This window comes from Oryctolagus cuniculus, chromosome 13, assembly GCF_051225735.1.
Source record: "Oryctolagus cuniculus isolate XC-2025 breed Fujian yellow rabbit chromosome 13, ASM5122573v1, whole genome shotgun sequence".
NCBI lineage: Eukaryota > Metazoa > Chordata > Mammalia > Lagomorpha > Leporidae > Oryctolagus > Oryctolagus cuniculus.
In genome coordinates this window covers 61,654,794-61,798,972 of record NC_142879.1, presented here as the reverse complement: position 1 = coordinate 61,798,972, position 144,179 = coordinate 61,654,794, and the positions used below count along the sequence as shown (strand labels likewise).

At 45.4% G+C, this 144,179-nt stretch overlaps 1 protein-coding gene, 1 non-coding gene and 1 pseudogene across 5 annotated transcripts; 1 reads left to right on the top strand and 2 right to left on the bottom strand.

Annotated features, from left to right (window-relative positions):
* Nucleotides 1–45,654: 45,654 nt before the first annotated feature.
* LOC138845061 (V-type proton ATPase subunit S1 pseudogene) lies at nucleotides 45,655–81,740 on the bottom strand (annotated as a pseudogene).
* Nucleotides 81,741–82,581: 841 nt separating this feature from the next.
* LOC127483635 (U1 spliceosomal RNA) lies at nucleotides 82,582–82,745 on the bottom strand. The gene has a single exon (XR_007910073.3). It is a non-coding gene; the product is annotated as a U1 spliceosomal RNA (small nuclear RNA).
* A 5,279-nt stretch (nucleotides 82,746–88,024) lies between these two features.
* Nucleotides 88,025–138,762, top strand: GPR137B (G protein-coupled receptor 137B). Of its 4 annotated transcripts, none has more exons than XR_016219040.1 (7): nucleotides 88,025–88,526; nucleotides 112,933–112,982; nucleotides 119,564–119,786; nucleotides 122,124–122,273; nucleotides 126,274–126,402; nucleotides 126,927–127,090; nucleotides 133,032–133,156. XR_016219040.1 is itself a non-coding variant. In XM_008268198.5 (7 exons), the coding sequence occupies exons 1-7, from the start codon at nucleotides 88,158–88,160 to the stop codon at nucleotides 136,366–136,368; spliced, it is 1,158 nt and encodes a 385-aa protein (XP_008266420.5). In that variant the 5' UTR covers nucleotides 88,025–88,157; the 3' UTR covers nucleotides 136,369–138,762. The 4 variants fall into 4 exon arrangements, 3 of the variants coding, with proteins under 3 accessions (XP_008266420.5, XP_089167778.1, XP_089167777.1); XM_008268198.5 differs by lacking the exon at nucleotides 126,927–127,090 and adding an exon at nucleotides 136,257–138,762; XM_089311652.1 differs by lacking the exons at nucleotides 122,124–122,273; nucleotides 126,927–127,090 and adding an exon at nucleotides 136,257–138,762.
* The last annotated feature ends 5,417 nt before the right edge of the window (nucleotides 138,763–144,179 follow it).

The following is a 144,179-nucleotide window of genomic DNA, read 5'->3' as shown; positions in this document are numbered from 1 at the left end:
TACAAAAACAATCAAATACCTTGGAATAAATTTAACCAAGGACATTAAATATTTCTACAATGAGAATTACAAAATCTTACAGAAAGAAATAGAAGAGGATACCAACAAATGGAAAAATCTTCCATGCTCATGGATTGGAAGAATCAATATTATCAAAATGTCCATTCTCCCAAGAGCAATTTATAGATTCAATGCGATACCAATCAAAATACCGAAGACCTTCTTCTCAGATCTGGAAATAATGATGCTGAAATTCATTTGGAGACACAGGAGACCTCGAATAGCTAAAGCAATCTTGTACAACAAAAACAAAGCAGGAGGCATCACAATACCAGATTTCAGGACATACTACAGGGTAGTTGTTATCAAAACAGCATGGTACTGGTACATAAACAGATGCATAGACCAATGGAACAGAATTGAAACACCAGAAATCAATCCAAACATCTACAGCCAACTCATATTTGATCAAGGATCTAAAACCAATCCCTGGAGTAAGGATAGTCTATTCAATAAATGGTGCTGGGAAAACTGGATTTCCACATGCAGAATCATGAAGCAAGACCCCTATCTTTCACCTTACACAAAAATACACTCAACATGGATTAAAGACTTAAATCTATGACCCGACACCATCAAATTACTAGAGAGCACTGGAAAAACCCTGCAAGATATAGGTACCGGCAAAGACTTCTTGGAAAATACCCCACAAGCACAGGCAGTCAAAACCAAAATTAACATTTGGGACTGCATCAAATTGAGAAGTTTCTGTACTGCAAAAGAAACAGTCAGGAAAGTGAAGAGGCAACCAACAGAATGGGGAAAAATATTTGCAAACTATGCAACAGGTAAAGGGTTGATAACCAGAATCTACAAAGAAATCAAGAAACTCCACAACATCAAAACAAACAACCCACTTAAGAGATGGGCCAAGGACCTCAATAGACATTTTTCAAAAGAGGAAATCCAAAGGGCCAACAGACACATGAAAAAATGTTCAAGATCACTAGCAATCAGGGAAATGTAAATCAAAACCACAATGAGTTTTCACTTCACCCCGGTTAGAATGGCTCACATTCAGAAATCTACCAACAATAGATGCTGGTGAGGATGTGGGGAAAAAGAGACACTAACCCACTATTGGTGGGAATGCAAATTGGTTATGCCACTATGGAAGTCAGTCTGGAGATTCCTCAGAAACCTGAATAGAACCCTACCATTCAACCCAGCCATACCACTCCTTGGAATATACCCAAAGGAAATTAAATTGGCAAACAAAAAGCTGTCTGCACCTTAATGTTTATTGCAGCTCAATTCACAATAGCTAAGACCTGGAACCAACCCAAATGCCCATCAACAGTAGACTGGATAAAGAAATTATGGGACATGTACTCTATAGAATACTATACAACTGTCAAAAACAATGAAATCCGGTCATTTGCAACAAGATGGAGGAATCTGGAAAACATTATGCTGAGTGAATTAAGCCAGTCCCAAAGGGACAAATATTGTATGTTCTCCCTGATCGGCGACAACTAACTGAGCACCAAAGGGGAAACCTGTTGAAGTGAAATGGACACTATGAGAAACAGTGACTTGATCAGCTCTTGTCCTGACTGTTGATGTACAATGTAATACTTTATCCATTTTAGTATTTTCTCTTTGCTTTGTTCTAGTACTATTGGTTGAACTCTGTAATTAACACACAATTATTCTTAGGTGTTTAAATTTTAACTGAAAAATGATCCCTGTTAAATATAAGAGTGGGAATAAGAGAGGGAGTAGATGTACAATTTGGGACATGCTCAATCGAACTTGCCCCAAATGGTGGAGTTAGAAATGTGCCAGGGGATTCCAATACAATCCCATCAAGGTGACATATACCAATGCCATCTCACTAGTCCAAGTGATCAATTTCAGTTCACAATTAATCACACTGATAGGTCTGAGAGTCAAAGGGATCACACAAACAAGACTAGTGTCTGCTAATACTAACTGATAGAATCAAAAAGGGAGAGAATGATCCATCACGGGAAGCGGGATACACAGCAGACTCATAGAATGGCAGATGTCCTAAACAGCACTCTGGCCTCAGAATCAGCCCTTAAGGCATTCGGATATGGCTGAAGAGCCCATGAGAGTATTTTAGGCATGGAAAGCCAAGACACCCTGAAAAAAAAAATAAAGAAGAAGACCTAAATGAAAGATCTCTGTGAGTGAGATCCCAGTGGAAAGAACGGGCCATCAAAGAAGGAGGTACCTTTCTCTGAAGGGAGGAGAGAACTTCCACTTTGACTATGACCCTGTCAGAATAAGTTCGAAGTCAGCAAACTCAAAAGGCTTCCATAGCCTTGGCAACTCATGACTAGAGCCTAGGGAGATTACTGATGCCATAAACAAGAGTGTCAAATTGTTAAGTCAACAACAGGAGTCACTGTGTACTTACTTCTCATGTGGGATCTGTCCTTAATGTGTTGTCCAATGTGAAGTAATGCTATAACTAGTACTGAAACAGTATTTTACACTTTGTGTTTCTGTGTGGGTGCAAACTGATGAAATCTTTACTTAATATATACTAAATCGATCTTCTGTGTATAAAGATAATTGAAAATGAATCTTGATGTGAATGGAATGGGAGAGGGAGCAGGAAATGGGAGGGGTGTGAGTGGGAGGGAGATAATGGGGGGGGAAGCCATTGCAACCCATAAACTGTACTTTGGAAATTTATATTTACTAAATTAAATAAATAAATAAAAAGAAGTCTACAAGATATATTTTTGGTCTTTTTCAATGATTAGCAAGTACAAGTTTTCTTAAGGACTCAATATGTTGAATTTGAAGAAGTGTGTGTGCTGGGATTTGAAAGTTTTGATTTAAAGATTTTCAAGTTAAATTTTAGAGGTAGAGTGGAAGGGGGCAGGAAGTGAGAGCAAGAGCCAGAGCGAGCTTCCCTCCCTGGTTCATTTCCCAAATGCCCATGAAAGCTGGGGCTGAACCAGGTTGAGGCTAGCAATTAGGAACTCAATCCAGGTCTTCCATGTGGGTGTCAGAGAAACTAATCAATTTTGTCATCATCACTGCCTTATAGGTTCTGCAGTGGCAGGAAGCTGGGGTCAGGTACAGAGCCACGTATCAAACCCAGGTACTCCAATATGGGACATGGGTGTCTTAATTGGTGTCTTAACCAAATACTTGCCCCATAGTCTTGGTTTTAAATCTGACCCCTGCCACTATTTAGTTCTGTGGTTGTTGCTTTTACTTATCCATGAAATGGTAAAAAGTAAAAAAGTTTCATTCATAGGGGTGTTTGATAAAAAGAGATAGCCTAGGCAAAGTGTCCTGGATAGAACCTAGCATAGAACCTTGGTAGAACCCAGGTCTTCGATAAACATTATAATTAATGTTATTATCTTATTTATTACTAATCTGTTGACAAAAATTTTAAATACCTTGTATTTGCCAGGTGGAGTAAAATAGATTTTTATATTTTTGATAAATATTAAAAATTGATCATTTTTCAATGCCTCCAGTCATATCTTATTAGTGTAAGGAGGTAGATTCTACAAGATATTCGGTAACACCATTTTCATGACCCTTAAGGTCCTGTCTTATATTGTTTATTCCTATATAGCCAGCTTACTAGTTAATAAAAACTTTGCAGTCTTGCTTTATGTATCTTTGAAGTCTGCACACCTTTGTGGTTGTTATGGAAATTAATTAGTGCCTTAGAATGCAGGACTTTCAAACGTGAAAGAGAGCCCAGAATTTATCTGCTTTTTCATTTTTCAGATTATGAAATTTAAGATCAGAGAAGTAACACAGTTTGTCTAAGTTCACACAGCTTTAATTCAGGTCTTTATTTGCTTGTCTTTCTGTGGCTTCTCTCTGAATAAATAGGTCAGGGAGTCAGGGATGGACATTTGGCATAGTGACACTGGGACTCCTGCATCCTATAGAGGGGTGCGTAGGTTAGAGTCTCAGTCCTGCTCTTTATTTCAGCTTCCTTCTATTGCAGTCTGGAGGTAGCAGTAATGGATCAAGTAGTTGGGTTCCCACTATGCAAGTGGGAAACCCAGATAGACTTCCTGGCTCCTGGCTCCTGGCTCCTGGCTCCTGGTTTTGGCCTGGCCCAGCCTTGGCTGTTGCAGGCATTAAGGGTTGAACTAGCAGGTGAGAAATTTCTTTCTTTCTCCCTCTGTCTGTCTCACTGTGTCTTAAATAAATAAGTGAATTTAGAAGAGAAATATGAGTAATTTATTTTTTAAAATGTTTTCATTTATTTTTATTAATTTGAAGTACCCAGAGACACCCAGAGGGATAAACAGAGTTAGAGAAAGACAAAGACAGAAAGAGAGCTCTCATCTGTTGATTCATTCCCCAAATGCCTATGGCAGCTGGGAATAGGCCAACCCAAAGTCAGGAGGCTAGAACTCATTCTAGTCTCACACACAGGTAGCATTAGCAGGAAGCTAGAATCAGCAATGGAGCAGGGAGTTGAATCCAAGTACTATGATATGGGATGTGTGTGATCCAAGCAGTGTTTTAACTGCTACACTAAATGCCCACCCCTGAGTAGCTTCTCATTACTGGTTGTGCAAAAGGCTATGTACAAAGGAGTGAATGGAGAGAAGAGTAGGAATTCAATTTCATTCATTACAGGTAGGTCCAAACTTGGCTGTGTCTCAAGAGGCTACAGAGATGATGGGCACTGAGGATGGCTCATATCCATAAAAAGGTTAGAATTAAAGTTTCTAAAAGTAACTGCAGAGGCCAGTGCCATGGCTCAGTTGGCTAATCCTCTGCCTGCGGCACCAGCACACCGTGTTCTAGTCCTGGTTGGGGCACCAGATTCTGTCCCGGTTGTTCCTCTTCCAATCCACCTCTCTGCAGTGGCCTGGAAGGCAGTGGAGGTTGGCCCAAGTCCTTGGGCCCTGCACCCGCATGGGAGACCAGGAGAAGCACCTGGCTTCTGGCTTCAGATCTGCGCAGTGCAGGCCGTAGCGGCCATTTGTGGGGTGAACCAATGGAAAAGGTAGACCTTTCTCTCTCTCTCTCTCTCTCTCTCTCTAACTCTGCCTGTCGAAAAAAAAAAAAAAGTAACTGCAGAAGAGATTTACAGTCTCTCTCTCTCTCTCTCTCTCTTTTTTTTTTTTTTTTGACAGGCAGAGTGGACAGTGAGAGAGAGAGACAGAGAGAAAGGTCTTGCTTTTCTGTTGGTTCACCCCACAAATGGCCGCTGCAGCCGGCGCACCGCGCTGATCCGAAGCCAGGAGCCAGGTGCTTCCTCCTGGTCTCCCATGAGGGTGCAGGGCCCAAGGACTTGGGCCATCTTCCCTGCAATCCTGGGACACAGCAGAGAGCTGGACTGGAAGAGGAGCAACCAGGATAGAATCCGATGCCCCGACTGGGACTAGAACCTAGGATGCCGGTGCCGCAGGTGGAGGATTAGCCTATTGAGCCGCAGCGCCGGCCTACAGTCTCTCTTTCTCCAGCTCCAAATAGGGCTCAAGTGTATCTTTTCAGGATGATTGTAAAGTTGTCTAGATTCAAGACATATTAAACTGTAATTGTATCTAATTACAAAGTTTAGGATTGATTAATCCAGGTTTCAATTTAATTTCTTTATTTTAAAGACTCATTATCCACTTGACAAATAAAAAGGAGGAGGCAGGGAGAGAAAGGCATATAAATGAAAATTAACTTCACTTGTTACTTCAAACCTTTGGGAATTAACTGAAAGCAAAAACCCAAGTGGTGACTGGAGCATCTTGTACAGAAAATCTAAATGATGCCCTTCATGCACTTTACAATTAAGAGTTAACGTCATGATTATTCCAGAAACCACAATATGAGAAGATGGCTGCTGTCTGTATTTGTTAGCTGCCATAGTGACTCCCCAGCATGCTGATGGATGACAGCTTTTCTAACTTTTTACAAAAAAACAAAATTATTGGTCCAGTGCTGTGGTGTAGTGGGTAAAGCCATCACCTGCAACACTGGCATCTCATAGGGGTGCTGGTTCAAGTCCCAGCTGCTTTACTTTCCATTCAGCCTCTTGCTAATGTACTTGGGAAAGCAGTGGAGGATGGCCCAAGTACTTGGGCCTCTGCACCCATGTGGGAGACCCGGATGAAACTCCTGGATCCTGGCTTCAGACTGGCCCATCTCCGGCCTTTGAGGCCATTTGGGGAATGAACTGGCAGATGAAAGACTCTCTCTCTCACACTCTTTCTCTCTCTCTCTCTCCCCCTCCCTCAATCCCTCTCTCTCTCTCTCTCTCCCTCTCCCTCTCCTTCTTTCCCTCCCTCTCTCTAGTTCTGCCTCCCTCTCCTTCTTTCCCTCTCTCTCTCTAGTTCTGCCTTTCCTGTCTTTCAAATAAATAAATCTTTTAAAAGTTTTTTAGAATTTTTATTTTACTTGAAAGGTGGAGAGAAAAAGATATAGAGATCTTCCTTCCACTGGTTCACCCCAAAATGCACACAACAGCCAGATCTGAACCAGGCTGAAACCAGATGCCCTGAATTCAATTTGTTTTCCCATGTGGGTGGCAGGGACCCAAGTATTTGAACCAACACCTGCTTCCTCTCAGGGTGCACTGGAAACTAGAATTAAAAGATGGGGCCGACGCCGTGACTCAATAGGTTAATCCTCCGCCTGCGGCGCCAGCACCCCAGGTTCTAGTCCTGGTCGGGGTGATGGATTCTGTCCCAGTTGCTCCTCTTCCAATCCAGCTCTCTGCAGTGCCCTGGAAGGCAGTGGAGGATGGCCCAAGTGCTTGGGCCCTACACCCTCATGGGAGACCAGGAGAAGCACCTGGCTCCTGGCTTTGGATCAGCGCAGTGCGCAGGCACGCAGAGGCCATTGTGGGGTGAACCAACGGAAAAGGAAGACCTTTCTCTCTGTCTCTCTCTCTCTCACTGTCCACTCTGCCTGTCAAAAAAAAAAAAAGAAAAGAAAAGAAAAGAAAAGAATTAAAAGATGGAACTTGAACCTGAGCACTACAATATGGAATGTGGGTGTCCCAAACTGTGCCTTAACCACTGTGCTGAATGCCCACCACAAATTCTGGCCTTTCTGAAAGGAGAGCCACAGAGTGGCTGTCCATCATGGTTGTCACAGGGACTCACTAGAGATGGTATTGGAAGACTCAGTTGAGATTTGATTATGTTCTTTTTTGCTTCAGGTACCGATTCTCAGGTGTGACAACCTAAGGATTAGGTTAGATTTGAACCACTGCAAGTATTGAGGAATCCAACTATCAACACGCTCATGTATGTGAACATAAATCAGAAGAAGCCAAATTGATTTTTTACCAAAAAAAATTTTGTATGTACATCAAACTGAAATTTGCTTCCATTTATAGAAACGATCAAATCATCTTATGTTGTCCATCAGTAAAGTATATTGATTGGGCTCCAAATCAAAATATTTTGTTTTCCATTAATATCTAAAACACACATATACACATATACATTGTCACATTCACACGTATACACAGATGGATGAAACCTTGATTTTCTTGAGCATAAGCTTGAATAAAGACAGCATACATACACATATGTGTCTCTACATATTTTAGAGGAATGTATATGTATTTTATGTCTATTTGTATATGGTTATCTACTCCTATGGAACTAACTACCACAAACTTCCTAGTAACTTGAAACAACACCCATTTATTAGTTCACATTTTTAAGGGTCAGGAATCTTGGGTCAGTTTAACTGAGTCCTTTGCCCAGATCTTAGAAGACTGAAATCTGAAAACTTAGCCAGGCTAAGTTCTTATCTGAAGGCTCACATAGGGAGGGATCCACTTCCAAATTCCCTCAGAGTATTGGTATCATTCATTTGCTTGCAGAACTAATGGGGACATGCTTCTTCCAAACCAGCATCAGAGAGGGGAAATCTACTGCTTAGAGTCTCTGACATCTAAATGCTTGCAAAGGATCTGCTTGGATCAGGTCTATGCAGCATGTCTTTTCGATGAACTCAAAAGGGACTTTAACTATATCCATAAAATCCCTTAACCCTTGCTATAGACATGTCACAATCACAGGATTGACATCCCTTCATGTTTGCCATATTTTCTTGTTTAGAAACAGGTCATAGTCCCAACTTATATTTGAGATGAAGGTATTACTCAAAGATACAAATGCTAGGATGAAAATCATATGTATATTTCCTGTTTCTCAGAGAAGTCTCAGTCCTTCAACTAGTTTGATGGAAATAAATGTCATTTGTATAATGTGTGAGCCAAGGGTAATATTTTTTTCCTTTTCTTCAATATCCTCATAGAATTAATCAAAAAATATGATTTTTACATGTAAACAGAGATAATTGTTCCCTTTACTCCATCTCCATTCCCAGAATCTTTGTGTAGGCTGCACATGGATTGTACACCCACCTCTTTTTCCCATTGTCATTCACTGAGTTAGACATACAACACCTAGAGGATTCTTTTGTACTCTATGCTTGAAACCCTTTATGGATTGCTGGTGCACATAAACTAATATCTAAACTCTGAATAATGATCGAGTTTCTATTACCTGCAATGACAAGGTCATTTACAGATAGTACAAATGAACTAAATAGATAAATTTTATTTCATTCACAAAATTCTGGAAGACAAGCAGTGGAAGGTTCTGTTGTATATGTTTTTTGTTGCTCAGGCTCTATCTTCCATACGGCATTCACCATAGGATGATGCTCTTTTTCCAAGCCAATTTTTGGGTAATAGACAACAGAATAAAGGAAGGGGCAATACAGAAGGAGGGTAAAAGAATAAACAGTCTCTATGAAAGGCTCCTGGATGATGTCCTACAACTTATTCAATTTTATCACATGGGTGAAGATGGTCCCACCTGACCTCAAGGAAGATTGGAAAACATGAAATTGTTCCTGGGTACCATAGACACAATAAAAAGTTGATGATTTTAGTACATTGAAAGATGATAAGAACCAACACAGGGGAAAATCTAATAATCTTTTGTTTAAATGTGCCCCTGGCCACATGAATATATGTGTATATTCACCCCACACACATACCTCACTCTCTCCCCCAAAAGGAATCAAGTCCAAAGTCCCAGTGTGTTCTTGCAATCCTAGAAGTTTGCATCATTTATATCCTCTCCTCAGGTCTTTTTTTTTTTTACTGATAACTTAAAGACAACTTATCTGTCCCCATCTCACTTCATTCAATAGAATGGTGGCACAGGAAACTGCAATAAAAGCTTTCATTCAGAGAGGCGTACAGTGGGACACACAGGCTAGGAAGTATTCCTTAGCAATTATGAAATGCTATTGATCACAAATAGCAAAGATTCCCTTCCCTGGAAGTAGAATATTTTTCTTGTGTAGCTGATTCCATGGACCCTGGTTCTGCCCTCTGGAAGGGCTTCTACTACCACTGTCTTTGTGCCCTGTGCTTCAGCCCTTGGAGATTGTTCATAATTCATCATCCTTGACCACAGCCAAGGGAGGGCATTGCAGAGTGTGTTTCTCAGTTAAGTTTTGGGGTCCAGGGTTCTTTTGGAGTCTAGATATTGAAAGGCTTATACACGTTGAGTGTGCTTTATTTGGCTATACAATACTTCAAAAACTTAGAAGACTTTGGATTTATTTATTCATGTGAGTTCTGTGTACAAGCAAATATAGCCAAAGGCACTTTCCAGGAAGTTTTTTGTAAGACTATTTATTTGAAAGGCAGAGTTAGAGAGGAGACAGAGTCTTTCTTTCTTATATATTTCTTATATATATATACACAGAGAGAAATAGAGAGAGCTTCCATGTGCTGGTTCACTCAACAAATGGCTACCATGGCTGGGGCTGCACCAGGCTGAAGCCAGAAATCAGGAGCTTCATCTGAGTCTCCCACTTGAGTACATGGCTCGGGTACTTGGGCCATCTACCACTGCTTTTCCAGGCCATTAGTAGGTAGCTGGATTGGAAATGCAGCAGCCAGAACACAAACGTGGGCCCATATGAGATGCCGGCATCGCAGGTAGCAGCTTAACACACTACACCACAATGCTGGCCCCTATTATCTATGAAGTTTTTACATACAATCTGTGCATTCATTCGAGAATCTGTCAACCTTAGTGTGACTTCCTTGAGATCTTCTGAAATATATTCATGGCTTCATCATTTCCCTGTCTGTCTCAGGGTTCTTATAAATATTAGGGCACATTTGCATCTCCTACTGCACCTCAGAGCTACTCTGGGGGAACTGACTCAGTCTCATTTATTCCATTTTCTTTCCATTCATTGGTTTATAACTACCTGGTCTTCTTTGATTTCCTCAGATACACTGAGATCTTCTGTTCAGGGTCATTGCCATTCAGTGGTTCTTCCAAAATGTTTCAGCCACTCATGTTCTCCCTCCTTTCCTTCAGTGATTGACTCCATCTCATCCTTCAATCCTCTACTTTAATGACTTTAAAATTTTATTTTTATTATTTTAAAAAATTTGAGAGGCACACACACACACATACAGATAGAGATCAGAGAGAACTCTCATTTACTGTTTCATTCCCTAAATGCCAGCAACGGCCAGGGCTGCTCCAGGACTAGATCCCGTATGGGAACTCCATCCAGACCTGTCAAGTGGTTGGTAGGGACTTAACTACTTGAGCCATCCCCTGCTGCCTCCCATGATGCACATGAACAGGAAGCTGGAACGGTGAGCAGAGATGGGACTCAAGCTCAGGCACTCCCATATGGGATATGGTTGTCTGAAGCAGCATCTTAGCCACTAGGCCCAATGCACACCCCCTATTTTTGTTGTTTTAAGTAATTTTTAATGTTTATGGTAATATGTTATGGCAGTCCCAATTATGCAATATAACTAATGTATTTCATTATTCATTTGATTATTCCCCTGAATTCCCTCTAGAAGGTTGTTTCTCAGAGATGAACTTGAACAGAATCATCTGGAAGGCTTGTGAAAACACACATTTCTGGGTCCCACATCCAGAGTTTTAGATTTAGTAAATCTGAGGTAGCACCTAATATTTTGTGACTCACTCCTCCCATCCCTTCCCCTTCCCCCCTCTCCCCTCCCCTCTCCTCCATTTGAAAGTCAGAGCTACAGAGGGAGAGGGAAAGACAGAGAGGTCTTCCATCCTCTGCTTTACTCCCCAGTTGGCCACAAGGGTCAGGGCTGTGCCAGGCTGAGGTCAAGAGCCAGGAGCTTCTTTTAAGTTTCCCATGTGGGTGTCAGGAGCCCAAACACTTGAGCCATCTTCTGCTGCTTTTCCTAGGCCATTAGCAGGGAGTTGGATGGGGAATGGAGTAGCTGGGACTTGAACCAGCACTATAGGAGATGTTAGCATTGCAGGTGGTAGCCTTATCTGCTGTGCAACAATGGTGACACCAGAATTCATATTTCTAACAATGTCTCAGAATTCTGAGAAAGCTGAAGCTCATGAACTGGGAGCCCAGCTTTGAGAATGGTTGGTTGCTTTTGGTTCTTGGGTTTGAGCCTTTGTGGGTGCGGACCAGGTTCATCTTTTCAACATTGGGTATTTACCTCTGGCGTGGAGTTTGACACCCAGTATGTAATTATTAAATCTTTGTGGAATGAATTATTAAATTGGTAGTTTAAGAAATTCACAGCTGCATACATTCATCAGCTCATGTAATCTACTCTTGGAATGAGTGTTGGTTAAAAATATAAGCTGCTGTGCCCCAAAATTGAGTCATTTATGAATTTAGTGTATACTCCTAGTGTGGTGTTAACAGCTAGGTCTCCTAGCTCCTTACCAAAAAATAAATTTACTGAATGATGAGACTTTACATAGAGAAGGCATGAACCTCTTACAGAGAGTCAACTGATAATTAAAGTGGAATGGAATGAAAATTTGATCAATAAGATAGCATAGTTCAATTCTATGTTTATGTTTACAGCCATTTTCTGGTGATGTTCAGATTATACAAGAGATCTTCGGCCAGCGCCGCGGCTCAATAAGCTAATCCTCCGCCTGCAGCACCTGCACTCCAGGTTCTAGTCCTGGTTGGGGCGCCGGATTCTGTCCCGGTTGCCCCTCTTCCAGTCCAGCTCTCTGCTGTGGCCCGGGAATACAGTGGAGGATGGCCCAAGTGCTTGGGCCCTGTACCCGCATGGGTGACCAGGAGAAGCACCTGGCTCCTGGCTTCGGATCAGCACGGTGCACTGGCCACAGCGCATCAGCTGCAGCGGCCATTAGGGGGTGAACCAACGGAAAAGGAAGACCTTTCTCTCTGTCTCTCTCTCTCACTGTCCACTCTGCCAGTCAAAAAAAAAAAAAAAAAGAGAGAGAGAGAGACCTTAAAAAATTTCACGGAAAATGTGTATTATTAAAAAGTGCATACATTTCAAAATATTTTTAGATGTAAATATACTTAACTGTTAATTTCATTTTCCCACAAATTTCTTGAGGGTCCCTCATTTAAGATTGTACTGACAACTCTCAGAATAATACCTTATATCAATACTTGTGAGAAAAAAAGTTGCCTCAATGTTAGAATGTGTTGACCATAAGTACAAATTATCACATGCCAGTTGCTAACTAGTGGCCCACGAGTGGAATCTGGCTGGAGGATATGTTTTTGGCTTGCACATATTTTCTAACTGTGGAAAACTTCACATTACTATTAGGATGTCTGGCTTCCCTAGAAAACGTGGAAGATGAAGTAAAGCTATCAGCCCTTGGCAGCACTCTTCCAGATCTGTCCTGTTTGGATGGGTCAGGGCCTCTTCAAGGGGTCAGTCCAGTCACCCCACTTCCCACTTTCTTACCCTGCCTTTCATCCATTTATGCTACTCCTGAAGACAACTGAATTTTTAGCCTGCTATTGCATTGTAAAGTAAATCTCAGTGAACATGTGAGGAGTAACAAGAACTGAAATTCAATAGGAAGAGATGCTTAAGACAGTCTGAGCCCTCCACATGCACATGGTCTATTGGGAGAGACAGGCACTGAAGCAAATAATTGTAATGTTAAACATGATATAAGGGAGGTTTTCATTAAGTATCATAGTTACTGCTAATTATTGCAAAGAAACATGAAAAAAAAAGTGGGATGCCCAGTTTGCTTAAATGAGATGGCAATATGTGGAGGAAGATAAAAAAACAATGCAGAATTAAGTCAGAAAATAATGTGAATTTCATGGTGCTTTCCTTTTATTTTTTTCCCTTTATCTTTCTGTTTTGCTTATGTAAAACATTTAGTTTGTGCTCTTCTTATTTTTGCCACTGAGGATAGCAACATGATAACAAGGCTAGATAGTTGGTCTTTTTCTTTTTCTTTATGGTGTCAAGCACTTGATAAAAGATTTTGTTTCAGAATACTATTTTTTCAGAACCACAGAAACAAATAATATCAACAACAATAAAAAAAAAAGCACCAGGACCACCACTATCAATTTGTGTTATATTCAGTCAACATTGTTTTATCTTTATCTAACTCTGACCTACACTTTTTTACTTTTCAGAATCATCATTTCTGTGACACATGAAATTTGCCTGGGTAATTATGATGGAAGTTCCATTTCACACATGAATCAGTATAGGAGCATGTGGGAACACTGTCTGTGTGATTTATGATGGCGTTCATACTATTTTATGCTCTGGCCTCTGCCTGAAGGAACTTTCATTACCTTTCATAGTAATGTACCTGATTAGCTCTGTTAGTTGCCTGTAGAAAAAGAATGAAGCATTAGACATCGTGTAGAGAGCGTAGATATTCAGGCTTCCTAATGTCTTAGGATGTTGTGCAAATAGATTTTCCTACATGAGAATGTCTTAAACAATATAGTGAAGTGCAGTTAAACAGAGTTTTTACCAAAATCAAAGCAAGATATTAAATATAATTGAAAGAGTCCAAGTATTTCAATATGTTTTAAAGATTTATGTATTTATTTATTTGAAAGACAAAGTGAAAGAGGTGCACACACACACACACACACACACACAGAGAGAGAGAGAGAGAGAGGAAAAGAGAGAGAGAGAGGGGGAGAAAGAGAGAGAGTATGAATCTTCCATCTGCTGGGTTGTTCTCCAGATGGCCACAACATCCAGGTTTGGGCCAGGCCTAAGCTAGAAGCCAGGAACTCCCTCCAGATCTCCCACAGGGGTGGCAGTTGCCCAAATATTTGGGCCAGGTTCTGCTGCTTTCCCACGTGCCTTTGCAGGGAGTTGGATAGGAAACAGAACAGCCGGGACTCAAACCAGCACTCTGATTTGGGTGCTGGCATCACAAGTGGTGACTTAACCAGCTGTCAGGTGTATTTCCATGGCTATGGATGCTCACATTATCATTGCTTTATGTCCCATTTTTATCTATGAAGATAAATGTTTCTTTTCTGTAAGAAGACGGTGATAAGAAGTTATCCAGTAAGGCTCAGTAAAATATAAATCAATAAATATATACTGCTATCAGGCTGCTGCAGTCAAATCGAAAGTACTCTGAAGATTTCACAGAAGTGTGGCAAACAGTTCTGGAAAGCCACACTCCTGAAAAATAATGAAGAATATGAAGTATTAATTTGTGCTTAATAATGTGTTCAGAGTCCATCTGCTGTGAAATAAATCTTGAAAATTTGGTGATGTGCTGTGTGTCTGGCTGCACTGTGAACTGGGACCCTGCCAATCTGTTAAGGAGACCCCACTGAGTGCATTGTCAAGAGCCCTGCTGTGCTTTTCATTCTTTTCTCTTTCTATGGTCCTGGCCTCCTGGCCTCAGTACATGGAAAGAATTGTTATGACTATCTTTGACCTTTCTGTCCAAATTTCCAACAAAGCCAATGTTCTCTGATTTTCTGGCCTGCATAAGCCTTGTGTATACTGCAAATTCCCTATCAGTTACTACTTATAGCCCTGTCCTCACTTCATGCCACCCAGTCCTAAAGGGGCATGACATTGAGGCCATTGTCCACTGCAAGGACAGTGTGGGTTGCATCCCTGTCACTCCTTTAGAATTCTAGTTCCAAATAGTGTGTATTCATCATCTTCATCACAGAATACTTCATACTGTGCTCTAGACATTTTCTAAGCATGTTTAATAATTTGATCTTTTTCTCCAGTTGTTTCCTGCATTTTTTCCAGATACAAGCTCTTTGGGAAAAAGACATACTCTGTTTGTTTTTCTAAATTCAGTTTAGCCCAATGCTGCATGCTTTGAAATAAGGGTTTCCCACCTAATAACTCAACAATACTTTAATAATCCTTTGATATCTGCAGTAGCAACTGAACCTTATTTCCATATTTCTTTTTAAGTAAAATGCTGCTCTTTTGAGATTTGTATTCTTTGCTGTCATCCTGAAGAGGCAAGATTACAACACTCAAGCCACAGGCTATGTCTATAGGATTATCTGATTATTCAGACAAAAACTCAGGCAACTGAGTAGGAAAATAGCTCATTGGTTATGTCATTGAAGAATTCAGTGTCCTGTGAGGGTTAGCAGCTGACCACATGTGGTCCTGGAAGCTTCTTGTGTTTTCCAGATGCTATGTGGAGGTAAAGGTGTCAATATTTCAATTCCAGGAGAATTCACCTAACTCATGACTCAAACCTAAGCTCAGTTCTGACCTCAAATATAGGAGACATAAATTGAATAGCTATACCCTGACAAACAGTGATAATCAAGCAGGATTTGGTGCTCAATTTATTGCATTTTTCAAAGGAGATGTGAATGAAAGGTACTTTGCAAAAGCACAGTTAAGTTTGCCCGTGTGTTTGCTTTGGAAGATGCCCAGGTTTCAGGATAAAGTTTTTTGTTTTTTTTTTTTTTTGACAGGCCGAGTGGACAGTGAGAGAGACAGAGAGAAAGGCCTTCCTTTGCCGTTGGTTCACCCTCCAATGGCCGCCATGGCCGGCACGCTGTGACCGGTGCACTGCGCCTATCTGATGGCAGGAGCCAGGTGCTTCTCCTGGTCTCCCGTGGGGTGCAGGGCCCAAGCACCTGGGCCATCCTCCACTGCACTCCCGGGCCACAGCAGAGAGCTGGCCTGCAAGAGAAGCAACCGGGACAGAATACGGTGTGCCGGCGCCGCAAGGCGGAGGATTAGCCTAGTGAGCCACGGCGCCGGCCAGGATAAAGTTTAATCTTTCTGTTTCTACATCCTATTTTCCTCTGGACATTTTCCCAGTTCATTATCAGCGGACCTTCACCATAAACTTCCCCGAGTTCCACTTGCCTTTTTTGCTGTTTTATTTTTTAATCTTGATTCAGTAATTTTGAGACTTACATAAAAGTTTCAAGAATAATACAAAAAAGCTTCCATACACACTTCATCAAGTTTTTCCCAAATGTTAACAATATTACCATATTTGCTTAATTTCTCTTTCTCCACACATGCACACACACAAACATAGACATCCCTATATACATATGTTGTCTAGGCCATTTGAGGGTGAGTTGCAAACACAATATTCCTTCCCCTCTGAATACTTCAGTGTATGCATCTTAAAAACTGAAACAATATCTTACACAGCTACAATATAATAAGAAAAAATAATACTGATAGAATACAATGATCTAATTCACAGATCTTACCCAGAACTCACCAAATATCCTTCAACAGCAAAATAAATGTGCATTCAGTTTTCATGTGGTTTTAGCCTTCTTTGATTTAGAAGAGTTCCTCAGTCATTCTTTATCTTCCATGACAGCAGTGTGTTTTAAGAGGACAGATTTGTGGCAGTCCCCAGGCACCCCAGGCTCTCAGGGAAGCCGCTAGACCACATCCCACCCGCATGTTTGCCATAAATGTAGGAGTGGACGCAAAATTCAGGCCCTGGATTCCAACACCTGTAAAAAGGCTTCTGCTAACCAAAAGTCGAGGATATGCTTGTATCTTTCCAGAGAATGCAGGACAGCCCATTTGGGTACCAGCCAGAAACATCAAGCCTGCAACTGACAGTCAACCAGAACCAGCTGAACAAGAATGAGAGTCCGCCTTGTTAGCAGACACACTTGCCTTATCATCCTACCCTGAGAAACTGCCCATAGCCATATCCGTTACTGTTTTATACCCTACTAGCTCACTTGCACCATCACCACTGCTCCTAAGATCTTTATCCTGGTATGCAGGCATGGTTCAACATTTGCAATCAATGTGATACATCATATTAACAAACTGAAAAACAAAAACCATATGATTATCTCAATAGAGGAAGAGAAAGCATTTGATAAAATTCAACATCCTTTCATGATGAAAACCTTAAGTAAATTGGGTAGAGAAGGGAAATTCCTCAGGAAAATCAAGGCCATTTATGACAAACCCACAGTCATCATCTTATTGAATGGGGAAAAGTTGGAAGCACTCCCACTGAGATCCAGAACCAGACAAGGATGTCCACTTTCACCATTCTATTCAATATAGTCCTGTAAGACATTAGGCAAGAAAAAGAAATCAAAGGGATACAAATTGGAAAGGAGGAAGTCAAACTACCCCTATTTGCAGATGACTTGATTCCATATTTGGAGAACCAAAAGACTCCACTAAGAGACTACAGGAACTCATAAAAGAGTTTGGTAAAGTAGCAGGATATAAAATCAGCACACACAAATCAATGGCCTTTGTATAAACAGACAATGCCATGGCTGAGAAAAAATGTCTAAGATCAATCCATTCATAAAATCCATAAAAAAGTAAATACCTTGGAATAAATTTAACTAAGGAGGTAAAAGAATCCCATAATAAAAATTACAAAAGGTTAAAGAAAGAAATAGAAGAAGACATAAAGAAAATGGAAACATCTTCCATGTTCGTGGACTGGAAGAACTGATATTATCAAAATGTTCATACTACTGAAAGCAATTTACAGATTCAATGCAATCCCAATGAAAATACCAATGGCATTCTTCTCAGACCTAGAAAAAAATGATACTAAAACTCATATGGAAACACAAGGGGTCTTGAATAGCTAAAGCAACCTTATGCAACAAAACAAAGCTGAAGGCATGATAATACCAGATTTCTTTTTTTTTTTTTGATGATGAGATTATATTTTTATTTGTATTTTTGAATTTTTTGGTAACTATATAGGTGTGTAATACAAAGATAAAAGAAAAAGTCCATTTGTCTCTTAGTTACATATAAAAATTTCAGTATTTATAATTTTAGTTATTTACTTTTCTTTTTTTAACTTTTATTTAATGAATATAAATTTCCAAAGTACGGCTTATGGATTACAATGGCTTCCCCCCCATAATGTCCCTCCCACCCGCAACCCTCCCCTCTCCCACTCACTCTCCCCTTCCATTCACATCAAGATTCATTTTTGATTCTCTTTATATAAAGAAGATCAGTTTAGCATACATTAAGTAAAGATCTCAACAGTTTGCTCCCACACAGAAACATAAAGTGAAAAATAATAGATGATTTTTTAAATGATGATGAAATCAGATCAGACCTATTGTCATGTTTAATCCCAGTGAGAGTCAAGCTGGGAATTGATAATTTCTTCTTCTTTTTTTTTTTTTCACAGAAGATCAGTTTAGTATACATTAAGTAAAGCTTTCAACAGTTTGCACCCCCATAGAAACACAAAGTGAAATATACTGTTTGAGTACTCGTTATAGCATTAAGTCTCAATGTACAGCACATTAAGGACAGAGATCCTACATGAGGAGTAAGTGCACAGTGACTCCTGTTGTTCTTGTTTATGGCCTCAGTAATCTCCCCATGCTCCAGTCATGAGTTTCCAAGGCTATGGAAGCCTTTTGAGTTCACCAACTCTTATCTTGTTTAGACAAGGTCATAGTCAAAGTGGAGGTTCTCTCCTCCCTTCAGAGAAAGGTACCTCCTTCTTTGAAGACCTGTTCTTTCCACTGGGATCTCACTCACAGAGATCTTTCATTTAGGTGTTTTGTGTGTGTGTGTGTGTGTGTGTGTTTGTTTGTTTGTTTTTTGCCAGAGTGTCTTGGCTTTCCATCCCTGAAATACTCTCATGGGCTTTTCAGCCAGATCGGAATGCCTTTAGGGCTGATTCTCAGGCCAGAGTGCTGTTTAGGACATCCGCCATTCTATGAGTCTGCTGAGTATCTCGCTTCCCATGTTGGATCACTCTCCCCTTTATTTATTCTATTGGTTAGTATTAGCAGGTACTATACTTGTTTATGTGCTCCCTTTGACTCTTAGTCCTTTCATTATGATGAATTGTGAACTGAAATTGATCACTTGGAATAGTGAGATGGCATTGGTACATGCCACCTTGATGGGATTGAATTGGAATCCCCTGATATGTTTCTAACTCTACCATTTGGGGCAAGTCAGCCTGAGCATGTCCCAAATTGTACGTCTCCTCCCTCTCTTATTCCCACTCTTATGTTTAACAGGGATCACATTTCAGTTAAATTTCAACACTTAAGAATAACTGTGCATAATACCAGATTTCAAGACATAACACAATGTAGTTATAATCAAAACAGCCTGGTACTGGCGGGAAAAAAAAGATGCATAGACCAATGGCACAGAATAGAAACTCCAGAAATCAATCCACACATCTACAACCAACTTTTCTTTAACAAATGAGCTAAAATCAATCCCTGGAGAAAGGACAATCTCTTCAACAAATGGTGCTGAGAAAACTGGATCTCTCTGTGCAGAAATATGAAACTAGACCCCTATCTTACACCTTACATTACACAAAAATCAACTCAAAATGGATCAAAGACCTAAATCTACAATGTGAAACCATCAAATTATTAGAGAACATTGGGAAAACTCCGTAAGATACTGGCATAGGAAGAGTCCTTGGAAAAGACCTCTGAGGAAATCAAAGCCAAAACTAACAAAAGGAATTACATCAAGTGGAGAAGCTTCTGCACTGTAAAAGAAACCCTCAGCAAAGTGAAGAGGCAACTGACAGAATGGGAGAAAATATTTGCAAACTATGCAACTGATAAAGGATTAATATCCAGAATCTACAAAGAGCTCAAGAAGCTCCAAAACAACCAAACAAACAATCCAGTTAAGAAATGGGCAAAGGACTTAAACAAACATTTTTCAAGAGAGGAAATTCAAGTGGCCAACAGACACATGAAAAAAGTTTCACGATTACTAGCCACCAGGAAAATGCAAATCAGAACCACATTGATGTTTCATCTCACCCCAGTTAGAATGGTTCTAATACAGAAATCAAGAAACAATAAATTCTGACAAAGATGTGGGGGAAAAGGTACCCTAATCTGCTATTGGTGGGAATGTAAACTGGTACAGCCATTGTGAAAGACATTACTGAGATACCTCAGAAATCTGAAAATATATATACCATACACCCCAGGAATCCCACTCCTTGGAATTTATCCAGGAGAAATGAAATCAGCAGGTTAAAGAGTTATGTGCCCCCATGTTCATTGCAGCTCAATTCACAATAGCTAAGATATGAAATCAATCCAGATGTCCATCAACTGATGACTGGATAAAGAAACTATGGCATATATACACTATGGAATATTACTCGGCAGTAAAGAAAAAATGAAATCCTGTCCTTTGAAAAAAAAAAAAAAGGATGCAACTGGAAACCATTATACTCAGTAAATTAAGCCAGTCCCAAAAAGACAAATACCATTTGTTTTCACTGATCTGTGGCAACTAATAGAGTACCTGAAATGTAATATATTGGAGTGAAGTTTACACTGTTTATAGCCCTTGTCTTTAGTGTTGTAGAACAGTATTGTTGTTTTTCTTTCATGCTGTTTGTTGAACACTTTACTTCGTGTATGGTTAATCTTATAAGTATAAGTAAGCAAAATAGATTTTTGCAAAAATTAAGAGTGGGAATAGAAGAAAGAGAACATGGGAACATGGGCAGGAGGGGGAGGGTAAGGTGGGAAGTACCACTGTTTTCATAAATCTGTATATATGAAATACATAACATTTGTATGCTCTAAATAAAATTTTAAAAAGATGAGAGGGGTCAGCACTGTGGCATAGTGGGTAAAGCAGCTGCCTGCAGAGCCAGCATCACATATGGGTGCCAGTTCAAGTTCCCACTGCTCCACTTCCGATCCAGCTCTCTGCTATGGCCTGGGAAAGCAGTGGAGACTGGTTAAAGTACTTGGGCCCCTGCACCTGTGTGGGAGACCTGGAAGAAGCTCCTGGCTCCTGGCTTTGGGTTGTGGCCATTTGGGGAGTGAGCCAGCGGATAGAAGACCTCTCTCTCACTCTCTCTCTCTCTCTGCCTCTCTGTAACTCTTACTTTCAAATAAAATAAGGAAATAAGTCTTTGAAAAAAAAGTAAGGTGAGAGACAGGAGAAAGAGGAAGAGAAGAATATGGTGGCAGTACCACTGCACAGCTCAGTCTGATGCAGAGAAAGTGGTGCTGGCCAGTACGGTGCACAGAGACCCCATGTCCCCAGCTCAGTAAAGATGTGAGTGTGAATCCATTTCTGCAGCATGCCAGCTCCTCTCTCTGGTGACTCTGCTAAGCAGTTCCCAGAGAGCTGGTTCAAGCTTTCCTAGAGCCACATTTCAGTCTTCTTAGCTTCTGCTGCCTTCTCCCTCTCCTTCCAGAGGTGTTGGACTCCCAGTGGGGTCTGCAGATGCTCCCTGCTTCCTCCTGTTCCCGCCTCTCTATCCTGCACACTGCCTGAGGGAGGTGTTTGGACTGACCGTGGGCAAGGGGGACAACTACCTCTGTGCCATTTACACAGTGTGATCTCACCTAATCCTTACAGCAGCCGTGTCAGGCACACTTTACCAGAGAGGAAACCTGGGCTGAGAGTATTTAAACCATTGCCCAAGGTCCCATAGCTAATAAATGGCATGGCCAAGTCCAACATGCTATCTTCTGACCACACACATATGATACATATGATACCATATTCACTGATGTGATGATAGTCAACTGTTTGGAAATTGTTAAGGCAACATAAGACCAGAACCCAAACACAAATGTCTTCCTTTTTTGTTTCCAAATCTGTTCTAATAGGTAAATTCTGCATACAAGGTAACCTTACAGTTAATATGGGTATCATTTTCACCTGTTAATTCCCATTAGCATGGTAATGTCATGCTTTTTCATGATATTTTCTATACATTGCATTAATTAGAGCACAATGAATCTAATCCTTTCTCTGCTATTAGCATTATAGGTTATTTCTTATTTGAGGGCTCCTTTTAAAAACATTTGCAGAGACTATTACTCCTTCTTGCTGGGATTTATTTCCTCAAACCATCTCTCGCAGAGTGGGATTACTGGGTAAAAGGACAAGGAGCACTTCTGTGGCCTTTGATATGTGCTGCCACTACTGGGTGTGCAGACAAGGGGAGGACATGGAGAAAACCACTCTAGTGGGGCTGGTGCTGTGGCATAGCGGGTAAGGCTGCTGCCTGCAGTGCCAGCATCCCATATGGACACTGGTTCAAGTCCAGGCTACTCCAGTTCCAATCCAGCTCCATGCTACGGCCTGGGAAAGCAGTAGAAGATGGCCCAAGTCCTTGGGCCCCTGCACCCACTTGGGAGACCCAGAGGAAGCTCCTGGCTCCTGGCTTTGGATCAGAGCAGCTCCAGTTGTTGCAACCAACTGGGGAGTGAACCAGTGGATGGAAGACCTCTCTCTCTTCCTTGGCCTCTCCTTCTCTCTGTGTGTAACTCTGCCTTTCATATAAAATAAATAAATATTTTTTTAAAAAAGAAAAAACACACACTAACAACATCAGAAAAACAAGATAAGGGCCTTTCACCTGTACAGATCCAGGACAGATCTGCTTCTTGCAGAAGTCCTTCCCAGTGCCTCGCAGGGGAATTCACCTCTCCCTTGCCTCCACCCTGTGTTCTATCAATAAACACAACACCTCTTCTTGGCTGGGAACACTTCAGCTCACAGAGCCTATCTACAATCATATAACTGTAGCAGTACATTTATTCCCATTTTAGAGATGAGCACACGGAGACTCAGAGTAAACGCTTTGCCCAAGGGCACCCAGTGGCAAGAGGCAAGGCGAGGTCCTCAAATCCTGGGTTCTGTCAACTCGTGCAACAGTGAACTTTTTGTCCATAGAGGTGGCTGTCCAGAGAGTTGGACACATTTGCTCTGGAAATTGTGCCGACTTTCCCACATGGCCAGGCAGCCTCTTCAGCTTTCAGAAATGCCACCAGGGACAAGGGAGTACGTCCTGCTTTCTTCTAGAACACTGGTTCTCAGCAGCGTGGCCAGAACCATTGTGTGTGGGGGAATAAGAACCACCTTTCTCAGGTACTGATGAGCCTGGTGGGAGGTGGGGGTGGGGTGAGGAGGTACAGGATCTGGAGAGGGGTGAGGAGGCAAATGAGAGTTGGAACTAGAAAGAGTATCTGATAAGTACCTTAGACAGAGAATCATTTATCTACCCTGAAGATCTGCTGGATGTTGGAACTGGGCTTTCTTTCCTGGGTCTGAGTGGGAAATACTCATTACAATGGGATGTTTTATATACAGTTCATTTGATTCTGATGGCAAACAACACATTCCTTATACATAGATGAAGTTACAAGAACAAAGAAAAAATTAATTAATTAATTAATTTGAAAGACAGATGGATAGAGCATGAGGGAGGGAAAAAGGGAGGGAGGGAGGGACTCTTCCATCTACTGGTTCACTCTTCAAATGGTTGCAATAACCAGGGCTAGGCCAGGCCACAGCCAGGAGCCAGGAACTCCATCTAGGTCTCCTACATGGGTGGCAGGGGTCCAAGTATTCGGCTGATCTGTTTTCCCAGGCACATTAGCAGGGAGCTGGATTGGAAGTGGAGCAGCTGGTACTCCAATCAACACTCACAGGGAATGCTGGGATGCCAGTGTTGCAGATGGTGCCTTAAACCGCTACACCACAGCACCAGCACCAAAACAAACAAAGTTTAAGTGCAGACAATGGAAAAAGATAAAGGAGGGGCCTCCCCACTGTCTCTTCATTCCAGGGCTTGGAAAAAAAGAGACAGGGGCCTGAATCACATTTCACTCATGGATGAATGGCCAAGTAGGGAAAGTTGTTTACCAAGGAACTGGAAGCCATCTGACGTGCACATGGACTTATCACCTGCTATACAACTGCTTTCTCTACTGGCCCCAGTGCCTTCAGTCGTGCCTTTATGTGAGAGTCCAGGAGGTGTTCACCCTCCAAGTCGGTGCACTGAAACCAGAGTGGGATGGTTGAGAGGAGGGTGGGTTTGAATAGATTATGAGTAAAGGAAAACACTGGTATGTTGTGGGCTGAATTGTGTCCCATCACCGTCTAATTCATTTGTTGAAGTCCTAACCCTCAGTCCCCCAGAGTGTGACTATGTTTGGAGATAGGGCCTTTTAAAAGGTAATTACGTTAAAATAGGGTTATTGGCTTGGTCCCTAAATCCAAGACAATGGTGTCCTTGTAAGAAGAGGAGATTTGGATACAGACGCTCACCCTCACATGCACACACACACACACACACACACACCAGCAATGTACACATGCAGAGGAAATAACCACCTGAAGAGGGAGCAAGTGGGCAGCCACCTACAAAGCAAGGAGAGAGGCCTCAGAGGAAAGCCAGGCTTCCAAGACCTTGATCTCAGACTCCCAGCCTCCAGAACCTGGGGAAATAAATTCCTGCTGTTGAAGCCAGCAAGTCGTGGATCTGTACTCTGGCAACCCCCGCCGACCACTACACAGCATAACGCCTCCATGTTCCGAGCGTTCTAAGGCAAGCCCCTGTCCTTTTTCAGTGTTTATGACTATGTAAGGGCACATACATGGGGGGGGAAAACTGGAAGGCAACACAGCCAAATGCTAATAACAGATGTACCAGGATGGTTTGATTAGAAATGAGTTTTTATCTCCTCTATCCAAAAAGGAGGAGACATAGTTCCATGACTTTTCCCATTTTTATAAGAACTTTCCATTTTGCAATAGTTTAGGACTCACCAGAAGCAGGCAGATCATTTTTAAGAAGGCCTTTGGTGGAATGTGGGGATCTAGAAGCAGAGTCCTCCAATGTGCATGGCCTTGGAGGGTTTGGCTCTGTGCCACACAACCCCCAGTTGGAAGCCCTGCCAATTATGTGACTCCTGTTTGACCCACTTACTCACTCTACCCAATTCCCCAGCCATCTGATAATAATAACAACTTGGAATGCTTGTCCAGCCTTCTCTCAGCTCTTGTTGATGTCTTCCTCATTCCTTTAGGTCTAATTAAATCCATAGCCCAGTGGGCCATCCTGGATTCATCTGGGGACAAGGAATTCCCACCTGTGTCTGAGCCTCATTTCTGGATCAGGGACTACACCCTGCTTTGTAGTACATTACTTCGTGCTCACGTGTCCTCTTCACTACATAAATATTTATTTAGTAACTGCTAAGTATATATGGAAGATGCTATTCTGGGTTCTGGGCAGAGAGCACAGAGTAAAACAAAGTCCCTCTTTCACATGGCACCTATGAATGTGAGGAGAAAGATAATAAGCAAATAAGTCTCTCCTGTGTCTGGGAGTGAGGAGAGCTGTGAAGGACTGTGGAGTGGGCAGAGGGATGGAGAGTGGAGGAGCTGCCAACAAGAAAAGGAGCCTGATGTTTGGATGCAGGCATCGAGAAAGGCTCCTCTGGTGGAAGACTCCAGCCCTTGGTTCTAAAAATGTGGGGCATCTACAACACTTGGGAACTTTTTTTTTTTTTCAGTAGGGCCAGATTTACTGAACACACTGCAAGGAAGCAATGAGCAGGCAGGTCAGCTAGACACTCATTTGGGAACATTTAAAAATGTCCATTCTCAGGCCTCACTCTAAACTTCTTAACTCAGAAAGCCAGCACAGCCTAGCAATGGGCATTTTACCAGGCACTCTGGCAGAGTCTGAGTAAAGCTGGGGTGCCACTGCTGGAGTCCCCAAGAACGTCCAGCTGGGGTTTACGTGTTTAATTCTGAGCTGAGCCTTGCATGCCTCAGCTGGTAATCAACACCTTAGGAGGAATGGAACGGACAGGTTTCTGTGTTCAGTTGCTCACAATGTGCTGTTCTCACCCTGCCTCTGTTAGGAGCAATGGTGCGTGTAGCATAACACCCCTGATGTCTTGGTTTGATACTCTCTTCTCACCTTCCCTTCTCTTTACACATAATTCCCTTTTAATTTTTTTTATTTATTTTCATCTTACTTGAAAATCAGAGAAAGATTTCCCATTTGTTGGTTCACTCTAAATGCTCACAAAAGCTAGGGCTGGGCCAAGCTGAAGTCAGGAGCCCAGAACTCCATGCAGGTCTCCCATGTGGGTGTTAGAGAACCAAGTACTTGAGCCATCACCTTCTGCCTTCCAGGGTGTGCTCTGGCAGGAAGCTGGATCAGAAGCAGAATAGCTGGGACATGAACCAGGCACTCCGGTGTGAGATGAGGGTATCCCAGGTGTCCCACATACAGGCTTAAGCTGCTGCACCAAATGCCTGCCACCATGGTTCCCTTCTTAGTCTTCCTTTTTCTTTATCCTTTAGATACCATTTCTTTCCTCCTATATTCTCTAAGAAAGAGAAATCCCCACTGTCTCTCCCTTTGATCTACGGAACTCTGAATGAACACTATTTTGCATTCACTTGAAAGGAATTCAGAGGCTGTGTTTAGAAGGAATTTGACTTTCTTTCATTCAGCATCTACTAAGCGCTGGGTATTGTTTTAGGCAGTGGCAGGTCAACTTTCTCTGTGAAGGATTCAACAGCAAATAGTTTAGGCTTCAAGGGCCACAAGGCAATCTCTTCGGCACTTTAAGCAACTTCTCTCCCTAAAAGGCTAAAAGTGGTTTTTTTTTTTACTTTTAAAATGTAAAAACAATTCTTAGCTTGCAGGTTATATAAACAGTAATGGGCTGGATTTGGTCTGTGAGCTGTAGATTGCGGTAGTCAGCCTTTGAACAAAAGAGGTGAACACTCTCTGTCACAGATCTTACACTCTAGTCGAGGCAGACAGAACAGAAGCAAAGTAAGTTACGTGACAATGAAAGAGGGCTCAGTGCCATGTGAGGACTGAGGATTGGGAATGTGGTACAGGAGAGAAGATAAGATGCTCAGGGAAAGTCTCACTGCAAAAGTGGTGATTGAGCAAAGACTAAAAGGAAGTGAAAGAGTGAGCCATCAGGCTATTCAGGGGAGTCTTCCAGGCAGTCAGTGAGTCAGTGCGAAGGCCCTGAGGCAGAAGCATGCCGAGCACACGAAGCCACCAGAGTGACCAGAGCCAGAGTCAAAGAGGGCAGTGGAGAGTAAGGTTAGTGTGTCTGTGCATGTGTGATGTGTGTGTGTGAGAGAGAGAGTGTATTTGATGTGTGTGGAGTGTGCCTGTGTGCATTGTGTGTAGCACATGTGTGCTATGCTACATGCATGTAGTGTGTGTGTGCTGTGTGTATATGTGTGTGCATCTGTATTGTGTGCACATGGGTGCCCTGTGGCACAGAACATGTACATGTGTGCATGTGTGGCACCTACGGGTTGCATGTATATGCTGGTGTGTAGTTGTGATGTGTGCCTATGTGATGGTATGGTTTGGGCATACCAAAGGCTCATCTGCTGGAAGCTTGGGCTCCGATGCATTGGTATTGAGAGATGGTAGAACTTTTGAGAAGTGGGGCCTAGTGGGAGATAATGAGGTCACAGGGGCGGCACCCACAGAAGAGAGGAACACCTGCTTCTCAGGAGTGGATTAGGTCTTGTGGAACTGGATTGGTTGCCACAGAGCTGGCTGGTACAAAGTGAGGCCACCTATGCATCTGGCCTTTCTGCTTCTGAGGCTCTGGCCACTCTGGTGTGCAGCCTTGCCATGTGTGGTGCCCTCTGTCATGCTATGGTGAAGCACCAGCCCCTCGCCAGATGTGATTGGCTGAGCGTGGATTTTTTTAAGCCTCAAAAATGTGAGCCAAGACAAACCTCTTGGAGTTGGCATTGTAGTGCGGTGGGTTAAGCCTCAGCTTGGGACACTGGCACCCTATACTGGAGCGCCAGTTTTGAGTCCCAGTTCCTCTGCTTCCAATCCAGCCTCCTGCTAATGCATCTAGGAAGGCAGGCCCAAGTACCTGGGACGCTGCCGCCCATGTGAGAGAACAGGATGGATCCTGACTCCTGGCTTCAGCCTGGCCCTGGCCATTGTGGCCATTTGAGAAGTGAATCAGTAGATGAAAGATTTCTCTCTCTCTCTCTCTCTCTCCCTCTCCCTCTCTCTCTTCTCCCCATCACTCTGCTTTTCAAATAAATAAATAAATCTTTAAAAAACAAACCTATTTTCTTCATAGAGTATACAGTCTAAAGTATTTTGTTACAGCAACCCTGACTAAGACGTGGTGTCTGTAGTGTGTGCATGCATGTGGTGTGTTTAAGCAGCTGTATGTATGTGCGTGGGGGCGGGGGGCTTTTGAGTAAGGAAGAGTGGCTGCTGGAAAGGAAGATCCGGGGTCCCATTTGGCCCCATTCTCTCAGGTCTCTGCTCCCGGCTGGTGGGGAAACCAGAGGTGGGAAAACAGGCCGATTATCAGTTTTCAGGAGCGCTTAAAGGTCCATTAGAACATTCAGACAACTTCTCAGCTTGGAAATACGGGGGAAATTAAGGGTTTCCTATTACAGATGGAAGGTTCTGGCTTTGGAGAACCAAATGAGAAAGAATGGGTGTCTCAAAGGTAGCTGCTGTTCAGGGCCTTTACTGGATGGAAAAAAAAATCATGCTGGGGAAGGAAAGACACTGGCCCATTCCCATTCCAATCAAGGTTTACCAATAGGAGAAGGATGTGGGAAGCTCCTATGGTGTAGGGTACCCCAAGCACCACATCCAGGCCTGCTGTGGCTTAGGTCGCCTAAGTTCAGGTGTTAAGAGGACACTTTCTACACTGCAAGATAAACAGAAAGGAGCTTGGAATATGGGGTTCCCATTACCTCTTCCCACAATCCCCAGTTGTGTCCAGCCTGCCTGCCCCTAGCCCATCTTCCACACCACTGGCAGGGGGACTTTTCAGAAATGAAAATCTGATGGCGCCAACCCCTTCAAATATCTCTGATGACCTTATTTTAGTAATTTGCATAATTTTGGAATCTCCAGGCCTGTGCCACAAAAACTGGGGAGATGAATGGAGAATTGCAAACTTTTTATTTTCATTTGTTCACGATCATTTGATTAACAAAAGGATGTGTAAACACCAGAATAGAGAAATGACACGATGTCAGAGTATGAGAGTCATTTTAATTGAATACAGTTACCTCTACAAAAAATTCACTGTATACAAATTATGTATAGGTACATATAATTATATCCATAATGTGTGGCTTTGCATCTATAATGTGTGATTATATATAATTTTAATAACATTCCCGCAGACTAATGACAGCTTTGGCACAGACCACAGCTGGCCCCAGGACTGTGGTTTGGAAGCGCCTCTGGCTGTGGAGGAAAGCTCAGCCCCTTCATGCGGGGTGCAGGGCCCCACTCTGCTCCTCGCTCCCTAACACTTCACACTCTAGACGTCTTTGCTCCTGACTCTCCTGAGCCGTGTGCTGTCCTTGGCTTGTCCTTTCTGCTTGGGTGCCCCCTTTTTTTTTAGATCTACTATGCGTTTCTCAAAACCCTGCTCAGTTGTTACCTCCTGCTCAAGTTTTCTTTGTCTGCCCTCTGCCCCTAAGAGGACAGACCCAATCACTCACGCCTCCAAATGGTGTCTGAGTTTGTGCTGTTGTGACAGAACATCTGGGATTGGCTGATTTATTAAGGGCAGAGGAGGTGAAGCACCAGATCAAGGTGCTGGCATCGGGTGTATGCCTTCCTGTTGCATGGCAGATGGAAGAAGAGGCGAGAGAGAATGAAAGCTTTGTCCTCCTCCTCACTGAGCAAACCCATTCCCAGAAGCCTTTTGATGGCTGTGCCAATTCATTCAGGGGGGCTCGGCCCTCATGTTCTGAATGCCTCCTATGAGGTGTCCCCTCCCAACACTGTTGCATGAAGGTTAAGTTTCCAACCTATGCATTTAGGGGGATACATTCAGACCAGAGCCAAACATCTTGCATTCGAGCTTTTGTCCTTCCTCACTGAACTCTGAGTTCCTATTTATGTAGGTCCCACCAGAGAATGAAGTATGTAAGAGGTGCTTGTGAAATGCTTACCAAAATGATCTGATTCTGGGCAGAAATCTTCCAGTTCAAAGGAAAGTTGACTTAATGAGTCAGTTATACATGAGCCAACTACGTAACAAAACCACCTCCCTGCAGTGGCAACACAGTGTACTCCTCGGGGCACCAAGTCACTGGTCTCAGTGTTCAGAAGGATCTTGAGAGAGAAACAATACCTGTGCTTAAAACAAAGATCATTTGAAATTATTGCCCGCAGGGAATGGCGTTGTGGCACAGCGGGTTAAGGTACCACCTGCAACATCAGTATCCCACATGAGCACTGGTTTGAGTCCCAGCTGCTCCACTTCCAATCCAGCTTCCCTACCCAGGGCCTGAAAAAACAACAGAAGATGACCCAAGTGTCTGGGCTCCTGCCACCCATGTGGGAGACATGACATGTGGGAAAGCTGCAGTTCCTGGCTCCTGGCTTTGGCCTGGCCTAGCCCCCTGCTGTCAGAGCCACTTGGGGAGTGAACCAGAGGACAGAACATGTCTCTTTCTCTCCTCTCTTCTTTCTTTGTCACTGTACTTTTCCAATAAAACTTTAAAAAAAAAAAAAAAAAACTCTTGCCCACAAATAGATCTATATCTGTCCAGATAATATTATTCTACAGATAATTTGAGGGAGAAAATACAGCTGATCATTGTATTTTATTTATTTATTTGAGAAGCAGAGAGAGAGGTCTTTCTTCCTTTGGTTCACTCCCCAAATGGCTGCAACAACCGGAGCCGGGCTGATCTGAAGCCAAGGGCCAGAAGCTTCTTCTGGATCTCCCATGCAGGTTCAGGGGCCCAAGCACTTGGGCCATCTAAGACTGCTTTCCCAGGCCAAAGCAGAGAGCTGGTTCAGGAATGGATCCCATCCCATATGGGATACCAGCACCGCAGGTGGCGGCTTTACCCACTCTGCCAGTCCCTCATTGTATTTTTAAAAGAGCAAACGAATCACACAGAGCTTATGAAGCTATTACTAAAAAAATACAAAGCACATTGTATGGTAGGTATATTTAACCTGCAACTTGCTCAACTGCTATTTTCTGCCCAAAGTCTAACTAAAGGACAAAATGTCCTCTCCACTTAAAACTCGCTTTATCTGCAGTTCTGTGCAAGGCACAGACAGGCCTCGCAACCAGGCAGCTCTGCAGATTCAGAAACCGACAGGACTCCCTGAGGCCATGTGTTCCTGAGGCCCTGGTAACTCTGCTACGCATACCCTGAGTTCCCGTTAGAAGATCTAAACTAAAACAATTGGCAGAACCCACTGACTTCAGCCCAAATATGGTGCCACATTTGGGCTTGGGAACACCCCCCCCCCCCCCCCCGCCCCAGGGCTCTCACACACGTGGCAAGGTTTATGAGAGACAAGCACTTATCTTCTTCCAGGAACTCAAGTGCTAAATATTTACACAAGCGAGGAGGGGCTGTGTGCCAGAGACCCCTCTCAAGGGATGAGTGGCTGACGGACAGCATTCTTTCCCTCTTTGGGTTTCCACGGCAGAAATATCAGCGCAACACAAGGGCTGAGAAATGGGAAATGTGTTCAAGCAGTGTTTGGATGACCTGGCGCGGGCCGGCTGGCGTGGCCCATCTGCTGAGCTCTGCGGGGAGACCGCCCCCTGCCTGACTGGTCACAGCGTTGGGCTCTCCGGGACCAGCTGTCCTGTTCGCTGAGAGGCCAAGTAAGCAATTAGGCCTGAGAAGTGGACTTTTTTTCTCTTTTAGTTGCATTTTGAGCTAATGTTACCACTCTCCACTGTATTTATTTTGCATCTATAATATATCTAAGTTTAAAAAAAATCACTTTTTGTTATTAAAAATAATCAAACTTCTTAAAAAATTCAAACATTCAGAAATGTCTAATATAAAAAATATTTCTCCTTTGCCTTCCCTACATTCCATACTCCACAGATAATTTGGAATTATCCTTCCAAAATTGTTCTCTGTGAATCTAGTGTGGGGAACACAGACTGCCTGGGTGCTCGTCCCAGCCCAGCCACCTTGCTAGCGCTGTGGCCTTGGACTTGCTACTTGACCTCCTGTGCTTTGTTTTTCTCATCTATAAAATGGGTACAATTATGCTAGCCACCTCCTGGGTTTTTCTGAGGCTTAAACGAGTTACATATGTAAAGTGCCTGGAGCAGTACTTGGTGTATAATAAGCATTAGATGTATGTTAATATTGTTGTTATGGTAGTAACAATAATACCAAAAATACACACTGTGTCACTTGCCAAGTAAGATTTGCGGCTGGGACAGAAACCTCACGTTACAGTAGCTCAAACAAGGCCGAAGTTCATTCCTCTTTCTGGAAGCAGCTGGCAGAGTGGAACAGGGCAGGCAGTTGCCTGTTTCACAGTCCCATCCCCTAGCAGGAGACCCTGTTTGCATCAAAGCGTTATCTGTGGGGTGCAGCCACAGGAAGGGGAGACGGATCAGGAATGACAGCTGACTTCCTTTTGCAGGATGTGAGCCCTGAGTGGCATGTATATTTCTCATATCTCAGAGACTGGAATTTAGACGTTTTGCCAAACCTGGCTAAAAGGGAGGCTTTGGCTGCCCACTCAGCATGTGGGATTGGGCTACACTTTCTCAGGGATCTTCACACTCAAGCCAATGCAGGCTTCAGCCACCACTTAAAATGGGGCCAGACTTCTGGTACTAACAAAGAAAGGATGTGAGGAACAGTGAATGATCTCCGCCACACACTTTTTCTTTAATGGGATCATTCTGTACATAGAGCACTACACGCTGATTGTTTCATTAGCAACACATTTGGGTGCTGCTGCTCGTGTCGGCGTGCACAGCTCTGGTTTATGTAGTCCGTCAGCCCCACTGTGTTCTGGGAAATGGAGCTCCCTTAGTCCCAGCCAGGCCTTGCTGATGGCCACTGAGGTTCTCCGCCGTTTGCTGTTGCAAACAAAGCAGCAGTGGTCATCTGTCTATAGTTGTGTTTTTTCCCCCCAGTGTGGAGGTGGTAGTTCCATAACAAAGATTTACAGAACTGGGTTGCTAAGGAAAGGGTTTGTACCTTTACAATTTTGATACATTCTGTGAAGCGCACGGGAGTCCTCACCTGGGAAGGCAGAAGATGACAGGCCAAGTTCTTGAGTCCCAACTACCCATGTGGGAAACCTGGATGGAGTTCCTGACTCTTGGTTTCAGCCTGGCCCAGCCCTGGCTGTTGTAGCCATTTAAGGAGTGAACCAATGAATGGAAGCCCTCTCTCTGTCTCTCTATCACACACACACACGCACACACACCCCTCCCCTCAGAGAGACAGCAATTCCCATCTGAAGACCTTGGTACAGGACTGTAGGTAGCAACAACCCCCATCCCCACCCATAGTGACAGTCTTGATTCACAGTTGGCACTGGGAGGAAAGAAAGGAAATGAGACAGAAACCTGAGCTATACTGAGAGCTGAGCATTATTTTCCTTGCCTTGTAGGTGTGGAAATAGAGGCATGGAAATAGTTACATAATTTATACAGTTTCCCTAGCTGATAGTTTTCCGCATTATTTCCTTAAATCAGCTTTACTGAGGCATTTACACACTACAAAATTCACCGACTTTTATTATGCAAGTTGGCAAGGTTAACAAATGTCTACAGTTATGAAATCCTTGCCACAATCATGATATGGAACATTCTCATCATTCCAGAAAGATCTCTGGTGGTCTCTACACCGTCACATCACTTTCTTTCAATCCATTCCTGGAGATCTGGGATCTGAATCCTGCTACTGTAATTTTGTTTTTAATATTTCTTATCAATGGATTAATATAGGATGCAATCCTTTATGCCTGACTTCTTTTAATTAGCATATTTGAGATTCAGTCAAGTTGTTACACATAATTGTAGTTTATTCTTTTTTAAATTGCTGAGTAGTATTTTATTTTATGGATTACAAACATTTATTTATCCACAAGTTGATGGATGTTTGGTTTGTTTCCAAACATCCATCTGACTACCACAAAGAAAACTGCTTGAATGTTTGTGGAAAAGAATTATGTGAACATGTATCCATTTCTCCTGAGCAATCCAGGAGTAGGATTCTTGGGATTAAAGGTGGTATATATTGTACTTTATAAGAAACTGTCCAGGGACTGGTGTTCGGGTGTAGTGGAAAAAAGTCACATCCTGCGATGCTAGCATCCCATATGGGCTCCAGTTTGAGTCCTGGCTGCTCCACTTCCCAACCTGCTCCCCGCTAAAGTGGCCTGGGAAAGCAGTAGAGGATGGCCCAAGTCCTGGAGCCCCTGTACCCACATTGGAGACCTGGAAGCCAGAGCTGCACCAATCCGAAGCCAGGAGCCAGGAGCTTCTTCCTGGTCTCCCACATGGGTGCAGGGGCCCAAGCACTTGGGCCATCTTCCACTGTGTTTCCAGGCCATAGCAGAGAGCTGAATCAGAAGTGGAGCCGCTGGGACTTGAACTGGCGCCCGTATGGGATGCTGATGCTGAAGACCGGGGCTTTAACCCACTGCACAGTGCTGGCCCCTCTTAAGTTCATTAAAAGCACTTGAGATTTAAATGCCAAAGAAATACAAGTCCTCAGGCACCTGCTTATGTCTTATATCAGTAGAGTTAATAATAAAATACATTCTTTAAAAAGAAAAAATGCAGATTTAAAAATTTTTTGCATTAAAATAACCTTATATTTTAATTTCATTTTCCACAAACTTCTGGATGCACCCTTGGACATGAGAGTTCTAGTTGCTCCACATCCTTGCCAATTGGTCTTTTTTATTTTAGCCATTCTAGGAAGTTTGTGTTAGCCTTTCTTTCAATCTTGACTTGTGTTTCCATAATGATGAATGAAGGTCAGCATCCCTTCATCTGTTCAGTATCTATTTGTATATTTGCTCTTTTAAAGAAGATTCATTTATCTGTTGTGAAAATCACAGTTACAGAGACAGAGGGAGACGCGCGCACGCACACACACAGAGAGAGAGAGAGAGAGAGATCTTCCATCCACTGGTTTACTCCCCAGATGGCCGCACCACCAGCACTGTGCCAGGCCAAAGCCAGGAGCTTCATCTGGGTCTCCCACATGGGTGCAGGAGCTCAAACACCTGGGCCATCCTCCACTGCACTTCCCAGGCCATTAGTAAGGAATTGGATCAGAAATGGAGCAGCCAGGACATAAACCATTGCCTAAATGGCATGCTGACATCACAGGGGGTGGCTTTACCCACTATGCCATAATGCCAGCACCTCAATATTCTTTTTTAAAAAAATATTTATTTAAGAGACAAAGAAGAGATAAAGGGGAAGAGGAAGGAGTGAAGGAGGGAGGGAAGAGAAAGGGAGAGAGAGAAGGAGGAGAGGGAGAGAGAGAGCGATCCCATCTGCTGGTTCACTCCCCAGTTGCTGGCAATTGCTAGGATTGGGTTGGGACTGGGAACTGGGAACTAACTCAATCCAGGTCTCCCACATGAGTGGCAGGAACCCAATGCCTTGAGCCACCATTGCTGCCTTCCAGGGTATGCATTAGCAGGAAGCTGAAGTCAGGAGCCACAGCCATGTATCAAACTCAGGTGCTCCAAAGCAGAATGTGGGTACCTTAATGCACCATTTGTATATTTTCTTTGGTGAAATGTCTATGCACATATTTTGTCTCCAGCTCCAACTTTTAAAAATAATATTGTTTGAGTTCTTACTGTTGAATTATGTAAGTTCTTTATATACAATCCCTTTAAAAATATTTTGCAACTACATTCTCCCATTCCATTGTTGTCATTTTTGTTTTCCAGCAGTGTATTTTGAAGAGCAAAAGTCTTTAGGTTTGATGAAGTACATTTTATCAATTGTTTTAGGGATCATGCTTTTGGTGTCATATTTTGGTAACTGTGTTTTCTTATTTTCTGTACTTTTGATGCTCTAAGCTGGGGGGGGGGGGGCGGAGTGCCCCTCTCAGGGTTAGTTAATTCTTAGAGACTAAGGGGCTTGCCTAGGAGAGTGTCTTTCATATGCAAACCAACCATTCCAGAGCCTGCATCCCCAACCACCTCCCTTACAGGTTCTCACAATCTGAAATCACTGTCCCCCTGCCCTAGTCACCCCCAGGCCAGGTATCAGACAACTAGGGACAGCCCCTGTATGTCCCAGAGCCCATCAAAATTATTCACATTCTAGTTTCTAAGGCCACTTACCTTGCTTGCCCTGCTTACGTCTTCCTTCCTGTGAAAAGCGCAATAAAGGCTGCTCCACCCCCACCCTACCACCACCCTCAACTGCCTGCTCTGCCCATCTTGTCTCAGTGGCCCATTATGGCTGGTGTTAGGCTGGAACAAAGTGGAAGCTGGGAACTCAATTGAGGTCTCCTACATGGGTGAGAGAAACACAACTGACTCATCACCTGCTACCTCCCAGGGGCACATTAGCACAAAACTGTAATCAGGAGTGGAGCCAGTACTCAAACCCAGGCATTTCTATATGGGGTGTGTGCATCCCACTTGCCAAGGCTGGGCCAAGGGTTGGAGCCAGGAGGTGAGACCTCAATCCAGGTCTCCCCTGTGGGAGGCAGGAGCCCCATCATTTGAGCTACCACTGCTGCCTCCCAGCATTAGCAGGAAGCTGATGTCAGGGCCTGGAGCCAGGCATCGTACTCTGATACTCCAATATGGGACACAAGCATCTTAACCACTAGGCTCTGAGACTTTTCTTCTTTTCTAAAATAAGTATTTATCACTGTATTCTCTCTAAGTGCTGTTGTAACTGCAGCCCCCAAATTTTGATATGTTGTGTCTTCATTTTCAGTTAATTCAAAATATTTTCTAATTTCCTTTGTGATTTCTTTTGTGCACACAGGTTATTTAGAAGTATGCTGTTTAATTTCTTAATACACTCCAGGTATCTTTCTATTACTGATTTCTAGTTTAATTCCATTGAGGTCAGCACACATACTTTGTATGAATTCACATCTCTCTTGAGCTCCTTGAAACTCTATAACCTAGAAAAATGATCTATCTTGGTACTCAGTGAAACTTCATTTAGGACCTAGAATATGGTCTGCTTTGATGAGGGCTTTGTATGCCCTCAAAAAGATGTGTACTGTCCTCCAACTGGATGGCTCATTCTACAATGGGGTGGTTAGTATTGCTGTTCAAAGCTTTTATATCCTAACTATTTGCTTATTCTTCCAACTTCAACTATGATTTTTCAGTATCCAGCTATGACTACTTCTCTCTCTCTCCTTTCAGTTCTGTAAGTTTTGGATGCACAGATTTTGAAGCTCAGCTCTTATAGACATTAAAATTTCCATTTGCCCCATTATTTCTTTGTGTAAGGAGAGTCTGCATTTCCAATGAAACAGTAAGTAGGAGATGGATACCTATAGCTCTTGTTTTGTGAGTCACAGGCTCTTCAGGGTGATAGGGATTTAGAAAGTTGGAGAACTTGGTGCAGAGGAGGATACAGGGCAATAGATCTTAAAGAAAATCAATACCCCCAAGAAATAAAATGAGTCAGTAGACAGCTGGAAGTCAGTTTTGACCCAGACTGTCTCCCAGAGTTAGAAGACATTAACAACAGCCTTTCATTTCTACACTGTCAATGTCCTCCCAACCTAGAATATAGTTCAGTGGCTTCCCAACTGGTCCTGGGTCTCCCTGACTCCTCTCAGACCTGGAAGGTATGGCTTCTCTGCCACTCTTCTGGTGGATCTCCCTGGATACACCCACGTGGCACAGACATGGAAGGGGTGGTCTGAAGGAAGTAAGTGAGAAGTCATCTGCCAGAAGAGGGAGGTCTGGGAGAAGGAACCAGGTGGCTGTAAGGCCCTCAGGGACAGAAGCCATCAAGGCAGACAAGAAGGGAGAGCATGTGTGAATTGGCAAGAGGAGGAACTAGAAAGAGTAAATTGTTAGAAAAAAGTGAAAACAGAAAGAGGGACAGGATAAGAGATTTTTTACTTTTAAAAAACATTGCTAAACTAATCTGAGTCATGTAGGACTATGCGGAGATGCACCATAGGGTTGGAAGGGCTGGGCTCTGTGGCAGGCAAGCTGCCTGGGTTCCCGTCCTGCCTCCATCACTTACTCATGGCTCGATCTTTGGAGAGTGATTTAACCCTTCTGTCTCAGCTTCCTCACTTGCTATGGTTATGGTAAGGATCAAGTTAATGCATGCAAAGTGCTTCAAACAATTCCTGGCCCATTAAGCACTACAGACCTATTTGCTGTTCTTTCATCCTCCTCCTCCTCCTCCTAACCATTATGTACCTATAAATTAGCTAGGCTGATTTCATGGGCATTCCAATATTTCTTCGCATGGTACTAAAAACAGGTGTTCAGATTACACTCACTGTCTGCACCCCCTCATCAGAGGAGAGGTAAGAATCATTACAGGGAAATGGGAGGCCCTGGTTGCAGCACCTCAGGCTTTCAATTCTTGGGCAGAGTTGCCCGATACACATAGAGGAATACAGGGGTGCATCTTGTATAGATTTGCATAGGTGCAGAATTTGACAGGCAATGGGACAGATGAGGCATGCTCCACATTAATCTCCTGTGAGGATGAGCAAACATCCAGCCTTCCATTCATTAGTTCCCACTTAGGCTCTTCCTAATATGTGGTTAGAGTTAGTCATTTTGCTTGCATAAATATGGCTTCTTGCCTGCCCTAGACATGTATGGTTTTGTGGCAAAACTAGACATGCTTTCATGTTCATTTGAAATGCATGTATCTTTTGCAATCTCAAAGACTATAAAGAAGCAGCATTACATTTCTAGGGACCTCCAGCACTTCCTTCCTTCCTGGCCAGAGTATTTTATTGTCTTCTAAAAGCACTGTCTGGGGCAATGTGCCACGGTGGCCCTGGAGGAAGCTCCATGGATCTGGAAGGCAATTCAGGACATCTGGTCTGGCGGGCCACCCATGTAATGCATTCAGCAGACCTCAACACAGAGGGTCCCCACAGCCTCTCCCCAGTGAACAAAGGCAGAGGCAGGCAGAGAATTTGCAAGCAAAGACTATTTATTAATAAGGAGGGGAGAAGAAAAAAGAGACAACTGAACAGAACGACAGCCCACTGCAGTGAGGTTTCTGGAGCTCCAGGAATCATCTTGTAGCATCCTTGAGGGAAACGCTGGTGTCTTACCTCTGTGAGTTGTTCAGTAGAAAATGAGGCACTTAGTGGGTGCAGGCTGAGGCCTCCTCTCCCTTGGAATGGTCCCTTCTGTATGGCCTCCCTCCTCCATCTGTGACAACCCCCTGGCATCTTTGATGGGCTTCCTTCTTCCTGCCACCTCTGCATGCTGGTGCTCTTGACATTCACTAAGGTCTTCCTTCTCTAAGGTCTCTTTCCACCTGATTTCCTGTCTCTTGCTGGAAATCTCCAACTCTATCCCCAATCTCTCTTCTGAGTGTCCCTTCCATTGATGTCCTACAGATACCTTACATTTAAAAAAGAAATATTTGATTGGTTTTATTTATTTGAGAGAGAGCACTCCATACACTGATTTGGCCCCCAAATGCCAGTAACAAACTGGGCTCTGCAAGGAGCCATGAACTCAATCTGGCTCTCCCACATGAGTGGCAAAGACTCAACTACTTGAGCCATTCACCCACTGCCTCCCATGGTGCACATCAGCAGGAAGCTGGAATTGGGAGTGGAGCTAGAACTTGAACCCAGGCAGTCCAACACAACATGGGTGTCCCTAGTAGCATCTTCACTGCTGGATCAAATGGCCACCCCTCAAGATTTCCAAAACTGAAGTTCACGGTTTTCCCAAATGTAGTCTTGCACCTGGATTCCTCATTCAGCTACCATACACCATCTTCCCCTTCTCACACTTGTCTAGACACCTGAGTATTTTTGGCTTTTCCTCTACCTCTTTCCCTCATGCCAAGTTGGTGGTAAGACTCATAGCTCAGGGGTTTCCAAGATGGCTGAATAGCAACAGGATGGTCCAAATCATATGGGGCAAAATTAAACTAGACACCTGAGATAAAGCCATGGGGAATTCACAGCAAAAAAAAAAAAAAATGAGAGCAGCACAGACAGAGACAGAACAGGTCCGTGCTGAAAGAACGAATAAGAAAAAAGGGGAGCGGATAGCAGAGGCTTCAACCAGGAAAGGAGAACACAGGCCCCAGTGGACCAAGTGAGATGGGGAGAGGAGTTCGCAGATTCCAGAAGCTCCAGTGAGAGGGAGCACCTAGCAAACTGCTTCAGAAGTTACACTCGAGGAAAGAATAAATGAACAGATACGGAAGCGGTGCACCTCCTTCCCCCACTCCCAACCCTGTAGGGACCGGCAGCTGCTGGAAGAAGCCATTTTGCTTCTATGGTTTATTTGGTTTTTGTTTTTTTCCTCTAATTTTGGACCAAGCATGTGGCAGCTGCCCCTGCCTCCTGTGCATGCACCCAGCAATAGTGGGGTTGCTTCACTCTCCACCCAAACAGCAAGGAACACAATCATTCAAAAATTACCTTCCCCCACCATGCAAGTGGTGTGGCAAGGGAAAGCCATGCCTATCAAATCTCATGTCCGCCCACACCATTGAGAAGCAAGCCCAGTAGGCGGGGACTCAACACACACATCCACGACCCACACACCTATAGCAGCTCACAACAGAAGGAACCATGCTCACAGGAAAATCACCACAGAAAAAGGTACAGTTCATTAAGCAGTCCCAACTAGTGCTGAAAACACCAGGGACTAACACCAGGGCATCCCACAGCTGTGAGTAGCGCTGGCCGCACCAACAAAGGTGAACACCCTCCTCTACAAACCTCCAGAGGAGAGCTACAAAGCTCCACAGGGGCCTTACTTTGGACACTTGTTCCACCTTGGAATACTGAACAGAGCAACCAGCCCACACCAACCACATGCCTCCTGGTTCTCACTGGAAGTACAGACATCCCACTAAGCAACACAAATGCTGAAAAAAAGGAAAAACTTAAATAAGAATAAAGAAGACAATATGAGTCCCCCAAAGGAACCCTACAACACTTCAATAGTAGAAGGTGAAGATGAAAAGACCGAATATATGCCAGAAATGGAATTCAGAAAATTAATCATCAGACTACTTAGAAGCAACCAAAAGCAAATTAACGAACTAACTTAAAATATTTCTCACAAAACTGAGACGTTAAAGAGAAATCAGAATGAAATACTAGAAATGAAAAACTCTATAGATCAAACTAAAAAAATGCAGTGGAAAATCTTAGCAACAGAGTAAGTGATACAGAAGAAATAATATCAGAACTAGAAGACAAATTTCTGGCAATTTTATAGTCAGACAAAAAAAAGAGGAAGTTAGAAAATTAAAAAACACTATTGGAGAGCTATAAAATACTAGCCAATGACCCAACATATTGGTGTTAGCATTTCTTGAAGGTTTGTAAGAGAGAATGGATTTGAAGGCCTTCTGAATGAAATAATAACAGAAAACTTCCACAATTTGGAGAAACAAAGGGACATCCAAGTACAGGAAGCACATAGAACTCCCAATAGACATGACCAGCAAAGATCTTCACCATGACACATTGTAGTCAAACTCTCCACAGTAAAACATAAAGAAAAGATTATAAAATGTGCATGAGAGAAATGCCAGATCATCCACCCAAACCAAGTGAGATGTATCCCTGGTATGCAGGATGGTTCAACATTCGAAAATCAATCAATATGATACATCACATTAACAGATTGAAGAAAAAAACATACGATTATCTCAATAGATGCAGAGAAAGCATTTGACAAAATACAACACCCTTTCATGATGAAAACTCTAAGCAAACTGGGAGTAGAAGGAGCATTCCTCAATACAATCAAAGCAATCTATGAGAAACCCACAGCCAGCATCCTATTGAATGGGGAAAAGTTGGAAGCATTCCCACTGAGATCCAGAACCAGACAAGAATGTCCACTCTCTCCACTGCTTTTCAATAGAGTCCTGGAAGTTCTAGCCAGAGCCATTAGACAAGAAAAAGAAATATAAGAGATACGAATCAGGAAGGAGGAAGTCAAGCTATTCCTATTTGCAGATGACATGATCCTATACATAGAGGATCCAGAAGACTCCACTAAGAGACTACTGGAACTCATAGAAGAGTTTAAAAAGGTAGCAGGATACAAAACCAAGACAAAAATCAACAGTCTTTTTATATGCAGACAATGCCACAACTGAGAAAGAGCTTCTAAGATCAATCCCATATACAATAGCTACAAATAATATCAAATACTTTGGAATAAATTTAAACAAGGATGTCAAAGATCTCTATGATGAGAATTACAAAACATTAAAGAAAGAAATACAGGGAGATACAAAAAAATGGAAATATCTTCCATGCTCATGGATTGGAAGAATCAATATCATCAAAATTTCCAGAGTACCGAAAGCAATTTACAGATTCAATGTGATAACAATCAAAATACCAAAGACATTCTTCTCAGATATAGAAAAAACAATGTTGAACTTCATCTGAAAACACAGGAGACCCTCAATAGCTAAAGCAATCTTATACAGCAAAAACAAAGCCAGAGGCATCACAATACCAGATTTCAAGACATATTACAGGGGAGTTATAATCAAAACAACCTGGTACTGGCACAAAAACAGATGGATAAACCAATGGAACAGAATAGAAACACTGAAAATCAAATCAAGCATCTACAACCAACATATCTTTGACCAAGGATCTAAAACCAGTCCCTGGAGCTATGACAGTCTATTCAACAAATGGTGCTGGGAAAACTGGATTTCCACGTGCAGAAACATGAAGCAGGAACCCTACCTTACACCTTACACAAAAATCCACCCAAAATGGATTAAAGATCTAAATGTACAACCCAACAGCATCAAATTAATTGAGAACATTTGGGAAATCCTGCAAGATAATGGCACAGGCACAGAGTTCTTGGAAAACACCCCAGATGCACAGGCAGTCAAAGCCAAAATCGACAAATGGGATTACATCAAACTGAAAAGCTTCTGCACTGCAAATGAAACAATCAGCAAAGTGAAGAGACAACTGTTAGAGTGGGAGAAAATATTTGCAAACTATACAACTGATAAACGTTTAATAACCAGAATATATAAAGAGATCAAGAAATTCAGCAACAAAAAACAATCCAGTTAAGAAATGGACAAAGGACTTAAACAGACATTTTTCAAAAGAGGAAATCCAAATGGCCAACAGACACATGAAAGAATGTTCAGGATCACTAGCCATCAGAGAAGGTCAGATCAAAACCACAATGAGTTTTCACCTCACCCCAGTTAGAATGGCTTTCATACAGAAATCAACAAACAACAAATGCTGGTGAGCACGTGGGGGAAAAGGTGCCCTAATCTACTGTTGGTGGGAATGTAAACTGGTAAAGTCGTTATGGAAGACAGTGTGGAGATTCATCAGAGGTCTGAATATAGACTTTCCATATGACCCAGCCATCCCACTCCTGGAAATTAACCCAAGAGAAATGAAATCAGCATATGAAAAATCTATCTGTACTTCCATGTTTATTGCAACTCAACTCACAATAGCAAAGACATGGAATCAACCCAAATGCCTGTCAACTGAGACTGGATAAAGACATTATGGGATATGTACACCATGGAATACTACACAGCAGTAAAAAAAAATGAAGTCCGGTCATTCACAAGAAAATAGATGAAACTGGAAAATATCATACTTAGTGAAATAAGCCAGTCCCAAAGGGACAATTTCTATATGTTCTCCCTGATATGTAATAACTAATAGAGCACCTAAAAGATAATATGTAGAAATGAAATTGACTCTTTGAGAAGCAATGATTACAAACAGCCCTTCTCTTGACTGTTGAGGAACAGCTTTTTTTTTTTTTTTTTTTTTTTTTTTTTTGACAGGCAGAGTGGACAGTGAGAGAGAGAGACAGAGAGAAAGGTCTTCCTTTTCCGTTGGTTCACCCCCCCAATGGCCGCTGGCCGCTGCGGTCAGTGCACCACGCTGATCTGAAGCCAGAATCCAGGTGCTTCTCCTGGTCTCCCATGCGGGTGCAGGGCCCAAGCACTTGGGCCATCCTCCATTGCACTCCCAGGCCACAGCAGAGAGCTGGACAGGAAGAGGAGCGACTGGGACAGAATCTGGCGCCCCAACTGGGACTAGAACCCGGTGTGCCAGTGCTGGTGCCGCAGGTGGAGGATTAGCCTATTGAGCCGTGGCGCTGGCCGAGGAACAGCTTTTTATTCTATGTCTTTGTATATCTTTTCCTTTATAATATTTTCCTTATATTTTTCTCTTTCATATGATTCACTGAATGCTATACTTAATATAGAGTTAATCATATATATATAAAGTTATTTTATATATATATATATATAAAGTTAATTGAAAATAGGCCAGTGCCATGGCTCAATAGGCTAATCCTCTGCCTGCAGCGCCAGCACCCTGGGTTCTAGTCCCAGTTGGGGTACTGGATTCTGTCCCGGTTGCCCCTCTTCCAGTCCAGCTCTCTGCTGTGGCCAGGGAGTGCAGTGGAGGATGGCCCAAGTGCTTGGGCCCTGCACCCCATGGGAGACCAGGAGAAGCACCTGGCTCCTGCCTTCGGATCAGCATGGTGCGCCGGCCGCAGCGCGCTGGCCGCGGCGGCCATTGGAGAGTGAACCAACAGCAAAGGAAGACCTTTCTCTCTGTCTCTCTCTCTCACTGTCCACTCTGCCTGTCAAAAAAAAAAAGTTAATTGAAAATAGATCTTAATAAAGAATAAGAGAATAAGAAAGGGAAGAGGAAGGGGGTGGGAGTGGGAGGGTGGACACAGTGGGAGGAATCGCCAAGATCATAAAGTTACAATTGCGAAATGTATGAAGTATGCAACCACAAAGCAGTATAGTACTACATATATTCATACAGACATGTTTCTAAGGGCACAACCTAACAACTAGCCATAAGGCCCCAAATCCATTTAGTTGGCTGCTAAAAATAGCAGCTTAAGTGTTAAAAGATCAAATGGATATCTTTTTTTCTTTTGGTGACCCATCTTTATTTTATTAGAAAACAAAGCAACAAAGCACATTGCTCCCACCAAGCAAGCCTAGTAGGAACATTCCACAAACCCAGTGATCCTACTCAGCTCATCTGTCACACAGGTCCCTTCCTTCTCCCGCCACAGAAATAAACCCCAGCATATGCTTATTGCCAGCACAACATTACCAAGACACGATAACAACAACCAAGCAGGACAGTTAACTAGTTACTTCTATATTCTGCCCAACTCAGGGCCCCCGAAGCTCTTGGCTGCCCAGGGAGCCTCATAAACCCTGGGGAGGGAGGATCTGCTACACAAAAGTGCTTTAGACAGTGAGGGTTAATGGTAGATAAACATGAATAAATCAAGGAAGGACAAGGGACCCTAGGACTGATGACCCCTGCCGTTCACCATGGCTGAGCCTGGGAGATAGGTCTAGTCTAGGCAAAATATCTACAGCTTGTTGGTAGAGGTGATGGGGAGCCTCAGGGAAGCCCCTCAGCAGGTTGAAGAAGTAAGACAAGCTGAGAGGCCTGGAGGCTCATGCTTGGTAGCAAGAGGGTGGCCCTTGGGTCCAGCACGCCACAAGGTGGGATGGTGACAGCCTGGGACACCATCACAACCAGAACCCCTGATTGGCACAGCGTCACACAATCTGGGTCAAAGAGACGGTAGGGCCCTTGTGGTCACCACGACGATCCATGGTCTTGAGGTTGAGGATCAGGTGCAGGCCACAGGTGAAGATAAAGAGCATGAAAAGGGAGGTGAGCAGCCCCATCCAGATGCCTGGAGAGAAAAAGCCGACACAGTCGCTGGCGTAGGAGAACTGCTCAGCTGACACGTTGAAAGCCTGAAGCTGGAAGTCGTGAAGTCACGTGCCACAGTGAGGGCTGTGGGCGGGCCCCCAGGAGATTGCCCTTGTTGCTCAGACTGCTGACATACTCGCAGTGCAAGGAGTAGATGCTGGGCCCTGTCACCTGGGAAGCGTTGAAGTAGACAACAGAGCCGTTGCTGTGGATTTCCAGGCGCTCCATGGTAAACCAATTCCTGGCAGACATGGGGTAGAAGCGGTTAGCCAGAATGAAATTGAATGTCACCATGGTACCAAAGAGTTGTTCATAGGTCAGCGAGAGCCTGGCAATGGAGTCATTCAAGGAGTCAGTCAGGTTGAGCTCCTGCACCCCAAAGGGGAGGGATGTCAGGTCTTCCCACAGGTCCTTGTAGGCCACAGAGAAGTTTTGGGTGCAGAACAGGATCTGGGGAGCAGTGTCGTTGTAACTCACGGGGGGATGGATGACAGCTGACACTGGCTGTTTCTGTAGCAGCTGGCGACCTAGTTCCCGGGCCACCACAGCTCCATCACGGCCCATCCTGGAAGGGTGGGCCGCTGTGAAGGCTGCCGTATAGGGAATGTCCTCAGAGTTGAGTTTGCTCAGCACCTGCCCGATGACTTCATCGTTGCCTGTAAGGACTTCCCTGGGTGCCACCGGACCGGAACTGGCCATGTAGGGCAGGTGGATGAGCAGCAGGGTGGGGAGGCTGGCATTGAGCTTCAGCTCTTGTAGGGTGGCCAAGTCCACGTGCCAGGTGCTGGTCTCTAGTTTCTCCTGCAGGTAGGCCATCAGCGTGGCAACCGCACAGCAGTCGAGGGCAGGAAGCATCAGGAGGAGGGGGCCAGGCCCAGGGCATTCTCTAGGTTAGAAAAGGCGCTGTCCTGCTTGTTTCAACACACCGCCGTAGGCCGTGAAATCCTCAACGCTGAGCGCGTCCTGCAGGAACAGCAGCACGTGCCGGGGCCCCAACTCCAGGGCGGGCTCTAAGTAGGTGGACTGCTGTGCAGCGCCTGTGAGGTGGCCCTCGTGAGTGTCGGCCCCCGGCGCCCACAAGTCCCAGCCGCCGGACCACAGCACCAGCGGCACACATGCTGCACGGCCTCAGCTGCCACCACCACCAGCGACAGCAACCGCCACGGAGCCAGGACCCTCAGTGCCCCTGTTCCCCTGCCTGGCTGCACCTGGGCTGCCAGCATTGCTGCTGCCGTCATCATGGCGTCAGCCTCCATGCCGGCACGTACTGTTTCTCTTTGACTTCTGGTCACCTGATTTGAGAAGTTTCTGGAAGCATGTGTTCCTCCACGCCTTCGCCCGCCCTCGTCACAGGGGTTGGCTGTGCACATGAATCACTTCTCCGTTTTTAAGAACAGTGAACTTTTACACTTTTGGTCTTGTCAGCTGCCCCGTCTCTAATCTTGAGCTTTTTAGTAGATACTAGCTTTTAAATATGAGGATGGTAGGTTAGAGAGGGAGGAAAGTAAGTAGAATTTTTAAAATGTAACTATTTTCCGCAGATGGTTTTGTGGGATAAATAGGCAGGCAGCTAGTGAGGTCTGGAAATCTGAACCCACCGTCCTCCTGCCCCATGCGCCCTTCTGCTTGTTAATCAAAGTGCCCGCCTTCCCATCATGCATCTGTTGCATCCTGGACTTGGGTGCAAAGATGATAAAAGCAGGGGGAAGGGGTGAGAGCGCCTCTTTTCCGTCTTGGTCCTTGCGTTGGTGTGTTGTGTCTGACTTTTTGGGGCTTTGTAGGAGCGTTTCCAGTGCGCTCTCTCTGCCTTGGACCTCACTTAGAGGTGCTGCCTTTGTCTTGTCTGGTCTCGGAGGGAGCTTTCCCACTCTCCCGCCCTCCTAGTCTCGGATAGACCTTCACAGCTGCAGGTACAGTTTCGGATTTTCATTTTCTCATTAGTTAGTGGGCAGAGCCCACCCATGTGTATTGTGCAGGGCGGCCCACACTGATTCGTAAATGATGTTTATTCTCCCACTGCCAAATAAACTTTGTTTCTGTGTGTACATGATAGCAGTCTGAGTAGACAAGAACCAGGATTAAAAGTTAATAAACTCATTGCCACATCAGTAACAGGTTTGATAAATGTCTTAGGGTGGGAGAAGTTAGTATTTAACTAATGCTTCATTGGGTTTATGTCCTTCATTTCTCTTCTTGCAAGGGATTTGCAAAATTGATAGTGTTTTTTGAAGAACGGAATATTAGTTTCTGTTGTGTCAGTTTGATAGTGGTCCATATCATGCAAGAACAGATGACTCCAGCAGATGGCACCAAAGTCCATCCCTTGCTCTCTACCTTGCTGCAGGCTCTAATGTTTTAAGGTCAGCATATACCACCCTCAATAAAACAAAATAGTTTTGTTGTTGTTTGGGTTTTTTTCCTGTCAGCAGAGACCAGCACCACCGAAGCTCCACAGGAGAAAATTCCAGTAAGGTGTGTAGCGTCAACCAGCCCCAAGAGTTGTTACCTTCGGCAGTATAACCAGCCACCAGATCTCCAGGTTTCCAGTCTACGGAGTTTGTGCCAGTACAGTTTTGAAGAAATGGCCGCAGAGGTCTAAAGATCAGTCCTGCCTCTCATTTGTTGCTGTTTTTCCTCGTACTGTCCTCTTGAAAGCAACAACTCTGGGGTGTTTTGGGAAGCCTCAAAGTTTGGTCTCTATTTTTATTTGAAAGAGAGAGAGAATATGAATGAGAATATCTTTCATTTGCTGGTCCACTCCCCAAATGGCCTCAATGGCCAGGGCTGGGCCAGGCCGAAGCCAGGAGCCTGGAACCCCATCCAAGGATCCTATGTGGGTTCAGGGGCCCAAGGACTTGGGCCATCTTACACTGTTTTCCCAAGCACATTAGCAGGGAGCTGGGTCAGAAGTGGAGCAGTCAGGTCTCGATTCCACACCTCTGTGGGATGCTGGTGCTGCAGATGGCAGCTTAACCTGCTGCACTACAATGCTAGCCCTCAGCTTACTCTTTAAAAAGACTACAAAGCATGAGGTCCCCAAGGCCTTCCTTCTTTCATTAGGCCCACGACTTTCCCCTAGGCTGTGACCAAGATATACATGAAGAGAACGGGAAGTAGTAAAGGTGACAGTATTGTCTGCAAGTACTTTTCCAGGTCCAGGGGAAGAGGACTGACAGATGAGGAAACTAGAGAATAAGAAACCTAAGCAGCAAACACAGTGAGACATTTATGTCATGCCCAGACATCTATGTATTGTTGTCAATGTGTGTGGCACTGTGAAAACTGAAAGGAGACACAGTGCTTGGGTGCCAGATATTAATTACTAGATGGAAAGAGAGTTTATTCCATGTAGGAGTATGTTGGTGCCAGCTGGCACCTGATCAGTTTGTACATGTCTCTGCATCCAGTGACTTCATGTCAGTGGTTTCAAAGAAGCCCTGGTAGGAGTACTTAAACCAGAGAGAACAGAAAACTCTAAGTCAGAACTCCCCTAGAGTCCCAGAGCTGAATGTTATACATTACCAGGACATTGGTGATTTGATCCCACCACAGTGAAAACTATTTAAAGATTTTTTTTTAATTTAAAATTTGAGAGGTAGGTAGGGTTACAAACAAAGAGAGGTAGAGACAGAAAGAGAGGTCTTCCATCCACTGGTTCACTCCCCATCAGATGGCTGCAATGACCGGAGCTGTGCCAATCCAAAGCCAGGAGCCAGATGCTTCTTCCTGGTCTCTCACGCAGGTGCAGGGCCCAAATACTTGGGCCATCTTCTACTGCTTTCCCAGGCCACAGCAGAGAACTGGATTGGAAGAGGAACAGCTGGGACTAGAATCGGTGCCCTCAGGCAAAGGATTAACCTACGCTATGGTGCCAGCCCCAGTGCAAACTGTTTAAAGAAAGGTAGGGCAGGGCATTGTCACAGTTGGGAAACAAAGGAAAGGTCATGGTCTTGGATTCAAGGTCAAGCTGATTGTCTTTCTACCCCTTGCTATGTTTGCCTCAGCTTCTGCCTCTCTCTTGTGACCAATATCATTCAACCTACTTAGTTGCAGAGTGGTTGGGAGATTTAGATGAGATATATTTACACAGGTATTATATCAATGGATTTTACCAAGATAACAGAGGCAGCTTGTGAAATTTGTAAAATTATCATAATGAGGCCTTCCTAATCCCAGTTTTATGAAGAATACAAGATGCTGCATATTCTCTTATTTTCTATTAGTAGTGCTTATTGTTGTTTCCTATATACTCAACACTGTGATAGTTGGACAATCATAAAAGATGTGAAAACATTTTGTAGTTTACAAAGTTTTTCTGTAACAAATATTTGTAAAGTATAAGGCATCATGCAAGGAAAGATACTGTTACTTTTTTCAAGTTTATCTCTTCCAATATGAGTACACTCATATTTGCAGTGTAACATACCCTGCAACTAATACAAGGGAATGTCAAAGAAGATTATGGGAAATGCATAAACGAAAAACCACTGTGGGATGGCATTTGGCCTGGAAGTTAAGATATGGGTTAATATGTCCCTGTCCCATACTGGAGTACCTGGGTTCTGTTCTCACCTCTGGCCCCTGACTCCAGCTGACCCTAGGAGGCAGCAGGCACAGCTCAAATGACTGGGTCCCTGCCACCCACATGGGAAACCTGAATTGAGTTTCTAGGTCCCAGCTTTTGCCCTCTGAGCTTCTGTTTCCATCTGCCTAATGGGTGTTTTTCCAACTTGCATGAGCAATGCTTTGTGGCAAAAGCATCCTGGGAAATTGGGAGGCCTCTGTGCAGAAGCACAGATACTTGCCTCCTTCTGTTGCTCATGCACGCATGGAGCTGGGGCCAGAGACTGTGAAGAAGCCAAGGCGTCCATCAGAGCTGCTTCCGAAGATGTGGGGCACACAGGGAAAGTCCAGAGATGCTGAGCCAAATATCAGAGCAAGTGAATTTGACTCCTGTTTGATGACGCCTCTTCTGGGACACATAGTCAACACACTTGGGCTATCTACAGGTATAGTTTGGCTCCTTATGGCCCCTTCAAGGAGTTTCACTCAAGAGCCTCAAAATATATGCACACTTAGTCAATGAATTTGCATAAGCTTCCAGGTTCGTCTCTGAGAGTATAGAATAGAGTGTCCGGTAGAAGTACAATGCAAGTCACACAGGTGTGCCACATGGGGCAGGTGTTTAGCCTTGTGTTTAAGACACAGTTTAAAAAACCCATGTCCCCAACTGGAATGCCCGAGTTTGACTCCTGACTCCAGTTTCCTGCTAATGCAGACCTTGGGAAGCAATGGTGATGGCTCAGGTAACTGTCTTCTTGCTGCCCACCTGGGAGACTCAGGTGGAGCTACCTGTTCAGATCTTTCTGGGCATTTGGGGAATGACCAAGTGTGTGGAAGTTCTATCTGTTTCTCTCTGGCCCTCAAATAAATAAATAATTAAATAAATAAATATAAACATTTTAAGATCAAACGATGGACTCTCATGACCATGGATACTGGCTCCATGGCCACTTAGTCATTCCAGAACTCTTCTAATGTGGCATGTCAGGTCCTAGTGAGGGAAGTAGCTTCCTCCCTCATGGAGTTTACAGCCTCAGTGGGGAGACAGGGATCGTGAAATGACACAGATGATACCTAAAGTACGACTGTGACAAGCAGTTCAGAGGAGAATCCCAAGTTCCATTTGGGAAGGTGAAAGAGTGGCTTGGTGCCGTGGTTTGCTGTGGCTGAGCTGTGGCCTGAAAGAAATGTACTGTCTCACAGCTTTGGAGGCTGGGAATCCCTGATGAAGGTGAGGGCAGGGTTCTGCTCCCTCTGAAACCTCTAGGGAGGATCCTTCCTTGCCTCATTCACTTTTTTTTTTAACTTATTTGACAGGTAGAGTTAGACAGTGAGAGAGAGAGAGAGAGAGAGAAAGGTCTTCCTTCCGTTGGTTCACCCCCTAAATGGCTGCTACAGCTGGCACTACACCGATCCAAAGCCAGGAGCCAGGTGCTTCCTCCTGGTCTCCCACGTGGGTGCAGGTGCCTAATCACCTAGGCCATCCTCCACTGCCTTCCTGGGCCACAGCAGAGAGCTGGACTGGAAGAGGAGCAGCCGGGACTAGAACCATATGGGATGCCAGTGCCGCAGGCAGAGGATTAGCCAAGTGAGCCATGGCGCCAGCCTCTCCTCATTAACTTTTAAAACACTAACTTATTTTTATTTATTTGTTTTTTTGCAAGACAGAGGCAGACATAGATTTTTTTTAAAGATTTATTTATTTTATTTGAAAGGCAGAGTTACAGAGAGGCTGAGGCAGAGAGAGAGAGAGGTCTTTTACCCGCTGGTTCATTCCCCAGATGGCTGCAATGGCCACAGCTGGGCCAATCTGAAGCCAGGGGCAGGAGCTTCTTCCAGTCTCCCACGAAGGTACAGGGGCCCAAGAGCTTGGGCCAACTTCTACTGCTTTCCCAGGCCATAGCAGAGAGCTGGATTGGAAATGGAGCAGCCAGGACTCAAACTGGCGCCCACATGGGATGCCAGCACTGCAGGCAGTGGCTTTACCTGCTGCATCACAGCGCTGGCCCCATTTTATTGTTTTTTAAGATTTTATTTATTTATTTGAGAGATAGAGTTACAGATAGGGAGAGGGACAGACAGACAGAAAGGGCTTCCATCTGCTGGTTCACTTCGCAAATGGCCTCAATGGCTAGAGCTGGGCCACGCTGAAGCCAGGAGCCAGGAGCTTCTTCTGGGTTTCCCATGCAGGTGCAGGGGCCCAAGCACTTGGGCCATCTTTCACTGCTTTCTGAGGCCATAGCAGAGAGGTAGATCAGAAGAGGAGCAGCCAGAACATACACCAGTGCCCATCTGGGATGCAGGTGCTGCAGGTAGAGGCTTAGACTGCTAGGCTACAGGCAGACATGAATATTCCATCCTTACTGGTTCAGTCCCAAAATGCCTGCGACAGCCAGTGTCCAGCCAAGCTGAAGCCAGAAGCCCAGAACTCAATCCAGGCCTCCCCCATGAGTGGTACAGACCCAACTATGTGAGCCATCACTTGCTGCCCTTCAGGGTATACATTAAGAAGCTGGAATCAGAAGCATAGCTGGGGCTTGGACCCAAGAACTCCAGCATGTGATGTGGGGATCCCGAGCGGTGTCTTGACCCCTGTGCTGAACATCTGCTCCTTTTCCTAGTTTCTGGTGTTACGTCAATCTCGGCACTCCTTGGCTTGTAGACACCTCCCTCCAACCTCTGCCTTCACCATCACATGACTCCTTCCTTTTGTGTCTGTGTCCAAATAGCTTTCCCCATCCAAGGACTCCCATTGTAGGACATAGGGCCTTTCTAATTCCAGCATGACTTCATCTTAACTTGATTGTGTACATCTACAAAGACCCTATTGCCAAGTAAGTTCATATTTATAGATACTAAGGGTTAGGACTTTCAGAAGAACATCATTCAATCCACACATGAAGAAGTGATGCTTGAACTGAGATCTGGAACTTGAGAAAGGCTTATCCATTCTTTTTTTTTTTTTTTTTTTTTTTTAATTTGACAGGTAGAGTTACAGACAGAGAGAGAAAGGTCTTCCTTCCGTTGGTTCACTCCCTAAATGGCCACTACAGCCGGAGCTGCACTGATCCGAAGCCAGGTGCTTCTTCCTGGTCTCTTTCTGGGTGCAGGGGCCCAAATACTTGGCCATCCTCCACTGCCCTCCAGGGCACAACAGAGAGCTGGACTGGAAGAGGAGCAGCCGGGACTAGAACCTGGTACCCATAGGGGATGCTAGCATCACAGGCAGAAAATTAACCTACTCCCCCACAGCGCTGGCCCCAGTGGCTGCTCCACTTCTGATCCAGCTCTCTGCTGTGGCCTGGGAAAGCAGTAAGAGATGGCCCAAGTCTTTTGGCCCCTGCACCTGCATTGGAGACCCAGAGGAGGCTCCTGGCTATGGATCAACCCAGCTCTGGGCATTGTGGCCAATTGGGAAGTGAACCAACAGATGGAAGACTTTCTCTCTCTCTCTCTCTCTCTCTGCCTTTCAAATAAATAAATAAATTTTTTTAAAAAATGAATGTAAACAAAGAAGAGGGCAGGGGGTCATGAGGTTATGTTTCTGTTTAGAGGCAGACTTCACTTTCCTGTACTTTTGCAAGTCTCATTATAGTTCAACCTTTTTCATCATTATTATATGTGGTGTGGTGGCCTGTGATCAGTGGTTACTTGGGGCTCCCAGAGAGCACCATATAAGCCTGTTACTTTATCAGTATTATTATTGATTTTACTGAGGTACTATTACTTCATCAGTAAATATTGGTGTGCTCTGACTGCTCCACCAACCAACCAACCCTTCCCCATCTCACTCCCTCTCTCCAGACCTTCCGATTCTCAGAGATGCAACAATATTGAACATAAATCAATTGATGAAGCTACAATGGCTCTAAGTGAATGGAAGAGTTGCGTATGTCTCTCTCTCTCTCTCTCTCTCTCTCTTTTTTTTTTTTTTTTTTTTTTTTTTGACAGGCAGAGTGGACAGTGAGAGAGAGAGACAGAGAGAAAGGTCTTCCTTTTGCCGTTGGTTCACCCTCCAATGGCCGCTGCGGCCGCCGCACCGCGCTGATCCAATGGCAGCAGCCAGGTGCTTATCCTGGTCTCCCATGGGGTGCAGGGCCCAAGCACCTGGGCCATCCTCCACTGCACTCCCTGGCCACAGCAGAGAGCTGGCCTGGAAGAAGGGCAACCAGGACAGAATCCGGTGCCCTGACCGGGACTAGAACCCGGTGTTCCAGCGCCGCAAGGCGGAGGATTAGCCTAGTGAGCTGTGGCACCGGCCGCGTATATCTCATTTTAAGTCTAAATCCAGGAGTGATTAAGCTTAGTGAGGAAGGCATGGCAAACACTGAGACTCACCAAAAGCTGGGCCTCTTGTGCCAGCCAGCCAAATTGTGAAAGGAAGGATCATTTCTAAGCTGTGGATTTTGCTCAGGATCAGGCAGGAGACACATGGTGCCAGGCAGTTGGAGGTGGTGAGAAGATTGAGGGGTACTTAGCAGAGAAAGGGATAGACGTTGGGCATGGACCACCTGTGGGAGTGAGGGAGTTGCTAGTTGGTGTATTGTTTCTCTATAAAGGCCGTTGGTGCTCTGCTGTGGTAGGATTGTGTTTAGGTCACCTGATCTGCTCTCTGCTGAATGCTCCACCTTCAGTTCTTTGTAACCCTTCACTGCTCTTCAGAACAATGTGTGAAGTAAAACATTTCCCAGAAGGCAGACACTTGGGCCAGTGGTACTGCATACCTCCAGCCTGGAACGCTGAGAATTCTGGCCCAGATACCTGCCCAAGCTTCTGTCTCCACAGAGTTGCACACTTCCTGATGGCAGAGTTTGCCCTACTAATACTGTACATCCAGCATTTCCAATGTTTATTCACTTATTTTTATTTATTTGAAAGGCAGAGTGACAGAAAGAGAGCCCTTCCACCCTGTGGTTCAGTCCTGTGATGCTACGTATTATTGATGTGGGTAATTCCAGGTGTGGCTGATGCCATCTGAAGGCTACTGTCTCTCTTATCAGTGTGTTCTGGAGAAGTCATTGTATCATCCATCTAATTCAAAGGAGAAGAGGTGGAGAGTGGAAAGTTTGGGCAGAATGGTGCTGTGTTTATTGATGAAAGCGGCCCGTTGGTCAGAATGTCTGGGAAGAACAGGTTTTAGAGACGTCTCATCTGGCCTCTCCCTCCTATGCAAGCAGCAGGTACACAGCCTGCCAGGTACAGCCTGCCCTGGTTGCGCTCTCCTGAGTCCTGGTCACATACGGTTCTGCCTTTTCTCCCTCTTCACTATCACCTAATAGGGAGGTGAAATATATTTTAAATAATTTTTTACTTGTTGAAGAAGTCACTGTATCCTGTTTTCTATTTAATAATATGTTGAGGTAAAAAAATTGATTCTGTCTTCCCATCTCCTATTCCACTTTCAGAATATCCACTGATACTCTGCAGTGTGTCAAGAGATTAAGACCTAGAAAAGGTGTACACTCTCAGCGGCAGGAATTCCACTTCTGGACACTTGCTTTAAGGATAATCAAATATGTATCTGTTACAATGCTCATTGCACCAATGTGAAAACTTTTTAAAAGAAATGTGTCTTACTTTTAAAATGACTCTATTGAGTTATTATTGACATAGAGTAAACTGCACATATTTAAAGTATACAGTTGGGTAAGTTTTCACATATATATGAATTTATCATGGTGATATTTTATGACATTTTCTACTTCACAGTGTGGCATGAGCATTTCCTGAAGTTTATAATTGTTTTAGAAAATTGTTTTAATGATTGCATAGTATCCTATCATATGGCATATAATTTATAACTTTGAATAATGAAAGATAATTGAATATTCAACAATAGGGAATTGAGTGAATTGTGACCTACTCTATTTATTTTAAGGTTTATTTATTTGAAAGACAGTGACAGAGACAGACAGACAGAAGGAAAGAGTTCTTCATCGGCTGGTTCACTCCACAAATGGCTACAGGGGCCAGGCTAGGCTGAAGCCAGGAGCTCAGAGCTCTGTCAAGTTCTCCTATGTGGGTGGCAGGGGCCCAAGCGGTTGGGCCTTATGCTGCTGCTTTCCCAGGCTCATAAGCAGGGAGCTGTATTGGAAGCAGAGCAGCTGGAGCTTGAACCAGAACTCCAATGTGAGATACTGGGGTTGCAAGCAACAGATTAAACTATTGTACCACAATATTGGCCTCCTTTTTTAATGTTTTAAAATTCTGTTTATTGGGGCTGGCACTGTGGTATAGCACGTTAAAGCCCCGGCCTGCAGCACTGGCATCCCTTATGGGTGGTGGTTCGACTCCCAGCTGCTCCATTTCCAATGCAGCTCCCCGCTAATGCACCTGGGAAAGCAGCAGATGATGGCCCAAGTCCTTGGGCCCCTGTACCTGTGTGGGAGACCCAGAAGAAATTTCTGGCTCCTGGCTTCAGATTGGCTTAGTTACATCCATTGTGGCCATTTGGGGAGTGAACCAGCAGATAGAAGATCTCTCTCTCTCTCTCTCTCTCTCTCTCTCTCTCCCTCTCCCCCTCTCTCTCCCTCTCTCTCTCTCCTTCTCTCTGTAATTCTGCCTTTCAAATAAATAAAATAAATCTTAAAAAAATTTTCTGTTTATTTGAAAAGCATGGAGACAGAAACAAAGAGTTCCTATTGGCTGGTTCACTCCCCAAATCTCCACAAATGCTAGGGCTGGGCCAGGCTTAAGTCAGGAGCTATTCAATACCCGTCTCCCACAAGAAGGATGCAACTACTTGAGCAATTACCTGCTGCCTCCCAGGCTGTGCAGTAGCGGGAAGCCTTCTCCAGGGCCTTTAAAGTAATCCCATCTGTGGGGAGGGCATTTGGCACAGTGTTTAAGATACCACTTGGGATGCCTGCATCCCATGTTGGAGTGCCTTGGTTGGAGTCCAGGCTCCACTTCTGACCCCAGATTCCTGCTGATGCACATCCTGGGAGGCAGCAGGTGATGGCTCAAGTAATTTGGTCCCAGCCTCCCATATGGGGTTTCTAGATTGGATTCCCAACTCCTGGCTTCAACCTGGCCCAGTCCTGGTTTTTGCAAGCATGTGGTTAAGCCAGCAAAAGGGAGATCTTGCTCTGTCTCTTTGCCTTTCAAATAAGTAAACATAAAATTTTAAAAATTTAAAAATTCCACCTATAAGCTTTTGAGTCAACAATATCATCTTCCTATAGTCCCATTGTTAGGTCAGGAAACAGGCTTTTCTCCCTTGCTCATTCTCTCTCAATTACCTTTCCCATTTTCTCTTTAAGACTTGCTGGCTGGCCTCTGCCCATGACTGCTCTGGAACTGGTAACCTTTAGGCTGTCAGTGACCTTGATGGCCAGATCCCATGGGTTTCCTCTTGTCTTGCTTCTGGTCTGTGGCATTTGACAATCATGTTTTCCAGTCCCTTCCAGAAATTTCCTCCTGAGGTTTCCATAACACCCTGTCCTGGGGTTCCCCCTCCCTCTCAGCTGCTTCCAGCTTCTTCCTGGCGCAGGAACTCATCCCCACACCCTGGACTGCTGCAAGAATTACCTGGCTGGTCGATTTCCCTGCCTCCAGCTTTGCCTTTGGAATCAGTGTCGTCTTTCTAGTAAGGAAATCTAATCCTGCTCTCAAGTCTAAAAGTATGGACTGACGTGCCAGGATAAAAATCTAACCTCCTTAGATATAGAATGCTCCTTGTAATCCGGCACCTGGTGACCTCTGTCTGATAACCTCACCTCTACAGTGCGCAGTGTAGACCCTCTGTACCCCCAGGATTGGAAGACCAGGATGTCCCATGCCTCTTATTGCTGCACCTGTGGTTGCTCTAGTTTAGAACTAGTGACTGTGGTTGCTTGTGTGCCTCTGTCTCTCGTGGCTGGGCAAGCTTCTGGAGGGCGTGATCTTCTTGCCTTCTTTTATCTCAGGTTGAGTAAAATACCTTGCTGTGAGACAATACATAAATAAATGTGAGTAGCTCTAGAAAAGAGACCAGTGTCTTGGTGGAGTGAAAGTCAGGGGCACAGCAGGTACTGAAAGTCAGATTTTGAAAAGTCCTGACCTGGGCCTGGTGTTGTGCAGCAGGTTAAGCCACTGCCTGCAATGCCAGCATCCCATGTTAGAGCAATGGTTCCAGTCCCAGCTGCTCCACTTCTGATCCAGCTCTCTGCTAATGTGCCTGGGAAAGTAGTGGAAGATGGCCCAAGTCCTTGGGCTCCTACATGGTTATGTGGGAGACCCAAATGAAGTTCCTGGATCCTGGCTTTGGCTTGGCCTAGCTCCAACCATTACACCCTTTTGGGAAGTGAACCAGCAGATGGAAAACACCTCTCTCTCTCTCTCTCTCTCTCTGTAACTACCTTTCAAATAAATGAATAAATCTTTTTTAAAAAAGAAAAAAGTCCTGACCCTTCCCATGATGTAAACATCTTTTCTACTGAGGGGCCTCCATGGATGACAAAGACTGAGAGGAAATGCATGTGGTCCCTGAATGGTTCAGCAAAAATAAAGTGTGTGCTGTAATCCTGGACTGGGGTATAAAGAAGGCATTTGAGAAACACCACAAATTGGAGAATTTAATTAGAGCTGGCAGCGTAAAGCCATGTCACAGTAAAGGAGTCCTTCCCACAGCCTGCTGAATTTCTGGGAAGAAGAGCGGGCAGACAGGGACGCGTGGGCCAGAGGGGATGTCCCACGGTCCTCCCCCAAGCATGGGGCTCCACCTGCCTTCTGATAACAATTTACAAGAGTTTATTGGTTCACTTGAGTTCACACAAGAGGAAGAGGCAGAGTGGTGTAGCCGAAAGATATCATGTCTACATCAAGAAACTTGAGTCTTTCCCCTAGATCTCTTGCTGACTGTGTAATCTCAGAATCCCCAGTAGCCTTTTTTACATATAAAGTGAAAGGACAGGGACAGCACTGTGGTGCAGTGGGTGAAAGCTGTCGCCTGCAGTGCCAGCATCCCATATGGACACTGGTTCAAGTCTCGGCTGCTCCACTTCCGATCCAGCTCTCTGCTATAGCCTGGGGAGGCAGTGGAGGATGGTGCAAGTGCTCGGGCCCCTACACCCACGTGGGAGACCTGAAGGAAACTCCTGGCTCCTGGCTTTGGATTGGTGCAGCTTTGGCCCTTGTGGCCAACTGGGGAATGAATCAGCAAATGGAAGACCTCTCTCTGTCTTTCTGCCTTTGCCTCTCTGTAACTATGCCTTTCATATAAATAAGTAAATCTTAAAAAAATAAAGTGAAAGGACAGTTCCCATGTCTTTCAGTTACAAAATTCAGAAAGAGGGAACAACTTGTTTGTCACATTTCAGGTTTTACTTGATCTCCATTTCCAAGGAATAGAAGTAAAGGGGCTGAATCCTCTCAGGGTGCAAGAGAAGATTCTTTCCTACCCTCACCCTTGACCATGACCTGCTTACATAATTGTTGCTTATATAAATGTTCAAGTCACTCAAGGCTTTTCCCTGGAGGAAATAACTTCAGTTTCACTCTTGTTTCAACTCTTGTCATGTGCTAGGACTTGAAATAAACGGTCTTAGAGTTGATTAATCTGTGAAAGAAAGTTTCTGCTCAGAGTTCTTTGAAAGCTGGCAATTCTGAATCAGATCTGGCCTTGAGCCACTGCTGAGAAGGGGCAAAGAGAGAGAAGGGGAGGGGGGAGTCTTGTTACAAACTGACATGGCTTCCTTAGTGGTGGTTTGTGGTTTACACCAAAGCCACCAATCATTTAGTGAAGGTGCTAATTAGGGGAAAGAGGTTTGGCTTACTGTCTACAGCCCCCAAGCTGGTTATGAACCAGGAGGCTGAGCTGGTGGCTGTAGCCAACACTAGAAATTTACCCAATGCTGTTGCTGGGAGATGGGCCACCCCCATGTCCTACATGGTCATGGCATTGATTTCTCAAAGGCATCCCATTCTCTGAAGTTATGTATCTATCATCCTTCCTTCAACATTCACAGCCAATAAGGATATAAAACATAAGACTTAGTTTCCAGCTTGGGAGGCTGAAGATCAAAGTTATTTTTTAACTTGTCCAATGTCACCCAACTGGTACATGGAGGATCTGGGATTCAAAGCTGTTATATATGAATGTTAGCCGTCGCAAAACACACCGGACACCAGAGTAAGGGAAAGGGTTTATTGGGGAACACCTTACAGATCGGAGTGAAGGGGAGATAAAGGAAAAAGAGAGGAGACTATAAGAGAGAGAGAGAGACAGAGAGGAGGGAGAAGAGAGACGAGAGGAGGAGACTAGAGAGCAGAACCAAGAGAGAAGGAGAGAGCCAAGAGAGCACAGGAGAGAAGGACCAAGAGAGCACGTGTGCAGGAACAGGCCCTTTTAAAACTTTGCCCGAGGGCGGGCAGGGAAGCAGGAGCAGCGAATCCCATTAGGATGGGGGTGGAGCCTGGCTCAGGCAGCTGGGCCATGCAGCCACCCGGCTAAAACTGCACCAGTTTCCTAACAAAAGCTACATCTACCTCAGGACCCTGGTCTGCCTCTCTGCATTCCCTATTCATGAAGCCTTCTCCATGTTGTCAGCTGCTAAAGAAACCATAGCCAAGGGACTGGCGCTGTGGCAAAGCAGGTAAAGCCGCTGCCTGCAGTGTCAACATCCCATATAGGCACCAGTTTGAGTCCTGGCTGCTCCACTCGCGTTCCAGTTCTCTGCTATGGCCTGGGAAAGCAGTAGATTTTCCAAGTCCTTGGGTCCCTGTACCCACGTAGAAGACACAGAAGTTCCTGGCTTTGGATTGGCACAGCTCCAGCCATTGTGGCCAACTGGGGAGTAAACCATCAGATGGAAGACTTCTCTCTCTCTCTCTCTCTGCCTCTCCTTTGCTCCCTGTGTAACTCTGACTTTCAAATAAATAAATCTTTAAAAAAAAGAAACCATAGTAGATTCCATCCATCCTTTTTTATTCTTTGCTACCATGATTCTTTAAAGCACTCTGCACCTATTTATGGATTATATTTACTTCTTTTTTTAAAAAAGTTATTTGAAATGCAGAGACAGAGATCTTCCATCTACTCGTTCACTCCCTGGATGCTTGTAACTGACAGGACTGGACCTGGTTAAAGCCAGGAGCTGGGAACTCAATCCAGATCTCCCATGTGGGTGGCAGGAATCCAACTACTGGAGCCATCCCTGCTGCCTTCCAGGGAAGCTGGACTGGAGAGCAGAGCTGGGACTCAAATCAGGCACACTGATATAGGATGTGAGGGCTCCAAACTTTCTTTTTTATTATTTATTTTTTCCCCAAAGAAACCTTTTATTAAAGGAATACAAGCTTCATGCATTTCACAAGTACAACTTTAGGAGTATAGTGATTCTTCCCACCATACCCATCCTCCCACCCCCTTCCCACTCTTTTCCTCCTCCCTCTCCCATTCCCAGTACCATTCTCCACTAAGATCCATTTTCAATTAACTTTATACACAGAAGAGCAACTCTACACTAAGAGTTTAGCAGTTTGGTCTCTTGATTCTCTTTTATAGCCTGCACCATATGACTCATTTGAGTATCTACTTTGTCTTTCCCACCACAATGTAAACCCCCAAGAGAGAAGGGGCCATGTGTATTTTGACTGAAAACATGTGAGTGGAATGACTGATAATAGAAACTCCAACATCAACATTCTCAAAGGCTCACCGCATATGTAGTGAAGCAGGGCCCAAACTGGTAATCAGAGACCTTGGCTCAACCCATGCCCACTTACTCCCTCACCACTTGGTTGTGTGTATGCATCCTCTCTTGGCCTCAGTTCTTTAATCACAAAGGAAGGATCATGGTTCTAGTCCTGGCTATTCTCACAGGCTCCTGCATGAAGAAAATGACAAAATTTAATCTTATTGTGTTGTTGAAGCTAATACCTTCTACAAACATGGCTAGTGATAGACCCTTTGAGGGAGGTGCCCATGTTCCTACCATGTTTGACTCTTTACACTTTATGTTTGTGAGTAGGTCATTCGAGAGGACTTCAAAAAGTTCATGGAAAATGGAAATACATGAGTTTACTTTGAAAAATTGTTTTTCACAATACCCAGAGAATGCATATTACAAAAAACTCAGAATAGATTTCAAAATTCGTTTTTCACAAAAATTAACATACTTTCAATCTCATTTTCCATACACTTTTTGATACCCTTATACAAATACATGGTTCAAAAACATCAAAATGTGCATAAAGGTGTAGGGGCAGCAAGATGTGATATTTTCCTCACCCACCATAAAGGTCATGGCCAACACTCCTATATCACTAGGTAAATTAACAAGAGACAAGCATACAAAATTATTTAAACAACACTTTCAGGACAAAGACATAGGACTCAGGGAAAACCGTCTTTCTGTTTAGGCTGGACAAAGAGTGGACAGTCATGTGGAAATGTGACTGGCAAGAAGGGTGTGATCTAACAGTAATAGATTGAAAGGGGAAATCCAGCAAGTCCTGTCTGTCCAGATTCTTCTTGGCTTGTCTGCTGTAGCATTCCTTCCTCCTGGAATGGGTCAGGATCTTTCTGGAATGAGAATTTCATGACCTATGATTGGGTGAGGGCAAGTCAGAGAATTTCCTTATGGGCAGCTCTTATATAAAAGGTGGGACCAAGATGAAAATACTGTTTCTAGGCTTTGTGGCCTGCTGTAGGGGAAAGGGATTCCAGTTGCAATGACCTGCCTTGGGGAGGGGGAATCCTGCTTTCCTAAGGCTTGCCTCTGGGCAGAATGAAGGGTGGGAGGCCGCAAGACAGAAGATCACAGAGACTTCAGTTCTGAGGCTGCTTCTGAGACCTTCAGTATCCTTTATTTCAAAATACTCAGCATGCTGAAGTGCCATAATTTGGGTTATTGTTTTCTGAACCCCAACAACAGTGTAGTATGACAATCCTCCCTTGTTCCTCTGCCCCCATCCACCCAGTTGCCACCGTCCCCCACAGCTAATCATTACTATTGGTTTCTTTTTTTCTTTTTTAACATGTCCAAGTTTTTTTTTATCCATATGCATAAGCAATCATGAAGCCACTTCCCCCAGAGGATGTCTTTTACCTGCAAGTTTTCCAGCTGCCTGCTGTATGTGAATCCTCAACTGATGACTGCTTGTGGATTGATTACTAAAGAATATAACAAAAAACTGGACCAAAATGTGACTTTGCAATATTCACAAAAGGTGAGCAGGTGTACTTGCTGAATGCCTCCTGCATTTGTCTTCCTTTCTCCTCCAGTTTAAGACCAACCCCCACACTTCGGCCTTTATTTTGTTTTGATTTTATTGGGAAATCGCAATTCATTGGTTGTTACTTGAATAAAATGAAATGTCCTTGAAACAGAGTCCGGCACAAAGACAGAATCCAGAAAGAACCAGACATTCTTATCACATGCAATCATCCCTCCTATCCATAGTACACTGCAAATGGCCTGTTCAACTTGGTGTCATGGGCTCAAATTCCCACACCCCAGAATTCATGTTAAAGCCCCCACTGCCAGCACCATGGTTTGTGACTGTATTTACAGCTAAAGTCTTCAAAAAGACAATAAAATTAAAATGAGATCATTAAGGTGGGCTGGTATCTTTATTTTTTTAAAAAAAGATTTATTTATTTATTTATTTGAAAGAGTTACACAGAGAGGGAGGGAGGGAGGGGGAGAGAGGTCTTCCATCCACTGGTTCACTCCCAAGTTGGCCGCAGCAGCCGGAGCTATGCTGATCTGAAGCCAGGAGCTAGGAGCTTCCTCGGGTCTCCATGCGGGTGCAGGGGCCCAAGGACTTCGGAAATCTTCTACTGCTTTCTCAGGCCATAGCAGAGAGCTGGGTGGGAAGTGGAGCAGCTGGTACTCGAACCGTTGCCCATATGGGATGCTGCACTGCAGGCGGTGGCTTTACCCACTATGCCACAGCGCCGGCCCCTGGTATCTTTATAAGAGACACACAGAGGGTGTTCCTGTAAAAATTTAGGGGGTGGGAGGAGTAGGTGGCAGCAACAAGGCAGGGAGAGAAGCCTCAGGAGGAAGCAACCCTGAGGACACCTTAATCTTGGAACTGAGTGTCCAGAACTGTGAGAATAAGGTCTTGTTGGCTAAGCTCCCCTAGCCTGTGGTCCTTTATTTTCATAACTGGAGCTAATGAGCTAATGCTCCTTGATTAGCTTTGTATTTCCCAAACAAATGAAACTAGAGATGCTTTCTTTGTATTGAGAGCCAGGTCTATGTCACCAGGACACAAGGCTGAAAAACACCTGTTCGAATGTGACACAGACACCAGCGGGGAGAGGAGGGACGCCCAGGGCTCCGAGTCCACACATCGGCGCTGGAAGCGGAGGTGAGCTCAGTAACCGGAGACATTGGCGGGGAAACTGCAGACAGAATTTAAGAGGGAAGCAGGCTTTGAAGAGGGAAAGTTCAACAGACTACAGGAGAGAAGGGAAAAAAAAAAAAAAAAAGGTGGGGGTGTACTGGTACAGACAAGTTCCTCTCTCCGCCAACCTTGCAAAGGCGAGCAAGAGACAAAGAGCTGGGATATACATAATAAAAGGGGAGAGTTAAGGCTACAATTCAGTAGCCTAGGCAACCCAGTGGGAGTCCGCAGGAGAAACTGAGCCTTCACAGACTCCTTGGGTAGAAGCCAGAGATCTGAAGCTAAATACCATCCATTCTGCTCAGCCTTGCAGTATTACTTACCTCCTGAATAAAAAAATAAAATAAAATAAATAAATGAATAAATAAATAAATAGAGATTTACCACGCATAACCTTTGCACACCTGTAACCCTGAAGAACCAAGCAGAGCTCTCAGGCCACACCCATCTCAAGCCTCCAAGGCTCCTCCAACAGCAGGCAGTCCACTTAACACAGACAAAGTATAAAAAAAAAAAAAACACCTCACAGTGAGGGAAAAAGAATTAACCATGCCAAGCAATAAACACAGAAATCGAGGGAACAAGATCAACGATGACACTATGAATCCTCCAAATAAACAAAACACCCCAAGCCAAGAGTATGAAGATGATGAGATAGAAGAAATGCAAGATACGAATTTCAAAAAATTTATGATAAGAACATTTAGAAGTTTTTCAAAAGCAAATCCTTGAACTACAGAAATCCTTATTGGACAGGATTGAAAATCTCTCTCGTGAAAATGAAATTTTAAGGAAGAATCAAAATGAAACTCAGAAACTAGTAGAACAGGAAAGTGTGATAGTGAAGAGAAATCAAAATGAAATGAAGAGCTCAATAGATCAAATGACAAACACATTAGAGAGCCTTAAAAACAGAATGGGTGAAGCAGAAGAGAGAATATCGGACTTAGAAGACAGAGAACAGGAAAGGATACAGTCAAACCAAAGAAAAGAAGAGGAAATTAGAAATCTAAAAAATATTGTTGGGAATCTACAGGATACTATTAAAAAAAAAAAAAAAACAACATTCGGGTTCTAGGAGTTCCTGAAGGCATGGAGAGAGAGAAAGGATTAGAAGGCCTTTTTAGTGAGATACTAGCAGAGAACTTTCCGGGTTTGGAGAAGGACAGAGACATCCTAGTACAGGAAGCTCATAGAACCCCCAGTAAACATGACCAAAAGAGATCATCACCACGACACGTTGTAATTAAACTCACCACAGTGAAACATAAAGAAAAGATCCTAAAATGTGCAAGAGAGAAACGTCAGATTACTCTCAGAGGATCTCCAATCAGACTCACAGCAGACTTCTCATCAGAAACACTACAGGCTAGGAGGGAATGGCGAGACATAGCACAGGTGCTAAGAGAGAAAAATTGCCAGCCCAGAATATTATATCCTGCTAAGCTCTCATTTGTGAATGAAGGTGAAATAAAGACCTTTCATAGCAAACAGAAATTGAAAGACTTTTCTGCCACTTGTCCGGCCCTGCAAAAGATACTTAAAGATGTGCTACACTCAGAAACACAGAAACACGGCCATCAATATGAAAGAAGGTAAAGGAAGAACTCCTACTAGTAAAAGAGCATGGGAAGCTCAAAGCATATATTAGAACTTATCTTTGGCAAATGGCAGGGCAAAGTCACTATGTATCAATAGTCACATTAAACGTGAATGGACCAGGCCGGCGCCGCGGCTCAAGAGGCTAATCCTCCGCCTAGCGGCGCCGGCACACCGGGTTCTAGTCCCAGTCGGGGCGCCGGATTCTGTCCCGGTTGCCCCTCTTCCAGGCCAGCTCTCTGCTGTGGCCAGGGAGTGCAGTGGAGGATGGCCCAGGTGCTTGGGCCCTGCACCCCATGGGAGACCAGGAAAAGCACCTGGCTCCTGGCTCCTGCCATCGGATCAGCGCGGTGCGCCGGCCGCAGCGCGCTGGCCGCGGCGGCCATTGGAGGGTGAACCAACGGCAAAGGAAGACCTTTCTCTCTGTCTCTCTCTCTCACTGCCCACTCTGCCTGTCAAAACAAAACAAAACAAAACAAAAAAAAAAAACAACAACAACAACAACAAAAAAAAAAAAAAACAAAAAAAAACGTGAATGGACTTAACTCTCCAGTTAAAAGACACCGATTGGCTGACTGGCTAGAGGAACAACACCCAACTATTTGTTGCCTACAAGAAACACATCTCTCTAACAAAGATGCATGCAGACTGAAAGTGAAAGGTTGGAAAAAGATATTCCATGCCAACAAAAACCAAAAAAAAGCAGGTGTAGCCATATTAATATCAGACAAAATAAACTTTAATACAAAAACTGTTAAGAGAGACAAAGAGGGGCACTATATGATGATTAAGGGTTCAATTCAACAGGAAGATGTAACTATTATAAATGTATATGTACCTAATTACAGGGCACCGGTCTATTTAAAAGATATGTTAAGGGACTTAAAGGGAGACTTAGATTCCAATGCAATAGTACTGGGGGACTTCAATACTCCACTCTCAGAAATAGATAGATCATCCAGACAGAAGATCAACAAGGAAACAGCAGATTTAATCGACACTATTGCCCAAATGGATCTAACAGATATCTACAGAACTTTCAATCCTACATCTAAAGACTTTACATTCTTCTCAGCAGTGCATGGAACCTTCTCTAGGATTGATCACATACTAGGTCATAAAGCAAGTCTCAGCAAATTTAAAAGAATTAGAATCATACCATGCAGCTTCTCAGACCACAGCGGAATGAAGCTGGAAATTAGCAACTCAGGAAACCCCAGAAAGTATGCAAACACATGGAGACTGAACAACATGCTCCTGAATGAACACTGGGTCATTCAAGAAATCAAGAGAAATCAGAAACTTTCTGGAAGTAAATGAGGATAACAACAAAACATATCAAAACTTATGGGATACAGCAAAAGCAGTATTGAGAGGCAAGTTTATAGCAATAGGTGCCTATATCAAGAAATTGGAAAGGTACCAAATAAATGAGCTTTCAGCACATCTCAAGGACCTAGAAAAACTGCAGCAAACCAGACCAAATCTAGTAGGAGAAGAGAAATAATTAAAACCAGAGAAGAAATTAACAGGATTGAATACAAAAAAAAATACAAAAAATCAGCCAAGCGAAGAGCTGGTTTTTTGAAAAAATAAACAAAATTGACACCCATTGGCCCAAATAACTAAAAAAAGAAAAGACCCAAATCAATAAAATCAGAGATGAAAAAGGAAACATAACAACAGACACCACAGAAATAAAAAGAATCATCAGAAATTACTACAAGGACTTGTATGCCAGCAAACAGGGAAACCTATCAGAAATGGATAGATTCCTGGACACATGCAATCTACCTAAATTGAACCATGAAGACATAGAAAACCTAAACAGACCCATAACTGAGACAGAAATCGAAACAGTAATAAAGGCCCTACAAAAAAGAAAAGCCCAGGACCAGATGGATTCACTGCTGAATTCTACCAAACATTTAAAGAAGAACTAATTCCATTTCTTCTCAAGCTATTCAGAATAATCGAAAAAGATGGAATCCTCCCAAATTCTTTCTATGAAGCCAGCATCACCTTAATCCCTAAGCCAGAGAAAGACGCAGCACTGAAAGAAAATTATAGACCAATATCCCTGATGAACATAGATGCAAAAATCCTCAATAAAATTCTTGCTAATAGAATACAACAACACATCAGGAAAATCATCCACCCAGACCAAATGGGATTTATCCCTGGTATGCAGGGATGGTTCAACATTCGCAAATCAATCAATGTGATACACCACATTAACAGACTGCAGAAGAAAAACCATATGATTATCTCAATAGATGCAGAGAAAGCATTTGATAAAATTCAACACCCTTTCATGATGAAAACTCTAAGCAAATTGGGTATAGAAGGAACATTCCTCAATATAATCAAAGCAATCTATGAAAAACCCACGGCCAGCATCCTATTGAATGGGGAAAAGTTGGAAGCATTTCCACTGAGATCTGGTACCAGACAGGGATGCCCACTCTCACCACTGCTATTGAACATAGTTCTGGAAGTTTTAGCCGGAGCCATCAGACAAGAAAAAGAAATTAAAGGAATACAAATTGAGAAGGAAGAAGTCAAACTATCCCTCTTTGCAGACGTTATGATTCTTTACTTAGGGGATCCAAAGAACTCTACTAAGAGACTATTGGAACTCATAGAGGAGTTTGGCAAAATGGCAGGATATAAAATCAATGCACAAAAATCAACAGCCTTTGTATACACAAGCAATGCCATGGCTGAGAAAGAACTGCTAAGATCAATCCAATTCACAATAGCTACAAAAACAATCAAATACCTTGGAATAAACTTAACCAAGGATGTTCAAGATCTCTACGATGAGAATTACAAAATCTTAAAGTAAGAAATAGAAGAGGATACCAAAAAATGGAAAAATCTGCCATGCTCATGGATTGGAAGAATCAACATCATCAAAATGTCCATTCTCCCAAAAGCAATTTATAGATTCAATGCAATCCCAATCAAGATACCAAAGACATTCTTCTCAGATCTAGAAAAAATGATGCTGAAATTCATATGGAGGCACAAGAGACCTTGAATAGCTAAAGCAATCTTGTACAACAAAAACAAAGCCGGAGGCATCACAATACCAGATTTCAGGACATACTACAGGGCAGTTGTAATCAAAACAGCATGGTACTGGTACAGAAACAGATGGATAGACCAATGGAACAGAATTGAAACACCAGAAATCAACCCAAACATCTACAGCCAACTTATATTTGATCAAGGATCTAAAACCAATTCCTGGAGCAAGGACAGTCTATTCAATAAATGGTGCTGGGAAAACTGGATTTCCACGTGCAGAAGCATGAAGCAAGACCCCTACCTTACACCTTACACAAAAATCCACTCAACATGGATTAAAGACCTAAATCTACGACCTGACACCATCAAGTTACTAGGGAACATTGGAGAAACCCTTCAAGATATTGGCACAGGCAAAGAATTTCTGGAAAAGACCCGGGAGACACAGGCAGTCAAAGCCAAAATCAACTATTGGGATTGCATCAAATTGAGAAGTTTCTGTACTGCAAAAGAAACAGTCAGGAGAGTGAAGAGACAACCGACAGAATGGGAAAAAATATTTGCAAACTATGCAACAGATAAAGGGTTAATAACCAGAATCTACAAAGAGATCAAGAAACTCCACAAAAACAAAACCAACAACCCACTTAAGAGATGGGCCAAGGACCTCAATAGACATTTTTCCAAAGAGGAAATCCAAATGGCCAACAGGCACATGAAAAAATGTTCAAGGTCACTAGCAATCAGGGAAATGCACATCAAAACCACAATGAGGTCACCCCGGTTAGAATGGCTCACATACACAAATCTACCAACAACAGATGCTGGTGAGGATGTGGGGAAAAAGGGACACTAACCCACTGTTGGTGGGAATGCAAACTGGTCAATCCACTGTGGAAGTCAGTCTGGAGATTCCTCAGAAACCTGAATATAACCCTACCGTTCGACCCAGCCATCCCACTCCTTGGAATTTACCCAAAGGAAATTAAATTGGCAAACAAAAAAGCGGTCTGCACCCTAATGTTTATTGCAGCACAATTCACAATAGCCAAGACCTGGAACCAACCTAAATGCCCATCAACGGTAGACTGGATAAAGAAATTATGGGATATGTACTCTTTAGAATACTATACCGCAGTAAGAAACAATGAAATCCAGTCATTTGCAACAAAATGGAGGAATCTGGAACACATCATGCTGAGTGAAATAAGCCAGTCCCAAAGGGACAAATACCATATGTTCTCCCTGATCAGTGACAACTGACTGAACACCAAAAAGGAAACCTGTTGAAGTGAAATGGACACTATGAGAAATGGTGACCTGATCAGCATAGCCCTGACTGTTAACGAACAACTTAATTCATTATCCCTGTTAGTAGTTTTTTTTGTCTGTTCTACTTAATATGACTGGTTTAATTCTGTAATTAATACACAGTTATTCTTAAGTGTTGAAATTTAACTGAAATGTGATCCCTGTTAAACATAACAGTGGGAATAAGAGAGGGAAGAGATGTACAATTTGGGACATGCTCAAGCTGACTTGCCCCAAATGGTAGAGTTAGAAACATACCAGGGGACTCCAATTCAATCCCATCAAGGTGGCATGTACCAATGCCATCTCACTAGTCCAGGTGATCAATTTCAGTTCACAATTGATCATAATGAAAGGACTAAGAGTCAAAGGGATCACATAAACAAGTCTAGTACCTGCTAATACTAACCGACAGAATAAATAAAGGGGAGAGTGATCCAACATGGGAAGTGAGATACTCAGCAGACGCATAGAATGGCGGATGTCCTAAACAGCACTCTGGCCTCAGAATCAGCCCTAAAGGCATTCGGATCTGGCTGAAAAGCCCATGAGAGTATTTCAGGCATGGAAAGCCAAGACACTCTGGCAAAAAAAAAAAAAAAAAAAAAAAAACTAAATAAAAGATCTCTGTGAGTGAGATCCCAGTGGAAAGAACAGGTCTTCAAAGAAGGAGGTACCTTTCTCTGAAGGGAGGAGAGAACCTCCACTTTGACTATGACCTTGTCTAAACAAGATAAGAGTCGGAGAACTCAAGGGGCTTCCATAGCCTTGGAAACTCATGACTGGAGCATAGGGAGATTACTGATGCCATAAACAGGAGTGTCAATTTGTAAAGTCTACAACAGGAGTCACTGTGCACTTACTCCTCATGTAGGATCTCTGTCCTTAATGTGCTGTACATTGAGACTTAATGCTATAACGAGTACTCAAACAGTATATTTCACTTGGTGTTTCTATGGGGGTACAAACTGTTGAAATCTTTACTTAATGTGTACTAAACTGATCTTCTGTTAAAAAAAAAAAAAAGAAGAAGAAGAAGAAGAAGAAATTATCAATTCCCAACTTGACTCTCACTGGGATTAAACATGACAATAGGTCTGATCTGATTTCATCATCATTTAAAAAATCATCTATTATTTTTCACTTTATGTTTCTGTGTGGGAGCAAACTGTTGAAATCTTTACTTAATGTATGCTAAACTGATCTTCTGTATATAAAGAAAATCAAAAAGGAATCTTGATGTGAATGGAAGGGGAGAGGGAGTGGGAAAGGGGAGGGTTGCGGGTGGGAGGGACGTTATGGGGGGGGGAGCCATTGTAATCTATAAGCCGTACTTTGGAAATTTATATTCATTAAATAAAAGTTAAAAAAAAAACACCTGTTCAGTTTGCTTCCAGAGGAGGTGAATGGGCTAGGGTGGAGGCCCCTGCACATCTGCCCTCCAAGGGTTCTCCAGCTGGGCCTAGGGGTGGCAGCTGCCTTTCTGAAAAGTCAGAAGGTGTATGGAGAGCTATGGCAGCCACAGCCCTTCCACAGGGAGAAGCAAGTGGAGGCCAGCCCTGTACCTGCCTGGCATATCTCAGGCCAGTTCCTCTCCTGTCCTCTCTGGGCTTGGAGTCCTTGGCTCACCCCATCGTCTTTTTTGCTTAAGTTAATTGGATGTGATTTGTGAGGTCCATAGCTCAGAGCACCCCGACAAATTGTTTAGTCTCTGTGGAATCAGATCCTGACTTTCAGCCCCTCCTGGATGGTGGCTCCTGCTGCTGCCCCAGTAGTGTCGTAATGCTCCCAGCAAGGCCTCCTGTCTTGCTCTGCTCTTGTGGACAAGCCTGGAGCCCTGCAGCCACGTTGGCTGTGAGCTGCCTAACACCAAGCAAACCTCTTCCCTGAGACAACTGCTTTGTGATGAAGCACTGGGTTTCCTGGCCAGTTATTCCCAAAGTTGACTACTGCAGTGTGTGTGTGTGTGTGTGGTAGGCCCCTTCAGGCCCAGAACACCTGTGTTGTAACTGTAACTGTGTCTGGAATCTCAAAACTTCCATGGTGCCCAGTGCAGGTGAAAGCAGATGGTGAGTTTTGCACAGCTCCCAGCCAATAGAGAGCTATTGCAAGGTCAAGAGTTCCAGAGTGGGAGCCAGCCGATGAGGCAGCCCGTGAATAAAATGCCATTGCCATGGTGGGTGTTTGGCCTCCGATGAGACACCTGTGTCCTATATCAAAGTGACTAGGTTCAAGAACAGGCTCCACTCCTAACTCTAGCTTCTTGCTAATGCAGACTCTGGAAGGCAGCAGGTTATGGCTCAAGGCCCAACCACTCATGTGGGAGATCTGGATTGAATTCCCATCTCCTGGCTTCAGCTTGGTCCATTATAGGTATCTGGGCAGTGAACCAGCAGATAGGAACCCTCTGTCTGTTTCTCAAATTAAAAAAAAGGTCTTTTAATGTGAAAAACAAATGCCATTACAAAGCAGTCCGTTGATACAGCCTTTACTGAAGTGGAACAGAACTGGCTGTCTGCTGGCCCAGCTGACTAGAGTCCATTTCCTGGTTGCATATTAAAGGACTTCAGACCAGATGAGGAAGTGGGGAGTTGTAAAGTCACCAGCTCTAGGGGCCACCACTATGGTCACATGACCCATGGAGCTAGCCATGATCTCATGTTGAGTTGGGGGTTGGAGGTGGTGGGTCATTCCCAGGCTCTCCGGGCAGCGCTGCCCAATGGCACAGAGCTGATAGCTTTGTGCCTTTAGGGAAGGCTCCTAGCTTGTCTGAGCCACTTGTAATCATTCATGAGCCTGAGAGAACACCACTGTTAGAAATTAATGGAGAGGGGGAGCAGTCAGCGCTGTGGCATAGTGCACTAAGCCTCTGCCTAAGGTGCTGGGATCCCATATGGGTGCTGGTTCCTGGCCCAGCTGCTCCTTTTCTGATCCAGCCCTCTGCTATACCCTGGGAAAGCAGCAGCAGATGGCCCAAGTGCTTGGACCCTTGCACCCAAATGGGAGACCTGGAAGAAGCTCCTGGCTCCTGGCTCTTGGCTCCTGGCTCCTGGCTTTGGATCAGCTCAGCTCCAGCCATTGTGGCCATGTGGGGAGTGAACCAGCAAATGGAAGAGCTTTCTCTCTGTCTCTCCCTCTGCCTGTAACTCTACTTCTCAAGTAAATAAATAAATAAATAAAATATTTAAAAAAATAAATTGATGAGGCTGTGTTTGGGGATAAATGCAAGTCTTCATGTTGAAGTCTTAGTTCTAATATTTTAAATGTGATTGGTTTGAGTTTGTTTGCTGTTTGATTTTCCTCCAACTTAATTCTAATTCTTGGTCTGCCTCCTCCCTACCTTCTCATGGTCTGACCTCCTTGCAATACTCCCAAACTTGCTTGCTGTCTGATAAGAGAAAAATTCTGAGATGTCCTAAATCAAATTGCTAGGGTTGGCAGATGGAGGGGGCGAGAGATGGGGGAGTTCAATCAGCTAAGAAGATATAGAGAGTAGAATGCAAGACCGTCATATGCTCCTTATTGTATATTAAAACATTAGCTTATCCTGTCATGACTCCTAGGTGCACCACATCCTGCTCACAACCCCAGCCATCCTGCAAGCAGTAAGTACTCCCCCTGACTGACCGTCTTGGCCCAAAGCCCTCCTCCCTTCAGGTAACATAAGACATATTGACAAATGAATTACAGATAGAAGTTAGCTGACATGTACACTTCGTGTGTGCATGGAGAAAGAGGAATGAGTAGCACTCTAAGAGGTGCTTTGAATTCAGACTTAAATTCCCTTGTTCTCTAGAATATAGAAAGACAGGGTGGGGAAGGCTGGTTATGGAGAGATGCCCAAGAAAAACAGGGTAAACAGACTGCAGAATTGAGTCACAGGTGTCTCTAGTGATTCCTCATGGTGGGGGGAGGGCTGGGAGGGAGTCAGAGACAGACAGAAAGTAAGCTTTACAAATAGAAATTTCCTTTATAGATGTAAAATCTTCCTTACAAGTAGGTAACCCACTCTGTTTTCAGAACTGCTATAGTTTCTCAAAATAATCAGGTTAAAACAAATGACATGCCAGAGGTGCACCTCGGGATGGTCTCCTGCAGTGGGCTCTTCGTTCCAGAGGCAGGGCTGGGCACTAACATCCATTATTTTATCTCATCTTAACAATAGCTCTAAGAAGCTGATGGCCAAGTCTGGGGAGGAGAGTTATCAGCAAGGCATGCTTACCACAAATCAGTGAAACCTAGCACCTGTCCATCCGAGCAAAGCCCAGAGCAATTTGTTTCTTGCCTCAGTGGCTCAGACCCGGGTGTGCCAGTGGCGTTCCTCCCATGTGGTCTTAGCTGGTTCCAGAAACCCTAGCTTAGTACACGGCTGACTGGAGACCTCGCGGGCTGCCACAGTTCTGTCGTGGGTGGTTGCTCTGAGGCTCGCTTGTGGAACTGTCAAAGCAGAAGCCTGGCGATGTTCCCATGCCGCGTGTGCTGAGGTGGCCCGTGCTGGCCACCTTTGCTCCTACTGTGGGCACAGGGGAGCAACCACTGGCCCATCCTGTGACCCCCAACGCATCTCTTACTGCCTATCACCCACTTCATCCAGTAAGAGCAGTGTGACTGCCAACCTTTCTTCTTTTCTGTTTTCCTTGCTCTTTTTGATTGATTTACCAGTAAAGAGACCAAGCATTACTCCTTCTGTTTTTGCTATCACTGAGGCTGCTTTCTCATTTTAAGGATCATAACTGGCAAGCACTTTGGATCTGCTTCTAGATGTTCTTGGGCCAAGTTTAAGTTGTGCAGCTACTCTAGAAGGGTCAGGGTGTCTGTCTGAATCAGGGCTTCTGCCCATCAGATCCTACCAGCCAGACCTCCCGGACCTCCACTCCCACCCCCACCCCCACCCCCGCCCTGAGCTCCCAGGCAGGGGGCCCCTTGCTTGCCTTCCTGGACTTCTCTTTCTCCCCATTCCCTGGTCTCCAGAGGCGGGGACACTCGTTGGCACTGTGGGCTGGGAGGTCATTCCTCCCTTTCTAAGCACAAAGCGGGCACTGTGCTCTGCCATGCGGAGGAAAAATGTGGGGCCCCAAGCACCGGCCTGCTTTCCTCTTGGGGAGGCTTTGTTTTCTCTTCCAGCAGGCTGGGCCTGAAGTGTGAGGTTAGGTTGAAACTCACGGCAAGCCACAACATAGACATCACAACGAACTGGCAATGAGCAGCATCAGCTCCAAGACTGTGTGGAACTCATCGCTGCACGAGGAGACGCGCGATGCCCTGAGAGCCCGTGGCTCAGAAATGAAGCAATGCTCATCGAAATTTCCCCGAGCCTGAGAACCACCCCAGAGAGCTGTGTGACCAGGATGGCTATTTGGCACAGCAGTGAAAACGCTCTTTGGGATGCCCACATCCCCTATCAGAGTGCCTGAGTTTCTGTCCGGGCTCTGCTCCTGATTCCAGCTTCCTACTAATGTGCACTCTGCGAGGCAGCAGGTGATGGCTCAAGTACTTGGATCTCTGCCACCCACATGGAAGACTCTGAGTGAGTTCCTGACTCTAGCTAGAGCTTTTGGGGAATGAACCAGAGGATGGGCAGTCTCTCCCTACCTGTTTCTCTCCCTCCTCCCCCTCCTCCTCCTCTGCATCTCTGTTTTTCTGTCTCTCCGCCTCTCCAATAAAATCAGTTAATTAATTTAAAAAATATACAGAATTAACAAGGTTGACGTTAAACACTTCTGAACTTCAATAGTAAAAACAAAATGTGATCAATGGTGCTAGAGAAAAGAATTACATTTTTATTCTCTCTACAGAAAATTATGTTGCAGAATTATTCTTATATGAAGAGGAATATTCAGCCAAAAATATCTAGGAAAGGGAAGGAAGGATATTTAGAGATGCCCCAGGCAGTCAGCAAGTAAAACTGCGTTATTATTCGGGATTTTTATCATGTTTGTACTATTGTTTAGCTTCTTAAAATTTGTACTTTTTTTCTTTTAAATACATTTCTTGTTCTAAATAGTCACTTTAGACTTAACTTTGTCTGTAATTTCCTTCACATTGAAGAGAATCTCCAACAATGCATAAACTTTAGTCTCCATGAAATCTGATCTCAGTGGACCTCTCTCTCTTTCTTACAATGGCTTTGAACAACGTCCCTCGCCCTCATCCCTTTGCTCTGCCCTGCGGCTCCAGGTGAGCCTTGCCCGCACAGTTCACCAGAGCCTGGAGAATCCTACCCCGTTGATGCTAAAGCTACTGTGTACCACGAGGACTTGTGGTGCCATAGTAATAGCTAATGTTTCCTGCAGTGCATGGCTCTTACATCCCTGAAAATAGGATATGGTCAGTTCTCAGACCCTAAGATACAAGCATGTTCCCGTGGGTGCAGCCAGTTGCCTTTCCTCCGTGTGCTACTCCAAACACTCCCTTTACTAAGATGAAAATAGGAAGCAACAGAAAGTGTGTGGAACATTACTACCAGGCAGCTATGTGCTCTTCCAAGAATTCCTGGTAAGAACTGGATCTAGTTTTCTCCATAAACCTTGAGAGGACCTCTTCCGGTGACTTCCCTGGAGCAGAGCAGGTTGTTAACAGGCATCCTCGGATTCATTTGCAGTGACAAGTTCATCCTGTTTTCAGGCACATGGGAACTATTTCATGCTTCTGACCGCTGTGTGTCCCAGCTTATGCTAAGTCCTCCCTGTCCCACCCCCTCCTTTTTCTTTTACCCCAGTTCCACTTAATACTGAAGATTTAATGAAAAGAGCATTAGATATGCTTGTTTGCTTGGATGCTGGTTAAAGCTTTTCCTAGATTTGGGGTTTGTTATAAAGAATCCCAGGGGCTCCTGCTTGAATTCAAATCTGAAATGCTTATCGTAGGGGGATGAAGATGGCCTAATATGGACTCATACTGACAGTTGTACCACTTGGTGAAGTCACTGAGCATCACTGAATTGTGTGAAATGGATAGATTTTCATATAAAAAAGTTTCATTTAAAAAAAATTGGTGATGTGCTTAGTGGTCTTTCAATTTAGGAATTCCAAGCATGACAGCAACACAAAATAGAGATATAATTAATTCATATTTCACAAACAGTGTAATTAGAATAGGAAGTTTTAAAACAAAGGAACTTGGGACCTCTACACTGAGTCATCTTAGTTTGCAAAACCCTTATCACAGATGTCATCTCATTGACTCCTTGAATTCCAACATTCCTGAAACCTTTGAAACACCTGCCATTCCAATTTTAAGATTGTAATTGAAGCCAAAAAATCCACAAGAAATGTTGACCTTGTCCCGAGTGACTAAGAACAAAAAGTGCAGTCATTTGTTTGGACGCTTACTCAGTGATGAATCCAGCACCTAACAATGTGTGCTGGCTGTAGGCATGAAGAGATCACCACGTGTTTCTCTCACTTTTGGTTGGGCCAATCAGGACGTGTCACTGCCTGGAGCAAACAGAAAGGCTTTTATGGGTGGAATCTGGAGACTGAGAGCCACATGACCCTGAATTTTCAAGGACTGAATTTTCTAAATGTACAAAAAGTCATAATTATGTGGCTGTTGTTACTGCGTAGGTCGTTGACATTTGTGAATAGGAAGTCTGAATGTGGGCTCCTCTGCTGTTAGGTAAAGGTTTCCATTTTCTCAGAGGCCTGCGCTCCTTTGGTTGATATTCCTTCCAGTCAGGGAGCTCCTTCCACTGGCCTCTAATATTCCAGACTGGGCAGGCCGTGGTTGGTCATGTGACTCCTAACTATAGTCCATGTCGATGGCTGAAATCAGCAGTTCCAAATAGGATGAGGTGTTCTTTCCCAGGAAAACAGTGGCATGGATTTGTTTATGAAATTGAGCTGTTTCTCACCTGAGACGTTCTTGTCCCCTGAGGTGGAACACTATGTTCTGCTGGGCAGGGAGCAGGGGTGAGGGTGGTAAAGGTCTAGGTTGGGGAACTGCTCTAGTCGGGAAGCCTGGGACAGCTCATGCTGGAGATTCCTGGAAGACTGGGTGCTTAGTGAGGGTAGGAAGTTCAAAGCTGTGAAGCATATCTGGTGTTCACTCTATCTCAGAGGGCAGCCAAGGGGCATCCCTTCTTCTTTTTTTTTCTTTTTAAAGATTTGTTTATTTGAAAGACAGTTATAGACACACACACACACACACACACACACACATCTTTCATTTGCTGGATCACTTCCCCAAACAGCTGCAAAGGCCAGGGCTGGGCCAGGCCAAAGCCAGGAGTCTGGAATTCTGTCCCGGTCTCCCACATGGACGTTGGGAACCCAAGTACTCAGGCCATCTTCTGCTGCTTTCTGGGCACATTAGCAGGAAGCTGGATCAGAAGTGGAACAGCTGGTGTTGGAGGTGGTGGCTTAACCTGCTTTGCCACAATGAACCTTTTACCTGCCTTCATCCTATTTATTAAATATTTAGAAGGGAGCTTAAAGGAATTCTTAAAGACAGTTAACAAAAAGATAATCTATACAACAGGTATATATCCATTTGCCAGAAGATTAATTCTCAATGTTTAACTACTTGGGTAAAACAATCTGGGAAGATCTATAAAAAATAAGTTGACAGTGTGAGAACTCCCTTCTTACCTTTGGGGGAATTCCCTATCTTACAAAGTAGAAGCTCCCATCATAGGAGCTTCCAATGTCAAATTCTTGGCCACTCTGGCTACTAAGAGGTAGGCACATGGTCTAGGCTCTGCCATTTGGATGCCCACTTCCCTTGGACTTTGAATTTGGAGCTTGTGACACAAAGAATCTTGAAGTGCATGATTTTTATAGAGATCCGCTGACCCAACACCATTCACAACCCCTTTTCCTTTGCTTGCTCCTAATACGGGGGCTCATCGTGAGTGCTTTCTTGGCTTCCTTTGTGTGTCTGGATGGCTTCATGACACACTTCTGGCCAGGGAGACATAGATGCGTGTCTGGCAGGATTCCTTGTTGAACTCTTCCCTTCTTGACACAGGAGCCACTTCTTATCTCTTCCAAACTTCTACCTCAAATGCAAATGTAATGGCTGAAGCTGTAACAGCCATCTTGCAAACATGAGGGGACAATTCTGAGATTTAGGGCCAATATACTGAACTGATAAAGGTGAAATATTCAAAGAACCTCAGGATCCTTGGTGTAGTTTTTAGACAGATGAATCAATGCTTATGACAATAGAAATATAAATACAGAAGAAAAATAAATGTTTTTTCCCAAATATTTATTCATTTATTTGAGAGGCAGAGTTATAGACAGAGAGAGAGAGGTCTTCCATATGCTGGTTTACTCCCCAAATGGCTGCAATGGCCAGGACTGGGGCAGGCTACAGCCAGGATCCAGGAGCTTCTTCCAGGTCTCCCACAGGGGCTCAGGGGCCCAAGTACTTGGGCCATCCTCCATTGCTGTCCCAGACCATTAGAAGGGAGCTGGATCAGAAGTGAAGCAGCCAAGACACACACTGGTGCCCATATTGGATGTCAGCACTGCAGGCAGAGGCCTAGCCTACTACACCATAGCACTGGCCCCAAAATAAATGTTTTTGTTTAACCTATTATTAGATTCTCTGTTACTTGCAACTGTTTTCTTTCCTCACTGACACAAGCAGTTTCCAAGGGTGTTCAGCATTGGAATTGTCTGTGGTGCAAACTATCAGTGTCAGAGCCAATGGTAATGGCAATGATGTTATTAAAGAACCAGTTCTGCAGCATTACTTTGGGTGTCTCTGCTCCTCCTCAGACTCCAAGCTTCTCCAGTACTTCTAAAGATTTGGTGAGCTATGTAATGTGCCTTTTAATTAATATTTTTTGCTTCAATTAACCAAATCTTACTTCTGTTGCTTGCAATCAGGAACTCTGGAAAATACAGAAATTGATACCAGGAATATTAGCAGCATCATATTCACAAGAGAAATGGAGAAATCTGAAGATGTGTGGACTGGTTGGTTTGGAGGAAGATGAAAATTCAAGTTGTGTTAAGATAGCTCATAGCACAAATGATCACTTGTGGCTACCCACAGTGAAGGGTATCCAGTACAAGGAAGACCTCATTGGAACTGAAGTTTTCAGAAACAGAGGCATTGCTGCAAGACAATACTATAAAGAGAATTGTAAGGAGAAGCTGTTGACTCTAATCACTGGATAGCTTGAGAAGCAAATAGCAAGGCCTTAAATTCTAGTTCAAAGAGCAGAGTGAAAATCAAAGACTTTCAGTGAGTGTGCTAAAAGAATATCTTATCTTTTGCAACCACAAACAAACCAAAAGGAAGATTATATTGGCTTTTGATTTATAATGTCTGTTAAATGCAACCTTCCCTCCTCCCATAGGTGACAGTAGAGGCTGATTGGAAAGAGTGAGAACTGGGAGATTGGGAATGGGGACAGATGGTAAAGACTCAAAGTACACAAAGCTTCCCTTATCACAGGAAGTAGCCTCTTTGTCCAAAGAGGCTCTTCCTGCCGTGCTTAAAGAACTACAACATTCTTGCCTGAGGAACTCACTTTGCAAGAAAAGTCAAATCCCCTGGTAACTCCACTACTTCTCATTGTCTTAGACACAAATGGAGCAATAAAGACAAGACTCATGTCATAAGAACTTATACACCAAAGTAATTGTAAAACTTTGTTCTTTATTTTGAAAAAGTTCTTGGGAATAAATATGGGAGTGGATTCTGAAGGTTATCAACCAGGAAATGAGGAAAAGAACACCAGTTTACCGACAGATTCTAGTTTAATATGCTTCCTGGAGTAGAGTGGGTCTCACTATTGGTTGGTTGGTTGAGTGAAACCTGGGCTTAATGGAAGCCCACATCAATTAACAAAAGTCGGGATTCCTGAAATTCTTTGGTGTAATGTGGAAGTAGGAACCTAAGGAAACAGGAATGTTGGTGTAGATACATAGTACATGACCCATGACAGCCCTTTTGTCAAAGCACCAAAGACATTGGGAAGGGAAATGCCCCCACCTCTCAAAAGCACTGATGTGGCTATTTCATGGGTATCAAGGATACTGTTGAGAGCATCTGGAGTTGACTGAATTCCCTCATGCTTGCCAGAGGCACAATGACCAGTAAGGGAGAAGTTGCCAGCAGAAGGCATGATGAGCAAGTCCATTCCCAGGGCCAGTCTGGGAACCAGAACTGCCAGCACATCAAATGTCTTTGGCAGAAACTAGCTGAACATGGGCCCCAGGACTAAAAATAATGGGCAGCTCTTTATAGTCCTACTTGATCTATATGAAAGATGTAAAAAAGAACTCTCTAGGTCTGACTTAAGCCATCTCAAAAGAAAATGTTGTGCCCAAATCCAATTCTTGGGCCTGAACTTAAATGCTACAGAAATGGAAAATTTCTGTTACTTCCCCATTTAACTTTTCAGTTAGTGTGGAAAGTGGGCAATGAAAATAGATTATCGTAAGCTTAATATAGTGGTGACTTCAATACAGCAAGCCCACTCAGCTCTTGGAAGGAAATGGCCTTTTTTTCTCATTCCCAATACATGAAAGATCCAAAAGCTGCTTTATGTCATCTGGTAAGGATACCTTCTCATCTCACTCAAGAGTTAGGTTGTTATAGAGATCTATATTGATATAGGGGCTGGTGCTGTGGCATAGCTGGTAAAGCCACTGTCTGCGGTGCTGGCATCCCATATGGGTGCCAGTTCAAGTCCTGGCTGCTCCTCTTCCAATCTAACTCTCAGCTATGGCCTGGGAAAGCAGTAGAAGATGGCACAAGTCCTTGGGTCCCTGCAGCCACATGGGAGACCTGGAAGAAGCTCCTGGCTCCTGGCTTCAGATCAGCTCAGCTCTGGCTGTTGAAGCTATCTGGGGAGTGAATCAGTGGATGAAAGACTCTCTCTCTCTCTCTCTCGCTCTCGCTCTCGCTCTCGCTCTATATCTGTGTAGCTCTGTCTTTCAAATAAATAAAATATTTTTTTTTCACAGGGGAGAGCATGAATGCAGTCCCCCACTACCACAAATTATGCAGTCGAGTTTGCCACATTTGGGAAAATCACAGGCGTCAGCACATCCGGAGTGCAATGGATGAGCCTCGCCCTGGGAAAACCACCTTCGTGATCATGGTATCTCCCCTGCCAGGTAAGTATCTAAAGTAATTTTTTAAAGAGGTCAACTCTGGCTCCATGGCACAGGGTGTTTCACAGCAGTCTTAATCCCCTCAATGTTCTTCAGGACATCAGTGTCTACGATATCAATGACATTGTGCTATAAGGGCTTACAGAGCAGGGGTGGCAGTTACTCTGTATGTGAGAAACATATAAATCATGGTGTGGAAAGTAAGTCCCATGAATCTACAGGGACCTATAATATCAGAGAAACATTTTAGGGGTTCAGGGGTCTAGGTCGAGGTGTTTCCTCCAAAGCAAAGGATGAGTTGTTTGCACCTTACACTGCCTCCTACATGAAAGAGAGGCACATTGCTTAGAGTTCCTCTTGGAGAAGCAATATTTATCAGCTCAGAGTGTTCATTTTTGAGCCACTTATGGGGTGACTGAAAAGGGCGCTACTTTTGAAAAGGGGCCCAAGGATAGAATAGTATCTACCTGGTTCCAGGAGCAACAAAAGCTGTTCTGCCATCTCCAACCCAGGGCATCCAATGGTGCTCAGATGTGTCTGTTAGTGGCAGGAGGGCAGTTGGTATAGGATCTAGGATGCTGCCTGGAATGCCTGCATCCCATACCAGAGTGCCTGGCTTTGAGTTCCATCTCCAGCTCCTGACTTCAGCTTCTTACTAATGCATACCCTGAGAGACAGCAGTGATGACCCAAGTAGTTGGGTTCCTGACATCCAGCTGGGACACCCAGGTTGAGATCTGGGCTCTCGACTTCAGCCTAATATACCACAGCTACTGTGGACATTTGGGGAGTGAACCACCACATGAGGTCAATCTTTCTCTTTCAAAAAAAATTTTTTTAATGTGTCAGTAGTTAATAGGAGAGGAATATGATCCTGGGACAAGTCATGCCAGGACAATCACAGTGTCAGCTATAAGGGTTTTAAAGCAAATGCATGCTTTCTTTGCCAAATACTTATTTTCCTTTACAGAAAAAAAGGTTGCCTTGTAACTGGGCTACAGATGAGATTGAAAGCCTGATCAAGGAAGTCAAATTACTGTGTAGACTGAGCTGCTTACCTGGAGCTGGGTGTTATTTTGATGCTCAGCAAAAGATTCAGCTACACTGGAGACACTCAACTCATGTGGACAAACTGACATGCTGTGTGGAGATGTCACCTTCTGTCCCCAGCTAACCCACTGCTCACTCAGTGTGCTTATGGACACAGTGACCATGTGGGCAGTGACTGAACAGATCCACGTTCTTTTTATTATTTTTTTTAAGATTTTTTTATTTGAGAGGTAGAGTTACTGACAGTGAGAGGGAGAGACAGAGAGAAAGGTCTTCCATGCGCTGCTTCATTCCCTACATGGCCGCAATAGCCAGAGCTGATCTGATTCGAAGCCAGGAACCAGGAGCTTCTTCCAGGTCTCCCACATGGGTGCAGGGCCTCAGGACTTGGGCCATCTTCCACTGCTTCTCCAGGCCATAGCAGAGAGCTAAATCTGAAGAGGAGCAGCTGGGACTTGAACTGGTGCCCATATGGGATGCCAGCGCCGCAGGTGGAGGATTAACCTACTGTGCCACAGTGTTGGCCCCCAGATCCATGTTCTTAACAATTCTGCTCCCAAGGCCAGCCTGGGTTCTTACCAGACAACTTCCATAGGAATCAAACTTGAGCAGTTTTAGACAGCCACATGAAAAGAGATTATACAGACTTATTTAATCTTGGGAGGATAGAGGCAGCTTATCCTCCCTAGAACAGACAATGCTTCTGAACTTGGATTGACTCCCTTTGCCCACTGTGCTTACACCATCATCCTGAGACTTTCTGAGTGACTGCCTTCTTCATCATCCTGGTATCCCCCAGAGTACCACTTCTAACCAAGGACCTCACTTGCTACTAAAAGAAATGTGATGGGGTAACTTCAGTAGTGGTTAGCTTTTCAGAATGACCAGTTTAGACTTACAGTGTCCACTGGAAGAAGATGCTCCTGGAAAGATACAGAATCTCTTCTGAACCCAAAGTTGATAGGGTTTCCTGCAGTTCAGGAAAGAAGAGAATGACATTTCTCATTAATATATCCTTGATTCACTTGCAAATTTTCTTTCTGTTGCTTTACCTAGGACTCTGCTACCTTGAAGGTCTTAGTAACCCAAGAGGAATTCTTCAACCAGGAGATTCAAACTTGTTTTTTTTATAATGGAAATTGAGACTCCTCCTATCAGTGGGTGAATTGCAAAAAGGATTATAGTATTGGCTGTGTTGACAGTGACAGTCAAGGGAAAGTAGGGATGGTATTTTATGGCAAGAAAATGAAGGCGAGTAGATGGAAACCAATCACGGTAGTGCCGATTGCTACCAGCAAGTCCAAGGGCAAACTTTAACAACCTCAGATCCCTCAGAAATGAAAGCTCTCCCTGACTAGCTGAGGTGCCTGCTGAAGGGAAAGGAGGATTTTGTATGTCCAGAAAGGAGAGGAGTTTAAAAATATCAATTATAGCCATATGGTCACTTGCACAAACCAGAATTCTAACTTATTCCACTTATGAGGGTACTTCAGAAAGTTCCAGGGAAAGCTGAACCAAGAAAAAAAAGTTTATTTTGGTGCAGAACAAATTGAAATCTATGCATGTTCTTCCATAACACACATTTCCATGAGCTTTATAAAGATCATATATTTTCTTCCTTTTTTCTATTCACCTTTTTTGCCTTTTTCTATTCGCCCCTTTTCCTCTACTATTTTCTATAGTACCGAGTAGTGATAAATATCTTCACAAGTTAGTCCATGAAATACAGAATGACATGGGGTTGTAACAGAATTAAAGGAGGAATGACTGTCACCCAGGGCACCTGGGTTTCAAGCTGGACAGAGAGAAGGAGGAACGAGAAAATGTGTTTTTCAGCTGTTCAGGGATTTTTGTATTCATCAGGTGCATCTTTGTTATCTATCATCTTTGTTTTCGAGATCATAAGGAAGGTAAGAAGGACACTTGACACTGATAGTCAAAGGAGTCGATTAGTGTAGACACAGGGCATTCTTCTGGCTGCTGTGAATCTATCTGGTAGATTGCTATTTCCTCTCCCAATCCATTCTCCATTTCATCTACAATAGCAGATCTTTAGCTCTGCACAATGCCACACAGAATAGAAACTACATTTCCCAAGCTCTCTAGAAGCTAGCTTACAAAGGTAATTAAATTATACTAACCAGGAGCCAGCATGGTGGCATAGCAGGTTAAGCTGCCACTGCTTGCAATGCCAGCATCCCAGTTCAAGTTCCAGCTGCTCCACTTCTATCCAGCTCCCTGCTAATGTGTCTGGGAAAGCAGTGGAAGATGATCAAACTCCCTGGGCCCCTGCACCCACATGGGAAACCCAGATGAAGCTCCTGGCTTCCACCTGGCCTAGCCGTTGTGGCCATCTGGGGCGCGAAACAGCAGATGAAAGATTTATCTCTCCTCTAATTATGTCTTTCAAAGGAAAACATAAATGTTTTTAAAAAAAATTCTACCAAGGAGCTGAAAGTGGACACATCAGTATTTCTGGTAGTGCTACATGGACAGGAGAGGATAAGCCTCATTTAGCCCTCTCCTGTTCTTACTGCCAGCTTGGGAAGTGGGTGAAATTGTTAGGGAGTCAGTAGGCATCTTGGATCATCAGGTAGTCTTGTGAGTAGACCCATGTATTGTGCAGGAGAAATATCAGAGCTTGGACCTCTGATGACAAACTAAATTTCTTCAATAATATACAAATAAAATAATAAAATGTTATTTTACCAGGAGATACACAGGTAAACAAGGCACAGTTTCTATCATAAGGAAACTGATTGACAAATGCAGCTAACAACCAGCAAGGGTGCTATGGAAACCGCACGTGGAGCACCTAATCTAATTCTGAGCTCCTGGTGGGTCTGCAAAAAACGCTACAGGAAGTAACACCCAGGAATGAGATTAAGCCCAGTGTTGGAGGAAGGTGGGAAGAGGAGTTGCTTTGGCCTGTGGAAGTTAACAGGTGTTACCACTGCTTAACACTTGTTAAAAGCTAAGTCGGGAAGCTAGGGTAGAAGTTGGACTTTATCCTCCGGAACAGTGAGGCAAACTAGGGAACTTTACGCTTGGGAATAACGAGGTCGAATGCATTCTTTAGAGATCATTCCAGCTGCTCTGTGCAGAACGCACTGAGGGAACAAGATGGGGGTTGGGGGGACGGGGAGCAATGCCATATTTTCTGTTTAATAACCATAGGGAGAGGGAGAAAAGGTAGAACCGGGCCGGGGGTGGGGGTGGGGGGGAGTGCAGAGCCCAAGGTGCACTGGTAGCGCAGGAACACGAAATAATTGAGACAGGGCCATAGTGGATCCAGGCTTCCTCCGGTTCCCTTCAGAAAAAGGCACACACCATCAGCCACGCAGTGCAGTGTTAATATGAGAGCCCGGGAAACTTCATTTCCTAGTTTGTTTTCCCGCAATGCTTGCCCAGTGGTGTTTCCAGACTGCAGCCTGGCGTCAGCACTCTGCCCAGAAGGTTCGCTAGCTCCCAGCACATCCAGGACACTGGAAGGGGTGGGTCGCGGGTGCAAACGACCCCAGCTCCACCGCTCAGTCACAGCAAACCGGGAGCGTTCCCGGACGGGCAAAGCAGCCTAGCTGATGGGGTGGACTGGACGCGGGAAGCCATGCGCCGGGCAGTCACTCTGGGCTCCGCGGCAGGCGGGTCGCCTCCCGCGCTGGCTGCGCGCTCAGAGGTGAGAGGAGCGCCGTGCCCACCTAGCGCTGCGCGGTTCCTCAGGAGAAAACAGCGCGATTGATGCCCGGACGCAGGCAGAGCCGCGGGACCGTCGGCTTCCGCACCTTGAGCATACACACTTGACCTCAGAAATACAAACCTTGTCTCTGGCATTCCTGTATTTAGAAGTAAACATTACCTCAGACGCCGGCCAGTTCACAGCCACACAAAGCTTTATTTTTAAAGGGAGGAAAAAACTAAGTTTTTTGTTGTTGTTTTGGTTTGAAGAATTAACCTCTCCTCTAACGCAATCAGCTGCGGAAGGGGAGACGCTAGGAGCACTGGTGTCCAGCCGTGGGCGGTGCAGGGGGCGCGGCACGCAGTCTGGCTGCTTTGGTGCCGGGGCGCAGCGCGGCGGCGCGCGGTCCTGGGGGCGCGCTCGGCGGCGCCGTAGTGCCTGGGCTGGGGCGGGCCGGGGGCGCGCGGGGCCGGCGAGCGCGCGGGGGCGGCGGGCTCCGCGCTGCCAATCGCAGACAAAGGCCGCCCCAGTGAATCATGTGGTGCCGGGGGAGGAAGTGCGGCTTGTTTTCGTTCCTCCAGTCATCGGGCTGCGGGCGGAGCGCGATGCGCGAAGGCTCCCGCGCGGGCGGCGGCGGGGCCCGGGAGCCCCGATGAGGCCGGAGCGCCCGCGGGCACGCCGCAGCGCCCCCCAGCCCGATGGAGGCCCAGCCGTGGGAGCCGATCCGCAACGACTCGCTGCTGCCCACGCTGACGCCCGCCGTGCCCCCCTACGTGAAGCTCGGCCTCACCGTGGTCTACACCGTGTTCTACGCGCTGCTGTTCGTGTTCATCTACGCGCAGCTGTGGCTGGTGCTGCGCTACCGCCACAAGCGGCTCAGCTACCAGAGCGTCTTCCTCTTCCTCTGCCTCTTCTGGGCCTCCCTGCGGACCGTGCTCTTTTCTTTCTACTTCAAAGACTTCGTGGCGGCCAACTCGCTCAGCCCCTTCGTCTTCTGGCTGCTCTATTGCTTCCCCGTGTGCCTGCAGTTCTTCACCCTCACGCTGATGAACTTGTACTTCACGCAGGTGAGGCGCGGCGGCGGCAGGCGCTCACCTGACAGCGCAGCCCTGTCGCGGGGCTGAGAGTGTGGGAAGGGGCCTGGCTGCCGGGACCACCCCCCGCCCCCGCGCGCCCACTTCCACAAGCGGCGAGGAGAGGGAAGCCGAGGCTCCTGGGGCCGCGGCTTCCAGTGGGTGCCCGGCTCCGCTCTGGGCCCGGCGCGAGGCAGCATCTCCTGCGGACGCCGCCAATTGGTACTTGATGGGACGCGCGCCCGGCGGGGAGGCCGGAAAGTCTAAAATTCCCACCCTGCCTTTCTCGTTCGCTTGTCCCAACGCACCTAACCCCCGGCCTGGGAAGAGCAGCTGCATTTTGGTCTCCAGGTTGGGACCAGACGCTGCCTTTTTTTTTAAGTGGTGACAGGGTGGGACCGTTCCGGTTTCGATGAGATGGAGCCCTATTGAGCTGCTCCTTACTAACTCCTTCCACGGGATGGCTGAACGGCAGCGTGGGGTGACCCCCAGCTCTGAGCTGCCGGCAGGAACTCAGGCTTGTTGTCTGAGCTCATCGGAGAGGCCCCAAGAAAAAGCCGTAAAACTTTACTGGGGCTCTTTTACAGGCGCACACAATCAGTTCATCAGGCGTATTGTTAATAAGCTAATGGGATAGCGTGAGAACGGACCTGGCTGCTGCTTCGCTTGTTTACTTTATGGAACTACAGTAATTGTGATGCACTTTGGAAATAGTGCATTAAGCATTACACAAAGGTTTAATAACACAGCCTCCTCCTCGTTGTTGTCATCGCTAACTCCAAGCTTTCTAAGCACAAAAACTGTCCATTCTTCACTTAGGACTGCCCGAAGGGACAGCACCAACAATGTCGTCCAGTGAGGAGAATTTAAAAATAGGGTCATGCACAGAGGCCCTGTGAAGGCAGGCATTTGATTATTTTTTTTAAGATTTATTTATTTATTTGAAAGAGTTACGCAGAGAGGAGAGGCAGAGAGAGAAAGGTCTTCCATCCGATGGTTCACTCCCCAGATGGCCGCAACAGCCGGAGCTGTGCTGATCCGAAGCCAGGAGCTTCCTCGGGTCTCCACGCAGGTGGTGCAGGGGCTCAAGGACTTGGGCCATCTTCCACTGCTCTCCCAGGCCAGAGCAGAGAGCTGGATCCGAAGAGGAGCAGCCGGGGCTATAATCGGCGCCCATATGGGATGCCGACACTTTAGGCCAGGGCGTTAATCTGCACCACAGCGCCGGCCCCCTGATTATTTTTTTCTAAACAGCGTCTCTGTTTCTCAAAATATCATTGATTCAAAAAATAAAAAAGAAAGTAAAAAGTGGATAGCCCTGGTAGGGTGGGAGCCACTGACTGATAATCTGGAGGAAATTTGGTAGCTTTTGGCTACCAAACAGATTTATAATAGTTGGTAGATCCTATTGTCTTTTTAAAATGAGTGTTCTCTCGAAACCTTCTTAGAAGCCCAGTGTATCAGCATATTTTCCAGTCCACTGGTAATGTGCATTGTGTCTGTCCAAGTATTACCTTTAAACCCCCAAACCAGTTCAGGCAGTTGGCTGTGCTGCAGACACAGGGCTTTGCCATTGGAGGGAATGGGGTGGCTCCATCGCAGTGCAGAAGTCAGGTGAGTGCTGGTAGCTAAAGAACTGTGCGCGTGGTGATGTTGCGTGTTGAGCATTCTCCTCTTGTCCCTTTCTGAGGAAGGGAAAATCTAGGGAACTGCCATGGCTCTCTGGCGGTGACATGCAAATTCTGGACATAGTGCCGGATTAAAGGCTGTACTGCACATTTTCTGCACCATCTGCTGGTTGGGGAGTAAATGCTGAGCAAGGGAAAAAGTGACCGGGCACACAGAGCCACTGTGGCCAGGAGGCCCAAAGTCATAGCTCTCAGTCCTCATTGTCTTCCTGCCTCCCAGATTGGCGGGGGCGCCGTAGCAAAGGGCATTTCACTTGGAGGGCCCTGAGTGGCTGGCAGGAGAAGGTGGCTCAGACACAGCCATTCCTAGCTTCTGGACAACAAGTTATGCTTCTGGGGGCGTTACAAAGGGGTCAGCCCTTGGGGCCGGTGCTGTGGCGTAGCAGGTAAAGCCACTGCCTGCAGTGCCAGCTTCCCACTTGGGCACCAGTTCTAGTCCCGACTGCTCTGCTTCCGATCCAGCTCTGTGCTATGGCCTGGGAAAGCAGTGAAGGGCCCGCGTGCTTGGGCCCCTACACCCATGTTGGAGACCTGGAAGAAGCTCTTGGCTCCCGAATAGGATGGGCCCAGCTCCAGCCATTGCAGCCGTCTGGGGAGTGAACCAGTGGATAGAAGACCTCTCTCTGCTTGCTTTTGCTTCTCTATATGTAACTCTGCCTTTCAAATACATAAATAAACCTTTAAAAGGGGGGGGGAGTCAGCCCTTTGACCCCATCCTACCTCTACCATGCCCTCCTTTTGCACTTACTCATTCTCCTACCACAGGCCTCTCAACCTCTGGGATCCCCTAAAATGGGCAGTTTTCGAGAATTACTGCTGCCTGGCCGCCTCTCAGATCAAGTAAATCCAATTTTGCAGGGGAGATAGCAGCTTGCAGTACTATCTTACATGCTAACAACAGTCCTGAGCGATGTTTTACTTAATCTTGCAACATTCCTCTGAAAAAAGTGCTAAAAGTGTCCTCCTTGTGCAGCGGAGGAAGCAGAGGCTCAGCTGGAGACAGGATTCGCAGTGACACCAGAGTGTAAGGCTTGTTTGGAATTGACAGTGACTAGAAAGGGAGTCGGCAGAGATGGAGGGAGCTTTTCTCAGCTGTATCCCTATAAGCTGCCCTGGGCTAGCCCATGCATCTCACCCTTCCAGATAACCTGTAAAGAGGGCACTGTCACTTCCCCTGCTGAGCTTCAGGGAGATGAGGACACTGACCGTGGTGCCCCACAGCCCGTGGGACCCCCTCCTTGAGGTGCCTGGGGAATGGTCCTCTTTGCTGCGCATCCGTTACTTTGTGGTGACGCCTTCAAGCCTCACACACACTGCTCAGCAGTAAGCAGCCCGCACCCGCCCACAGGCACACGTTCTGGGGTAATCTGATCATTGAACAGACTGATCGACTTTCCCCTCAAACCATCGTGTTTTCTTTCTCTCTTTCTTGGAGAGGGAGGAGGAGAGGGAGAGGAAAAGGGAGCAAGCGTGCTCTGTCTCCAGATGCCTGCAGCAATGGGTCTGGGCTGGGGTGCGTGGGTGGCAGACACAATTACTTGAGCCATCGCTGCTGCCTCCCAGGATCTGCATTAGCAGGAAGCTGGAGTCAGGGGCTGGAGTTCGGAGTCAAACCTGGGCACTCCAGTGTGGCCTGTATGTGTCTGAACTGCTAGGCTGAATACACACCCTCAAATCACTTAAATATATTTTTAAATTTTTTTTTATTTGAAAGGCAAGGGTGGGGAGGAGAGAGGGAAAGAGAGAGAGAGAGAGAGAGAGAGAGAGAGAGAGAGAGAGAGAGCTCTGTGCATTAGCAGGAAGCTGGAGTCAGGAGTGGAGCTGGGACTTGAACCCAGCACACTGATATGGGATGTGAGTGTTCTAAGTTAACTGCTGTACCAAACACCTGCCTCTCTAATCTCCTTTGTGATTGAAGTCTTATAACCAAGGCACCTGGGTAGGGTAGGGGCTCAGAAGCAAAGGCTGGCAGCTTCTGGGCCAGGGGAGCACCTGAGCAGGCAGGTCTGTCACAGGCAGGAGGGTCCTGTGTGGTGGTGGGCATGGCCACACCTGGGCAACTTGTGCTACCAGCTGTTCCTCGGAATTCAGTGTAGAACTCAGACTCCTGAGGGTCCTGAGTTGGGCTGAGTGGAACAAGCTCTGCTTCCCCTACTTCAGCCTTGTCTTGAGTCCTGTGACCAACTCCTGCCATTACAGGTAGTTTGAGGAAGGAAATGGAGAAGTGAGCCCTCTCAGTGGGGGAGAGGGGATGACTAATGGATACAGTCTGGGAGCCAGGGCCTCGCGGCGCCTTGGAGGGCAGGTGGGAGGCTGGCATCTATGAGGGTCTGATCTGTTCTGGATCTGGGCATGCATCTGGGGTGGTTTGTTGTGAGGTGGAGCCAGGGGCTCACAGTGGGGACCTGAGGCTCACGGTGGGTGTCGGAGCTCAGGGAGGTGCTGGGTCGGTCAAGGTTTAGTATCAAGAGGCCCCAGAGGCAGTGGAAGAAGCGGGGAAAGTGGACAGAGCTGGGTTTGTATTCTGGTGTTGCCCTAGTGTGAGTCAGAACAGGTTCTGACTTCTCTGAAGCTACTGCTTCACGGGGGGAAAGAAGCCGTCTTACTTAGCCCACAGGCCGCAGTAGGTCAGAGAAGACCGTCCTGACTCTTACAGGTGCTCCTCCATCTCCGTACAGCCCTGAAGCCAGGCTTTTGCTGACACATGACCGCTGTACTACAGGTCAGGTCCAGGGACTGGTACCAGCCCACAGCACTGTCTGAGTGACTTTTACCACCACGATGCCACTTTCATGTGTCCAATGGCCCTGACTCTTGCATGCCCTGGGGGCGGCTGTGGTGAGTCACCAGTCCTAACAGGAGCCCCAGCAACAAAGAGCAGGGGTCACTGCAGGGCCAACCGCCACCCCTGGTGTTCAGGCGAGTTGACCACGGTATGGGGAAGTACAGTGGCTGCCCGAGGACCCCTGGCCAGAAGCACAGAGCCAAGACAAGATCCTGTGTGTCTGATCCATCCTGTACTTGTGGCATGTGCCACACCTCAACCTGAAATGCATCATGGGCCTCATCCTTGCTGACAGGGAAATAGGAAGCAACTGAAAATAGAATCCAGGGACTGATTTGCCACCTGTACCGGGAAAGGGGAAGTGAGTGATTATAGGAACAAGTGGCTTTTGCTGTGGTCTGTGACAGTACAGTTCATCAGGAAATACTTAGCAGATACCCGTCATGGGTCAGACTCCAGTCTAGCAGGTGAGCAGACAGAGGCTTGTAGCTCTCTGGGTGTCTGTAAAGAAGGAAGATGCTTAGCAAAGAAGGTAGGCCTTTGCCTATCGCAGGGACCAGACACTCGCACTCCCACGGGGATGTGGGCTATGCTCAGCTTGGTCTCCGTATGCCACACCCGTCCTGGCCTTAGCCTCTAGTACTGGCTCCCTGTGGTCACTCAGTGGGCCCAGGGCCTTCCAGAGCTGTGTGTGTGTACATTCTTGCATGTGCACCTGTGTGTCTGTGTGCCTGAGAGTGCATCTTTGTGTGTGCTTGGGTGTGTACCTGTGCGTGTGCCTGTGTGCATGTCTGCTCTGTGTCCAGCTCTGTGTGCATGCATGCCTCTGGATGTGATTGTGTGTGTGCCTGTGTGCACCAGTACATGTCTGTGTGTGGAGAGGTTTCCTTATTCATGTTCCACCTGCCTGCACTCGCCCCAAGACGTAACATCCTGATTTTACTGCCCAGGGTCACAAGTTGTCTCCACCAATACTAGCTCTGCACACACTCTGTTCTGTCATGGTGGCTTCTGCAGTGCCTCAGGGCAAGGCCCTGCCCACTGAGGGAGAGCCAGATTTTCTCCATGGTCTTGGCAACCTGGAACCATTAGACTCCTCACAGTGTATTGGAACCCTGACCTGATGGGCCACCCGGGGAGCCTGGATTTCCACACGGCAGAGCTGAGCTGACTGCACCAGGGTTGCTGTCACCATCAAGACGCCTCTGCCATTGTCCTACATATCAGTGCATGCAGGGTTTGTGACATCCTTCTGCTTCCTTGCCTTTCTGCTGCCAGGAAGCAGGGACAGAATACTGTCCCAAGACCAGTGTGCTCAGGCGCATTCTGAGGTCCAACTCCCGGCTGTGTGTGACCACAGGCCCTGTCCCCATGCTGTCCACCCTCCTTCCCACCCCCCACAGGCTCTCCCTCCAGCTAGCCAATCAGCTCTGAGTGATAGGGAGTTGAGGGTAGGGTCGGAGATGGACACGAGGCGCAGGGCTTTGAAAACAATACAATCACATGACCCAAGAGCGTCAGCAGGTTCCTGATTGCCTGGCATTTCCAGCGAGAGGACGAAACCTCTTCCTGGTCTGAAGGCCTGTCTTGGGCCTGATGCTCCCACTGGCCAGCTGTCCCGGGACAGCAGTAGGCTCTGCATGCAGTGCAGGCAGTACCTGCACACAGGCACTCCCCGGGGGCCCCACGGGCCTGCCAGTGTTTCACATTTTATTCACCCTGCAGCTGAAGCGTCGAGTGTGCTGATGTGTGAGGACAGAAGGCCGAGTGGTTTCACCTGTGGGCTGGATTCATTTCCTCAGGCTCACACGTGCAGGGCCGCGAGGAGGAAGTGATGAGGGGTGCCCGTCAGGATATCAGGCCTGTGAGCTGTGTAGAGTCCCTGTTGATTATCTTTTTTAAAAAAACAATCCTTTAACAAGGTAAACGAACAAATAAAACCTTTCTTAGCTCACAGGCCTTGTGAAAACAACTGGTGGAATGGACGTGGCTGGCAGGCCTATAAATTGCCAGCCCCTGGAGTGGGACAAACCCAGTGTTTGTCATCAAGATCCCATCTCGCCTTTGTTCTGTCATTTTTGCTGGGACAAGTCCTTCAGGCACTCAGAGTCAGGCTTTGGCTTCTCCTTGTGTTTAGGAAGTGTCACTCATCCAGTGAGGAAGCCTTGCTGCTCACCCGCACACAGGTGTCCAAGATCAGAGACAGTAGGGACTTCTGCCCTGAAGAGCCGCAGTCTATTGGGAAAAACAGACATGAGCAGAAGCAAGAGTGGCGTAGGCTTCCACCTGTAGCAGCACAGGGAAGGGACCTGCTGCCCTGGGCGTGGGGAGGCTCAGCGAGGGGTGGGCTCCATGTCATGTGGTGTTGTCAGCTCGCTGTGTTCCCCCCACTCTGTTTACATGGTAGACACATTTGCTGGCCTGAGAGTCCACAAAACACAGGGTGAAAACCCACATGTGATAAAACAGCCACCTTGTGTGCTGTTCTCCCCAGCTTCCCACATTGTCCCATCTGGGTGGTGTGGTGGTACATTTGTAGCACGTGGCTGGTGGGGTGTAAAGAGAGAAGCAGGCAGAGTGTGGGCAGCACTGGCCACCTGTGGGCCAGGCCCAGCAGAGATCACCCTCCTCACCTAATGGGGTGGTTCATACCACAGGTCCTTGTCTTCCCAGCTTCCACAAAGCAACACACAAGGTTCAGCCAGAACATGGAGACCCTTTCATTTCATTCAACAAGTGTTCTTTACCTTGATATCTAAAAGATCTACAGGACATAAGATTTACATGAAACTTAGTGTATTCTCTGTGCTGTGCAACTGTCACTTCTGTCTAGTTAGGAACATTTTCATCATTCCCCTCTCCCCCAAAATATCCATACCCATTAAGCAGTCTTTTCCCATTACTGGTCACCACAGCCACCAGTCTTCTTTCTTCCTCTGTGGACTTGCCTGTTCTAGGTATTTCACACAGTGTGCATCCTTTTATGCTAGGCTCTTCTCGCTCAGCATATTTTTGAGGTTCATCTTCACCAGAACATGTATCAGAACTTTGTTCCTTCATGTGACTGAATGATCTCCAATTGTATGGATGCACCACATCTTGTTTATCCCGTTCACCTGTTGACAGGTTGTTTCATCATGTGTTTTGGAGCATTTCCTCTACACCAGGCATTGTGTAGACTCTGTGTTAAGGTCAAATTTGGCTCCTACCTTTATCAAACTTAGTATTGAGCAGAGAAAAAAGATTTCATGTAGGTAGTTTTTCCATTCTGTTAGACATTACAACAGTGACACAAGGTATGGGATGTTTTCATTGGGAAGTTGGGGGCTTAATTCATTCTTTAATTTCTGTCATTCTCCCTCTAAGATACATGTTTTAAAAAGAACTAGTGACTTTTGCTACTACTTAAGTGTAAGTCAAATCTATCACAGTAAATCTTGTTATAGTAAAAAAAACTCCTAAGAAATGTAAATATTTCTGAAACCCAGGTATTCACTATGAAGTGATGCCAGCACTGTGGCAGGGGTATGAGTTCCAGGTTGAAGCCACCACTTATCATTCAGGCCCATTGGGTTTCCACCCTCATTACCTCAGTGTTGCTACTGGAGGCAATTTCTTGATGGGCCAGCAGAGGACGGGAGTGGTGAAGGTTCAGACTTGGGTTGACATAGGAGGTGTCTTCTGAACAGAGCTAGATTCTCAGGTGACCAGCTTGGGTCCCTGTCGGTTATGGGTTGTGTGGGGGAAGTCCATTTCCTCCTGGGCCCTGCCCTACATCAGGCTGCAGCCTCTAGGTGGCACAGCAGCTTCCTGAGATGTGGATCAAACTTGGGATGGAATGGTAGAGCTGGTTAACTCCCATTCCTACCACTCGGGGCCGTACAGAGCAGGTGTCACCCTCCTCCTGGGATGGACAGTCACCCCAGGTTTGACAGCAGATGCTGTATCTCCCGGCATCCTCCCTGCTCGGGACCAGCCATGCTCAGTTCCCAAAGGCCTCTCCCCCCTTTGCCCCACAGTGAGGGGCAGACCCAGCTGTCACTCCATGTTGGCTCCCCTCCAGGAGGACGGCCATGGCAGGGTGCAGGGGATGCCCTCAGATGCCACACACGTGTGGCAAGGACAAGAGCTCCTGGGAAAGTCTGCCACTGCAGAGTTCCTCTCACTTCTGAAGTGGAGCGTTACTTCGTTAGGGGAAAAACACTGGGGAGTTTCCACCGCTGACTTGTTTTGCAGTGTGTGTGTGATTTGCCCACAGGGATTGGGGTACAATGAAGACTTTGGGCCTGACTGATTCTTCCCACAGCTCAGTGGAGCCCATTTGGAACAACTATGAACAGGACCCTGGTGGGTAACCTGTACCCTGCAGTTGTGGCAGGAGCAGTTGAGACATATAATAGTGAATATAGTGCCTTGTGTGGCCCCAGACCAGGCTGAAGAAAGGGAATCCTGTCAGGGAGGCTGGTCTGAATTATTAGAGGCCACCTCTGTGCCAGTCAGAGGGGAAGTACTGCCCCAGATGGCCTCCGCCCTGGCCATGGGCAGAGGGCAAGGTGGCGCACTTCTGTGATTGGGCCTGGCCCAGGGCTGCCAGGCTGCTTCCAGCTACCAGTCCCTGGGTGGGGCTGCCAGGCCATGGCCTCCTTCAAAGAGAGGCTGCTGGCAGACTTGGTGGGGAGGGCTTCCCAGGGCAGGGGATTCAGGCTTCCTTCTCGGAAGGCACTTGCAAGGTCGAAGGTTTCTTGGTGAGCATCTGTACCAACCCTTTAATCTCACTGAGACACCAAGGTCTGGAAGGGTAATCGGTTTGTCAGTAGTGAGCCAGGCAGGTTGGTGGCAGTTTGGCCTTGCCTTTAGGTCCAGGTGCTCAGGTGATAAGAGATGACGCAGAAAAATGGAGAAGCTAAAGGCCAGCCTTGAGTATTGAACCTGAGGGCCTTTGGATGGGAGGCCGGCTCCCTAGAGAGCCCAGGCCTGCCCCGGCCCTTGCTTGGCTGCCTGCCAGGCTCTCTTCTCCATGTGGAGGCCAAGAGTCCTGCTGAACTCTGCTTTCTGGGTGACAGAGGTGGCTGGAGTCACAGCCCAGATGGTGAGGACATGAGCTGAAGGAGGGGTGGGAGAGAGGAGAGGTGCTGGAGAGCTGGGCTGGTGGGAGCTGGAAGGGGGAGGGGAGGGATGCAGCAGGTGGAGATGACCTTGTGTGCATACGTGGGTGCATGTGTGCATCTGTGTGTATACACACACCCATGACGCAGGAGCTCAGCCTGTCCACCTCCACTGTCCCTGCTCTCAGCACTCAGAAAACATTCCTCATGAAATCAGTGATAATGGAACAAAGGTCTTCACCCACATAGGTCAAGGTCATCTCCATAGGAGTGTGGAGTGTGGGGGACGCATCCCTAGGCTCAGCACTGGCAGAGTGGGTGGCAGAGGGAGATGGACCCCAGAATACCGGGAGTCAAGGCCTTGGTTCCTCGAGTCTTGGGAGCAGCACCTGCTATGCTGGAACACCTGGGCCCTGGCATGCAGGGCGCTGTGCAGGCTTGGGTGCAGGGGTCACAGTTGCTCAGCTGGGTCTCATTGAGTTCATGCTGTCACAGCCTGCTCTGGGAGTGTAGTGGAGTGTCTTCAGGGCCTTGGAGATAGGTCTGGATTGAGGCTGCTGTCCTGGAGGCCATCTGGACTTGCCCAGTGACACCGTTCTCAAGGGGTGCTGTGCTGTACAACCTGGCAAATTCTTTCCCGGAAGCAGAGCAGCTGTGCGGACTCCAGGTGGCTCGAAGCTCATGTCGACCGTGGGACTGTCCAGCATCGGTGGCCATGAGATCTGGGGCCTTCTTGTTTGCTCCTCCCTGTCAATGATGAGTCTTCCTGGCTAGGGAGCTGGGGCCGCAGGTGCCCTGGGCCCTGGTTCTCTCTCTGTGCTGCTGTCTCAGGCCTCAGTGCCTTACAGCGTCCCTGTCCCTCCCCTGCTGAGTTCCAGTGCTCTTGCTGGGCCTTCCACCACACGGTGCAGCTACTTTTTGGTTATTTTGCTGCTGCCTTGCAGAGGAGGTAAGCTGTGGGCACCTCTGTTTGGCCATGTTGGAATCAGAAGCCCCAACACTGGTTCACTTGGAAACCTTCTCAGTAGGGTAGAACACCGTGGTTAGTCCCTGCTTGTGAAAGGTGGAAGTCTGTGCTTCCAGCCTGTGGGAGAGGCCCTGGGCCCCAGGAGATTGTTTTTGGCTGCGTGTAACAGAGACGCCCAGACTGTGCTTACCCAAAGACAGTGTCATTCTCTCACTGGGCAGGAAGCCTTGGTCAAGGTCCAGGGCTGGTGTCACACGTTGCCTTTCCTTGGGAGCTTTTCTCTTCCTGCTTGTCGGCTTGTGGCTATAGATGGGGGCTCCGTCCCTGGGGTCACCCAGAATGCCAGGCAGAGGAATATGAAGGAAGAAGACAGGGAACAATAACGAGGATGCTTCGAGAGGCACAGATAGTCCCAGAAATCCCTTGCAGACTTCTGCTTCGTCTCGTTGTCCAGAAATAAGATAACGTATAGCATTTTGGACAGGTTTGGGGTTTTCTTGGATTGATGAGAGAGCAAGGATATTGGGGGGTCAGCCACAGCATCTGCCACCCACCAGTGACAGCACACCCCCGCCATACCATTGCCAAGAGCAAAGCTGCCCGTCAGTGTCTGCCACTCACAAAGGATGTGTGCACCCACCACACCTTTGCCAAAAGCAAGGCTGTCTGCCGCATGGTGTGGTTTCAGGTGACGGTGTACGCCCTGGGAAACTGCAGGTTTGCTTATTAGCTATCTTCCCCCTCGCCAGCTCTGTTTACAGAAGAAAATGAGGGGGAAAACGCTTAACTTGCCCCTTCTTTGACAGAGCCTCCTCAATGCCATGAGATCCCCTGTGGCTTTACCAGAGGCTTGTGTAAACTGACCAGCTTCGATTAGACCATGCATCTCTCTGGAATCGGTGCTCCTCAGCCTCTTCTGTTCAAGCTGGTTTGAGGTCAGCTGAAAAATTAGTGTGTCTCAGAGTTTCCTCAGAGTCCTACAGGTGTCCCCGAGTGGTGGTGGTGGGGGGGGACACTGCTGCTTCTGGCCCTACCTGCTGATTTCCCTGTGTGCAGCACAGCCACAGCAGGCCTGCCAGCCCCAGTGCTGTGGACACAGAAGTCAGAATCGGGCTACAGCGGTTCCCTGGTCCTGGCTCCTATCGGACATGTGGAAGGGAAGAAAATCCTAAGTGGCCACATAGGCATTGCCCTTGCTGTCCTGGAGGGTCAAATGCAGGTCCCCGAGAGACAACCTGGGGGGAAGCTGCAGGAGTCGGGATTCCAGGGCCTCCTGACTGTTACTCTGGTCAATGAGGATGTAGAAACCCAGACTGAAGAGCTGACTCACGACTGTCACTTGGGGACACGACAGCCTTGGGGTTTGCATGATTTCCCCAGTATTTCGGGAAGTAGGCAGCAAAGAGGGCCTGTGAGCGATGTTGAATGTGTCAGTGGTTCCTCACCTTGTGCAGTACGAAAAGTGCCTTTTATAGTCAAGAAAGCGTCTTGGGGGGTGAGTGCTTAGCCCAGTGGTTAAGATGGCTGTTTCCCACATCTGGATGCCTGGGTTCAATTTCCGACTCTGGCTCCCGACTCCAGCTTCCTGGCTAGTGCACACTCTATGAGAGGCACAGTGAGCAGTGATGCCTCAAGTAATTGGGTTCCAGCCTCCAATGGGGGTGATCCAGACTCCTGGCTTCTCTTTCGGCCCAGCCTCAACCATTGCTGGTTTTGGGGCAGTCAGCCAGCAGATGGGAGCTTTCTCTTTGTCTGTCTGTCTGTCTGTCTGTCTCTCTCTCTCTCTCTCTCTCTCTCTCTCTGTGTGTGTGTGTGTACCTCCCAGAATTTTAAGAGAGCATTTGTGATCATGGTCCAGTAGTGTTGTATTTAGAACCATGGAGGACCAAAGGAGGAGAAATAGTCATAACTGCAGCAGCAGTGGCGTGGGAGCAGCAGACACAGACACATACATACTTGGTACCTACAAAGCAACAGGCATTAGTCTAAGTACTCTGCATGTGTTCATGCACCCAAAGACATATAAGATGAGGACCATTATCAGTGTCAGTTTGCAGATGAGACATTACAAGCACTGAGAGGTCAGGTGACTTTTCCAAGGTCGCACAGCTGATAACTGATGAAGCCAGAGTTCAAGCCAAGTCAGCACCTCCAGATTGCACCCTCTTAGCCTTCTTTAGACATCCCTGTGCCAGAGATGGATGGGCAGCCTGGCTTATTCATACAGTGGTAAGTGCTGTGCCATCCTGAAATGCAAGACCTAGAGCCATGGGTTTCCGTATAGACAGACTCCAACCGAGTAATTGTGGGTGAACAGACAGGCTGCAGAAGGCTCCAGAAAGTACATTTATGTGAGGTAGAACACCTTGAGAGATAGGAATGCATATTATTTATGAATATATTGGTAAATGAATAAGACTACTGGGCTATAAAACACCAAAGTGAAGGGAGTGATGACCAGGGAGGGTAGGCTACAAGTTTCAGCTATGTTACTTTTATTTATTAAAAACAATAAAAGAGGGACCTGAGGCTGTGCAGGTAAAGCCGCTGCCTGCAGTCCCAGCATCCCATATGGGCGCCGGTTCGTGTCCCAGATGCTCTACTTTGATCTAGCTCTCGGATGTGGCCTGGGAGAGCAGTAGAAGGTGGCCCAAGCCCTTGTGGGAGACTCATGTGGGAGACCTGGAAGAAGCTCCAGTTTCCTGGCTTCCGATCAGCCCAGCACCGGTCATGGTGGCCACTTGAGGAGTGAACCAGTGGATGGAAGACCTCTTTCTCTCTCTCTCTCTGTGCCTCTGCCTCTGTAACTCTGCTTTTCAAATATATAAATAAACAAATCTTTAAAAAAAAAGAAAAAAGGCTAGGCGTTTGGCCTGACAGAACATCGGTTAACATGCCCATCGAGCACTTGCATTCAAGTCCCAGCTCTGGCTCCTGGTTCCCACCTTCTGCCAGTGTAGATCCTCGGAGGCGGCAGGTGATGGCTCAAGTAGTTGGGTCCCTGCAGTTGCCACTGGAGACCTCAGTTGAGTTCGCGGTTCCTGGGATCAGTCCCAGTCTTTGCAGATACCGAGAAGTGAACCAGCAGATGGGAAAACTCATTCTTACCTCTTGAATTTAAGGGGGGAAAAAGCAAACATGGTGAAGTGTTGAGGACTAACTGAACAGAGTGGTGTACACACAAGTGTTTGCAGTGTTCCCTTGTGTGTGTAACTTCCGGGATGTTTAATAATATTAGTGCAAACCTACTGTTGGGCCCAGGCCTGGGGTGCATAGGGTCAGGGATGATGAACTTTTTAAGGGTGGGAGGATTGTGTAGTCCCCTGGGCCTGTTTATCCTGTGGGGTGGAGTGGCAGGCAGTGGGGTGCACAGAAGGGGAGCCCCCAGGGCATGGATCATGATGTGCGGGGATTTACAAAGCCAATAGTGCTTCCTGTTGTCGTCATGTTTGTTGCCTCTGTCGATAGCAGAGGCTGCTTTTGAACATGGCATTTGCACAAGTGGTTATGAGCCAGCAGAGGCCTGCTCGAGGTAGTGGCTGAAGACGTAGGCAGACAAGAATTCAGAGGGTGGGAAGGAAGCAGTGAATGGTGTGTTAACAGAATGGTTTATTAAGGGAGGGGGCAGAGTTCAGCGGCTGCTTAGAAAGCCTTTCTGTTTTTGTCCCAGGAAGTACGTCACAGGCAGGACCCTGCGTCATCTGGAAGGGTGAGGTGAAGGACCTGGGCATCCTGAGGGGGCACTGGGGCCACCCACAGGTGGGGAAGTGCAGGAGGCCACCTTGGCCCGTTGTGGGCCATTCCCAGCCACTTCTGCCTGCCTGCAGCCTACCAGCCGGGGGCATCTCCCAGGCAGCTCAGTGTGCAGCAATCCTCTGAGAAGCCACGGTCACTCAGCGTGGTGCCCAGGCCTGGGCAAGGTCCACTAAGATTCTAGGTAGGACTTTGAAATGCCAAAGAAATGGTGCCCAGACTTCAGGGACTCTGATGAGAGCCGGTGCTACTTCCTGTTTCTCCTTGAGGCCTGATCTTGTCCCCTCCCCTCTCCTCTGGTCTCTTCTACCACTGTGGGGGAACCCGTCTAGAATGCTGGGGTTTTTAGAGGCTGTGTAGATGACCAAGGGGGGAGAAGGGAGGGAAGGCAGATGGGACCCTCCTTTATTCACTGATCAAGTCCCCTGAGAAGCAGCTGGAGCCTCCACCCTGCCCTCCCTCCCCCAGCTCCTCCCACTGCTGTCCCCTGTCTTCTGCCTCAGTGTCCCCATTGGGCCTGCCAGGTGTTCTCCTCCCTCCTAAGGGTGCCACCCCCCGCCTCTGCTGTTCTCAGGTCCTGCTCAGATCTCCCGATTTTAAGCACTAGGGCCTTGCCCCCTTGAACAAGCTTTTGCCTTTGACCATTACTGGGTGTTAAAGAGCAGCCTATGCCCCGGCCGTGCCTCCCCGGTTCACTTCCTCCTGCCTGCAGCTGGCATCGGCCTGCTTCCCTCCAAGGCCCTTCTCAGCCTGCCAGAGCTGTTCTGTCACTGCTTGGCAAAGCAGACGGTCCCGCCCCCAGCCTCTCTCCTCAAGCCCTTGACCTTGGAGGGGGCTGCTCCTTGTCTACCTTCCTCCTTTATTTTTTTTTAATAACACCTTTATTGAGCTATGATTGACATTTCATAAGAGTTCCCCATTTCAAAGTGTGCTATCAGAGTTGCATAACCATCACCACAGGTCTTTAATTTCTCCATCACCCTAAAAAGAAGCCCTGTACCAATTAGCAGTTCCTCCTCGTTCCTCCCTGGTCCCCCACCACCAGGGCTAGGGAGCCACTGATCCACTCCTGTCTGTGATATGCCCTTAAGCACAGCCCTGGTGTCCACTTCTCTGTCCACCCGTAATCCAGGCCCTTCACTTCTGTTTTCCCACCCTTGCACCTCTCGCCAAGCATAGATCAGATTTCTAATTGTGTTCATTCTGTTCTGAAAACCCTCTCAGGCTGTCTCCCAGGGATAGACCGCTCCTTTACTGCTTCTGGCTCTTTCCTCCTGGCCCAGACTTGCACCCCAGCTGGGCCTTCCAGTGCCACCACTCTTCCTCTCCCTGAGGCTCCCAGGGTCCCTCAGGCCACCTGCCCTCACCGTCACACCTGTTCACAGCTCCTCACCTCCCCATATCTCACCCCACCCCACCCCATCCCCTCAGATCATACCGCTCTATGCCTCCTTGGAGCTCCCCATACCTCTGACACGTCACACCATGTCACACCTCTCCACACCTCCTCATCCCTCCCCGTAACTCCTAGTACCTGCCAAGGTCTCCTCAGAGCTCCTCACACCTCCTCACACCTCCTCACACCTCCTCACACCTCACATCACTTTCCACCTCCCCATATCACCTCCCACCTCACCACAGCACCTCATCCCCCCTACCACACACACCTCATATCACCTCACCTCCTCACATCACTGGTGCATACTGACTGATGTGTCTGTGACTCTGTTTCTGTAGGTCAGGGTTCAGCTTTTTCTTTTCTGATTTTTTTTGAAGATTTATTTGTTTGAAAGGCAGTGAGAGGACACAGACACACACACACACACACACACACACACACACACAGAGATCTTCTGTGTGCTGGATCACTTCCCAAATGTCCACAATGGCCTGGGCCAGCCAGGAGGTTTGATCTCCATCCAGGTCTCTTATATGGGAAGCAGGGTCCCAAGTACTTGGGCCATCTTCCTCTGCTTTCCCAGGAGCTTTTGCAGGGAACACAATTGGAACTGGAACAGCCAAGACTCAAACAGGCATCCTGTATGGGTTCTAGTCCCAGCTCCACATTCAATTGTAACTTCCTGTTAAAGCACACCCTGGCAGGCTGCAGGTGCTATCCCAAATGATTGGGTCCCTGCCATTCATTCAGGAGACCTGGATGGAGGAGTTCCAGATTCCCAAATTGCCCTGGCATTTGGGGAATGAACTGATGGATGGAAGATCTGAGTGTGTCTCTCTCTCTCTGTGTATGTATGTGTTTGTCTCTCTCTGCCTTTTAAATATATTAATAAATTAAAATGTGGGGAAAAATCTAGACTCTCCTACCCACACATGGACTCTGTGTTCCAGGAGACTCATTAAAAACTGGTTGGCACCCAGAACTTGAAGGAAACCTCCTGGGCTGGCTCTTGCGCTGCTGCCAGCTGGGAACTCTTATCTGGCTGCACATCTCCTTCAGTCTGCACGACTCCTGCTGACCTCAACAGGAACTGGACTGGGAGGGGCCAAGGCTCCGGAGGGAAGCAGGCTTTCCCATACTTTACAGTGCTCTGGACAGTGTGGGCACTCACCGCACAGTGCAGAAGTAGACAAGAATGTAAAAGAGGAAGACATGGACCCTTTATGTGAGAGATTAAGGAACAGATGGAGCCAGAAAAAAATTCAGGTCCTCGCCACTCCAGACTGTGGTCAGGTCAGCCAACACCAGACACTGAGTTTGCACAAGATACTGGGTTGGGCTCCGGAGTTGTGGAAAACAAGAAAAAACTGGCTGCGGCCGGTATTGTGGTGCAGATGTGGCTGTCGGAACTGGTGGTTTAACTGCTGCACCAAATGCCTGCCCTGGGATTTAACATTTTGCAAACTTGATTCAAACATTTATGCCTTGTAGTTAATGAGGGCATAAGTTATACTGGAGATATATATATATATATATATATATATACACACACACACATATATATATGAAATTATATAGATATGAAATATATAATTCAGTAAATATATGACGGTACTTAAACGTTTGTGGAAAACTAAAAAGATGAATTTACTTCAATGCAGAAAATTCTTGAAATCCATGCATAAGTCTTTTTAAGATGTATTTATTTGGGCTGGCGCCATGGCTCAATAGGCTAATTCTCTGCCTTGCGGCGCCGGCACACTGGGTTCTAGTCCCGGTTGGGGCTCCAGATTCTGTCCCGGTTGCCCCTCTTCCAGGCCAGCTCTCTGCTGTGGCCCGGGAGTGCAGTGGAGGATGGCCCAAGTACTTGGGCCCTGCACCCGCATGGGAGACCAGGAGAAGCACTTGGCTCCTGCCTTCGGATCAGCGTGGTGCGTCGGCCGCAGCACGCCAGCCATGGCGGCCATTGGAGAGTGAACCAACGGCAAAAGGATAGACCTTTCTCTCTGTCTCTCTCTCTCTCTCTCTCTCTCTCTCTCTCTGTACACTCTGCCTGTCCAAAAAAAAAAAAAAAAAGTATTTATTTGAAAGGCAGAGCAATAGAGAGAGAGGGAGAGACAGAGAGATCTTCTGTCCACTGGTGGATTCCCCAAATGGCCACAGAGTGGGCCAAAGTCAGGAGGCCAGGAACTCCTATTGGGTCTCCCATAGGGTTGCGGGGGCCCAAGCATTATCTGCTACCTTCCCAGGTGTTTTAGCAGGGAGCTAGATTAGAAGCAGAGCAGCCAGGACTTGAACTGACACTCCAACATGGGATGTCGGTGTTACAAGTGGCAGCTTAGGCCGGCGCCGCAGCTCACTAGGCTAATCCTCTGCCTAGCGGCGCCAGCACACCAGGTTCTAGTCCTGGTCGGGGAACCGGATTCTGTCCCGGTTGCCCCTCTTCCAGGCCAGCCCTCTGCTGTGGCCAGGGAGTGCAGTGGAGGATGACCCAGGTGCTTGGGCCCTGCACCCCATGGGAGACCAGGAAAAAGCACCTGGCTCCTGGCTCCTGCCATCGGATCAGTGCGGTGCGCCGGCCGCAGCGCTGGCCGCGGCAGCCATTGGAGGGTGAACCAACGGCAAAGGAAGACCCTTCTCTCTGTCTCTCTCTCTCTCACTGTCCACTCTGCCTGTCAAAAAAAAAAAAAAAAAAAAAAACAAGTGGCAGCTTAACCCACTGTGCCACAACACTGGTCCCCCATGCACAATTTTTTCATAATACGCATTTTCCATAGACTTTTTGAAGGCTTGCTGTCTTTTTTTTCTAGTTTAAATTCCAGGGGCTTAAATACTTTTTAAAAAATGATTTAGTTAATTAGAATTTAAATAAAAGTATTATTATTTTTTAAAGATTAAGTTATTTACTTGGAACACAGCTACAGTGAGAGAGAGAGAGAGATTTTCATCTGTTGGTTCACTCCCCCAAGTGGCTACTAAAGCCAGGGCTTGGACAGGCCAAAGCCAGGAGTCAGGAGCTCCACCTTGGTTTCCCATATGAATTCAGGGCCCAAGCACTTGTTCCATCTTCAGGTGCTTTCCCAGGCACATTAACAGGGAGCTAGATTGGAAGTACAGTAGCTGGGAATCAAACTGGCGCTATGGGACGCTGACATTGCAGGCCATGGCTTAACCCACTGCGCCATATTGCTGGCACCTAAATACAACTCTTAAGGAACTTAATTCACAGATTAATTTAAAGGATTAAGGAAGAGTTTCTAAGCACAGCTTGAAAAGGCTCAGCTGAATTCAAGACATAATGGTCATGAATTACCAAGTGGACACAACTTTTATAAGCAATTGATAAGGCTTTTTATTTTTGATGTTATCCTTAGAGCTTTTAGCTTGAGAGAATCAAAATGACTTTTCTTGAATATCAGATATCCCTCCATCTGGGATGTGCACATAATGATGAAATGAGTTGGGGTTTTTGAGTTATGCCTTCTTAGATTACATAAGTTCTTCTTCCTTTTTGGGTCTGGATTGATGAACCCTGTGGGCTTGATCTTGTTCCTGTTCTCGGGGGCAGAGGCTGAGGATCACTTGGAAGTCACTCTTGCTTCTTGTTTTGCTGTTGTTGTTGTTACTATTATTAAGGCTACAGTGAGCATCCATGCTTAGTTCCCAGAGCACTGTTTTTCCAAACTCTGTTTCTTGGAACAATTATTAGAAAGACTGTAAGTGGGGAAATAATAAGGAAAACTGCTCACTACTCTTGGTTTCTCTTGAAGATTGTCAACAACTAGCCTTGTACAGGCTCTGAGAATTCCTGCAGGGAAGTGTGAGTTTTCCTAGCAGTTTCTAAATATGTTTGATCCTGTGGCATGTATTTCTAACAGCATTTATTTCTAATTTCCTGTCCTTCTGGAACACCTTGATAAACCCTGCTTCTGAATACATTCTTGTAAGTGGAATTGTCAGGGCAAAGTTGTATGAGTGTTTATAAGGATCACACACTAGAGCAAGTACTTACTGGCCATCGTGGGGAACCCTGGCTTTCACTGAGTTACAAGAACGGATGTTCAGGGCTCCAGGCTGGCTTTGGAGGCTGTTCCACCTGTCTCCAGTCAGTCCACCCCACTGGACATGTGTAGATGGAGCTGAGAGGCCAGGGAGAGTAAAGAAATGTCTCTGGTTTTACTGATAGAGGAGACTGGGAAGGTAGGTGGGCGCCACTTCCATTTGGGAATGTTCACCTGCTTTTGCCGATCTTTGGGAATATCATTCTTCAAGTCCCAAGCCTTGAAGTCACAGCATCGGTCAGTGATGGGAGTGAGCTGGGGCCTTGTTGTAGGCATGAACATGACCTGATGCACACATTCTCTCTTACATGATTTTCATGTGAACAGAAGCTGCAAGATGGGTAGCATTTGGCTGAGGACCTTGTACGTCCAGTAGGACCGTAACCCACCTTCCTGACAGCACTTGGCACAGAGCCAAGGCCATAGAATGGGGCTACCTACTTGTGTCCTGGCTGGGAGGCTCTTCTGGGAGGCACCATGGGCGATGTCCTGGAATGTTGGGATACAGCCGTGTTGTGTTAGGTAAGAGTAGACTGAGCAAGTGAACTGAGCTGCCCACCACCGAGTAAGCCCTATGAAGTGTGGCAAAATGAGAAGACAACACTTTTATATATTTCTGTGACAAGGGCAAACTTAAAAAAAATGTAGTATGTTCTATCTTGGATATCTGTGAAGAAATCTGTCTGTTATTAGAAGCAAGATCTGTGAGTAGTATTAAACACAGAGCATTGTCTTAAAAGGGCACTTTAAAAAGGTCACGGAGAATGTGTATTATGAAAAAACAATTTACAAGGATTTCAAAATCTTTCATGCCAAAACAGATTTACGTTTTAATTCCATTTCCTATGAACTTTTTGAAGTACACTTGTAGGTTGCATGAGTCAGTATTCTGTTTTGTAAGAACACTTGAGCTGTGGTTATGAATCTCATCCTTGTTCCTAAGGGAGGTGGTTGGCAGTGTTTTTCTGTATAGGAGGCAGGGGGAAGGCAGAGGTGGTGGGGCCTGCCTGTCAGATGCAGCTGGACTCTGGGCTCCTTGTCAGCGAGGGCACTGCACTGTGCATCCATTGAGCTCTACCCAGGATTTTAAGATTTTCGTGTACTTATGGGTATGCCTCTACATCTGCCCTTCTAAAACAGATTTAGGACAGGGACAAAAGTCACGTCAGATACCGGGTCATTCTCCCACAGCATCAGAAGGTTCAACCTGCACAGCTCCGAGCAGGCTCAGAGGAGGTGGTGGTGCTTCCGTGAAGCCTGTAGGAATACCTGCATCCACCCTACCTGCCGGTGAGGGTTACTGCATGGCTCACAGTCCATGCTGGCAGCTGGTCAGAAGTTTGTGGAAGTGACTCAGTGTTTCTCTGACTTGCATTCTCACCCCCGCCCACTGACCATGCACCTATACTCCATCTGATTATCATGATCCCATATTTTCGTAGTTTTTTTTTAAAGTGTTTAAAAGCTATCAAGAAGATGAGGTCAGGCACTTTTGCTCTGTTTAGATCAGCATTTCTCAGGAGGTGGTCCTTGGACTGTGTCAGCTTCATGGGGCAGGGGTCTTATTAAAATGCTGATTCCTGGGCCCCATCTGGCCCCCTGGATTAGAATCTCTGAAGCTGAAGGAGCAGGATTTACCTTTTTTTGCAAGGTGCCCAGGTGATTCTTCTGCACAAGTATGTCTGAGGACTCTTACTGGGGTTGGAAAGAAGAGTAATGGGTTGCTTAGGTCCTCCGCAGCAAGTGGACTTCTTCCTGCTTTCTCCTAGGATGAGTGCAGGCAACTCCAACTCGTGTCCCTCACCTCCACTCCCAGCCCCGGGTCCCAGAGCTGCCCTGCTCTGCCCCACCCCCAACTGATGCTTGTCTTCCCTGCTTGCTGCTCAGTTAATTCCACCTCACATGTTTCTGTCCCTTAGACAAATATTTGCAGGGCCTGAGCAAACCCTGAGAGGAGGACCATGTGCAGAGAGAGCTGAAGAGTGGGGAACACAGGTGATGGGGTGGGGGAGGGGGACTGAGAGGAAGAGGCAAGGCCAGGAGTAGGGTGCATGGGGGGACTGCAGGGTGCCAGGGAGGTATCACATGTCAAAGGTCCCAGAGGCCATGAACGTGTTTAGAAAGTCTACTGGATGAGGTCTCCTAGGAAGTAGGGAATGTGAGTCTTTTTTAAAGCCTTATTGAGATATAATTGATAACTAAAAATTGTATATATTCAAGGTGTACCACGTGATGTCTTGATGTACATAGTCAGGTGAAATAATTCTCACAATCAAGCTAATTAACACATCTATTGCCTTGAGTAGTTGCTGCCTTTATATGGTACATCCTTAAGCTCTACTCTCTCAGCAGTTTTGGGGTGTACAGCTTATTACTCTTGACTGAAATCACCCCACTGTATGTTAGGCTTCTGAGACTGATTCACCGTGGTGAACCTGGAGGACATTGTGCTAAGTGAGATAAGCCAGACACAGATGCTATGTGATCTCACTTAAATACAGAATCTCAAAACGTCAAACTCACAGACACAGAGTAGAAATGTTATGGGGGAAGGGTTGGCTGAGAGAATCGGAGTGATGTTGGCCAGAGGGTCAAAACTTACTAGACTGGGAATCTTCTGAGACCTGCCAGTCATCTCTGAAAAGATATCCTCTTTCTACTTTCCCATGGTTTCTTTCCTTTTCCCACTGCTGCCCTCCCAAACACCAGGGGTTCAGCGACAGCAAACACATGAGGTCACGTGCTGCTATTCCACTTGGTCCCCTCCACCTCCCAGAAAGCCCTCTGAGGCCCCAGCAAGCCTGAGCCCCTCCACCCCCCAAATCTCAGTGCATATGCTCTGGCAGTAGTGGCCACACCCATCTGTAGGGTGTGAGCTTGAGTAGACACCTACATTGTCTCTCTCGAAGCTTCCACCAGACCAATGCTGTACCCACTGCAAGCAGACAATTGCGTAGGCTTCGAAAGATCTCGAGGAGTTCCAACCTGGAATATTCTTTTTTAGAAAACAGTTCAGCTTGGTAGGTCTATAATCCAAATACATTTTATTATTTTAAATATGCCTTAAAAGTTGAGGCCTAGACACTTAGATTCAAAGAATGTTAATTTGGTGTTGGTAAAAGTTTTAATAAAGAAGGTAAAATACTTATAGCAAGTGAAAATCATTTTGTATTCAAGAAGCATAGTGAGAGGAAAATATAGACACAGCTCCCATCTGCCAGTTCACTCCCCAAGTGCCCACAAAGGCCAGGACCGGGCTGGACCAATGCTGGTGGTAGGGGGCTTACAGGTCTCTGTTCTTGTCTCCAACATAGAAAGAATTCAAGGATGAAACATAGATAAAGGTTAGCAGGGGAATAAGATTTATTAGCAAGGTGGAAGTACAGACTCGTGAGAGTGTGTGGGCATGGTCAAAGGTGAGCTGTGCCCCATGACATTCGGAGTCACTCTTGCATGTGATCTGGAGGCATAACGGGTAGTGCCTTGGGCAGAGTTGTCTAAGAAAGGATGGAGATTTCCAAGAATTCGGTGACTGCCCATTTCCTGACCTTTTCAGGAAGTCTTGGAAGTATCATGATGTCAGATGCATGATGGGAATGGGAGTGTCAGCAATGGTAATTTTATTATAATGATATTGTAATAGGCTATAGGTCACTGCAAGGATGCAGTCAACAACCATGTTGGATACTTTCAGTTGGCCCCAGTTCTAGGCAGCAACTCTGCTACAGTAGTGATTTCGGGTTGCTGAGAATGAGGGGGATTTAGAGGCAACCCTGAGGGGGGATGTGGTGACGTCTTTCCTCCCCCTCTGTTTTTGGTCCTTGACCGTCTCCTTACCTGTATCACTGGGAGCTGGGAGCCCAATCCAGATTTCCTAAGTGGGTGGCAGGGACCCAAGCACCTGAGCCATCCTCTGCTACCTCCAGGGGTGCATGGTGGCAGGAAGCTGGAGTTGGGAGCCAAAGCCAGGAACTGAACCCCAGCACTCCAGTATGGGAAGAGGAAGTGTTACCTGATGTCTTAACCAGGCCAAGTGCCCACGCCTCAAACAAGAATCTTAAAGAAGACTGGCAGCGCCGGCGCCGCGGCTCACTAGGCTAACCCTCCGCCTAGCGGCGCCGGCACACCGGGTTCTAGTCCCGGTTGGGGCGCCCGATTCTGTCCCGGTTGCCCCTCTTCCAGGCCAGCTCTCTGCTGTGGCCAGGGAGTGCAGTGGAGGATGGCCCAGGTGCTTGGGCCCTGCACCCCATGGGAGACCAGGAAAAGCACCTGGCTCCTGGCTCCTGCCATCGGATCAGCGTGGTGCGCCGGCCGCGGCGGCCATTGGAGGGTGAACCAACGGCAAAGGAAGACCTTTCTCTCTGTCTCTCTCTCTCACTGTCCACTCTGCCTGTTAAAAAAAAAAAAAAAAAAAAAAAAAGACGACTGGCAGTAGTAGATCAACCATACCTGTATTTTCGTTTTTCTTTTTTAACCATTTAAAAATACCTTCTGAAGTGTTTCACTGCACAGGCATTCTTACAGAATGTAAAAGCTGCCCCAGCGGCCTGGGGGTCAAGGGAAGGGAGGACTGCAGGAGAGGCTGTCAGTGTGCGGTGTCCGCACATTGTGCCCCAACTGCCCTGTGTTTCTCTTGTTGCAGGTGATTTTCAAAGCCAAGTCAAAGTACTCTCCAGAGTTGCTCAAATACCGGTAAGTGCCCTGGGGTGTTCTCGCCACAGCAGGAGATGAGAGCACTCGCTTACTCCATCGGGGTTTGCACACATCACCACTCCTATCCGAGCCCCTGAAACAGCCCTGCCTGTCACCTGTCTGCCTGCAAGCATTGTCTCAATGCCACTGAATCGGGCCTTGGAACACATTCACCTTGTCTGGAAACAAGAGCCTGGTGCCTTGCTAACCAGGAGGAAGGAGATGCACGCTGTGTCTAAGCCTTTCTCAGGCACCTGAGAAATCAGCAGCCTCTGCCAAAGGAAAACATCTTCCCTGAAGATGCCCGTATGTGGCCAGGTGCCTGCAGGTGCAGTGATGGAAGCACTGGCCCCCGTAGCCCTGCCCTCCAGCTGGTGGCCTGACCCCTCTCCCTGTCTCTGGCTGCTGACCAGCAGTTGGCTCCTGGTTTTCCAGAACTCCGCTAACCAGCGTTTAGTTTCCATCACTTGCCACACGGCTGCTGGCCAGGCCCCCATCCATATTCCAGCAAGTATAGCTTTGACCATTCAGTCCTGTGTCAGGCACCATGAGGAGGAAATGTCCCAGAGAAGTAGATGCTGTGTGTAGAGTTGTTGGAAATGACACAGTCACTTGGAGCATTGAAAATATTTGGGGAAAAATTGTGTTTATGTTGAATATGTACAGACTTATTTTTTGTCATTATTCCCTAAATGTCTTCATCTATTTATATAGCATTTGTATTAAGTATTATAAGTAATCTGGAAATGATTTAAATATATGGCCAGGGTCAGGTGTTTAGCCTAGGATTAAGATATTGGTTAAGATAACCGCATCCTGAATTAGAGTACTTGAGTTTGATACCCGTTCTAGCTCCTCACTCCAGCTTCCTGCTAATGCAGACCATGGGAGGCAACAGTGAGAGCTCAAGGAGCTGGGTTCCCGTTACCCACTGGGAGATCTGGATTGAGTTCCTGGCTCTAGCCTCTGCCCTGCCTAGCGCCAGCCATTGCAGGCAATTGAGGAATGAATCAGCTAATGGGACATCTCTCTCTCTCTGCCTCTCCAAAAAAGAAACAACAACCCCCTCCCCCCAAAAACCCAAACAAGAAACAGAATGCAGGTGTACTACAATCACCTTCAAGCTGTATGCACTGTATATGGTATCTATGAAACATAAATGAATTTCATGTCTAGACTTAGGTTTTATCCACAAGATGGCTAATTATGTGTATGCAGATATTCCAGAACCTAAAATATATCCCAAATCCCACACTTCTGTTCCCACATACTTCAGATAAGGAATAGTTAACATGCAGTAAGTCCAGGTAGAAGACCCCTTCTCCTCTGCAGTCAGAAACCAGCCAGGCGTTTCTTTCGCATCTATACATTTGCCCTCCATCCCTTCACACCAACTGGGGGAGATTATCCTGATTGGATCGTGAAACTGATTTTCTCTTGGCAATGGTTGGTTAAGGCTGAAGTAATGAGATACCTTCTGGGGATGGACTATGAAAGCCCTGCTCAGAGAGGAAATCATTTAACAGACTTGCATCCTCTGAGCACTAGGAGTAGCATCTTTGGGTGAGAAGATGTTTGGGGCCGGAGCAGTACTGGCTTGGCCTTGAGTCAGAATACACCTAGGAGACAGGCCACGTTGACATCTGTGGCTGTTTTTATTGGGAGGGAATTTGTGGAGATGAAGGGAGAAATAGAGTGGGTGTGGATGTTAGAAGTGAGATGTTTGGTCTGGAGAAAGTAGGGAGTTTCTTGGAGCTGGAGGGTGAGGGTTCGTCAGAAGCCTCGCAAGGCAGAAGTGATAATCGACTTACCCCGTGTAAGGAAGTCCTGGGGTTACACATGTCTGGGCATGTCCTCAGTCTCATCTGCTTCACTCTCCGCGGCCCCTTAGGCCACGTTCCACTGCACACACACTGCAGGCCGTCCTTTCTCCCTCGGGAGCTTTGGTATGTGGGCATCCAGACAGATTGCCTTCCCTCATTTAATTGCAACTCACTTGAAATGAAATATAAGCCATCAATCTACAACTAGTTGGAACTTCTACTCCAAGCTATTCCTGTAGCAACTCTGTTTTTTGAAGATAATTTAGATTCAGTCCAGCCATGAACTACTTTATTTTTCTCTTAAAACCCATCTCCCCTTGCCAACTTGAGATTTTGCTGGAGTTGGGGCCGCCTTGATTGTGCTTTCTGGTTTGTTTCGTGTTATGTATCTTAATCCCTCTGGCTTAGGAAATGTGGCCCTGAGCATGGGAGTGCCCCCGAGTACTATGACTTTTAAACATTATCAACTTTTTTCTCTTTTTTTTTTTTTCTAAGTAGAAACTATAGTGAGGCTCGCTTTGTGTTTGTGTTTCCCTTTAAGAAATCTATGCTGTTGAAAGGGAAATTTAAATAATGCGTTACAAGCTGGTGCCATGGCTCAATAGGCTAGCCCTCTGCCTGCAGTGCTGGCACACCGGGTTCTAGTCCCAGTTGCTCCTCTTCCAGTCCAGCTCTCTGCTGTGGCCCGGGAGGGCAGTGGAGGATGGCCCAAGTGCTTGGGCCCTGTACCTGCATGGGAGACCGGGAGAGGCACCTGGCTCCTGGCTTTGGATCAGCACAGCGCGCTGGCCGCAGCGGCCATTGGGGGGTGAACCAACAGAAAAGGAAGACCTTTTTCTCTGTCTCTCTCTCACTGTCCATTCTGCCTGTCAAAAAAAAAAAAAAAAAGTTTTTAAAAAAAATAATGCGTTGGGCCGGCGCCGCGGCTCACTAGGCTAATCCTCCACCTTGTGGCGCCGGCACACCGCGTTCTAGTCCCAGTCGGGGCACCAGATTCTGTCCCGGTTGCCCCTCTTCCAAGCCAGCTCTCTGCTGTGACCAGGGAGTGCAGTGGAGGATGGCCCGAGTACTTGGGCCCTGCACCCCATAGGAGACTAGGATAAGTACCTGGCTCCTGCCATTAGATCAGCGCGGTGCGCCGGCTGCAGCGCACCAGCCACGGCGGCCATTGGAGGGTGAACCAACGGCAAAGGAAGACCTTTCTCTCTGTCTCTCTCTCTCACTGTCTACTCTGCCTGTCAAAAAGAAAAAAAGAAAAAAGAAAAAGAAAAAAGAATAATGCGTTACAACCCATTGATCCAGTAGGAGGTGTTATTGGAGGGAATGGCAGCCCATGGGTCTGCACCGCCTCTCTGGAGGTCATGGGGAGGGTGCCTGGGGATTGGTGGGGGGGGGGGGCCCTGCTGCCTGCAGCTTCCTGAGGCTGCCTTCCGCTCCAGGGCATGCCACAGCCCTTCAGGCAGGTTTCGGGAAGAGAAGAAACACTGCCGTGTTAGACGCAAGGTGAGCCCGGTCACAGAAACAGGAACACGGCAGCGAAGAGGTATCTTAGGATCTTAGAATTGAAGACAGGGCAGGTGCACTGAGCCCTTCCCTGGAGCCGGCCATGGTGAGGTGGTGTCGGGGACATGGATGGCAGAGGCAGCCCTTTCTGTGCCCATGGTCTAGACAGGGAGATGCTGGAGGCACGCAGAACAGCAGGGCCCAAGACTCCAGAAGAGAGAGTGAGGTGTTTGAAGGGCTTCCATCAGCGATCATGTCCCAGAGAACAGCCTGTCCTTGGCAGATCGTTCATGTTTCTTTTTCCAAGAAATGTGTTTCTGTTTGAAAAGCTTTGAGAGCAGCATGACCCAAGATGTCGAATCCCTCAGGTTTCATGATGCTGCCCACCACCTCCAGGGGACGCTGTGCACATGGTAGACTGCTGGGGTTGGCATGTGGCTGATCTGCCTACCCGGGTGTCCAGGTCCCTGAGGCTGTCACTTCTTACTACTACGAGAGCTCCCCAAGAAGTCTCTGCAGCCCATGCCCTCTATTGTGCCACAGACCACCTTCTCAGATGCCAGCAGGGCACCTCAGTCTCGCCTTTGCTCATCAGCCTTGTGTGTCCCCCACATCATCTGCACCCCCGCCGCTGCCCAGTTCCTTTTCCACCACTGCTATCTACTTCCTCCACACCAGAGTCCAGGTGTAGCTGGCACTGGCCATCCTGTGGTCACAGAGTCCCTCCTGCGTGTCCTCTCTCATCTCTCTGGTCTATACACTTTGTCCCTCCCTCTGGGCACACACATTTCCTATGGTAGCAGCTTCTCTACCACCCCTGAGTGGCCCGTGGTCCCTGACCACGTGTCTTCACCACCTTCCCTCTGCCCAGCAGCCAGGCCCCAGCCCAGGGCAGTGGAGGGCGGAGCCTACAGTCCTCTCATCCTCCCTGGAAAGACACCATACCTGTGGCAGTTTGTTCCCCCAGTAAATGGAAGACCTGGCAGCTGTGGCAGCAACTCAGCGTGATTGTGGGAAGTGAAAGGGTAGCCCATGTTCTGACAGATAGTGTTGCACTTTTGGACCTGACTCCGCCCTCCCTCCCCTCACTCTCTCTTTCAGCCATAATGTGTGAGCCCCTGGCACATCCGGTGTGGATGCAGGGGCTGAAGGAGCAGCCAAAGCTGCATAGTGAGATCTTCATGGAACTTAGCCAGGCAGAAGCAGGCAGTCATGGGATCATTGCCATTTATTTTATTATAAACTGTGATAATTCCATGGAAGTCAAGCACAGGGGATCAGGAAGGCAGATTTTGGAGGAAATTGAGTGTGTGTGTGTGTGTGTGTGTGTGTGTGTAGGGTGCAGGAAAGACTTCCTTACGGCAGTCCTATTTGAGCCAAGAGCAGCAGCATGAGTGGGAGCCAGGGAGCCAAATTCCTTCAGTAGAACACGGGTTCTGAAATTGTGAGAGACTTTCCCAGTGCGTAGTAAATTACTAATTGCAAGACATAAAATCCCATTCAATTTAGTTTGAGTATATAGAGAGTTGTTAGATCACATTGGCTTCTGAGGGCAAGGAATAAAATTTCAGCTGGCCCCTGCATTGCAGCTGAGGCCTCCACTTCTCTGTCTCTTTCCATGTCTTTGCATCTCTCTCTGGCTCTCCTGTGTGTGTGTGTGTCTCCCATTTGTTTCTGTCTTTCACCCTTTCTCTGTCTTCTTCTCTCCCCAGCTCTTATCTCCCTTCATCATCAGTGGCGTGTCTGCAGCTGGGAGTATAGTCAAGGGTCCCCATGTTCTGGTCTGTAATGGCTTTTGAAGATGGTGGCATCACTTTCTAGCTTCATAGCAACTTTTAGTTGATGGTTTTCTGCTCTCAGGCTTTAATTGCAAACATATTCAACTTAAACCAGTCTATTTTTGAGTCCAAGCTGTCCCTGTTTTGCATGTCTACTTGAAATAAATGTGATACAGATAATCATGAAGACAAACTTGAGGCTGCTGGCTTGAATGTTAGTACATCTGAGAAGTCTTGCACAGACCTTACACAGGTCCCTTGGGAAGCCTGGAGCTCTGAGAAACTACAGGTTAACAATGGCCCGTGAAATCGATAGTTGATACCTGTTTAGCTTGGAACCATTGCTATGGCAGATTGCTTTTGAAGATTTATTTTTTATTTATTTGAAAGGCAGAGTTACAGAAAGTGGAGAGAGAGAGAGAAGAAAGAAAGAAATCAATCTTCCCTCACTGGTTCATTCCCAAAATGGCCACAATGGCTGGAGCTGGTCCAGGCCGAAGCCAGGAGCCAGGAGCTTCTTCCAGATTGCCCACATGTGGGTGCAGGGGCTCAAGCACTTGGACCATCTTCCTCTGTTTTCCCAGGTGCATTAACAGGGAGTTGGATTGGAAATGGAACAGCTGGGAATCAAACCCGTGCCCACATTGCATGCTGCCATTACAGGAGGCAGCTTAACCCTAAAAGCCACAATGTTGACCCCCTACTGTGGCAGATTTTTCACCACAGTCATCACTTCTACAGTAGCGAGTGTCCCCAGACTGTACTTTATTAATGATGTTTTGGGGTAAAATGCACTGTACATTATACAGACACAGTTGTCCCCTGATATCTGTGGGGGCCTGGTTCTAAGACACCCCAAAAGCCTTGGGTGCCAAAATCCATGGATGCCCAAGTCCCTTATATAAAATGATAGAGTATTTTTTTTTTTTTGACAGGCAGAGTGGATAGTGAGAGAGACAGAGAGAAAGGTCTTCCTTTTTGCCGTCGGTTCACCCTCCAATGGCCACCACAGCTGGCGTGCTGATCCAAAGGCAGGAGCCAGGTGCTTCTGCTGGTCTCCCATGGGGTGCAGGGCCCAAGCACTTGGGCCATCCTCCACTGCACTTCCTGGCCACAGCAGAGAGCTGGCCTGGAAGAGGGGCAACCGGGACAGAATCCGGTGCCCCGACTGGGACTAGAACCCGGTGTGCCTGCGCCGCGGGTGGAGGATTAGCCTAGTGAGCCGCGGCGCCGGCCTCCCCAGCTGTTTTCAATTCACAGTTGAACCCAGGGACCTTCCTGAGGCACAGTTTGTGGTCAGTCTCTGTAATTGGAATCTGGGAACATCTACTGCCAGGGTCCAGGCTCTTCAGTCTTGTTACCTTTGTCATCTTGCTTCTTGCATGTAAGCACACAGGACATCTCCTTCTAGACTGCCCAGAATTTGCAGGCAGCACACAGAGAATGGTGCCTTTAATTTCCCTCCCGTCCGTTCCAGGCTGCCCCTCTACCTGGCCTCGCTCGTCATCAGCCTTGTCTTCCTCCTGGTGAATCTGACCTGCGCTGTGCTGGTGAAGACAGGAACCTGGGAGAGGAAGGTGATCGTCTCCGTGCGAGTGGCCATCAACGACACGCTGTTCGTGCTATGTGCCGTCTCTCTCTCCATCTGCCTCTACAAAATCTCCAAGATGTCCTTGGCCAACATTTATTTGGAGTCCAAGGTAGGGGGAGAAGTGGTCAAGGTCCCTCCCATGAAACTTGTCAAAATCCTGTCATTTCCTGGTTTGCAAGCAAACAAGACACAGCCCACCTCCTTTGCATTTGACCTCTTATTAATGATTAGCTGAACTGTGAACGCCAAAACACAGCAGTATGTTGTTCATTGACCTTTGTGTTCCAGAAGGCTTCCATTCCAGATGGCCTAACGGGTATGCACAACTACTGGCAGAGAGTAATGTCTCTGGCTTATATATGCAATAATTTCACCCACATTTTAAAGGAGCCGTAGACTTGATTGGCCCTGTGTTAATGGCGAGCACATATCTAGCGTTGACTGCATTCTAGGCACTTCATGAGCCCTTTAAGTGTATAAATTAATGTCATCCTCATGACTCCATGGGAGTAGGTAGTATTGTAATGCCTGCTTTATTTTATTTTTTTGACAGGTAGAGTGGATAGTGAGAGAGAGAGACAGAGAGAAAGGTCTTCCTTTTGCCGTTGGTTCACCCTCCAGTGGCCGCCGCTGCCGGCGCACTGCAGACAGTTCATCGCGCTGATCTGAAGCCAGGAGCCAGGTGCTTCTCCTGGTCTCCCATGTGGGTGCAGGGCCCAAGCACTTGGGCCATCCTCCACTGCACTCCCTGGCCACAGCAGAGAGCTGGCCTGGAAGAGGGGCAACCAGGACAGAATTCAGTGCCCCGACTGGGACTAGAACCCAGTGTGCTGGCGCCGCAAGGCGGAGGATTAGCCTATTGAGCCGCGGCGCCGGCCTTACTGCCCGCTTTATAGATAAGAACGTGGAGGCACAAAGAGGCCAAGCTGCTGGCCCCAGCTACTTGCTGGAAAGGTGAGATTCATGGCGGGCACCAGGCACCGGGGGCTGTGCCCATCAACCCATGGTACTGCTGTGGGCCCGCCTTGAGGCTCGTGCTGTGACCCACTGTGCCCTGGAGCAGATTCTCCTTTGCAGGAGCAGCTGCTCCCAGAGTTAAGGACATTCCTGCCTTGGTGCCTGGAACCAGACGTGCTGGGAGAGGCAGATCCTGGCCCTTTTCTTTCATGGCCTTCCCTCACAGCCTATAGAATCTCTGTGTTCCCCTTTCCTGTGCCCAGAATTACAAAGAAGGGCAAATCAGCAAATGTGCTATGGTACCTGGTTGCTTCTGATCAGCCCAGTCGGCTGACTCTCCCTTCGTTGATGCGTTCCTAGCCTGAGCCCGGAGACCTGGGGTAGGAGCCAAGAGCAGCTCCTAGGGCCATCGCTGGCTGGGGACCTGGTGCTTCTACCCTTTGGTGCTGGTTCCATTGTCTCTCTCTCTGCCTTGGTTTCCTTACTTGTGAAACAGCTGAGTGAAATCTGCAGCTCCCGTGCTTCTAGAATTCAGTGGCTGTGTGCCCCATGGCCCAGCCCCTTGGCCACCCTTTGCCACGTGGTCCATCTGGCCATCACGTGTCGGAAGATGCCGGACGGACAGTCTCCCTCCCGTGATGATGTGTCTTCAGCAGTGATCAGCAGGTGAAATCTGTGCCTCTGCTTTCAGAAACAAAGACTTCATCAGGGCATCTGTGATTGAGATCAACTTAGAAATCCCAGAATTGACAGTGGCAGAGTGGTTTTTCATTGTTAAAATTTAGACTTGATTTTGCCTTATCTTTATTATGTTGCCTCCTCTCTTGGAGTTATTCAAGGCTTTTCAAAACAGAATTGCAGTTTTTAATGGAGGGATAAATCACGTATTGTCAAAATACCTTTTAGTTTAATTGTATGGCATACAGGCTAACAAAATTCATTTTGGTGGCAAAATAAAAGAATAACTTGGATTTGGTTAATGATTTCCAAACACAAAACCCAAAAAAAGTTTGTTTTCTGGTCATGTTAACTATCCATTTCTAGCTAGGGGGTCCTTTGCTTGACTTGGGAAATGGACAGTTTCATAAAGTAGAGCATTAACCACCGACCCCCTGTAATTCAGGCCAGGACTCGTGTACTCTCAGCCCAGAGCTCTGTGGGCAGCGTATCTGTCTCCCAGCCTCCGTCCCTCTGAGAGTGTTTGCTTAGCCCCCTGGGATACTGGCCTGGCCTGGGATCACCTGCCACGTGTACCAGCCAGAGCGTCCTCTTGCCGCTGAGCAGTGGCGGTTAGAGGTTTAACAAAATAAACCACGTCCTAGGGTCTGTGAATATATGATGATAACCTGAAATTTCAGGAAGTTGGGTGCATGCCCTGAGGCCGGCGAGGAGTGTCACACGGAAGGTCCTGTGAGACCGCATTGCCCCCGAGATCACAGGGGGCTCCCCAGGCCTAGTGGCCCACTCCTTCTGGCTTCCTCTTTTCCAGGGCTCCTCCGTGTGTCAAGTGACTGCCATCGGTGTCACCGTCATCCTGCTTTACACCTCCCGGGCCTGCTACAACCTGTTCATCCTTTCCTTTTCTCAGAACAAGAGCGTCCATTCCTTTGATTATGACTGGTACAATGTATCAGACCAGGTCAGTGGGGACTGTGCGCTTGGCAGCTTTCAGGGCAGCAGGCAGATGTGTGAGCTCCTTGTCCCGGCTGCTGCATGGCTGGGTGACCTTGGCAGAGTCACCTCCCTGTGTGGTATCTACATCCTCACTGGTCAGATGGGATCGCAGCATCTGCCTAGGTCCCATGTATGTCTTCTAGGAAAACTGGGGGAGTGTGTGTGTGAGTGTGTGTGTGTGTACTTTCTTGTAGACATGCATACACACACAGGGTACTTCAGAAAGTTCATGAAAAATGTAATTAAAGGTAAATTTATTTTGGTGCAAAAAATGTTTGAAATCCATATATGCAAAGGAGGGGCACTTAAATTTTTGTGAAGATGGGGATTATGAAAAAAAAGTGTACATAGATTTGAAAAGTTTTTTGTACCAAAAATTAACTTACTTTAAAAAAAATAAACCATCCACTGGTTTATTCCTCAAATGGCCGCAACAGCTAGGTCTGGAAGCTAAGAACCAGGAATTCTGTCTGGGTCTACCACCTAGGTGACAGGGGCCCAACTACCTGGGCTGTGTTTCAGTGCCTTGCCAGATGCATTAGCAGGGAGTTGGGTCAGAAGCAAACCAGCTGGGACTCAAACTGGCACTTCAGTGTGGAATATGGCATCCCCAGTGGCAGCTCAACCCACTGTACCACAATGCTGACCCCAAATTTATCTTTCTTTAAAAAAAAGATTTATTTTATTTACTGGAAAGGCACAATTACAGAAAGACACACACACACACACACATACACACACACAGAGCGAGATGTTCCATCTGCTGGTTTACTCCCCAAATGGCCTCAACAGCCAGGGCTGGGCCAGACCAGAGCCAGGAGCTTCCTCCAGGTCTCCCATGTGGGTGCAGGGGCCCATGGATTTGGGCCATCCTCTGCTACCTTCCCAGGCACATTAACAGGGAGCTTGATCAGAAGTGGAGCAGCCAGGACTTGAACCTGTGACCATATGGGCCGCCAGTGTTGCAGGCAGAGGCTTTACCCGCTATGCCACAATGCCATCCCCGCCCCCCACCAATCTTTTATTTTATTTTTTTTTATTTTTTTGACAGGCAGAGTGGACAGTGAGAGACAGAGAGAAAGGTCTTCCTTTGCCGTTGGTTCACCCTCCAATGGCCGCCGCTGCCGGCGCACTGCGCTGATCCGATGGCAGGAGCCAGGTACTTATCCTGGTCTCCCATGGGGTTCAGGGCCCAAGCACTTGGGCCATCCTCCACTGCACTCCCAGGCCACAGCAGAGAGCTGGCCTGGAAGAGGGGCAACTGGGACAGAATCCGGTGCCCCGACCGGGACTAGAACCCGGTGTGCCGGCGCCGCAAGGCAGAGGATTAGCCTAGTGAGCCGCGGCGCCGGCCCCAATCTTTTAATTCAGATTTTCCATGAACATTTTGAAGTACCATTAGATGTACAAATACATATGCAAATGTATATATACACACTTCATTTCTTGCCTCCATAGGGATTCTTGTCAAGCAGTACTTAAATCTTTTTAATGCTTCAATATAAATGTGAGATGGCATTTAAATGGTGAAATTTGCAGATTAGGTAAATTATATTTAGGTTTCAGGAAATACATAAAACTATGACATTCCAGATTTTATTTTAACGGAACATGTAGGCAGCATTTAGGAAAATCTAGACAGAAGTGCCTGAGGATATTAAAGTTGTAGAAAAAGCTCATTGTACCAGTGGTCTCATGATTCTCTCTCTTAAAAATACACTTGTAAATTATAAAGCAGATGAAAGGGTAGTGAAATGTCATCAGGCACGCATGCTTACAAAAGCTGAAAATGAAAAATGAGACTGAACTGGAATAAAAAAGGTCACATGAACTCATTTGACAAATATCAACCTTTTTTGGTCTCAGGCATTGTGCAAAGTACTGGGAATTAAAAAAAAAAAAAAAAAAAAAAACTTATTCTTTGCCCTGTGGTAGTTCATGGACCATTGATGAAGAGAAGAGACATATGGATAAGGCATGAATTACATGTAATTTCTCTAATATTAATCTGTATTGATTTGAAAAATATTGAATATCTAACTATATGTGAGTATAGTCCACTTTAAAATTCCCAACAGTGGCAGACCTTGTGGTACAGTGGGTTAAGGCACTGCTTGGGTTTCTTGCATCCTGTATCAGAGTGCTGGCATCAAGTCCTCTCTCTGCTTTCAATCAAGCTTCTTGCTAATGCACCTGAGTGGCATCAGGTGCTGCCGAAAGTACTTGGGTCTCTGCCTGCACGTGGGACACCTGAACACAGTTCTTAGCTCCTGGCTTTGGCCTGCCCTAGCCATAGCTATAGCAGGTATTTGGAGGAGTGGACCAATGGATGAAAGTGCCCTCTCTCTATATATATATTTCTGTGTGTTTGTTTCTCCTGCTCTCTCTGTTGCTCTGCCTTTCAAGAATACAAACAAATCTTTAAAAAAAAATTAAAAATTCCAACAGTGCTTTAAGACAGCGGAAAAAAGGATAAAAGTGCTGGTAATGAGCTAAACCTGTGAATACAAGGTGACATTCACTAGGGGCACATGCAAAGTGTTCTGACTAGAAAGGATGAAAGCAACAGCAGTAGGGGCCAGCTCTGGGGCATACAGGTAAAGGTGCTGCCTGCAGTGCCAGAGCCCCATATGGGTGGCTGTTCAAGTCCTGGCTGCTCCTCTTCCGATCTAACTCTCTGCTGTGGCCTGGGAAAGCAGTAGAAGATGGCCCAAGTCCTTGGGCCCCTGCATCCATGTGGGAGACCCGGAAGAAGCTCCTGGCTCCTGGCTTCGGATTGGCGCAGCTCTAGCCATTGCGGCCATCTGGGGAATGAACCAGCAGATGGAAGACACCTCTCTCTCTCTCTGTCTCTGTCTCCACCTCTCTCTGTAACTCAAATAAATAAAATAAATCTTTATAAAAAAAAATAAAGAAGTGGTCAATGCATTGAAAGACAGAAAGCCTTGCCCACCTATTTATCCTCTCCATGATCGTTAGAAAAGTGAGAATGCTGAAGAAGCCCAAGTTTGAGTTGGGAAGACTCATGGAGCTTCATGGTGACGTTCTGGAAAGCCACTGGGAATGTGACAGTTGCTAAAGTTGAATGAGCTGATGGATATGAACCAGCAGTCCAAGAACCTGTTTAAAATTTAGACTTTAATAGTGACAAAAAGTACTGTATGTGAAAAAAAAAATGACCACAGGGTTGTTTTTTTTTTGTTTTTTTTTTGTTTTTTTTTTTGTTTTTTCAGATTTATTTTTTTTGAAAGAGTAAGAGAGAGAGAGATTGATCTTCCATGTGCTGGTTCACTTCCCAAATGGGTTCTGTTTAGTGATGGGCCACTTAAAGTTTTCGCACATCCTCTTTGTTCCAAATGGTGACCTCTCTGTTAGGGTTGCCCAAACCCAGCAGTGCCCTTTCTCTGCTGCCTTCTTTGGAAGGGAGGAGGGAACACGACTTCACCAGGCCCACTTGGCCAGTTCGCTGGGCCACAGCCAAACACCCTGCACTCTCAGGACTTTTTCACAGGAAGTTTTGAAGAGTCAAGAACAAGACATGGTTTGTGTGAAGAGAAGGTTAGAAATTGGCATGCTTATCCTCAGGTCGCAACTAAGGGAGACTAATTTTTGTTGCTGTAAAGAACTTAGGAGGAGGTGGTAAAGTAACATTCTCTTCAGGTGTTGGAGGGAAAAAAATTAGCTTAGGTTTAAGGGAGAGGAAGGGAGTTTGGCCATAAGGAAGAGTTTGTGGCAGTGACATAGTAACACGTCGGACATGGGGAGTTTCTTTGAATATTTAGGAAAAAACTTGTCTACCCTACATGGTTTAAAGACTGTGCCCCAAAACACACATGCCTGAGGTCTAGACCATTATTGTACCTGGTTTCAGGGAGAAGGAAACATTTCAAGTGAATCCATGTTCATGTCGGAATCAGTTAGGACCTCTCTGCCGTGGTCTGTGACTCCCTTGCTCCCTTTCACAGGCAGATCTGAAGAACCAGCTGGGAGATGCCGGATACGTAGTGTTTGGAGTGGTGCTTTTCCTGTGGGAGCTCTTACCCACCACCCTGGTAGTCTACTTCTTCCGAGTTAGGAATCCTACAAAGGACCTCGTGAGTAAACCATTTTATATTTGCAGCAAATACCTCCTAATTCTGTCATGAAACTTGACGGTTAGCAGTTTTCTTAGCTTTTCAATAGGGAAGAGGGCCTCTTCCATCCTTTTGTTGTTGTTTTTTTTTTTTAATGTTGAACTTTTTTTTTTTTTTTTGACAGATAGAGTTAGAGAGAGAGACAGAGAGAAAGGTCTTCCTTCTGTTGGTTCACCCCCAAATGGCCGCTGCGGCCAGAACTATGCCGATCCGAAGCCAGGAGCCAGGTGCTTCCTCCTGGTCTTCCGTGCGGGTGCAGGGCCCAAGCACTTGGGCCATCCTCCACTGCCTTCCTGGGCCACAGCAGAGAGCTGGACTGGAAGAGGAGCAACTGGGACAGAATCCAGCGCCCATATGGGATGCTGGCGCTGCAGGTGGAGGATTAGCCTAGTGAGCCACGGCGCCGGCCCCCATCCTTTTGTGATAGCAATCGTTCCCTTGGCTATTTTCTTGAGATTTTCTTTGTCTCTTACTTCTGTTTTCAGGGTGATGTGTTTTTCAGTTTAGCTTTATTTTACAAAAGCTGTGATTTTACAAAAGAAATGAAAGCAGCTTGCATCCCAAGGTCTGGGGAAAAGTGAAGAACTTCTTTCCTTAATAAACACAGCTTCACTCCTATTTGAGCCTTGACTTGCTGTGATCCAAATGGGTAAGTTTTTCTTTTAGCAAAGGAAAATAAGAAAGAATGGTAATTCCACTTCTACAGTATCCCAGATGGAAATTAGAGGATGGGAAGGTAGATGAATAAAAATGTTGGGAAGGATGTGAAAGCTACTTCTCTGGTGGGTCACATTTCTACTCAAACAACTGTATCTAAATGTCTTCATGGGAGCAGAACAGAAAATGCAAAACCAGGTACAGTTTGCTCCATAGCTTATTCGAACCACAAAAACTAGTGGTAGGATTTTGACTCATTGATTATGAAACCCGAAGAAAAGTACATGAGTAGATTTGGGCTTGACCAGTGGGCCCTTGAATAGAGAATAGCAGTGGCCCAGGCTGAAGCCACGATGAAATCCAGCATCGTTTTCTGGATGGCAGGGTCACATTCCTCCCTTTTCATTCTTTGTAGTGGTGGGTAGTATTCTCACACCTTTTATGACTTTGCCTGCATTGGGACTTCCCGGAGGCTTCAGAAAGTCAGACCTTGAATACTTCCTCGTGTTGCCAAAGAAACAAGGAAAAGGTGGCAGTGGATTCTAGGCCGGGTCTGGTTGCCGTGTGTTTCTTCTCTGAAGAAAGAGAGCTGAAGTTTCTGGCAACCTTGTTTGGCTAAGGGAATAGATTGTTCTGAGCAAAACTCCCAGTGCTCATTGAGGCCTTCGCGGGGCTCTCCATGGGCCTTCTCATCACTGCTTGGTTTTCATCATTTAGAGCTGCGATATTCCAGTGCTGTTGGAACTACACTCCCTAAACCAAGGCAGTCTGAGGGAGAGATTACACAAGGAGTCTTCAAAAAGTTATGGAAGACACATACTATGAAAAAAAATGCATGTATTTCAATAATTTTGCACCAAAATAAGCATTTCTTAATTCCATTTTCCATAAACTTTTTGAAGTATCCTTAAGTATCTGAACCCAAGGGGGTGACCGATTAATGTGATGCCGTTCAAAGCACTGTTTTATTAAATGAATGCAGAATAACACTGATAGTCTAATTCATACTATTGAATCTCATTATTCAGAGAAACATGTCATCTTTCAGACATTCTTATGTACAGACTTACATGGCTACTGTGTCTGAATGGATCTACTGTTTATGGTGTTATTAAGAGCAGTGGTCCTCAATTTTTTTGATTAGAGGATACTTTACATCCAAATTATTGACGACTCCCAAAAAGTGTTTCTCTGGAGGCTATGTATGTGGGTGTGCATATCACATTAGAAACTAAAACAGAAATTTAAAAATATTTTGTCATTAAAAATAATAAACTACTAGATATTACCCTAAAATTTCTATGAAAAATAACTGATTTTCCAAAACAAAGTAAGTTAATATGAAAATGGTATTGTTTCACAATTTTGTGTTATCTTTTTACTATTTGGCTAAAGAGAAGCTAGCTGGATTCTCCTGACTCTGCACCCAGTCTGTCATGGTATGTTGCTGGTGTTGAAGTATATGAAGAAAACCTAGCCTCATACACAGTTGCAAGAAAGAGTGTTTTAATAGCCTCCTAACATAATTCTTTTACACCACACCCAAACTCAACAGATGTGGTTTTCTTAAAAGTTACAATATGGAATCTAAAATCATATTGATAAACTTTCTAGATCGATTGATTAAACTCCATTGGGTTATATTGTACTTTGAACTGATCTTTTACCTATGCATGGTTTTATAATAGCATGCATTGGTCATTTGGAAAATAGTAGGTTACTGAATTTAGTGGATCTTCCAAATGCTTTCATTATACAACACTCCCATCCCCCAATCTCAATCAGTGTCACCACAATCTCATCATAAAATTCTTTACATATTGGAAGCTGTCAGGGTCATGGAAGTGTGTGCAGGTTTTCTTTTCTTTCTTTTTCTTTCTTTCTTTTTTTTTTTTTTAAAGATTTATTTATTTGAAAGAGCTACAAAGAGAGGTAGAGACAGAGAGGTCTTCCATCTGTTGGTTCACTCCCCAGATGGCTGCAACGGCCAGAGCTGCGCTGATCCGAAGCCAGGAGCTTCTTCTGCGTTTCCCACAAGAGTGCACAAGGGCTTGGGCCATCTTCTACTGCTGTCCCAGGCCACAGCAGAGAGCTGGATCGGAAGTGGAACAGCTGGGACTAGAACTGGCACCCATATGAGATGCCGGCGCTTCAGGCCAGGACTTTAACCCACTGTGCCACAGTGCTGGCCCTGTGTGTGCAGGTTTTCTAAACCTTTACTTTTTGCTCAAAAGCTCAAATCTTATCAGTGGTAACAAATGCTGTCATTCATTTTCCTTGAAGTGACAGCTCATTTCATTCATGTTTGAAAAAGTGTCTGCCAATTACCCAAGTCTGAATAATATGGTTAGTCTAAGTAAAGATACAGCTGCATGAAATAAGGAACAACTCAGTTGTAGAAGCTGTTCTCAAACAGCCATCTTACAGCAGAAGTGCTTTATGCAGAATTCCATTGTTAAATAATTAATTAAAAAGATGGGCTCAGAGGTTGAGATTTAATGAAATTAATTTTATTGCTTATTCAAGGACATTCTTAAGTAAGGCTGTCTTCTCTTTGAAACTGTATGTGCTGGTGAAAAAAATAAGTAACTGCTCGCACAGTTGGTGCCCCTGCTTGGATCTGTGCTAAAGCAGCAGTTTTACTCATCATCATTTGTGCAAATGTTGACAGGGTAGAAGTCTTACTCTTTGTGAACAGTTATGACTTTATCCCTGAAAGGACTGCAAGGACTTCTGAGGGTCTCTGGATCACATTGATAACTGCCCGTCTACAGTAACATATTACTGAATTAAAGTGGTCCATTTTGCCCTGTAGGATATTTTTATCTCATTTATGATGGAGTGAATTCAGTGTGAGGGATACATCATCATTAATTAAAAAGACATTTTCCCATTTGCATATTACTTTCGTGAAGGAGCTCATTAGCAAGTTATTTGGATTAACAAATTGTCTTGAAACTAGGTGGTCATAAAATATCCTTGGGCAAGACTGCCAGAGTGTATATTATTGTTGCATAAAGAATTTGGTAAACATAGCTAACAATTATGTAGCATCTAAGCATGTTAGATACTTCTAAGCACTTTTATTTATTTATTTTTATTATTTATTTGACAGGTAGAGTTACAGACAGTGGGAGAGACAGACAGAAAGGTCTTCCTTCCGTTGGTTCACTCTCCAAGTGGTCGCAACGGCCAGAGCTGTACCAATCTGAAGCCAGGAGTCAGGTGCTTCTTCCTGGTCTCCCATGTGTGTGCAGGGGCCCAAGCACTTGGGCCATCCTCCACTGCTATCCCAGGCCACAGCAGAGAGCTGGACTGGAAGAGGAGCAACCAGGACTAGAACAGGTGCCCACATGGGGTGCCGGCGCCGCAGGCGGAAGATTAACCTAGTGCGCCATGGCGCCAGCCCCTCTAAGCACGTTAAATAGGTTTTTTAATCCTGACAATATTCCTATAAAGTGGAAACTGTTATTGTATCCATTCTTAGATGAGGAAGCAGAGCTTAATGTCCTGTGGCTGGCAGAGACACAGCCAGGTTTCAGACCAAGGCAGTGTGGCACCAGAGTTCATGCTTTAATTGCTGTTACAAGGGTGGCTTTCTCTGGCATCATACAGTTTGGAGAAGAAAGTTTAGTCTGCATGACTTAGTTCTATACTCTCTCTATCACCTGTATAATTGCTGGAGAAAAATCTTTCTTTATGGGGAAATTTATAATGCAGCTCCTACACATTGGCTTTGAATGGCACACTGCATGTGGGGTATTTCTTGAAAATGTTATCTACCATTTGTATTCAGAATTCATTTGGTAAAAACAAGTCTTTAAACTCAGCCTCACTAGAGAGCCACACTGCAGATGCATGTAACAGTATGTTCAAAGCTTGGCTCTCTCCATCCACATCAGAATCCTGCAAAGGGCTTCATGCAACTGTACATTCCTAGGCCACGTTCAGGACCCAGATCAGAATCTCTGGGGTAGGTTCTGGGAATGCACATTTTTAACAAACACCCAAGATGACTTGAATGCACCATGAAATTTGAGAGTTGTTTTTTAAAAAGATTTATTTATTCATTTGAAAGGCAGAGTTACAGAGAGGCAGAGGCAGAGAGAGAGAGAGAGTGAGAGAGAGAGAGAGGTCTTTCACATGCTGGTTCATTCCCCAGATGGCTGCAATGGCCAGAACTGGGCCAGGTCAAACCCAGGAGCCAGGAGCTTCTTCTGGGTCTCCCACATGGGTGCAGGGGTCCAAGGACTTGGGCCATCTTCCACTGCTTTCCCAGGTCACAGCAGAGAGCTGGATCAGAAGTGCGGCAGCTGGGAATCGAACCGGTGCCCATATGGGATGCTGGCACTGCAGGCAGTAGTCTTACCCACCACATCACAACGTTGGCTTCTCTTTTCCCTTTCTAAACTGGGTTAACTTTTTATGACTTAATTTTAACAGTTCTTTTAGATATGCCAGATACATGATTTGTAAATCTTTTCTTCCATTCTGTGGCTGTCTTTTTACTTTCATGATGGTATCCTTTGAAGCACATTTTAAATTTTGATGAGGTCTAGCTTATGTTGTTGCTCATGCATTTTGGAGTCACATCTAAGAATCTCCTGCCAGATCCTGTACTTGCCCCTGAAAACTTGCCCCGATATTTTCTTCTAAGAGTTTCATATTTTGTGGGTCTTAAAAGCCTATTTTGAATTTTTTAAGATTTTCTTATTTATTATTTGAAAGGTAGAGTTAGAGAGGAGAGAGAGGGAGAGAGGAAGGCAGGGAGGGAGGGGGAGGGGGGAGGGAGAGAGGGAGAGAGAGAGAGATCTTCCATCCGCTGGTGTTCGCTCCCAAATGGCTGCAACGGCCGGAGCTGGGCCAGTCCGAAGTCAAGAGCCAGGAGCTTTTTCTAGGTCTCCCATGCAGGTGCAGGGGCCCAAGCTCTTGAGCCATCTTCCACTGAATTCCCAGGCCATTGCAGGGAGCTGGATCACAAGTGGAGTAGCCAGGACTGAAACTGGCGCCCATATGGGATGCCAGGACTGCAGGCGGCAGCTTTACCTGCTATACCACAGCGCCAGTACATGGTGTAAGATAGGATCCAACTTCATTCTTATGTATGAGGTTCACAGACATTTTTGAGTAAATTTTAAGGCATCTCACCTTGCATAAGTTCCCCTTTGTTCCTTACATTTGTTTAATCTGGGAAAAGCAGGAATTCACCTATCATTTCTCATCTTATGGCAACTTCATTTCAAACACTGTTGGTTGCTGTTTCAAAAGCCGCACTAGTGATATGTACAAGGATTTCAAACGCTGTGCCAGAATCATTTTATTTTAAAGTCTAGTTCTGATCATCTGTTTATATGAATCTTTCCTGCCACAGGGGACTTTACTTTTTTAGTAGTTGCTGGCAGAGCCACAGCAGTTGCCCCAGGACAGGTGTGATCTTGAAAGCAGGCAAGAACATCTATGGTTTACTTGAGACCAGTCATAGGAAACTTTTTGAGAGGAGCTCAGGGTGCACAGGCAGAATGAAATGATGATAGAGGCAGGAGAGGAAAGCAGGATGAGAAAAATGTCCCAAAGGATTTCAACATCATTATTGTAGTGTTATGAATGCCCACAGGATACAGATTTATATAAAACGGGGCTACTTTAGTTTGGCTCATTTGAGAATTGTCTGGCTTTTCAGTAAAAGACTGAAACGAGGATGATTCCCTGTTAAAAGATGGGGATAGAAGATTTTGTCAGTACAGAAAAAGGGAAAGGTTAATCTCTTTTCAACACAGAAGCAACTGAAATGAACATTGCAGCCAAATAGGTGCAGCCCTCAGCCAGAGGAGGAAAGTATCTTTAGTCTTCTGCAAGAAAGATCGTATGACAGTCTTCATCATGTGAGAGGCACAGTGTTGGCAAGTATGCTGAATGATTACCTGTCTTCATAGACCAACCCTGGAATGGTCCCCAGCCACGGGTTCAGCCCCAGATCTTATTTCTTCGACAACCCTCGACGATATGACAGTGATGATGATCTTGCTTGGAACATTGCCCCTCAGGGACTTCAGGGAAGGTAAGACCTTAAGTCACGTTAGAGAAGCCTTGTTCAGGAAGGAGAAGGCTGTATTAAAGCAATTGATTGATTAAAACTAAAACTCCTACATAAAAACCCTGCATTTGGAGGTAGTCTAAGACTGGTTGGCAACAGTGTTTCAGTTTACTCAGGTGAAGCATTTCTGAATGGGATAGGACTGATACTGAAATTTAAATAACCCAATGGCATTATACAGTGTCCCCTAAATGATATTCTGTGAAGTTCTATTTTCTTTCTTTCTCTCTTTCTTTCTTTGACAGGCAGAGTTAGAGAGAAAGGTCTTCTTTTTCCATTGGTTCACCCCCAAAATGGCCGCAGACAGAGGATTAGCCAAGTGAGCCACAGTGCCAGCCAAGTTCTATTTTCTTAATAGCTATACCACAAAGAAGGAAATGATGACTTGAAAATCACCATTTTTTAGATTGCAGGATTTCTCCAAGCCTATAATAGGATAATATGCACTCTGACTCTCCAAGAGGGAAACAGAGCACTAGACCATGCAGTCACTCTGCGGAACATGATTTCGGAAATCCAGGCAGAGGTCCTTAATCAGATGCTCTAAAGCCAGAGAATAAACTCAAATAGTATTCTTTTATTGGATGAAATTTTCAATTTTTAATGTCAGTTCTTAATTGAATATTTCATTTAAATGAAGTATATTCATTTCAGTCTTTAGATGACTACTTAAGAAATATTACATGGCACCTGCTGTGTGTTTCACACTCGTTTAAGAGGTTCACAAGCATTTTACTCTTCATGAGACTCCTGTGAGGTCAGTACTTCAGGCCTCACATCTCAGATGAAACCAGGGCATCTGGAGGTTGGGGGACTTGTACCCAGTCGCACAGCTAGTCAGTGCTTAGGCTGGGACCTGGCACAGGCAGCCTCATTTCAAGTCATGCTAAGAGTTTATGAATCAGTACCCCATCTCCTAGCCTCACGCTTATGCTCTGCTCTCCTATGGGTTTTAATAGCATCTCCTTTCTTGAAAATCTACTTGCAGATTTGGGCCAGAATATTTTGAGTAGGGCAGTTAAATAAAGAGCTCAAACCAGCATACACAGAGTGTGCAAGACAGTAAATGAGCTCCCAATTCAGCCTCCATCAGCCACTCTTCAGTGAGTTGGGAAGGCAAATAGAAACAGGAGGGAAGTACCCAAGTATGTGAGACTAACTGCAACCACAGCACTCACCCATCCAGCAGTGGAGATTTGCTTGCTTTGGCCACTGCATGGTCTGAAAACAGGGAGGTGCGAGCTATTGGGATCCCCATTCCATTTCTTCTTTTTAAAAGATTTTCTTGTTATTTATTTGAAAGAGTTAGAGATAGAGAATTATCTTCCACCTACTAGTTCACTCCTCAGACAGCTGCAAAGGCCAAGGCTGGGCCAGGCTGAAACCAGGAGTCAGGAGCTGCTTCTACGTCTCCCATGTTGTGGCAGGGGCGTAAGGACTGGGCCATTTTCCACTGCTTTCTCAGGCCATCGGTAGGGAGCTACATTGCAAGTGGAGCAGCTGGGACACGAACCTACCAGTGCCCAAATGGCAGCTTAATCTGCTGTGTCACAACACGTTCCACCCCTTCTTTAGCCTGAGTGCTTCAGCCACACATGACTGCAGGGATCAGATGCCTTCTGTTTCCACCTGTGAACCTGGGCTGTAAGGTCATCAAGGCCAGCAGGGGCCAGCTGAGCCTAAAGGACTGACCTGGTGCTTGCCAGGCCTCCTCTCTTGCTTGTCATCCCAGGACTCCTGTCCTGTTCTAGGGAAAGGGGAGCTTCTTAGAAGGGAAGCACTTACGCCATCCTTTCATTTACATTGTAATAGAAACCTTTTTCCTCTTGGGGGGGAAGTAATAAAAGAGAAATATAACTTTTTATAACTATAGTCAAAGTCCTTAGAAACCCCTTGAAGAGCTCTGAAAAGAGCCCTTGTTTTGGGGGCAGGAGAACTGAAGAAGAGCTGGGAGACCACATTGTGTTTCTGGTGGACCAGGGAGGATGGGCTGGCAGTCAGGAAAAAAAGACTGCCCAACCCTAGGCCAGTGAGACTGAAGGACCCCATCAGCAAGGGGGACAGTGAACAAGGACCACCTCAGGTCAGAAGTCACCCTTCGACCTTCCTGAGGTCACGCAGATTCTGAGCTCACTCCTTCCCTAAAAGTCTTCTCATACCCAGCTACTCTATTGCATTTCCTGTCCACTGTTTGCCATACCATGCTGCAGCAGGCCTACCCTCTAACTTGCCAGGGGGCATTTGAGAGCTCAGAGAGTCCTCACCACCTCCAGGTCTACATGGAGGACAATGATAAACAACTGGCAAGTACTGAGTGCCAATTACAAGTATTAGATGTGGTTCTAAGCACTTCACAGGTACTAATTTACTTTGTCCCCACAGCAGCCCAACAAGATTGCTACTGATAATACCCTCAATCTCCAGATGTGGAAATTGAGGTACAGAAGTTATTTGCCTAGACACACAGATTGTGAACTATACTCTTTAGGATTAAAAAACAATTTGTTGCCAAAATATGTGCTACACATGGTGTGACTGATTTAAGGTTCTAGTAGTACCACACTTCTGGGCTCTATAGAGTTCAGTAGAACTGAGTAGGCTTCTAGCGACGTGCTTAGCACTGTTTTGTGGGAAAAGGCACAAAGAACTTTGGGATTATCTACATTTAAGAGAAAATCCCAACCTTTGTCCTTAATGAGTCGTATAAGAATTAACTGCAAAACTTGTTCTCAAACTGTACTTTATATGTTGCGTGGGGGGGGGGGTGCAAACTGTTGAAATCTGTACATAGCATAGAGTTGGTCCTCTGTATATAAAGTTAAACTAAAAATGAACCATAATGAAGAAGGGGATGGGAGAGGGAGTAGGAAGTGGGACAGGAGTTGGGGTAGGAGGGCAGGTATGAAGGAAAGAACCACTATTTTCCTAAAGTTGTACCTATGAAAAATGCATTCATTAAATAAAAGCTTTTTTAATAAAAGAGAATCCCAGTTCTATCTACAAACCAGCTGTATCAGACATAGTATAATGTTTCAAGCCACTGAATTTTTTTTTTCTTTTTCAGTTTTGCTCCAGACTACTTTGATTGGGGACAACAAACGAACAGCTTCCTGGCACCAGTAGGAACTTTGCATCAAGACTCCACTTTGGATCCTGACAAACCAAGCCATGGGTAGCACTGGTTAACAATTTTATGGAAGATTCCTCAGCTAAAAAGCTTCAGAAAGACAAACTTCATGACAACTGAACGTTTAGGGCACTTTTCCATAAGAAACGAGACTTAATGTTTATTTGTTATAAGTTTCTAATGGCTCCATAGGACTAAGCAATAATTTAGATTGATAAACTCTTTTTAGTACTAAAAAGTGAGCCTGTTTCAATGGGTATAATTTAAACTTTTTAAAGAAAACCTGTACTTTTATAAAGATGTATTTTATATAACTTAAAATAATAGTGCTAAAGTATACTAGAGTTTTTCCTTGAGAATGTTATTACAATATATGTTGTAGTTTGCACAGACTTTTATGCATAATTCACTTTAAAAGTATAGATGATATTGTCTAACAGTTTTTAAGGCTTTTGGACTAAAGTATTCCTCCAATTCTTACCTCTCAAGGTCACTTAGATTTAGAGCTCCACATCGGTCGACTCCTAAATACAGCTGAAATCCAGAAAGCTAATTGCAGCTCCAATGTTGAAAGTTAAAATGAAATGGAGTAATAACAGACTATAAGATAACTAGCTCTGTAGAGTTTCTGTAAGGTCTGGTAGCTGGTCCTTCAAAGAATCTCTCTTTTAATTTAAAAAAAAATTTTTTTTTAAACTTGAGAAGTAGAGAGGAAGGGATAGCGAGGGTACTCTAACCTACTGGTTCATTCTCCAAATGCAGCCTCAGAGGCTAAAGCTGGGAGCCAAGAACTCAATCCAGGTCTCCTGTGTGTGTGGCAAGAATCTAATCACTTGAGCCATTACCACTGCCTCCCAGGGTTCATATTAGCAACTGGATTTCTGGAGCTGGAGCCAGGCAGTCTGATGTGTGATGTCCTAACCAGCATCTTAACAGCTAGGCCAAATGCCTACCCCAAAGCATCTCTTAAATTCTGCCAAAAGTCTGGTACTTTGTTTGAATCAGGCACTAATGTATACACTGCAATAACAAGCTGATAATGTTAAGAATGTACCTGACATACTATTAAACCTCTCCTGCTATATTCATAGATTTTGCACAGTTTTTTCAGCCCAATAAAAATCTAATATTCATTACCTCAGGATTACAGCATTATACCTTTCCCAACTCACTGAATGTTCATTACATTCAAAGAAAAAAATGTAGTTCCAAACAGGGCACTAACAGTAAATGCCTCTAGTCTGTGAGCCAAAAAAAAAAAACGCTATGTGGAATCTTAATAGTGTTTTCTGTAATCTCCAACCATATTTATAATAATGATTTTTAAATGGCTATATAAACAGCTTTTGGAAGCTGCCTGTTTAAAATGTCAGTAACTTTGCAGTATTCTTTAGCATAATGCCTATGTCTTATCCATGTAGAGGTGCATGTTCCAGACAATTGCTTTGATGTCATCTTTCATTCAAGTGAAAGACATGTCATGAAATACTACTGCCCAGAACAAAAGTGCTGTTCTGAAATCTCCACTGTGTAAGTTTGAAGCCATAAAACCCTGCCTGCCAGAAGGTTAGATGTTCTGATTTTCCACAACAGATAAAGATCTAGAGGAAGTACTATTACCAAAGAGAAGGTGCCATACTGCCTTGCTTTAGGAAATCTCATTTTGGGACACAGGAAAGGAACTTGAATTAACAAGTCTGACGTACATCATGTACCTTATTTCAAATGTCTTGCTTTCCATTTTGGTCTTCAGGAATAATTGATCTCTGGGCAATGATTTCACGGAGACCAGACAACATCATTTTGATGATGTTTAAAACTGGGATCTCAAGTTTCAAGAGTCATGGTTGGGCTCTTCAATTGTATAGAAGATCTATACTCTGCATAACCCCAGGTAACAACATTCTTGCCTTTAAGTACATGGAAATGTGTGGGTCACATACCATTTAAGTTACTTGAAGAATTCTACACTGAAGCAAAACCTGCGCTGATTTTTCAGGTTGCCTTAAAATAAGTGATTATAAGTAAAACCCTATTGTGATTATATCATCTCTATCACTAATACTTGGGAGAATTTAAAGGCAGTCTCAACACATGCTTTAAACTCTTTTAAATGATCTCTTCAAAAAGTTTTGCAGTCTTTCAATTAGGTCAGCTAAGGGCAGATAATTTTAAAAAGAGTGATTAGACTATAAGTAATATAATTACACACATCCTATAGACATGGTTTATAATTCTGTTACTGGCAGGAAAATTGAAATGCTCAGCATTAACTGATAAAAGCTACAATCCACTTTGATTAAAAAACCAACATAGTATTTATTTGAACTATTGATTTATTGTAAAAATAAATATGTTCTAAGTGCCTGTTCTCCTCCCTCCCAGTTTAAAAACTAATGCTAAAATACCTCAGTGTTGTACACATATTAAATATAAAAAACTAGACTGTGTCAGAGTACTTTTATTTGATAGTAAATGTTCAAATATAACATGTGAAATGTTGTCAGAAAAGGCTGAAAAGGAAAATTTCCCTTCATCGTCTCCATTTACTTGTTCTGCTAGGTACACTAGCAAAACTTCTCCTTATGTGGGATATTAAACACTAAGAGGTAAAGGAATGCCAACTATTGGTTCTGAAATAACCAGACATCCTCTTGTTTAAAAGGAAAACAAAATTAAAATTCCAATCATTTGGAAGTTAAATATGTAGAGGGAGGGTAGTCACTGAAAACGCTGAACTCTTATTTATCTAAGTCTGATGCAGCATTGAAAGGCTGCAGGTGAATGTTTCTGTGTAACTATTTCAAAGTTTGTGTGTCACTACTGGAATAGATATCCACCTCTGCAGGTGACTGTCTTCAGAATTCCAACTGATTGGTTTAGATGCCTTTCACTGGCTGTTTTTCCTGTGTACAATGAACTTGTTAGAACAGATGATTAAAACATCTGAGTGTGTTCGATACAGTTGTGGACTTAGGAAGTTTTGATTACAGTATACGCATCAATCATAGTTATGCCAACTATTTTTTTTTTTAAATATTTGAAAGAGAGGGAGAGATCCTCCATCCACTGGTTTACTAGCCGAATGGCTACAACAGCCAGGGTTGGGCCAGACTGAAGCCAGGATCATCCTTCATGTCTCCCACATGGGTGCAGGGAATCAAGCTCTTGAGCTATCATTTGCTGCTTTCCCAGGCATATTAGCAAGGAGCCAGATTGGAAGTGGAGCAGCCAGTGTTGCAGGCAGCGGCTTAATCTGCTATGCCACAACACCAGACCCCTCGGCCACATTCTCAATGGCTGTGCTGATTACCACACTCAGCTGCATTCAGCTGGCACACTCAGTAGTGCCTCCTCGGATTTCTTCTTTCACCAGAATCTAAGACAACTGCTCTTGGTTGGACATAGTGTTGGGCCAACACTAAATTGCCAACACCAAACCCCCATTAAGAGGAAAGGAGTAACATTTTTCAAGTGTTGTGAGAAAAAGATATTTACCTAGTGGCTATTACTGGAATACTGCTTTTATTTTTTAACAGTACAGGTAGATTTACGTTAGAACTAAATGAATCTAAATATCTGAAACTTTATCGAGATTTCCAACTAAACTTTACTATAAAATATATAGTATCCTACATTCAATTTAGATTGTTGCATGATATACTATAGACTGGTATAGGTCTGATCAGACACTTGTAATATTCATTACCATTTTTTTATCCTGTGTGAGAATTTTATTAAAACCATTTCTAACTGTGCATAAATGATACTTAAGACTTCTTATAGGTCTAAATGGAGAAGCTGTTGGAAAGGATCAGGATAAAATAGTGGAATTCTTCCCATCAAAGACTGAATCATAAACTGGTTAACAGTGAGAAAATATTGACTTGAAAAGTGAGGATAACAGAGTAAAAATTAATGTCTATCTTGTGCTAGACACTGGACTGGGGACTTGTCACAGGTCTGTGAATCCTACTCTATAAACTCGGAAACACCCAGGTATTAACCCTACTCTTGGCAGGGCTACACAAAGCGTCCTTGTACCAAAGAATCAAAACACCTAAAGTCCCCTGGGGATGTGTCCCCAACCTTGAGCTGTGTCAGATTCTCAATACCTCCATCAGTTTCCTCTGGGCCAGGGTATTGAAACTGGGTTCATTCTGTATGGAGTTCACAGACTAGCTGCCTATGTCATGTGTGGGTTCCAAGGTTCTCAAATCCAAAACCAGTGACTTAATAACTCCTAATGCCATCTACCTGGTTCCTCTATTCCTTGAACTGTTTGGGCCTTGCCCTCTATTTTCTCAGATACTGATTAATACCTTGCCAACATTAACTTACCTCCAAAATCTACTCTTTTGGACCTTGGCTGCCTTACCACTCAAAAGTATTCAAATTTTTATATCCAGATTTTTCTTCTCCTGAACCTTTTTAGCATAGTCTTAACTGGAGATCATACATTTACTCTCCCTTCAGCTACATGTCTCTTTATCCTGTATGATCCTCAAATTCTGTGCTGCCCCTTCCAAACACATACCTTTTTAAAAACTGATTCCTGTTGCTATGTCCTTTTCCCATGAATGCCACTAATCTACAACAGTCCTTCCAGTCTCCTTGCAGTCCCAAGTCATGGTGGTCCTTGAATGCATTAAGTGACATCTAAAAAGCATGTTTTTGCATGAAGAATGCTTTACCAGGGCCATTAAGTTTGTGTAACTATCTTTAGTGTGCTACCCCCTTGGTGAATTCATTAGCCCAGAGTCTGGGCTTCAGGTGTGCAGATTCAAGACCTGTCAAGGTAGTAGCCCACCCACCCATTTGGAAATACATTGTATGAAGGAAGTCACAGGGTGAGTAAAATACCACAGCTTTTCTTTTTAAGTGCTGACTCCTCCCTGACCAACAGATGTTAGGGGAGAACTTTGCCCATGACAGCCTAAAGGCCCTGTCAAGAAGACAGTAAATCTTGAAGGCACCTTCTCCACCGTGAGTCAGGATTATTTTCTGGCCATTTCTTTTGTATTGAATGTTTTTTGAGTGCATTCTTATCATTAACTAGATATAATCTAGTTAGGTTATAAAGTATGTAGGTTATATGATGGCAGGGATATTTGCTTTGTTCACTGATATTTTCCCAGCTTCTAGAACATTGACTGCATAGTCAAATTCTGTTCTTCGGCAGATTTTTAAAAGGGGATTTCTTGCACTTGAACTTTTACCTACACACTGATTTTTCAAGGTCTTTATTCATCTAAGCACCCCTCCTTAAGAATTTTTGACAGACATCTAAATTTTGGAAAAACAATTTGTAATGGAATAAGAATGAAAGTAAAGATTTTATATGAAAATAGTCCTCAAATTACTCCTGAAGACTATCTTAAAATAGAAGCACCAGGATGAAATCTGGCCATTCAGGCAGTGTCCTGCCTCTATTTGCCTTTACCTATTTGGCAGATAAAATACTGAAATAATTAACCCAAGTAGTAATATATCTTTCTCAGGTAAAGAATCAAATTAAAAGAATAGTGACATTAAGTAGGTAAAAGCACAAACCTTGAGAGAATGCTGAGTTGGACAGTTTTATTGTGCTCTAGTGTTGAAGGACTTTTGTTTTTTAAGCTCATATAGAAAAATAGATCACTTAGGAAAACTGGAAAATAAAAGGGTGGTGGGGGAGAACCAATGCACCAAGTATTAAAAAATAAAGCTCAAGTATTTCAACATTGAGATACCACTGAACAATAAACAATATAGACCAATGAAATGGAAAACAGAATCCAGATACAGAGCTAAATACATGTGAGACTTTAGATATAAATCTAGTCTCTCAGACTAGTGAGGAAAAGGTGAACTGTTTAACAAACTGGAATAATGACATACTCATTAGAAAAAAATCAGGTTGGGCGGCTCACTTGGCTAATCCTCCACCTGCGGCACCGGTACCCCAGGTTCTAGTCCTGGTTGCCCCTCTTCCAGTCCAGCTCTCTGCTTTGGCCTGGGAGGGCAGTGGAGGATGGCCCAAGTGCTTGGGCCCTGCACCCGCATGGGAGACCAGGAGGAAGCACCTGGTTCCTGGCTTTGTATTGGCGCAGCGCGCCAGCCGTAGCAGCCATTTTGGGAATGAACCAACGGAAGAAAGACCTTTCTCTCTGTCTCTCTCACTGTCTAACTCTTCCTGTCAAAAAAACAATCAGGTTGGATTCATAACATATCTTAATCCAGGATACATGGCAAAGAATCAAAATTTAGATGTAAACAAATTTACAGAAGAAAATATTGGAGAATTACTGTATTGCTCTTGGGTGAGGAAGGTATTCTTACTAGTACTCAAAATCCAGGAACCACAAAAAATTGATAACTTGAATTAGATGAAAATTGTAAAAAAAAAAAAAAATTTGCATGCCAGAATCATCCTAAGAAAGGTAATGGATGACAGAATGGAAAAAAAAAAAAAAACTACTGTAATTCATTAAAATCAAAGCTTTGATATCTCTAACAAGTACTCCTGGAAACTGATAAGCAAAACAATGTGGTAGGAAAAATGAGCAAAATATATGAACTTTTAAACACACTAAGAGGTGGTCAACCCTACTCTTAATAGATGAAAAACATTAATTTTTAAAAATCTATCAGAATGTCTAAATCCAACATTTTAATAATTGTGAGGTTGTGGATAAACAGGTACTGTCATAAATTTCAAATGGTAGGTGAACCAGTAACTACTCTATATGGAGGACAATATGTCAGTATCATTCAAAAGTTATAAAATGCACATTTCTATAGGTACATATTTATGTCAATGTGAAATGATACATGAACAAGGTCTGGAAACAATTTAGATGCCCATTAATAGTGGACTGGATAGACCAGCTCTCTGCTGTGGCCCGGGAAGGCAGTGGAGGATGGCCCAAATGCTTGGGCCCTGCACCCACGTGGGAGACCAGGAGGAAGCACCTGGCTTCTGATCGGCGCAGCATGCCGGCTGTAGAGGCCATTTGGGGGTTGAACCAACACAAAAGGAAGACCTTTCTCTCTCTCTCTCTCTAACTCTGCCTGTCAAAAAAAAAAAAAAAAAAAGTGGACTGGATAAATGACAGCACATCCATACAGTGGAATACTAAACAGTCACTAAACACTGAGGAAACTATCAAATGACATGTGAAGGCTGCAAAAATTTATTAAGTAGAAAAAAAGCAAATGGTATCTACTTAATCCACTTTTTGTATAAAAATGAGACAAGAAGTAAGATTTTCCAATTGTGTATGTTGTTAATGCCTAAAAAAAGTGTGGATGGAAGTATGAGAACCCAGGAACAGGGTATTTAAGGTGAAGGGGTGTATCTGTGCAGCATGGGAAGTTGGGCCAAAGAAGGAAGACATTTGCTGTATAACTTTTTGTCCCTTTTTGTTTAACCATGTGAATGTATTACCTATTCAAAAAAATTAAATAAAATAAGCATATTTTAAAAGCCTTGTGATGCAATACAAATCAAAAGATGCCTAAAGCCCCCACTTTTTAGCTAAATCGGAAATAGGCCAACTTCAGAAATGACACAAAATGGAGCAAATTATGAGTACAGGCTCCAGAGTCAGATTTTCTAGTCTCAAATTCCAGTTCCACAACCCACAGTTTCTGACAATGGAAAAATTACTTAGCTTCTCTCATCCTGTTTTCTTTATTAAAGGTCTGTTGAAAAATGGAATTAAAAGGTGCTCATTTTGGTGAAAAAAATTTTTGAAATCCATGCATCATTTTGTCATAATACTCATTTCTCTTGACCTTCTTGAAGACTCCTTCTGTACATGGATTTCAAAATTTTTGCACCAAATAAACTTAACCTTTTTATTTTCCACTTACTTT

Coding starts and splice junctions, on each gene's coding strand:
- GPR137B (XM_008268198.5), top strand. CDS start 88,158: ATGGAGGCCCAGCCGTGGGAGCCGATCCGCAACGACTCGCTGCTGCCC. Junction 112,983..119,563: donor CCAGAGTTGCTCAAATACCG/GTAAGTGCCCTG, acceptor CGTCCGTTCCAG/GCTGCCCCTCTACCTGGCCT. Junction 122,274..126,273: donor GGTACAATGTATCAGACCAG/GTCAGTGGGGAC, acceptor TCCCTTTCACAG/GCAGATCTGAAGAACCAGCT.